Below are 144,179 nucleotides of genomic sequence, written 5' to 3' on the forward strand. Positions count from 1 at the left end.
TTTGGGAAGTAAGTATAATAAAGGGAAGTTGCTTTGATGTGTGGGCTGAAGATGTTACCCAAAGAACCAGCTGGCTGGTGAGGAGAACAAATTCCCATTTCTGCCATTGGAATCATGCCTGCCATTTTAAGTCAAGGGATCTTTGAATTAGTGGCCAATTCAGGGGTGGAGAACGAGCAGAAAAGAAGAGAAAAAAGAAATTCCAGGAAAGGGAGATGGAGACTGCAGGAAGGAAGATCCTTTTGCACCTGCAGAAGGGGGAGCATGATGAAAGTCTGCTCAAGAAATCAACACATTCAGATTGGAAGAAAGTGATACCACTGGGCTGAAATTCTTTTCCAGTTCCCTGCTCTTTGGGCTGTTGGGAACAGAGGGTTGACGAGAAGCTGCCAAGGACAGCAAAGAGTATCTGATTCAGGCTGTGCATGGAGATGTGTGTGTTGTGTGCGTCTCACACACGCTGTACATATTCAGGCTGTGTATATTCTCTTGAAATGTGTGTGTAATAAAAAAAGAACTTGTCTAAAAAAATGTTTGTTTTAAATCTTGAATTCAATCTCATTTTCAGTGATGCAGTTCACCCCAGGGGTTAATTTCCCAAATCAAGGTGAGTGTTTTTTCTCAAAGCGTCCTTTTGGAAGACTATGATCATATTGGAAGATTGTGACCAGGCGCAGCAGCCTGGTGTCCTTGGGCTGTGCATGGAATCGTCACCAGGTTGCAGGTGAATGAGCTCACTGAGGCCAACTTCATCTTCCCGTGTTGGCCTCGAGAGAATCCTAAATCAGAAAACCCTGAAGCAGAGGGGGCCTTAGATGCGGCGTCTGTCCCTCACTCTACAGGTGGGGGGGGGGGATGGGCTGGAAGGGGAGGGGAGGGAGTCGGGTTTCACCAGCCCCCTGAGGCAGAATTGGGATTGGATCCCGGGTCCCCTGAATCTTAGCCCAGGGCTCTCCTCACCTGGACGACCAAGGGTCAGGACGGCTGTACCCCTGCGGCTGTGTCAGAAGCAGGAGAGATGCGAATGTTTCCGGCCTTTTCCCGAATTTGTTTCCGGGATGAGGAATGGGAGGAGAGGTCAGTGAAAATTCTCGCGGGAAGCAGTGTCTTTCAGCCACGACCGGGCCTGATTCCCAGGGTGTGGCCAATGAAAACTCACTTGAAGGAATATACTCAAAACGCAGGCTGCAGGGGGCGGGGCGGGGCGGGGAAGGGGGCGGGCGGAGGGCCCTGGATCCGCAGAGCCGGTCGGCCGCGCAGACCTGCCCACCCCGGGGCGCTGCGCTTCGGCTCGGCTCCGCTCCGCGCGGGACGGAGAGGCTGCGACCAGGCCGGGCCGGCCGGGCTGCCCCGGGCTCTATGACACGCTGTAGCTGTTGTAATACGTGGCCGTGGCATCAGCCAGCACGGAGATGAGGCTGGTCTCCGTGGGGCCCGTCGGTGTCACCTGCGAGACCGGGCCCTGCCCGCTGAGGGCCCCGGCCCCGGCGGCAGAGTCTGGGTGGCCGGGAGTGTTCAAGTACTGGTCGAACTCATTGCGATCCATGTCCCCCAGGAGTTCCACCTGGCTCAGCTGATCCAGGGCGTCGAAGCCGGGGTGCTCGGGAGGCGGGGAGAGCTGGCCCAGGTGGGCGTGGAGGTTGGAGTGGAGAGGAGGGTAGGCGGCTGGGGAGTAATAGGCAGGAGATGGGGGGCAGCCGGGCACGGTGGACATCATAGAGACGCCCGAGGACTGGCCGAGGGCCAGGGAGCCCAGGGGATGGCCGCAGTGGAGAGGGCTGGGGGCGTACTCCGGAGAGTAGGGGGGCCCGGGCAGATGGGGGATGCGGCGGGAATGCGCATGCTCCTCCTGGCAGGGGGAGGAGAAGAAGCTCTGCTCCGGCTCCAGCACGTCCAGGGGCGACATCTCCGGCGGGGTGGGCAGCCCGTAGGGATAGGCGTCCACGCTGCCCGGGGTGCCGCCGCCGCCGCCGCCGCCGGCCGGGCCCTCGTGGAAGCAGCCCCGCAGGCCGGGCAGCGCGGAGCCCGGGGAGTACTCACCCCTGTCCTCCTTCTCCCCCGGCGCCCCCCGGCCGCCGCCCCGCTTCTCGGGCAGGGCGTTCTGGTCGCGGGAGAGCGAGCTGAGCAGGAAGCCGGGGTCCACGCGCTTGCACAGGCGCTTGGCCTGCTTCTTCCTGCGCGGCCGGTACTTGTAGTTGGGATAGTCCTGCATGTGCTGCAGGCGCAGCCGCTCCGCCTCGTCCACGTAGGGCCTCTTCTGGGACAGTGTCAGCGCCTTCCACGACTTTCCTGCTCACACAAGTCAGAGAAGGCCGCGTTCAGCCTCTGCGCGGCTCGGGACGGCCCATGCACCTGTCTCCGACTGGGCCTCGGAGCATCGCACATGCACACGCCGGCCGCCTCCGTCCCCCGTCCCCGCCCCCCCACCGCGGTCCCCCCTCCGCACAGGACGCACCGCACTCCTCGCATCCTCTTCCCAGCCCACGTCCTGCACGCACAGTGAGGCCAAACCAACCTCTCCCGCTTGCACGCCCCAAGGCGCTCGTACCAGCTAGGCACACAAGTCACTGGCACCTCTCCTGTCAAAGCCACCAGATAACGCGAACGTATCAACACTGTGGGATTCTCGGTGAAACGCCCACCTGACCCAACGTCACCGACAGGAGAAAAACATGTCACGACTACAACATTGATTTGGGCTGCCTTTACCCTCTGAGGGTCAGTGCTAATCATTTGTGCATTTTAGTGAAAACTCTGTCTTCCTTGATTATCGCTGCCCCATCAGGAAGTGATGCTATAATATTTATTTGTGGCATAAATCTCACAGGCCTTCTTGTCAGGGAACTCAGGCTCAGTTAATAGTTTTACAGATGGACGTAAATTACAGGATCTCACTTAGGGCATCAGAGGATTATCCCTTACATCTGAAAGTCAAATAGGACCCTACTGCATGCAACACGCACGCACACGCACACAAGCTATGGCTTCCGGTTGTCCACTTAGGACCCTCTGACCATGGCAGGGGGCACCTGCTCAGCCACTGACGCCCTGTACAGAAGCAAATCCCTTACCTTCCCCTGGTCTCTGTTTTCCTCGCTATAAAAAATATATTGCGATGTTACGCAACTCAAAACTCTCTCCTGAAGAAGCATCGCACACGTGTATCCCACTGGTGCGAAAATGCTGGTTTTACATGTATTTTCTATTCATTCTTATTCACTTACGTGTTGTTTTGTGAATCGCTTTAGTATCTCTTTCTCTCTCGAAGTACATTGCACATCCCTCCCGCTGCAGGTTTTCTAAAGGCTGCTTCTGGACCCCTTAGATTGTTACCTCCTAGGGTGGGCTTGGGATTCTATAACTTGACAAGTTCTCCCATGACTCTACTGTAACCTGAAGTCTGAGACAAACTAGCCCAGAGGGCAGCTCCCTCCTCCAAGCCCTGGAAGGAAAGGGGCCACATCTCCCACCCAGAGCACTCTGCACAGGGCCGAGTCCAGAGCTGTGTACTGGCTGGCCATGTGTGCTGGGTCCACAGAGGGGGCTGGACAAGGGTAATTATTCAAGGCGTTCTCCTGTTGGGATGAAAGTTTATAACTATTCCGACAGACTTGTCAATTAATACAATTAGCTATCACTTAAAAAGGCAACTTGAAGAGTGTCAGGAACTCCAGATTTGGGGTTGGCTATTAGTTTCCAGAGTGTGGCTGAGGCCACAGTCGTGGCAAGAGGCCTAAGACCCAGATACACCCCACACTCTGACTATGGACTGAATATAAAATGTGACTCTAGTTTCTAAGTGCACCTGGATATTGTAGTATTCATAAAACATAGGTTCATTTTTAAAACCACTAAATGTATAACTGTCTTTCCATGCTTTCTCACTCATAACATAAAAAATACCAGTGCTACTGGGTGAAGTTTTTAATGTTAAAGATTGCAGAGCTAATAGTCAAAAAAGTCTGGGCTCTCACATTCAGCCCCTTCCCTTTCCTAAGTCAGAAAGGAAAGGGCTGGGCGAGATCATGGGCTTGGGGTGGAAATAGATCATCCTGCTGCTCCCCTAGTAGCAGGTGTAGAAAGTCCACATTTTTCAAAGCAACACCACATTGGTTTCCTTTGCCTAGTGCCAGGGGCTGTGTGGTTAAGCAGGAAGGAATCAGTGTCTTTCCTGCAAAATGCACTGTAACCTCTGGAAGCCTAAGTGCCAACTGCCAACAAGGATCAGCTCACAGGAAGCGTTTGTCACCCAAGTCCCTTTGCCTGTCCTCTCCCTGAGAGCAGGCAGCCCTAATCCTGCAAGGCTCCCCAGCTTGAGTTCTCCCATCCCTGGCCTGGGCCTGCTCTATCCTGGTCACAAGGGCTGTGCTTGGGCAAAAGGCATGGCACCTGGGCTCACCAAAAGAAAAACTTTTAGGGGCCCACAAACAAAAAAGGTGTTTTCATTTCTTTGGAAACCTGAAGAAAAATGTAAACTTTTTGCTTGAAGAAATGTTTTATTATTGTATATATTAATATAGTTTTCTTTATGCCAACACAGTATAAAGTATGATTTTAAATATTTTTTATGGGGGAAGGGGCTCACTAAGACACTGGCCCACTAATTCATCCCGGGCACAGCTAGCCAGGGGGCTGGGCCGGGGGGTAGGAGGCTCTTTGAGACCAGCACTCCATCAGCTGCTTTGAAAGGGCGCCTAACTGCACGAGGACCCTTGCCGCCGGAGGGCCTGTGGCTTTAGCCCGCACGAAGGTGGGTGTCAGCCCTCATGACTCCACGGATCTGGGGAAGGTGCCCCGAGCTCCAACGGAAAAAGGAAAAAGGCTGCAGCCTGGGCCGGGTGGGGTTGCAGAGGGCAGGGCCAGCCTCGTGTGACCACACACTGTCCCTTCTCACAGGGCCTGGGGCCCGCTGGGCACACAAAGTGCTTTGAAACGTTCCCATCCGTCGAAATGAATAAAAACCACGTTGAAGGGCAAAGAGGTTAGGAGTTGGGTGGAGGTGATAAATGCTCAGCTCCTGTCAAGGGAGAGAGAAGAAACCCCCGAGAACATCTTTTCTCTGGGCTCCTGGGCCTGGCTTATCTCTGTCCCCAGTCCCGCCGCCGGGGCTGGGACCGCACAGCAGCCCGCGAGAAGCGGCCGGGCTCCAGATCAGACCCGCACTGGCCGCGCTAAGCATCCGAATCACATTTTCTACACTCCTGAGACTGAGAAACAGAGGCTCGAATCAAGTCCGCTTTGCTGTCGGTTTAATAATTGAGGTAAAGCAGGAATGCGTCCCCGCAGGTCTCTCTTCACGAATCTTCGTTAATGAGAGTTACGACCACCCTCTGAGATTGTGCCCGCGGTGGAGTTCAGGGAATGAGGGGGTCTCCCGCTCCTGGCGAACGCCCGGTGCACCCAGCCGCGGCGTTTCCGACCCGGCCCGTCTGTGCGCGCGGGGCCCCTAACTCGGCTCCCGTCCCAGCGAGGGGGCCTCTCCGGCCACCCCAGAGGGCCACGCGGGTTCGCTCTGGGCCTTGTCCGGGCACCCCTGCTCGGAATCCCCGTCCCCGAGCGCACACTCACGCTCGCCCCGATGCCCAACCTCGCGGGCACGGCGCGCGCCCCACGCCGGGTCCGGCCCACCCCGCCCGGCCTCCAGCCGCCAGCCCTCCGCCCGCCGACCCCGGGCCGCGCCCCGCCCGCTCGCTCACCCAGCATCTTGCTGAGCTCCGCGTTGTGCAGGTCCGGGTTCTGCACCGCCAGACGTTTCCTCTCGTCCTTGGCCCACACCATGAAGGCGTTCATGGGCCGCCGGATACGGCTCTCCGTGCCCTTGTCCCCTGGCGGGCGGGGGGCGGCCGGCGGCGACAGCCCGTCCGACAGCTCGGCTTCCAGGGCCGGGCACTCGAGCCCCTCGGGCCACGGGTAAGCTCCCAGCAGCGACGCCATGGGCGCGCGGGGGTCGCCTCGCTTCGCGTCGACGGGCCGGCGCTGACCTGGCCCTCGCACCGGTCGGGGCGTCCAGCTTGGCCGGCAGTCGCGGTCCGGCCCCTTATTTATCAGCTTCGGGCGGCCGCGTCCTCCAATGACTCTCGAAGGCGGCGCGGCCCCTCCCTCCTTCTCGACTCGGGTCCCCTCCCTGCGTCCCGGGCCGCCGCGTCCGGGCTCCGACCTGCTGGGAGGGGAGGCGGGAGGGAGGGCCGCTTCCCCCGCGCCCGCCCCCGGCCCGCCCCTCCGCCTCCCAGGTCCCTCCCGGGGATCCGCGCCCTGCAGCCGCGGGACCGCCGCTCGGCCCGCCCGCTCCCCTCTCAGGTGCCGCTGGCCGGGAGCCGGACTCCAGCCCCCTGTCCGACTGGCCGCGGCCTCCCTGGGCCAGGCTCCGCCAGCTTCTCCCGCGTGTGGAATCCTACGGAGAATAGAAGCCAAACAGGTTTCGCTGGGGGTGGCCGGGCACGAGTGACTTTGACCGTGAATCCCGCCCTGTGATACAACACACCTACTGCTTTTCTAAAATGACCTAAGGGGCGACAACCTCGCCCCCAGCCAATTTGGGCGGCCAGAGAGGCTGGCAAGGCTGGATCCCGCGTCGGGCTCGCCGCGGTGCGCACCCGAGGGCCCCCTCGACGGCCCGCGGCTCCCTGGCTCTCGGAGAGCACGTCTGCGTCCTCACTTCTCCCGTATTCACCCTGCCGCCCGGTCTGATTTCTCTCCTCTCACACCTCTACCCCCAGCCCACCCTGGTCTCCGGTGTCCCGGCCTCCCGCTCCCTCGCCTCTAGCCCTTCCCTCGCGGAATTCCCTTCTCGTATTTTCTCTCTTCTCCTCCGAGCAGAGTCATCCCGGCCCTCCCCTCCCGCGTGCTCTAGGCTTTGGCACGACCCGGGAGCTCCCGAGTTCCCTCCCCCTGACACCCCAGGATAGACGGGGCTGCGCGTTCTGGGCCTGCGCTCAACTCCAAGGGCTGCGGGCTGGGGGCTTAGGGCCATCCCTCGCGGACGCGAACCCCCTGCCCAGAGGACAGCTCCGCGTCCCGCTGCTTCGTGTGAGTAGGGCTCTTCCCCTGGCTCTCACTTCAGTGCGGGCACACAGGAGGCACCCAGGAAATGTAGAATAAGTGAATGAATAAATGAGTGCGAAGATGCGGCTTAGACACATCCTACTGTATAAAACAGGGCAGTCATAAGGCTTGACGAGATCCTGGAATCCCATCCACCAATATTTACTGAGTGCCCCCCCCCACCCCGTGCAGGGCTCCGCAGAGGCGACCCTGAAAGGAGGTGGCACTGGGAGAGGACCGAGGGGTGTGCAGTCAGGACCTGTCTTCAGTGGTGGGTTACTCCATGCGTGACTCAGGCCTCCCCTCCCAGTCCTAGAAGGAAGAGGATGATAAGACTGACCTCACAGGGCTGTGTGTGAAAGCACAGACTCTACACATACATGATGGTTGATGTTAATGTAACTGTTCACGTGCATCCCGTAACTTCTAACCCTGGATTTCAGGGTCCCCCGTTCAGTGACTGAGTTCACAGGTGCCTCGTGTGCAACATGCCCTCCCGGACCGGGCCCCACGGCTAAGACCGGGCAAGTGGGTGGAGAAGTGCAACTTCCCCGTTTTTAAGTCCCACTTTCAACCTCCAGAGCCCCGGACTCCACAGAGACTAGACTGAGTAGTTTCCGTCTCCCTTACAGCCAGGACCTAGTAGCAGCACCCTAGGCCTGGGCCCTCCACCCGCCGCTCTTGCGGGCCGAGGGTGACCAGCGAGGGGCGCGGGGCGCGGCGCAGCGCTGGCTGGAAAGTGGGTGTCGGGAGCCGGGAAAGCATCTTGGAACCCGAGCTGGAGCGGGCGGGGCTGGCTGGCACCGGGGATCCGGCGGAGAGCGGGTGATTTGCGGAGAGAATGTGTCCGCGGTCTAGGCTGACTCCCCTACTTTGGGAAGCCTAGGCCGTTCCCCGTGTTGAACCCCTCTGCCAAAAATTCCTTAAGAAAAATCCCCAGACCAGAATGCTCTGGGAACGGCGGGGAACTAGGGCCGCGCCCGGCCGGGGGTGCAGCTCGTTGTCGGGGGAGAGAAGGGATCCCCACAGGGGTATTTGCGCGGCAGCCCAGGGCCCCTGGAAGGAACCGACTGCTACCCTTTCTAACCTCACCGTCGCTCCAGGGCGGGACGATGCTCCGCAGGGTCAGAGGCCTCTGGGGACAGCGCCCCCTTGCCGGCCGTGGGCGTCCCCTTCCCGGCTCGTAGCCCCTGGCGCCCTCCTTGCGCGGTTCCGGAACAGAGCGTGCGCGTGGTGGGGCCGCCCCCAGGCGCCAGGTTAGGAAGCTGCGCGGGCGCCGGGGAGCGCAGAGCGGTCCAGTTGGATTCCAGAGTCCCCGACAGCAAAGATGGAGAAAACAGCGGGGGCGGGGACAAAGAGAATACGTGTTGTGATTGTTGTCTCCAATAATAATGTCTTGCATTTCGTCCGGAGAGCGCGCGCGAGCCTGGGCTGTGCAGGACCTGGGTGTTTAAACTCCACATCGCCGGCACGGGCTTCGCCCCGAGCATGTGAGTTGTGCACAAGGGAACCGGGCTCTCTCTCTCTCTCCATGCCTTCATTTCTTCACTCACTTGCATTGATTCACCTGGGCAACTTTATGCAAGCGCGCCCTGGTGCGGGCGGCGCTCAGGGATGCTGGGTCACTGCGACCTTCAGTCCGCCGAGATCCGCATAGACCTCAAGTGTCCCCAAAGCCCGGGGCTCGGAGGCCTGAGCGAGAGGGTCAGTGCTGGCGTCCTCCGAGGCATCCCCAACACCTGCCTGGCCAGCGCTGGGCCCTGGACCGCGGCCAGTTGCTGGCAGAGGCTCATCAGTGGAGACTCTGCGCGGTGAATTCGGGAGCAACCGTGCCAAGAAGGGTCGAAACGTATGGGGCTGCGGTGGCCAGTCCTGCGGGTGCTTGGACCCGCGGCGGGATGGGATGAGGGTTCCCGCAGACATGGAGAGTAGAGCGGCGGGTCCGCGTGTGACGATTCGGGGCACGGTGGGCCTGCCCGCCCGCAGACTGAGTCTTACTCCTGCGGTGTGTATTGGGTGAACGCTGCTCTTTCTCAAATGAGTTTTTTCTTTCCTTTGCTTTTTCCCTTTCCTCCTTCTGTACTTCTCTGCTCCCCTCCTTCCCTCCCTCCCCCCTTCCCTTTCTAATCTCCCCCCTCCCCCCATCTCTCCCCTCCCTCCCACCTTCATTTAGGTCTGTAGTTCACTGAACAGGGTTTACAGGAACACAGGACTTGAAGTCAGAAACCGGTTGCTTCAAGTTTCTAGCAGTGTGATGATCATTCAGCTGATCTCAGCCTCGGTTTCTTCACCGGTAAAATGGGGATAATACAGGATTACTGATGTGGTGTTTGTGAAAGAACCTCGTACACTTAAATAACTGTGAAATATAGTAGAGTGGAATGGAATTCTGAATATAAAATTAATAGGGTCGAGCCCACAAAACTTTCCCCGTGAGGAGCTTTCCTTATTCTATTCCAAACTGAAGAGTTTCGGTGATTCTAGGGGAAGGAGAAAGAAGGGAGTAGGGCACACGTTCCTACCTCGACCCGATTCCAGCCCTGGCCCCTGGCACTGGAGCCCTGTGCAGGACCAAGTGCTGGCAGCTGTGCCAGGCTGGAGGTGCCGTGGCTCCCAGCCCTCCTCTCTGCAACGGTTTTGTGCACATGGTCTGCTGGTGCTTTTTGTCCCTCACATCTGGCTGGTGGCTGAAATCATCACCACCGCGATCTTCTTTGCTCACACTGCTTTATCTGTACTCGACGGACAGTCTTTGCCAAGGTCATTCCCAGCTCATCCTTGCCTCCGTACGACCCTCTGCGGATTGGGCGGCCCAGGCTGTAGCAGTAAGCCAATTCCCAGATGAGGCAGGTGGCACAGCAGAGGCCTGAATACACATCTCTCGTCCTCAGGTCTCCGCTTCCCCACTCCGGGGCTACCCCGGCTCAGTTTCCAGCTCACAGCAGAGCCCCACGCCACAGAGGAGGGCTTCTAACCACCTGCTGCCTCTCCCCCTGCTTGTGTGCCCTTCCAGACCCACCGCTCAAGCTCCACTGGACCTTTCCTCGTCCAAAGGTAAGGTGAAAAGCAAATGGGTAAACCCTGTTGGCCACGGGTAAGGTGCACACTGGAGAGCCAGGAGACCTCGTCCAGGCCTGCTGACTGCCCTCTCCTCTCCCCTCCAGGCACCCCACCCGGCCCCGTGCCTGGCTTCCCTCCAAGAAGCGGAGTTCCTCTCTTTCAACCAACAGAAATCTCTTCATAGTCATTTAGGAGAAATTCGTCAAGGTCTGAGATTCAGAATAATTAGGGGGGATTAAACCACACAGCAGAGATTTAAGATATATCTGGGGGCTTACCTGAGTGGACACAAGGACACCTGGACAGAGTTTCACAGTGTCTTAGGTTTAACAGCTTTTCTACAGGGGACTAGGGGGAAAGGAATAGGACTTTCAGATGACATTGCTTCTGAGCATGGGTAGTGTAGACCCCCTGGCAACATCAAAACTCTTTTGTAAGAGGGACTTTATAGTAACAAAACACTGGGGTAGAGAAACCCAAGTTCCCCAGATCAGACTTTCTGGTTACCATAGAATACTCCCTCTACATGTGTGTGCTCGTCTCTGATCAGTCATGTCTCCCAGTGAGTGGTGGATGGATCCTGACCTAGAGCCAGAAGATATAAGTCCAGTCCCATCTGCCACTACTGGCTGAGCACATCTGAGCAAGTCTCTTAGCCAGTGCACAGGGTAGAGAGCCTCGGAGGCCCAGTGAACCAATGCCGGGCTTGCCTGTGCTGTGTGCACACCGAGGACAGCACCGAAGTAAGCTCTGCTCGTCCTGGGATTTGTGTTTGCTTCCTCCTAGCCCTGAGGGCCAGGAGAGTTCCAAGCCAAGAACAAACCTTTGCTATATTAATTTTCTCCCGCTCCACTCTGAACAATGATCAGATTTCCTTCTGTAAGGGAGCACGTGTGCAGGATTACTGCACTGAAACGATCTTTATTTAATTGGTCAGAAGTTAAATTCTGACAAATTTAAATGGAAAAACCAACAGATGACAAGAAAAACTAAGAGTTGGTTTAAGGACGTATGTTTGATCTCTTTAATCCTATTGCCTCTTCTTTCCAGATGCCTAAGAGGAAGAAGAGAAATTGACTAGAAACCGCCTGTAAATAATACAAAATGGAAAGTAAGTCTTTTCTGAGCCAAGGTGCGCACACGTCAGGATAACGAGTGACGTGGGGCAGGACTGATAGCGATCTCATCACGGCGCTCTGTCATCAGCCAACAATCCTGCTGTGAGAAACCAAGGATACTTGTTTGGCTTATGAGACTGCTTTAATGGGCAGATTTCAAGCTACCATTATTTTACGTTTTGTTTTTCTAATCAGATGTTCATTGAAGTACAGTGTGCCCACAGAGAAGTGCACAGACGTGCGTGATGGCGGAGATTTCACAGGTGACCACACCTGCCTAAGCAGTGCGCACAGCACGCAACAGAATGCTGCCAGCCCTACTGGGCTAAGGCTCCGACTACCACTAACTTTTAAGTTCCTTTAGGGCAGGGACTGGGTGTCACTCTGTCTTAAAATGTAGTATATGAAGAGAAAATTTGAGGTATAGTAAGGCCAATAGACAAGGAGTCAATTGCCACTGAAAGGCTAGTTACTCAGCTGCCAAGCAGGGCACACCACACTATGGGGGCCACGTGGGGAAGCACTGGGGGCGGGGAGACTCGGCAAGAGATTTTATTACGGTTTCCTCAGGAAGGAACAAATGAGGGAGGCAAATCAGGCTTCGGATTGGCTAGGCTGAATAATGTGGGTGGTCTCTGGGGTATAGGGGCTGTTCCTGGTTGTCTGGTAACTGGCCTTGGGGTGATTAGGGCAGGAGGACAGTGGCCCAGAGTGCAAGCGCTCCTTAAAGGAGGTGTTTGGGGTGTGTGTGTGTTTGTACTTGAGATGTGCACTAGCCAGCAAAGTGTTTACTGCTCTGGGAAGTAGCTGGCCCTGGGAGGGGCGGCCGCTCCAGAGTCAGCAGGGCCCCAGGTGTCAAAGCATCAGCACACAGACAATAAGAGACATGGTTAATATACACTCAGCTTTGATACCCCGGAACCTAAAATAATTTGTGGCATGTAATGGGCACTCAATAAAAGAGGAAAGATGGGGGGGAAAGAGGAGGGAGGGAGTGTGGGAGGACAGAAGGGGCCAGCGCACGGTGGGCTGTGGCTAGTTAGGCAAGACGAGGGCTGACTTCAATAGCCTCGCTCCCCACGAGCGTCAAAGGGAGTTGCCCACAGCAGCTCATGTGGGGACCCCACTCAAGAGCTCCTGGATTTATGTTCAGACAGCAGTGCTAGATGTCCCTTTATGAAGCCTTCACTGGGTGACACGCCCCTCATTCAACATCACTTAGACTACCTGTTTAAATTGGTCCTTGAACCATTCACCCTGCATTTCTGCTGGTATCTGACAGGGATCAGGGAAGAGATGTGCTCTAGTTACCTATGGCTGTGTGACAGACCGCCCCAAACGCAGTGGTGCAAGCAACCACTGTTGCTATGTTCAGTGACTCTCTGGGCAGGAATTTGACAGCGTACAGCAAGGGTGTCTGCTTCATGATGTCTGAGGTGTCAGCTGGAAAGACATGAATGGCTCAGAATAACTTGAATGGTCAGAAGCTGGAACCATCTGGAAGCTTCTTCATCCATATGTCTGATACCAAGGCTGGGATGACTCAAAGGCTGGGCTAAGCTGGGACTATTAGCCAGAGTGTCTATCCATGGCTTTTATTTTGGCTTCCTCTTAGCATGGTGGCCTTAGAGGAGGTTTATTTCTTACATGTCAGCTCAGCTCCAAGAACGAGTGTTCCACAAACAAAGCAAAAGCTTCATGGTATTTTATGACTTAGGCTCAGAGATCACATGGCATCACCTCTACTCTGTCATCACCAATACTCTATTTTTTTTTTTTTTTTTTTTTTTTTTGCGGTATGCGGGCCTCTCACTGCTGTGGCCTCCCCCGTCGCGGAGCACAGGCTCCGGACGCGCAGGCTCCGGACGCGCAGGCTCAGCGGCCATGGCTCACGGGCCCAGCCGCTCCGCGGCATATGGGATCCTCCCAGACCGGGGCACGAACCCGTATCCCCTGCATCGGCAGGCGGACTCTCAACCACTTGCGCCACCAGGGAGGCCCACCAATACTCTATTGGTCAAAGCAGTCAGAAGGCTGGCCAGATTTAAGGGGAAAGAACATAGATCCCCAATTCTCAATATGGGGAGTATCAAAGAATTGTGGCCATGTCTTCAAACTACCATGATGTGTGTGTATGCGTGAGATGGTGGTGGTGAGAACATCAGAGGTTTAAAACTGATAAGAAACTAAGTAACTCATAACGATACTCCTTCCCTCCCCAAGGCCAATGTCAAGGCAAAGAAGTGTGTCACCTTCTTCTTCATGCCTTCCTCCCGCATACATTACACAATGCCCTTCCTTCAAAAGGGTTTTCAAATCTCCCCCAAAGAAAATAGTAGAAATAGGGTAATAGTAATTTCATTCTTACCCTAGTTTTGTAGATGAGGAACTAAGGCCCACAGAAATGAAATGACAGCTAGCGAGTGGCAAAAAAGTACTCATTCCAAGGCTCTCTCAAGGACACCCATTCATTGCCTAATTCTCCACAAGATGTAGGGCTTGAATGAAATGAGGCTGGATCCAAACAAACAATAGCACTTAAGAAAGTCACCTTTTAAATTACAGAAACTTCCACTTCTGCCCATGATGGAGAAACAGGGATCAGATTTCTCTTCCTGGGCTTCCCTGGTGGCACAGTGGTTGAGAGTCCACCTGCCGATGCAGGGGTCACGGGTTCGTGCCCCGGTCCAGGAAGATCCCACATGCCACGGAGTGGCTGGGCCCGTGAGCCATGGCTGCTGAGCCTGCGCGTCTGGAGCCCGTGCTCCTCAACGGGAGAGGCCACAACAGTGAGAGGCCCACGTACCACAAAAAAAAAAAAAAAAAAAAGATTTCCCTTCCTACCTTAAACCAACACAGAACTAGATAAAATATATGAAACAAAAGTTTTCAGACATTGTACACAATGTAGAACAATAATCTTGGAAAAGAGAAACAAACAAGGCTAACCCAATAAGTTCCCCCGCTCCCTGTCTGGACAAAGTTTCCAGGTCACAGCACAGGGAAGAGAAACTGAAACAGAGACTAGTGGTCTTGCTGTGTTGAGGAGACAGTGTTCTGAATTCAGGGAGGACAAAGCAAAGCAGAGGGGCCTGTGGAGAGGGAGAGCCTCAGATACTTGCAGAAGGGTCTCCTTGAACCTTTGGCTGAGTACTCATATGCACATGTGTGAAAAAAAAAATACCAAGACTGTGGGAAAAACACTGGAAAAAAAGTTTTTGAAAGAGTTTCTTTCAAAGAAGGAGTTTCTGTTACTACCAGCCAGGATGGAAAAATGTCCTAATACATGGTGCATCAGTTAGTGTCCTCAGAAGAGTATTGGCTTTTGGGGGGAACAAATCACAGAAAAATACAATCCATAACCAGGATGAAAAAAACAGTCAATAGAAATAGAACCAGAAATGATAATGGAACTAGTGTTTTAAATACACTCCATATGTTCAAGAAGATAGAGAAAAACAAGAACATGATGGGGAAAGGATGAAAAGATCTTAAAAAGACCAAAATCAAAATTTTAAAGGGGAAACCTACAATATTTGGAATGTAAAATACACTAGCTAAGATTAACATCAGACTAGACATTACAGAAGAAAATGTTAGTGAACATGAGACAAATATTCACAATGAAAAGCAGAGAGAAAAAAGACAGAAAATAGAGAAGCAACAACTGTGAGACGGTATTAAGTGGCCTATCATAAAAGTAATTGAAGTTCCAGAAGAAAAGGAAGGATCAGAATATACATTTGAACCTATAATGACTGAAAATTTCCCAAAGTTAATGGAAACTATAAACCCACTGATTCAAAAATCTCAACCATCTCTAACCAGACAAAACATAAGAAAACCACATAAAGGCACATGATAATCAAATTTCTGAAAATCTAAACATCAACCAGAGGAAAATGGACACATTACATACAGAGGAACAAAGATAAGAATTACAGTAGACTTTGTGCTTGAAACCATGCAATCCAGAATAACATTTTTAAAAACAGTGGAAGAAAAAATTTTAAACTCTGAACCTAGAATTCTGTACCCAGCCAGAATATCTTTTTAAATGAAGGTAAAATAAAAACTTTTCAAACACGCAGAAGATGAGTGAAGTCATTATTAGTAGACTATGAAACGTGCTGACGGAAGTCCCATCACAAAGGAAAGTGAAACCAAATGGAAATTTGGATCCACATAAAGAAATGGTAATACACGGGTAAATAGAAAAGACTTTTTTTTCTCTATTTTTAAAAACTTCTTTGAAAGATAATTGTTTCAAGCAAAAACAAATAACAATATATTATGGAATTTATAACACATGTAGAAGTAAAATGTTACGATAAAATAGCACAAAGACCATGAGGAGGGAAATGAAAATATACTTGTAAGGTTCTTGTTCCATATGTGAAGTGGTATTATATTATCTACTGGTAGACTTTGATCAATTAAAGATAAATATTGTAAACCCTAGAGCAACTAATTTTTAAAAAATGAATTAATAGACTATTAATATAGATAGTATTGTATCATAAAAAATCAATTAATCCAATATATACAAGACAGGAAAGGAGGAAAAAAGCAACAAAAAACAGATGGGACAAATAGAAAACAAAGAGTAAGATGTTAGATTAAAACCCAACCATGTCAATGATCACAATAAACATTTGTGGTCTAAATACTCCATTAAAAAGGCAGAGATCATCAGATTGGATAAAAAAAAGCAAGACTCAACTATATGGTGACTATAAGAAATCCACGTTAAACAGAAAGACACAGATAAATTCAAAGTAAAAGAATGGGAATTCTGGCTTCCAGTTTGTCATGGAAGGGGTTTAGAAGTTATCAGTCACATTCTAACAACAAGCAGAGAGATGAACAAACTGAAAATCAACAACTCTTCTTAGATCCATCAGAGAATTAGGCCACAGGATGTGAGATAATAAAAAATATATATTGGTCTCTGCCTCTGGTTCCTGGCACAGAGTTCCTCAAGCCCTTGTAAATTCCTAAGTGATAAGAGCACTAGGGGCATCTTTTGTTCTATTGAGGTGACTCTGGGTGGGCATCGGGATGGAGGCTGGTCACCAGAAAGACTAAACCACAATTAGAAGCTTGGAATGTTCAGCCCCACCCTCCATCCTCTAGAGAAGGGAAAGGGGCTGAAAATAGAGTTATTAATTGTTCATGCCTACATGAGGAAGCCTCCATAAAATCCCCAGAGCACAGTGTTCAGAGAGCCTTCATGTGGGTGAGCACATCCACACCAGGAAGGGGATGCACTCCAGCTTTATGGGGACAAGAGTTCCTGCGCTGGGGACCCTCCCAGACCTCACCTATGTATCTCTTCATCTGGCCATTCATATGCATCCTTTATCATATGCTTTAATAACCTGGTAAACATAAGTAAGAGTTTCCCTGAGTTCTGTGAACACTCTAGCAATTTAATCAAACCCAAGGAGAGGGTTGTTGGAAACTCGGATCTGTAATTTGTTGGTCAGAAGCACAGGTGATAACCTGGGCTTGCAACTGCTGTCTGAAGTGTCTGTGTCTCGTGGGGGGCAGTCTTGTTATATTATACTAAAAGGTAAAAACACAGTTGGAAAAGAAAGAGCAAGCATCAGAACCAAATTCAGACATGACAGGGATGTTGAAATTATCAGACTGGGGATTTAAAATAACTATGATTGGGACTTCCCTAGCAGTCCAGTGGTTAGGACTCCACGCTTCCACTGCAGGGGGGCATGGGTTGGATCCCTGGCTGGGGAACGAATGTCCCCGCAAGCCACGTGGCGAGGCCAAAAAAAAAAATCTATGATTAATATGCTAAGGGCTCTAGTGGAAAAACTAGACAACATGCAAGAACAGATGGGTAATGTAAACAGAGAGATGGGAATTCTAAGAAAGTATAAAAAAGAAATGCTCAAAATCAAAAGCACTGTCACAGAAGTGAATGCCTTTATGGGTTCATTGGTAGACTGCACACAGCTGAGCAAAGAGTCAGTGAGCCTGAGGATATGTCAATAGAAACGTCCCGAAAAGCAAAGAGAAAAAGGACAAAAAAATTGTAACGGTATATTCAAGAATGGTGGGACAACTACAAAAGGTGTAACATATATGTAATGGAAATTATGCATGTTCCCATGTACCAGAAGGAGAAGACAGAAAAGAACAGAAGAAATATTTAAAGCAATAATAATAATCCCCAAATCACATTTTCAGGAAATTCAGAGAACACTAGATAGGAAAACGCCAAAAAAAACTACACCTAGGCACATCATATTCAAACTGCAGAAAATCAGACAAAGAAAAAATCCTGATAGAAGCCAGAGGAAAAATTGTCCCACCAGTAGAGCAGCAAGAATAAGAATTACACAGGGCTTCTCTTCAGAAATTATCCAAACGAGGAGAGCCTGGAATGAACAGTCTGATTGCGGGACATCCTTGCAACACTTGTAACTTTATGGTTGTTGCTATTGCTGGTGGTGGTGGTTTGTTTTTCCTTTCTTTTTTATAACAGCCATCCTAGTAGGTGTGAAATGGTATCTTGCATAAAATTTGAATTTCCCTAATGACTAGTGATGTTGAGCATCTTTTCCTGTGGTTACTGGCCATTTGTATATCTTCCTTGGAGAAATGTATATTCAAGTCCTTTGAGCATTTGTTAATAGAGTTGTGTTTTGCTATTGAGTTGTAATTCTTTATATATTCTGGATATCAATCTTTTATTAGCTATATGATTTGCAAATACTTTCTCCCATTCTGTGGGTCGCATTTCACTGTTTATAATGTTCCTTGTCACACGAAAATTTTTAATTTTGATGAAGTACAACTGAATCTATTTTCTCCTTTGTTGCCTGTGCTTATGACATCAATCCAAGAAATCATTGTCAAATCCAATTTTGCCCCTGTGTTTCATTCTGAGAGTTTTATAGTTTTAGTCACTACACTTAGGTCTTTGATTCCTTTTGTTAATTTTTGTATATGGTATAAGGCAATGGTCCAACTTTATTGTTTTGCATGTGGACATACAGTTTTTCCAACACCATTTGTTGAAAAGACTGTCTTTCCCCATTTAACGGTCTTGACACCCTTGCTGAAAATCATTTGCCCATATACCTGAAGGCTTATTTCCAGGCTCTATATTCTTCCATTGGTTTATATGCCTATCTTTATGCCAATACCACACAATTTTGGTTACCATAACTTGATAGTAAGTTTTGAAATCAGGAAATGTGAGACTTTCAAATTTGTTCTTTTCAGGATTGTTTTGACTATTTGAAGTCCCTTAAGGTTCCATATGAATTTTACGATGTATTTTTCTATTTCTGCAAAAATCTCTCATTGCGATTATGACCAAGATTTCATTGAATCTGTAGATTGTTTGGGGTAGTTATTAACATCTTAACAATATTGAGTCTTCCAATTCATAAACATAGGCTGTCTTTCCAGTTATTTGTCTTCTTTAATTTCTTTCAGCAATATTTTGTAGTTTTCAGTGTACAAGTTTTAGCCTGCTGGGTTAAGTTTATTCCTATTTTATTCTTTTTGATGCTATTTTAAATGAGAATTTTCCCTTAATTTCCTCTTTGGATTGTTCATTGTTAGTGTATAGAAATGCAACTGATTTTTGTGTGTTGATTTTTCAACTTTGCTGAATTTATTAGTTCTAACAGTTTTTCTTTTTTTTTTTTTGGTATGTGTGTAATCTTATGGTTTTCTGTATATAAAATAATATCATCTGTGAACAGAGGTAGTTTTACTTCTTCCTTTGGAATTTGGATACCTTTTATTAATTTTTTTCCCCTAAAATTCTCTGGCTATAACATCCAGTCTTATGTTGAATAGAAATGGTGAGAGTGGGCATCACTGAATTGTTCCTGATCTTGGAGGAAAAGCTTTCAGTCTTTCTCCACTGAGTATCATGTTGGCTATGGGCTTTTCATATGTGGCCTTTAGTATGTCGAAATAGTTTCTTTCTAGTATACATTTCCATCTTTTCACTTTCAACCTATGATCCTTAGATCTAAAAGATCTAGTCTCTTATAGTTGGATACTTTTTTTTTGGTCCATTCTCCCATTCTATGTCTTTTGATTGAGAAATTTAACCCATTTACCTTTCAACTAGTTACTGATATAAGAACACTTCTGCCATTTATTTTCCATATGCTTATAGCTTTTTTGTCCATTTCCTCCATTACTGCTTTCCTTTGTGTTCAGCTGACTTTTTGTAGGGACACATTTTTATTCTCTTCTCATTTTCTTTTTGTATATTCTATAGGTGTTTTCTTTGTGGTTATCATGGGAATTAGATACACCATCCTAAAGTCATGACAATCTACCTTAAATTGATACCAACTTAATTTCAACCACATACAAAACCTCTATTCCTTTACAGTTCCACTCCCCTCACTCTATGTTACTGAGGTCACAACTTACATCATTATATATTGAATATCCATTAACAGAGATTTATATTAATTAATTTGTCTTAAAAGACTGTAGAAAACAAAAATTGGAGTTACAAACCAAAATTACTATACTATTTTTTCTATTTGTCTATGTATTTACCTTTACTAGAAAACTATTTATTTTCATATGAGAGTATAGACATATTCTCTAGTGTCCTTGTATTTCAACTTGAAGGTTTTTCCCCCCAGCATTTAAAACACATCATCTTATTGCTTTCTGGACTGCAAGCTTTCTGCTGAGAAATCTCCTGATAGTCTTACTGGGGATCATTTGTGATGATCAATGTGACATCATTTTTCTCTTGCTGCTTTCAAGATTCTCTATCTTTGGCTTTCAACACTTTGATGATAATGTGTCTTGGTGTGAGTCTCTTGGGTTCATCCCACTTGGAGTTTGTTAAGCTTATTGAATTTATATCTGTATATTTCCCTAAATTTGACATGTTTTCAGCAATGATTTCTTCAAATATCCTCTGTGCCCCTTCTCTTTCTTCTCCGTCTGGAACTCCCATAATTCTTATACTGGTCTGCTTGTTCTGTCCCACAAGTCTCTTAGGCTCTGCTCATTTTTCTTCCTTCTTTTGTTTTCTTTTTTTCTTCTCAGACTTGAAAATTTCAAATGTCCAGTCTTCAAGTTCACTGATTCTTTCTTCCGCCTATTTGTTTTTTTAAATATTTTTTTTAAAAAATTATTTATTTAATTTATTTATTTTTGGCTGTGTTGGGTCTTTGTTGCTGCGTGTGGGCTTTCTCTAGTTGCGGCGAGTGGGGGCTACTCTTCGTTGAGGTGCACAGGCTTCTCATTGCGGTGGCTTCTCTTGCTGTGGAGCATGGGCTCTTGGTGCGTGGGCCTCAGTAGTTGTGGCACGTGGGTTCAGTAGTTGTGGCTCGCAGGTTCTAGAGCTCAGGCTCAGTAGTTGTGGCACACGGGCTTAGTTGCTCCATGGCATGTGGGATCTTCCCGGACCAGGGCTCAAACCCATGTCCCCTGCATTGGCAGGTGGATTCTTAATCACTGCGCCACCAAGGAAGCCCTCTTTTTCCTATTTGAATGTGCTGTTGAATCCCTCTTGTGAAAATTTTATTATTGTATTTTTCATCCTGGAATTTTCTGTTTTGCTCATTTTTATATCGTTGCCTTATTCATATGTAGTTTTCCTAATTTCCTTTAGTTCTTTGAGCATATGTAAGACAGTTGTTGTAACGTATTTGTCTGTATGCTTATAGCTTTTTGTCTCTCATGTCCACTGTGTGTGTTTCTTCAGAGATTGTTTCTGGAGATTTATTTTGTTCCTTTGAATGGGCCATGTTTCCCTATTTCTTTGCATGTCTTGTGATCTTTTATTGAAAACCAGGCATTTGAAAAAACAGCCACTCTACCAGTCTTTGCAGACTGGCATGGGAGACGTTTACTAATTAGCAGGTCCCTGAGCCTGGAGATCAGCACAAGGTGAAGGCTTAAGAGCTTCTAAGGTCTTTTCTGGGAATATATCCTGTCTGGGCCTGTGTGTATATGCTCTCACCACTACCCCCGCCCACCCCCTTCCTCTGGCTGCTTCTAAATATATTTATTTCCCAGACCTAATGAAACTTAAAAGCTTTTGCACAGCAAAGGAAACTATAAACAAGACGAAAAGACAACCCTCAGAATGGGAGAAAATATTTGCAAATGAAGCAACTGACAAAGGATTAATCTCCAAAATATATAAACAGCTCATGCAGCTCAACATTAAAAAAACAAACAACCCACTCAAAAAATGGGCAGAAGACCTAAATAGACATTTCTCCAAAGAAGACATACAGATGGCCAAGAGACACATGAAAAGCTGCTCAATAGCACTAATTATTAGAGAAATGCAAATCAAAACTACAATGAGGTATCACCTCACACCAGTTAGGGTGGGCATCATCAGAAAATCTACAAACAACAAATGCTGGAGAGGGTGTGGAGAAAAGGGAACCCTCTTGCACTGTTGGTGGGAATGTAAACTGATACAGCCACTATGGAGAACAGTAGGGAGGTTCCTTAAAAAACTGAAAATAGAACTACCATATGACCCAGCAATCCCACTGCTGGGCATATACCCTGAGAAAACCATAATTCAAAAGGACACATGCACCCCAATGTTCATTGCAGCACTATTTACAATAGCCAGGTCATGGAAGCAACTTAAATGCCCATCAACAGATGAATGGATAAAGAAGATGTGGTACACATATAAAGTGGAATATTACTCAGCCTTAAAAGGGAACGAAATTGGGTCATTTGTAGAGATGTGGGTGGACCTAGAGACTGTCATAGAGAGTGAAGTAAGTCAGAAAGAGAAAAACAAATGCCGTATATTAACACACATATGTGGAATCTAGAAAAATGGTACAGATGAACCTGTCTGCAGGGCAGAAATAGAGACACAGATGTAGAGAACAAACGCATGGACACCAAGGGGGGAAGGTGACGGGGGGTGGGGTGGTGGTCGGATGAATTGGGAGATTGGGATTGACATATACACACTAGTATGTATAAAATAACTAATAAGAACTTGCTGTATAAAAAAATAAAATTTAATTTAAAATAATAATAATAAATGTATTTATTTCCCAAAGAGTCTCACTCCAGCTTTTTCTCAGGGTCTTAGATGTTCTGTGTATTCCTCTGCCCACAATCTTTTGCCCCCAGGCACCTGTGGACCTGTGGTTCCCCTGCAGTTTCACATGCCAAGGTGCCCACCAGTTCCTTCCATGGCTTCCAGACTAAGATCCAAACTTTGCTGCTATTCCCTGAGTTCTGAGTCAGGAAGAAAGATACCAGTCCCTTGGGAAGCCCACACATAGGCTAGAATGTTAACAATTTCCACTCGACTCTTTCTGGCCCAAGGGACAGAAATGAAGATCGGGACACTTCCTCTTGACTTCATGGTGGGGGGTGGAAAGAGGGCAAGTAAAAGCATCACAAAATCTTCTACCGTTCTGAGTGAAGCTTTTTCTTCACTGAGTGTTCACTTGGTTTCTGCAGATCTCTGCCTGTTTCCAGAGCTTCTAAATGTTATTTTGCTTAGCACATAGTTGTTTATTTGATGTTTTTGTGGGAGAACTAGGGCCTGGATCTTCCTAGTCTGCCACCTTGCTGACGTCCCCAGTATTTAATTCTTCTGAGTGACTGAACATACTATTGTGTTTTTAATTTCTATTTCCAATAGTTCATTAAAGTATAAAAAATAAAATTGCGCATTGCCCCTGTATCCTGTGAGCTTGTTAAACTCACTTATCAGCTCAAGGAGATTGGGGGTGGGTAGATTCCTAGAGGTTTTCTATGTAGACAATCATTTTACAACTCAATATTGAGTAAAATGCAATGAAGGGGTGGGCAAAGAATTTGGACACTTTACAAAAGAAGGTATAAGAATGCCAATAAGCACATGAAAAGACGCTCACCATTATTAGTTATCAGGGGACTGTGCAAATTAAAACCACAATGAGACAATCTTATACAGCTATTAGAATGACTAAAATTTAAAAGATATGAGAATACTAAGTGTTCGTGAGGATGTGAGACACACGGAAGCCTCATAAACAGCTAGTGAGAATGTAACGTGGTAGCCTTTGGAAAACTGTTTGGCAGTTTCTAAGTTAAGCAACCTTTTATCATATGCCCTGGCCATTCCACTCCTAGGTATTTCCCTATGAGAAATGAAAGTATATATCCAAATAAGAATTTGTATTTGAAAGGTTCACAGCAGTTTTACGTACAAGAGTACATGACTGCAAAAAACCCAAATGTTCATGTGATAGATAGATAAACGGTGGTCTCTCCACAAAATGTAATTTATTTAGCAATAAAAATGAACCACTGACAAATACAATAACACTGTTGAATCTCAAGAGCCTTATGCTAAGTTGAAATGATTCCACTTACATGAAATTCTAGAAAAAATAAAGCTACAATGATAGAAACCAGATCAGTGGTTGCCAGGGGGCCAGGGCATGGGGGGAGGGAACTGACTGCAAAAGAGCAGAAGGAAACTTACTGGTTGATGAAATGTTCTAATCACAATAGTTGTGATGATGACACACTGTATCCACTTCTCAAAGCTCATCAAATTGTGCACTTAAAATTGGTGAATTTACTGTCTGTAAATTACATTTGAATCAGTCTGACTTTAGAAGTACAAAATTGAGGGCTAGGCACAGATTTCTTTGGGCTACAGGTGCCCACTGCCCCAAGATACACAGAAATGTGGGATAAGAGGAAACAATTTTCATTTACTCATTGATTCCATTATTTATTTATTAAAAAATATTTCTTAAATACATGTTAGGGGATAGACACAGGATTAGGTGTTGGGGACACAGAGGGACAAAGCTGACTCTGTGAGAAGTTTAGGGAAAGGCTCCAAAGGAGCACGGGAGAGGGACGGGTGGCCCGGACCGAGAGTGGTCAGGGACGTAGGTGGCTGCTGAGCTAAATCTTGAAGCATGAATATGTTGTGCTCCTTCCCAAGCACGTTCACGTGACGATCCTCGGGGAGAGCTAGGAGGCTCTGTAACGCAGAGGAGACAGCGGGGGCTTTCTAGTTGGGCAGATGTGGGCCCCGGTGCTGGTCTGGGTGCTGACTAGCTGTCGGACCTTGCAAAAATGTCAATCAAGCAGTCACTCATTTTTTCCACACCCAGAATCAGGGTAATCATAATTATCTGTAGGTTGTTCTGAAAGTAAATGTTAAAATAATCACAAAGCGTCCAGCTTAATGAAGGATGCCATTAATAACTGATAATGAGGTACATGTACCAGCCATTCGCAGCCATGTATGATAAAACTCTTTCTACCATCCTGGTCAAACACGAGGATAAGGAAAGAGGTGCCTGGGACCCCTGAGAGTCAAGACTCACAAAGTGTCATGACCAGTGGAGTCGGAGTGGAGTGTCCTCTCAGGAGCCAGCCAGGAGATGGCCCTGGCCCAGGGACCGGCAGAGGACCCAGGAAGTCATCCAGTGCCTTCCCTTCTGCCTGGGGTGGTTCTGCACCAAATCACTGCTCTGACTTGCATCTTCCTAGTGAAATTTCTAAAGTTCCTTCCGGTTCTAAAACTCCATGACCCATGAAGCAAAATTCAAAACACAAAATCCCAGCAAAGGGGCTTCAAGGATACCACCCCTCTGATAAAGTACTCCGGCACTAACTAGCTCCTTTAGCTTTGAACTGCCACACTCATGCCTGCATACACAGGGGTCTTGCTGCCCATGCACAGCAAATGAGCGTTCCTCGGCCCGCAAAATCTTTTGACAACTTCCTTGTGCATTTGGATACATAAAATTGTGACTATCCAAAGGAATCATATGGCTTAGTTTTTCCAACTTTCGTGACACAGTTCGCTAAACGATGAGCTTCCTGAGGGGTGGGACCATGTCTGTCATATGTGCACTCCTAGCCCCTGCTCTTCAGGTCTGTGGGAAGACGAAGTGGGCACATGTGATAATACTCGGCCCCAGAGGAAGTCCAACTCTCCCCTTACTGCTGAATCACCCTGCAGTGGCTAGGGAGGCACCTTCCATCCCCAAATGGACTAAAGCACACCTTGAGCAGAATAAATTCAACTATTCCAAACAAAAATCAAACGTAGTATATCCATGAACTTTCCAGGAGCAGAAAAGGGTTAGGGCTGGGGAGACACAACTCCACCTGCTGCTTTATGAACTGGTGACCTTGGTCAAGGTAGTTAGAAACTTGGAGCCTGTTTCTTCATCTACAAAACAAGGAATGTAATACTGAAGCCCTTACAGGCTGGGGTTGAGGTGAGCAGGATCGCTGGTCTCAGGGATGAAGGTTTGGGGGGATCCTCCGGTTTGGAAGCCTGAGTAGTTCGTCCCCCTCTGCCGGTGCAGCTAACATAGTTAGTTTATCTCAGATGGGCAGCGCCTCGCCCCATCACAGCAGGATTTTGTAATCCCTCCAGGCCAAATTGCAACAACTTGCTTGACTTGGGCCACCAAGGAGACCCAGGGAGGGCAGGGTCCCAGAGCTTGTCACCTGAAAAGTCTGAGTCAGTGTGACCACACCTGACCTGCCCCAGGGCCAGCTCGCAGCTCACCTCCCAGTGGGGAGCCCTAAGCCCTCCTGGGACTCTGGTGGCTTCAGGATGACCTGGCCACACCTTCCTGTGCTGCACCCTGGAGCTGGTTGGGAGCCCCGGTGACAGGGAGCACGGGGAGGGCGGGGACGCCAGCGCCTCCCCGTGTCTGGGCTGCGCTCTGTATTGGCAACGCTGACTAACTTCTCGTGCTTGGAGGAGGAGAGGAAGTGCATTGAGGGCTTCCTGTCAGCTGTTTTGCCGGGTCCTTTTTCCATCTAATCCTACCGCCACCACTTGAGGAAGGGAGCCCTGAAAATGGGGCCCTGGGAGGGGGTCATCTGAGCTCCCAGTGGCAGGGTGACAGTCACACGGAAGGCCTACAGGCGGAGTGGGGAGGAATTCACGATTGAGCCCTCAGGCTGGGCGAGGAGGTCTCACATGTATGGGTTCTCGTGTCGAGAATCAGAAGGATCTCCAAGTGGGTCCGGGGCCACAGCCGTGCAGCCCTGATGAGGCATCTCGGTCTTGGGATACACTTCAGGCCTTCGGTTCGTTTGCTCCTTCATTTAAGGGTCCTCCTGCGCCTGCTGTGTGCAAGGCATTGTCCTGGGTGCTCTAGGGATACAAAGAGTAACTTCACCTCCAGAGGCCCTCGACCTGCATGGGGAAAATGATACATCCCAAAGTTCTATTACAGGGTAGACCCTGAGTCACAAAGCGCTATGAAAATTCGGAAGGAGAGGTTGCTTCCGGGGGCTGATGAGAAAAGGCTGGAGAAGCTGTTGATGGCATCGAGGGCAGGCCCTGAAGGCCAGTAGGTGAAGAAGACAGGCCAGCAGGAGAGAGGGGGCGGGGATAGACAAGAGCCAATCATGGGCAATAGCAAGAGGCTGCAAGCCGGGGTGGGGGACCCTCGAGGCAAGGGGTGCAAGGGTCCGGGAGGGTGTATTACAGAGTGAGCTGGAAGAACGGAAAGGAGAGCCAGGCCACGAGCCAGGCCGAGGGGGCAGGAGGGAGGGAGCGCTAGGCTGTGAGCCCCGTGGGGCGATGACTCACCTAGGACACTGACGGTGGTCACTTAATCAGGTTGAATTATTACAAACCACCACAGATGCTAAAGCCAGAGGGTGGAGAGCATGGGGTACACGCAGCAGTAACAGGGTACGGAAGGTGGCCTGGGAAGGGTGAACCAGAATTCCTTCCAGACCCACTGAATTTGAGGGGCCCTCGGGATGGCTGGTGGAGATGCCGGATGAAAACATCACCTGGCTTGAGACCGACTGGTGAGGGACAGAGATGCAGCGCTAAGGCTCGTCCAGAAATGAGCAGAATTGTCATCCATGAATACACATGTACAGGGAACGGAGAGAGAGAGAGAACAGAGTGAGGCCGAAAGCTTCAAAGACCTCCTGCCTCCTTCTCATGCTTAGTTGACAGTAGTAGGAGGAAGGGCCGAGGGGTATTCGCGAAAGGACACTCGGGAAGGGAGTTCTAGGGAGTCTAGGAGAAGGCGGAAGGCGGAGACAGCCTGGAATGAAGCCCCTCGCGGCGGGGGAAGCCACGAGGACGAGGGAGGAGGGGATGCTTCCACCAGCTGGGGTGCTGGGCGTCGCCCTTGGAGTTCTCACACCCTCATTTCCCCAAGTTCTGAAGGCTGGAGTTGGGGTTTGCCTTCAGCCGTTTTCCATTTCCTTAACAAATGTGTCATATAGCTGTTTGCTCCATCTATGTTCAAAGGCTGTCCTGGTTGCTAGGTGATGTGAGGCTACCTGAAGGCCGCCCCTCCTAGAACTTCCACACCTGGTTCCCTCAGCTGATGTGCTGGTAGCAGGAGGGATGAGGGGGGAGGGGAGGATGAGAGGGAAGCTGGGGTCTATCTTTCTCACACTCCCCACTTACGCAAAACACATTTTTAGTTTACTCTATATGGAGGAATGTGCACATAACTCTGCTTATGTATCACAGACTTAGAAATCCTGTTAATAAGGGAGATTTGAGTAGAAAGTCATTCCTCAGGTTCAAGTCAAATGAGTGAGCACAGAATGTCTCCCAGCTTACCACCCAACTTGATTAACACCCGCACAAAAGCTGAAGGAGATGCAACACCATCTAGCCCTTGTAGACGCAGCCAGGTCCCGGGTATGTCCCACAGAGAGTGTCCCAGGGCACAGCGGCCCATTCTCAATGGCACACGTTGGTAGGTCTTGAGAGTGGGTAGACCCTGTAGTGGATTTGTTTCCCCGTCCTGAATTGGCCTGGGCTCACCCTGAAGTTGCAGCTCAGTAAGTGTTTTTAGAACAAATAAATGTCTTTCAGCAACCATGTACTTTGCTCTAAGGAAACGCAATATAGGAAATACCAACAGAAAATTTGAGATGTAACTAATTACAAAATTCTTCCTTTGGTCAAATAACTCACTGTAGTTTTCCTTAAAAGTTGACTGCTAATGCTTATATAAATAAGCTCAGCACAGGCGGGCGGAAAGCACGCGGTGCGCGTGCGTGCGTTAGCCCACGCCCTGCAGGCGGCCTCAGGGCCCCCGCAACCGGAACGCGCCCCTGTCCCAGCTACCCTTCCCTGCACGCGCCTCTCTCGGCATCCCCTGCCCCGTTCTGGTGGCCTTTGTGCACGTCATCTGAGCGTATTCAGTGTCTCCTAACTGGAGAGCATACTTTCATGCAAGGAGTCTAGTCCATCCTCTTTATTAGGACATATACTAATTTGCTCACTAATAACTAAGCACTATAAAATCAGATATCAGAGCACCGATCTGACCTCCCCAGCCTCACAAGCCAGCGCAACAGGCTCCAAACTGCAGTGGCTGCAGAACCCGAAAGACAAACTGGGTGACAGTGGGGAATTTCTTACTCAAATCTAAGTACGGCGCTGCTTGCTGGTCCAGAGGCTGAGATCGCTCGGGGAGACGGGGCTGAAACATTTCTTTGATGCTGTTCCTAAAAAAAAAAAACAGGTCCCGGCTTGCTCCTGCCAGGGTCAGCCAGCAGGTGAGGAGAGAAGCAGAGATAGGCACTGTGGTATAGAACACATGCTCGTTTTGCTTTCATCTTTCAGAAGGATCAGTATTTTCTACAAATTGGAAGAAATTCTGTCTTTGTTTTGTAGACTGGCAAACAGGCCTTATGAAGCTGAGTTACTTAAACAATTTCCCTCCAACCTCTTGACCACATTGGAAAGGAAAACTCATCAAGAATTTCTAACATGCGGTGTCAGAAAGCATTTTCGACAGTTCGTATCAACAATACTAACTCAAGTTAACTGCAAAACTCTTCACAGTTTGCCAGCTGCTTTCAAATATATTCTCATTTAAATGTAACAGTGGCATGTGAAAAGCATCAGCCACAGAAAATCTTGCTAAAGACAAGTGATGTCACAAGGCTGAGGACTAAATAAAGAAGTGCGGGTGTGTGGCCAGGGCAGAGAGGAGACTAGAGCATTGCTGGTTCCCTGGGAGCAGCATTAACCCAGTGATAAAAGTCGAAAGAGGTCCTTGTATAAAGCAGAGTTTATCTGTAAAAGGGGATAAACAATAATGGTTATCTTACTGGGTTGTCTGAAGACTAAACGAGTTGATTTATTTAAAGTGCTTGGAACAGGGCCGGGCACATAAAACAGCATATAGTAATAATTATTTTCTATTACAAGGAACAGAAAACAAAAGAAGGGCACTACAAGACAACATTTAAGAACCTCTTCATGGGACAAATCTTTTCCTGGGAACCTACTTTCCCTCTTAAAACTGAAGGATGCCAAGAAAAGCACTGATGACTACAGAATTAATACATTTTCACTGAGTGAAATAAATTAAGGCCAAAAATAGGGCTCATATGTTAACAATTTTTAAAATATCATGCCTATGAAATGCAAGTGTCCAGAGAGCATACGTTTCATTGTTCTAAATTCCACTTTGATTCAGAAAACGAAGTGGCCTGTAAAGGAGGCACTTGGGAAAAATGAAAGCTGAGCATTTCTAGAGAAAATATTCTGTGTTATTCAAAGCAAATGGTCACGATGCCTGCTCTTTGCTGAGCATGTACCTTTTTCTCAGGCTACCCACTCGATTATTAAAATCATTCAGTTCTTTCTGCAGCCCTTTAAAATAATAATTGCCACAGTCTACAGGTGCTGTCCATGAGAGCCGCACTTCAACAGTCTCGTGATGCGACTGCCTTGGGTTCCCAACTCCCAGAGCAGCCCTGAGCACCTCCCTCCTCTGGTCTTCCCACCACCCACTTCACTCCGCCTGGCCGAGACGCAGCTCCCTGCTCCCTAAATGCCCATTTGTTTCCTCCCCCTACATACAATTCAGCATATCCTCCTGGCTCTCATTTTTATTGGCAAATGAAGTTAAAAATAAATGAAAAGGCAAAAAACCCTACCCCAGTCTAATATATATCCATATCTATCTATCTATCAATAAATAAAGATAATTCTCTTTAGGTTTCATACATACCCACTCCCTTCTGGAACTCTAGTTTCTTTCTGGAACTCCCTTCTGGAACTCTAGTTCTTTTGGAACTCTAGTTTCATATACAAGATAGGACAAGCACAGATAACTTGGGCATGTGCCCTCTGTGAAGAACAGTGACTTTAAAAATCTTTGGTGCTTTATTAGACTGGACCTTGCCTGGGATGCTAAACTCTGAGGGCCACAATAAACCCAGACACTAGAACTCAGGCTCTGAATTCATAAGAATGTTCCCTATGGGGTGTGTGCGTGTGTATCCTTTTAAACAACTAGCACCATTCAGAATTCTTAGGGGACTAAAATCAAACATTCTTCATTTATTTTCTCAGTTTTAAGAAACTTGGGGCCATGCTTCATACCTAATGTGTGACCCCGAGGGTTAAAATCCAGGGCAAAAGCTCATCAGGTTGCAGTGAGTTTTCGTTACTGTTCTCCAGCAGCATGTATAAATCAGGAGGAAGGCAGCACACGACCCGCCCTTGTACCACGTCCTCAGAGTTCCCGGAAGGTCTGCAGGACCGGAGCAGGCAGCCAGCAACGGGAAAGAGAAAACTGGGAGCTGAAAATTTGGGGCGGGGAGCAAGGAAGACGGAAAGGGGGAAAGGATGAAAAAGAAAAGAAGGGAGAGGTCAAGAGAACCAAGACAGCAGAAGAGAGGAAGCCACAGTGCTGGACCTCTAAACCTTAAACATGCGCCTTCTTTTGCATGCTGTGTCCCAAAGAGGGTGTGAAGGTGTCTGCACTTGTCCGGGGAAACCCGCGTGGGGAGAGTTTAAGCTGCACACAGGGAAACACGCCAGGGTGTGGCAGAGGCGGTATAAACACAGGAGGCGGCACCATCTGGTGTGAGCAGGACTGAAGGTGTCTTTTACCCTTTATGTGACATTTATACTTTTAGGGGCTTTCACTAGGCAGTCCCAGTCTAGATGAAAGTAATTTCATAACCTTAGAGTCTCAGTTTTTCTTTCAACTTCCTGAGGAGCCCCTGATGGTCACCGGTAAGGAGGAGTCCACTCTAGGGCACCTGTCCTTGAGGACACCTAATGGAAATGTATCCAACCACTGACCCTCGCTGAGGGACCGCGAGAGGGCTCCTGGGAGAGAGCCGGCAAGTTAAACTGCCCCCACCGCCAGTTCACCTCTCAAACTCCTCAAAATACACGGCTGCCACTGCTCAGTGGGAAAGACGGCATTAAAACAATCTCCCCGTCAAAACCAAACCAGACCAGACCAAAACAACTCTCTGGTTTGGGAATGTAACGATATAAAACCAACTTGGCAGAAACATACGGTTGGCTACAGAACAAAAAGAGCTATCTGAATGCCAACTATTGCCTCTTAATCCTTTAATTAGACCGAGTCCTTCAGAAGGAAGCACAGTTCACTGTTACTGAAAGAAATCAAGAGCAAATACAGACGGTGAGAGACCTACACACACAAGCACGTGCACATGATGATGCACTCACATGAAGGGGAATAAATACGGTGGACTCAGAGTTTAAGAAAGACATTTATTTGTTTCTGAGAGCCATGATTTGGGACACTAAGAAGTTCTGGGAATCCGATCTGGGAAAGCGTGAGGGCGAGATGCAGCAGGGCCGGGCGTGTCAGAGGCTGTGCACGGCTCCCGGAGTGAACCGGCTCTGCCGTCGGGCCGGGGAGTTTGCCCCAGCAGCGCCCTGACAGCTGAGAAGCCGGGAGGCCCTGGCTCCAGAGAAGTTATTTGGAGCCTTTCTTCTTTTTCCTCTTCGTTTTCACTGGCGTTGCATCGAGCGAACCATCCTCTGCCGTCTCAGCTAGCTTCTGCCCCCTTTTCTTTCCTTTCCTGTTTCTGGGCCTCAAGGGAGAGTCCCGGTCATCGAGTGACGCCACGCAACCCTCTCCACCTTCAGAAGCAGCCCCAGAATTCTCGTCCCCGCGGGGGTCTCCCAGCGGCCACTCAACTTGGTCTCCCTTCTTCTTGGCCTTGGGGGGGGTGCAATTCTCCACACTTTTATCTTTCACCTCTTTGTTTCTTTTCTTCCCTGCTTTCCTTTCCACTGGGGTCTCTGAAGCCTCTGGCCCCACGGCCGTGCCCTGCGCCTTACTCTTGCGGTCCGCCATGCGCCTGGCAAAGTACTCGCGGATGGTGAAGGCACTGGTGGTCATGGGGGAGACGTCAGTCCCCTGTGCAGCGTCGGAACGGGGCTGGCCCTGAGGTGGGGAGAAGAGTAACACCGGTTACGCATCAGCTAGTTACTCACCACCGCCCGGAGCCCGCGTGGCTGGGGGGCCGGGCTCCCCCTGGATCCCTCGCCGGCCGTCGGGTAGAGCTGAGCCGCCACGGTGCGGAATGCGGTGGCCACGCACACCAGCTGAGGGCCGTACGGGGTGGGAGGCCGGGGAGTCGGAGGCTAACTTCACAAGGTAGATGGTGAGTCACCTGGACGCCATTCTGACAGAATGGCTCCTTGGCAACAACCTTATAAATGGCAACCGAGTTCCTAGAGTCTCCATCAGAAACAAGGACCCGAAAAGCCCGGAGTTCTGGGGTGTCGTCAGACACCTACTTGGTCTCGCTGTGGATACACAGGCCTTTGCGCCCTGACCCACAAGCTCAGATGCCACGCGTATATGGGAGCCCCCGCTCAACCAGGAGCCACGTGCCAGCCTCGACCCTGGTGTGTCCAGAGCGTGGCCCTCTGGCAGCTGCTCGAGAGAGGAGGCACCAGGGCTGGAAGGGCCCATGTGCCCCCCTCCTCCCAGAAGGAACAGGAGAGCTGGGGTGCCCTCTGCCCTCAGCTGGGGGTGGGAGACATGAGACGCCCCCCGCTACACTGCCGTGAACTAGACACCCATGGCTGTGCCGTCTGCTTCTAAATGGACGAATTACTCACTCATAGCCGCCGGGGTTAAGTGTGGTTTACATTTTAATTTTACATAAATACACTCAGTCGTAAGGCTTGAGAAGAGGAAAAAAAAATCCTAACTTAATAGGCTGGGATAAAAAATCAAATGCTGGTATCACACCACATAGGTTGTGGCTGGCTGGCAGGAGGGAGATGAAAACGTGTGCGTGAAAAAGGAAGCACCTTCAAATGAAAGCATTTAAGGACTGTGCTTTAGGTAAGGTCAGTGTCTGGAATAATTCTACCCACAGTCTTTTAAAATAATCAAGCCCTTAAACAAGTACACTAAACTTAGGTTTTCATAATTACCTGGCTTCTCCCTTCACATTCACTTATTCACACAGGATGAGATGGGTGGTCCGACCCTTTCATGAGGTGGGAAAACAGTTTTCTGAATAAATCAGTTTCCAGATTAGAGTCTGAAAATTATTCTGAACTGGGCGGGCAAAGCTCTGCTTGTGCAGCTAACTTTATTACAACCACACATATAACTGGACCATGTATTTTCTTGTTACAGCAGCACTCGAAACCCAGCTCAGTGGGATCAAAGTAGGCTCCCGTCTGAAATTTCAGCTGAATCGGTATTATATCAGTGGGCAGTTGGGCTCTGAATGGCCGCTGACCCAGCGAGCTCTCCCCAAAGGGTACCTTACCAACAACATCACAGCTTACCTAATCGGCACAAACCTTATTTTACTCAGGGCTAAAAACACAAAATCACGTAGTCAGTTTCTTAAATTTCAAAAGGTAAAAGGCAGAACATGTGGAATAAACCAAATGAGCTTTTTAAATGTTATCTATCAATATTCAGTTTGGGCTGGAATCCCATGAGGTAATTTTGAGAAAAATTTAAAAATAGCTGCCACAGGAGCCAAAAACACAAGGTCACTTTGTCTTTTTGTTCCTCAAATGTTGAAAAGGAGCTGAAATTTTGCACAGCAGGATGAAAACTTTTCTCAAGGCTCTCCTGATCCCAGCCAACCCCCGCCTCATGGATGAGAAATGTCTTGCCTTCCATTTAGTAACGGCACACAGCCACACACGGCAAGTCTCCAGGAAGGAGGCCTGTTTACAGAAAATAGGTCTCACTTAGCTTCACAGTATGAAAGGAGTTTGTCTTACGTGGGCCACCTCCTCTGGAGTGTATCTGTGTCTTAGGAACTCAAATTCGAGTCATATCCTATGGTTCCTTACCTTGTTCACCTGTTTATTACCTTCTGAATTCCTGCTTTTAACAGTTAAATCACAGGAACTAATTACTGGTATTAATCACACTTTTAATTACTAGAAAATACAAGATCATTTTTGAGTCACTTGTTGAACTCTGCGGGTCTTTCTAATCCTAGAAAATAACTCTGCTCGTAATCAAGTCCTCTGGTGATAAGGATTTTAATAAGCATGGGCCACTGCACACCAAGCTCAGTGGGGCGTGGAGACAAGCCAGAGAGGTGCCAGCACCCAAGGAAAGTGGAGGCAAAACAATGACTTGCAGGGGAGAGTGGTGGGCAGCCTCCCACACTCCAGGAATGTACCTGTTTTGAAAACCATGGAAACAAAGGAGGAATAGGCTGCAGACCTGACTGCTGTAGAAGCAAAGCCCAGGTCTCATATTTCATGACTTTATAAATCATAAACCCAGTTTTACTACAGTGATTACAATCCCTGTTTCTATATTCTCAGCCATGAATGCATGAATGTGAACAATGTACACCTTTTTAAGAAAATGAACACTTTTCATATCTGGTCTCTTCTTCAAAGTAAACGAGTACTGAGAAAAGCACTGGCAACTTTTTAGTACTCTGAAATAGCAACAAACTCGCTTCTTCCCACATTTCCACTAAACGTATAATGCAACCACACACACACACAAAATCTGTAATACCAAATGTGACTTTCACTGCTTCATAAATTTTGAGAATCCCAATTTGCTAACAGTGTTCTAAAATCTAGTCAAATAAATTTACAAATAACGTGAAAACTTACTGTTCCATACAAAATACTAGCAAGGGAGGTATGGTTAACTAATGATCTCACCGAACATTTGATTTAAGCTTAGGGATTTAGGAAATCTTTTCTTTTAAAATTCCAGAAGAACAAAAACATCCCAAAGTTAGCAGAAGGAAAGAAATCATAAAAATCAGATCAGAAATAAATGAAAAAGAAATGAAGGAAACGATAGCAAAGATCAATAAAACTAAAAGCTGGTTCTTTGAGAAGATAAACAAAATTGATAAACCATTAGCCAGACTCATCAAGAAAAAAAGGGAGAAGACTCAAATCAATAGAATTAGAAATGAAAAAGGAGAAATAACAACTGACACTGCAGAAATACAAAAGATCATGAGAGATTACTATAAGCAACTCTATGCCAATAAAATGGACAACCTGGAAGAAATGGACAAATTCTTAGAAATGCACAACCTGCCAAGACTGAATCAGGAAGAAATAGAAAATATGAACAGACCAATCACAAGCACTGAAATTGAAACTGTGATTAAAAATCTTCCAACAAACAAAAGCCCAGGACCAGATGGCTTCACAGGCGAATTCTATCAAGCATTTAGAGAAGAGCTAACACCTATCCTTCTCAAACTCTTCCAAAATATAGCAGAGGGAGGAACACTCCCAAACTCATTCTACGAGGCCACCATCACCTTGATACCAAAACCAGACAAGGATGTCACAAAGAAAGAAAACTACAGGCCAATATCACTGATGAACATAGATGCAAAAATCCTCAACAAAATACTAGCAAACAGAATCCAACAGCACATTAAAAGGATCATACACCATGATCAAGTGGGGTTTATTCCAGGAATGCAAGGATTCTTCAATATACGCAAATCAATCAATGTGATACACCATATTAACAAACTGAAGGAGAAAAACCATATGATCATCTCAATAGATGCAGAGAAAGCTTTTGACAAAATTCAACACCCATTTATGATAAAAACCCTGCAGAAAGTAGGCATAGAGGGAACTTTCCTCAACATAATAAAGGCCATATATGACAAACCCACAGCCAGCATCGTCCTCAATGGTGAAAAACTGAAACCATTTCCACTAAGATCAGGAACAAGACAAGGTTGCCCACTCTCACCACTCTTATTCAACATAGTTTTGGAAGTTTTAGCCACAGCAATCAGAGAAGAAAAGGAAATAAAAGGAATCCAAATGGGAAAAGAAGAAGTAAAGCTGTCACTGTTTGCAGATGACATGATACTATACATAGAGAATCCTAAAGATGCTACCAGAAAACTACTAGAGCTAATCAATGAATTTGGTAAAGTTGCAGGATACAAAATTAATGCACAGAAATCTCTGGCATTCCTATATACTAATGATGAAAAATCTGAAAGTGAAATCAAGGAAACACTCCCATTTACCATTGCAACAAAAAGAATAAAATATCTAGGAATAAACCTACCTAAGGAGACAAAAGACCTGTATGCAGAAAATTATAAGACACTGATGAAAGAAATTAAAGATGATACAAATAGATGGAGAGATGTACCATGTTCTTGGATTGGAAGAATCAACATTGTGAAAATGACTCTACTACCCAAAGCAATCTACAGATTCAATGCAATACCTATCAAACTACCAATGGCATTTTTCACAGACCTAGAACAAAAAATTTCACAATTTGTATGGAAACACAAAAGACCCTGAATAGCCAAAGCAATCTTGAGAACGAAAAACGGAGCTGGAGGAATCAGGCTCCCTGACTTCAGACTATACTACAAAGCTACAGTAATCAAGACAGTGTGGTACTGGCACAAGAACAGAAAGATAGATCAATGGAACAGGATAGAAAGCCCAGAGATAAACCCACGGACATATGGTCACCTTATCTTTGATAAAGGAGGCAGGAATGTACAGTGGAGAAAGGACAGTCTCTTCAATAAGTGGTGCTGGGAAAACTGGACAGGGACATGTAAAAGTATGAGATTAGATCACTCCCTAACACCATACACAAAAATTAGCTCAAAATGGATTAAAGACCTAAATGTAAGGCCAGACACTATCAAACTCCTAGAGGAAAACATAGGCAGAACACTCTATGACATAAATCACAGCAAGATCCTTTTCGACCCACCTCCTAGAGAAATGGAAATAAAGACAAAAATAAACACATGGGACCTAATGAAACTTCAAAGCTTTTGCACAGCAAAGGAAACCATAAACAAGACGAAAAGACAGCCCTCAGAATGGGAGAAAATATTTGCAAATGAAGCAACTGACAAAGGATTAATCTCCAAAATTTATAAGCAGCTCATGCAGCTCAATAGCAAAAAAACAAAGAACCCAATCCAAAAATGGGCAGAAGACCTAAATAGACATTTCTCCACAGAAGATATACAGACAGCCAACAAACACATGAAAGGATGCTCAACATCTTTACTCATTAGAGAAATGCAAATCAAAACTACAATGAGATATCATCTCACACCAGTCAGAATGGCCATCATCAAAAAATCTAGAAACAATAAATGCTGGAGAGGGTGTGGAAAAAAGGGAACACTCTTGCACTGCTGGTGGGAATGTGAATTGGTACAGCCACTATGGAGAACGGTATGGAGGTTCCTTAAAAAACTACAAATAGAACTACCATATGACCCAGCAATCCCACTACTGGGCATATACCCTGAGAAAACCATAATTCAAAAAGAGACATGTACCAAAATGTTCATAGCAGCCCTATTTACAATAGCCCGGAGATGGAAACAACCTAAGTGTCCATCATCGGATGAATGGATAAAGAAGATGTGGCACATGTATACAATGGAATATTACTCAGCCATAAAAAGAAATGAAATTGAGCTATTTGTAATGAGGTGGATGGACCTAGAGTCTGTCATACACAGTGAAGTAAGTCAGAAAGAGAAAGACAAATACTGTATGCTGACACATATATATGGAATTTAAGAAAAAAATGTCATCAAGAACATAGGGGTAAGACAGGAATAAAGACACAGACCTACTAGAGCATGGACTTGAGGATATGGGGAGGGGGAAGGGTAAGCTGTGACAAAGTGAAAGAGCGGCATGGACATATATACACTACCAAACGTAAGGTAGATAGCTAGTGGGAAGCAGCCGCATAGCACAGGGAGATCAGCTCGGTTCTTTGTGACCGCCTGGAGGGGTGGGATAGGGAGGGTGGGAGGGAGACGCAAAAGGGAGGGGATATGGGAACATATGTATATGTATAACTGATTAAATTTGTAAAATAAAAAAATATATATAAAAAAAAATAATAAAATAAAATAAAATAAAATTCCAGTTCCTGCTATTAACTAATGGAGGGCCTTAGATAAATCCCATAACCTCTCTGGGTCTCAGTTACTAACCAAGTCAAATAAGTAGATTAAATTAGACTTGGAAGTCTAAAATTTACTGAACTATGAAATGACATTTGGGCTGGCCATTCCTCTGTGACACCAGACAGCAGAGGAGGGATGGTGAGGCTCTATAAGCAGGTAGCAGATGAGCTCAGCTCATAGACGACGATCACCCCAACTGTCAGGCCAAGAAGCAGGAGTGACGGCAATGCACCTACAAGTCCATCCACGGAGAATACTTTACACACCTGTAGGAGGGCATACGGCTGGAGAGTAGATCTAGTGGCACCACTGAAGAGAACAGAAAGGGCCAAATACTATTTTGCAATGAATAATTTGTAAGCATTCATTTAAAAGAATTGACACTAGATATTAGAAGCTAAAATCAATAAAAGCAGAAAACTGGGGTGACTACTAACTGGAATATGAATCTATTTTAAACCTAAGTCCTGGAAATCATCCTAATATTTCTAAGAAAGGTAGTAAGAAGCTGGAACTTTTAAAATGATAATAAATTCCCATTTTGTACTGAAGGTTCTGAAGGTTCTCTTTTTATATACCTTGGCTTGAAAGTCTCCACTGATCCTTTACATGCCCTAAATTTGTGTTCTCAAGAGGCAGAGTGTCGGGAAAATGCCAATGAAGCTATCCGGACGGAAGCGGAAACGTGACGGGTTTCTGGAACGAATGGCCTGGCAATGTCTCCCTCAGCTTCATGCCTCTACAGTCTAAGACTCCTTAAGTCCTGCTTGAATGCCAAGAGATAAAACAGCTGTCCAGTCACGGCACACGCAAGGACAAAGTCAGGCTTTCCCCTGGGGACAGTGAGGGATAGAGTCTCTATCGTAGGAGCTAGGTAGGGGTCTCTCTGTAGAACCTCCAGCCTTTCTGTGGGCCTTGATGTCCCGTCAGTTCCCTGGTCTCCTCACTCAGCTGGGGAAGGGACATGTTGCCTGTAGCTGTGCATATCCGAGGCCATGCAGTGCACCTAAGACGAAGAAGCTTTCCAAAGACACAGTTCAGTCAACGAGGGGAAACGGTAAGGGAATCAACAAAACAGTTTAAAAGAGCTCCCCCTAAATTTGTAATATATCCACTACTCTACCTCCCTTTTTGTTAATGAAAAAGAAAGATCCAAAGCTACATTGAGAATCTTGAATTATTTTCCATATATTTTAAAAGCTACCATTTAAAAAATATAAAATGAAATAGTCTGTGTTGTTCTGAAACATTGTTTCATGGGTTAATCTCGTCTGTCTCAGAAAACCCCGCAGTGTTCTCATTTCTTTCAGAACCTATGAGTGTACAGCCTGTGTTTAAAAAAACATTTGCCGATGGATTTTCCCAAGTGATAGCAAGGGCCTTAATTTCTACCCCAACCAATAAACACTCTGAGGGTCCAAACCCAGGAGGACTGGTCCCCAGCGCACAGAACCCCAGTGGTTTACAGGCAGAAGAGCCCGGCGGGACTACCGCCTTCATCATGTGTGGAGACTTGACCCAGAGCGCCCGCAGCCTGGTGCACTGAAGAAAGCGGCTATCCTTTCTTGAATGCCTTCAGTGCGGCAATCGCTTATTATCGTATGCCACCTCACCTTGACGGGGGTAGAAACCGAACCTCAAAGCACTTAATATTCAGAAGGCCTGACGGTGGGAACTGGCAGAAGCAGGATGTAGCCCAAGGCTGCCGGGCGCAGAGCCCGCCCTCCCTCCACGACGGCATCCCGACTTCCGGCCTGCATCACACAGACCCACTTGTCACTGTCTCTCTCTTCAGACATCATCCCAACACTGAAGTATATATCAGTTGGTCCAGGCCCAACTTTATGAGGCAGAAGTTAACTGATGCTAAAACTTCAGGTTGAAAAAAAGGCCACAAGAAATAGATACTACTTTCTAAATAGAAAAAAAAACTCTATTATCTAGTTTGCAATTCATGTAAATAAAAAAAATAGCCTGAAACCAGGCTTAAGAGTTTTATAATTAGAGCTGGAGAATCTTAAGGCCTAAACCCATCTCTGGTGATTCTGAATTACAAATGGTGTAGGGGAGGGGGGCAGGAAGAGTTGGATGCAAAGGACACAAGACCTTGCAGAGAGAGACGCTTAAGAAATTAGCTATCATATACCACAATCATCTCAGGTGCCTGAAAGATGCATGTCGCCTTTTCTCAAATGGCTACAGAATGTCATGAGTTTGTTCTCCGCTTCTTTTAGGTACTCTGCGTAGAGCCTTTGCAGCTCAGTGAGTTACCTGCTCCAGCTCTTCTGGGTTCCCAGTCCTCGGTGTCATTCACACATGTCTACTGAGATGGATTAACAGCGAATTGCCCAAATACACAGGATTCTCTTTATTATTCTCAGAAGAATGTCGTTAGTAACTTTTGGGGCAGGGAAACACAGCAGTTTGGATAGAGAATTTAGAGAGGTGTTTGGGGCAGATGCGCCATAAGCATAAAATCTTACCAGTTATGATAAACGTACAGTCCAGGATGAGGTTTCAAAGGCACAACGCTTTAGCTCACCAGCCTTTCTCATAAGTCACTGCTGATCTTAAGTGACAAGATGATTGAAAGCCTTTTGATTTCCATGTTGAGACACAGGCTGCGACAAGAATCCTTCAATGAACTTTCTCATTGAAAGAAAAAGCAGACACCCAGAGCTCAAGGGTAAATGGGCTTAGCAACGGGGTCATCAGCTCTGAGAACTACTGCTTGTGATGAACAAACGCACACTTCCACCCCAGCCCGTGTTGTCAGCTTGCGCTGCATTAGTCTGTGAAGAGTTAAGAAAGCTTGGCAAGTGAGTAGTTTGAAAGGACGCTTGCATCTTCTCTAAACTTTCCGGCAGGATAGGTCTGACAAACACAAGTTATGTCTTGATGTCTCCTGGGAGGCAGAAATTGCGCCCGTCCACTTAGGACAGTGATGAATTCAGGTATGAAGCCACTTCAGGTATGAAGCCTGTCAAGATGGGGGCAGTGCTGAGGTGAGGGGGTGCCAGGACATGTGAGCACGAAACCCTTCGCCAACAGAAGGAGCTGAAGGCGCTGCCGCGGTCGCCCGTGATGCTCCCCGCGACGCTCTTCCAGATTCTTCATACACAGTTGTGTGCGTCACTCCCTTAAAGATCAAGTGCAAAGCTGCCTCCTTCAAGAAGCTGGTCCCCTGTGAACAACCTCCCTTGGTTACTACTGTGACTAGCAATTGGTTACTTGTACTTTCTGGGTTTGTATAATTTGCTTTCTAAGCATCTTCCCAAGGAATTTTTAAGTTCCTTGAGGGCAGAAATCATGCCTATTTCATTTGTGTTCAGCACAGCCTCTAATGGAGAACAAACACATGGTGAGCGCTCCAGGAAAGCACAAAAGACACCAACCCCAGGCAGATCCAGGCTGGGAAGCACTCCCCCGCCCACTGAACCAGAAGCTTTGTATTTGTCAGCACAGATTCCCCTGCATGCCGGGCGGGGCTCATGACTAGAAGGGGCTTGGAAGGGTGGCAAGCAAAGAGAGAAGCAGCATTTTGCAGAGGACAGTCTTCCCACCCAGATGGAGCCACACCCTTCTAATCAGATGCCGCCTTGCCTCACAGCGCAAATCGCTTCGCTGACTTCTGCAGGTGCATCCCGGTGCCCCTTAGTGTGACCAGCCCGTCACTCTCTGTGGCCCCGAGCAACGCACAGCTCAGCCAAATGATCCATACATGTCTCTTCTGGTCTATTATTCCACATGTTATCATGTCACCTTCTGGAAGATTAGGCAAATCGGAAAAATGGGGTGCTGTGTTTTATGGAACTATCACATGCATGATGTGGGGCAGGCTGAACATCAGCAATAAAATAACATGCATGGGGTGAGTGTTCCTGCCATCAAAAGGAGAGGCTGGAAAGCAACAGAGTTCTAGAGTACATCCAAGGCAAAGTCAGGAGATCATTCTGAGAAGACTAACAGGTGGATCAAGTTCCACGAGAAGCCCCCCGGCAGCAGGTTGTTAAGGGTGCAGCCGACATGTTATCTTGAGCTGATCACACAACCTGGGAAGCTGTGCATTCCCGTGAGTCATCAGAATGGTTTGCCTCCAGAGGTTAAACAAGGAGTGATCAACATGTTGGTCATAAACCAGGGACTGTGCGACTATGTCAGCACTTCTTCTCTTGCTTTCTGCGGCACCTTTTTGGTTTCCACATGATTGGAAACACTGTTTCACTGACAAGGAGCGATGCTTGCACTCAAAAGAAGTTTACTCAGGGGTAAAATCTGGTGTTTTTTTCAAGATTATCATTCACTCACTCACATCTGGAGTTAGGATAAACACACAAAGTCTCAGAAATAACCAGCCTCATGGAATCTGCCTGGGAAACACAATCACTTGCAGGATTAGCAAGCATCGCAAGAGTTAAAAACAAATACAAGACTCCACTGACTGACGGGAAGTTTTGATTTGAAGCGGGGTTAAAAATAAAAAATACAACAACAGAACTAGAATTACACAGCAACCCTTAACTTCATGTGCGTGTGTACATGTGTGCAGTGTGTGTGTGCTCATGCAAACAGGTTCTAAGAACCCAGGACCTGTGCAGGGGTTCCAGGAGGGCTCTCTCTAGAACATGGCTGGCAAAGTATGCCCCGAGGGCCAAATCCGGCTGCTGACATCTCCGTATACCTCACAAGCTAAGAATGGTTTTTACATTTTAAATGGGGGCAGGGAGGGGGAGAGAATCAAAGGAAGACTAACTATTTCATGACATGAAAACGATGTGAATGTCAAATATCAGTGCCCATAAATAAAATTTTGAATTTCATCAGTAAAAAGAAACTGTTTTCTCTCTAGTATATAAGTAAACATAATAGATGCTATGTAAATATTTGCTGAATGAATAAATTTATTATGAAATATAATCTGCTTTTTGGAAATGTTAGATGCATGTGAAGTATACACACACACACACACACACACACACACACACACACGGAGTTGGTCGGAGGGCTCTGGGTTTTGATGAAGTTCTCAATCTCAGTCTCTTGTGAACTTACTGAATTATGCCAGTGAGGGGTAGAGAGGGCTGCCATCTGCCGTTTGATTTCTGGCAGACAAGGTCGAGGTTTGCTTACGAAGCGATCTGACATCAAAGAGAACTCCCAACCCCCCGTAAGCAGGCAGATACCTCTCTAACGTTAGGCATTAGAACCCTGCCTGGAATTTACAGACTCAGATAAATGAACTGGACGTCTCAGAGAAGATAATGGGGAACTGGAAGGGACAGATATCTTGCTTTTCCCTGAACAACAGCAAAGAAATACAAATAATGCCAAATTCCTCGCAGGAAGGCCAATGCTAACAAAGCTGTTCATTTTTTTTTTCCACTTGCCTCATCAGCTGCTCAAATTACCACTCATTACGAAAAGCCAACATAAACATGTTTTAAAAGGATGGTTCTCTATGGCAACAACCTCTCTCAAGTAACTGACATCAGAGCTACTGACAAGAGTCATACAGCCTCTGGGGAAAGAGAGGGAAAAGAAAAAAGGAGCAGGTTTCCTGCCTCCCTCAACGGTCTTAAGGCCTGGAAAGTTGCAGTGGTCCATGTGACAACATTTCACAACACATTGGCCGTTACAAGATAAACGAGGCTCCTCCAAAGCTAGAAATGATCAATGTGACACAGGTACCAATTTCTTTGACTGAAGCCTAAAAATAATCCAAACTGGCTATCGTTTATGATTCTAGGTCAACTGGTTCTGTTCCCTGCTCTCTGGAGACAGGACAAAAAGCTTTTATAAGTAGTTGAAGCCTAATGCCTGAGCCTCCAAAAGCAGAAGCAGAGGCTGACAAAGGGCCTGTCTCTTCCACCTTTACTCCACTGACTTGAAAATCGCTTAGGAATCATTAACAACTCAAATTTAGGCTCCTTATTATAGAAAGCATAGCATCTTTTGAAGATTTTAGAGAACCTACTATCCTGAAACAAGGAATAGAGTATGAATAGTTATTTGGAAGAGTCAAGATTACTAAGAAGAGAAAGGTAAGTTAAGTCAGGTGAATGAAGTTATTACTAAAGTCCTCTCCCTCAGCTCCTGTATACTATATGGGATTAATCGTTATATAGACCTCTTTTTAACTGACCAGAAACTAAAGTAACAAATATTTTAAAAATACTTCTAGGAGTAAATTTGGTAGGGCAAAATAATTCTATGTTTAAAGGATATTTAAGTTAGTAAGAGTAATTAGATAAAATCCTGAAATCACTGAGTCGTGTAATAAAAGTAAATTATACAAAAACAGTAAGATCCTGAGGAGGCTGAGGTCCAAAGTTGTGGCCATCCAGTCCTTCATAAACATCCACTGAGCAGCTACAGCAGCTACTGTTTACTTGACCAGGGCCGGGGCCCAGACAGGAGCTCCCATCTGTGGGAGACACACAGTTTAAAAAAAAAATTATAAAAAGGTCTGGGTAGATCTCATGTAAGTGTTCTTGCCACAACAAAACTAAAAAAAAAAAAAAAAAAAAAAATACAACAGGATAATTTATTTTTTAGAATAGACAGAAACTAAACAAGAAAACCAACTACAATACAACTCCATTCAACAAAACCTCTAACCAATTAAACTGAGATTACAATTCCAAAGAGTTCATAAAAATTAAACATTATTACTGCTATTAAATACATAATTCTTCTCATATATTATCATATATATTTAAATATATCATCTCTTAGTTTCATGTAAGCTATAATTTTATTTTATAAGCAAGAAACATATTAAGGAAAAAGAACAAGTAATATTGCCTCCTTACCTGCTCAGAATCCAAAAAAGTTCCTTAAAGCAAGACCTGCCTCTTGTTTGCAGTCCATAACTGGCTCAACCTCTGTGGAGATTCAATGCCCTGCATCACAGTGCTTCCCAAACTACCAGGGGTGAAGGACCAATTATTTTTCTTTTTAAAATCTCCTATCTATTGTGGGCCAAGATTTTTGTTAAAAAAAAATTAGAAAACAAAATTTCAAAAAGACATATAAAACACAAGTTCCAATTTCTAAAAATTAATCACACTACTATAAAAGTTTCTAAATGCTTACTCTCAATTTCTGTCCTGTCACGGACTGGCCTGTGTACGATACTTTGGGTGGCACTGGTATAAAATACTCAAAGGAAAGTAAGAAAGGTGCTAAGTTCAGTGTAGTAGAAGTGGCCATGACCTGGGTGTCAAGAAATCTGACTCACATCTGAGAGAATGTGTGATCTTGGACAAGTCACTGTACTCTCTGGGCCTCGAAGCAAATGGTTTGCAAAACAAGGAAGGAGGGCTACTCAGTGACTTTTTTCAAACGTGGTTTTAGCAGTGCGTGCCTTTCTCCAGACGAAATCTTAAACAGAAGGCCAATGTGTAACATACCAGGGGAACAGTGGTTGAGGTGGCATTGGGGGAACCCAAAGCTCATGTCCCGACCCTCCTCTCCCTTTGTAAGGCCCCCGAGGCATCTCTGACGAACTCTCGGGGCTTTACAGAATACAGTTTGAAAAGCAACAGCTATGTTGTTAAGGTCCATTATAATTCTAACATTCATTGTAGCCTAGATAATTTCACAGCACTCCGTAACAGGAGACTAAGAAACTTGCAAGAATAAAATTGGGCCTTTACTATTATATAACAAGCACAATTCTTAAGATGTCATTAACTTTTGGAATTCCAACAATTGGCTGCTTGTGAGCACTGGCCAGTGACCAATGTCTTCCCAAAATGGTAACAAAGTATCAAGCCTGGTCTCTTCTATACTGTAAAGTTTTATGTTGCAAACTGGATTCTTTACGAGGGTCCAGATGACTGAGGATGAAGCTGAGGTTGACTGACTCTTCTGGGTCTACCTGGTGAGGCTCCAAGGAGGACCCAGAGGGGAGATGGTAACGCCTACGCCCATGTCACTGGTGTCCCTACCACGGTCACTCCAGACTATAGCATAAGAAGCAAAGTATCACCTCACCAGCCACCAGCTGCGCTAAAACCCAAAGGAAGGTTCCTCTTCATCTTATTTTCCGTACATTGCAGGATGAAAATCTGGGAGAGAATGTCATTTCTGCTTTCCTGCCATAACAGAGGGACAGGAGGAAAAATGAACCAATATTTCACTCTTCTCCTCCAACGCTGGGCCATCTAGGTATCAATTTTTTATTATCACAAAAGCTCTTAAAACCATTTGCTTGATCTGTCAACAAACAAAAAGCCAAATCTAATCCTTTCGGGCAAACCTACAAAAAGTCTAACCAAACAAAACAGCCCAGTGACTTACAGCTCTGGTTGTTTTGGTAGCCCTTGCCCTCAGCCCTTGCTTCTTTTTCTTTTCTTCTGCTCTTTTAATTCATGTCTTATTATGAAATTATGTTTGTTGATCTAGAAGACAACATACATTTTTACTGCTACTAAAACAACCTTCAAAAAAAGCAATGACCCACTTTCTCCTTTCTGGCCTTACAGAAAGTAGAGGCAGGCCCCCAAGCCCTGTTTGAAGTCCTTGCTTCCAGGAGATGGTCGGTTTATGTCTCTTGTCTGAGGACAGGAAAAGGATGCACTCTCGGCACCGTGTGCTAGAGAGAGATAAGACCAGAGATTTCTGTCCTCAGCACCTTATCAGCTCTTCCTGCTACTTTCCAGAGTGGACAGCACCATGACTGGCAACAAACTAGCCTAAGGGGGGCTGGGTGGTGAGCAGCTTGGGGATTGGAGGGAGTGAGGTAGGAAGGGGTGTAGAATGAAGAAAAGAGCTGAGGTTTTTAACATACCTTAAAATGGTTTGGCTCAAATAAAACTGTCTTTTAAAAAACCCACAAATTTTACATCTCATTTTGCTAAAACTGCAGCGACAGGGACAGAAGTTTTTACAAGAACTTCCTTTCTGGTTGGAATGCACCACCACCTTCCTTGCTTTGAGCCCTGCCCCTAACTGCTTTGTCCTACTGGCTCCCGGGCACGTAGCACAAGTCCGATCTGCCTGTCGATGTTCCAGCCAGGGGCCTATAAACCAGGGGCTGCAGAGAGAATGCTTCCTACAGGCACATGTGCCTCCATTTAGACAACCAGTGTTTTCTGGGGCCACTCACCACTCCATTTCCATGTCGCAAAGAAACAAGCAAGGCTTTGAGACACTCTTCCAAACATAGGAGGATGTCGCTGATGACCTCTTTGGGGAACAAAGCTGCTGGAGCAGCTAAACTGGGCTAAACTGAGCAAGGAAATTTAAATCAGTTATGGCCTCAGTGGTTTCTAAGGAACTCATGTGAAAGTGATACAGATTTGGCAGTCTTTTTTTTTTTTAAAGTAATGTATTTAATTTTATTTATTTGGCTGTGTTGGGTCTTAGCTGCAGCTATGGGATCTTTGTTGTGGCATGCAGGTTGTGGTGCCCAGGATTTTAGTTCCCCGACCAGGGATCGAACCCACGTCCCCTGCATTGGAAGGTGGATTCTTAACCACAGGACCACCAGGGAAGTCCTGGCAGTCTTCTTTTTAAAATGTTTTTATCGTGTAAATTTTCAAATATAAGGAAAAGCAGATAAACTAGTATAATGAACACAACGTACCCATTACCCAGCTTCAACATTTATCACCACAACAACCATCACCATTATAACCATCTCTACTCGTATTAATTCAAAGCAAATCAAAAGTATCGTATACTTTATAAGTATTTCAGTATGCATCTCTAAAAGACAACAGCTCTAAGAAAAATCCACAACTATATTACTATTAGCACATAAAAAATTTAACAAAAATCCCTTAACATCACTAAATATCTAGTCTGTGTTCACATTGACTTTATTGTCTTTTAAGCTATTTCTTATTATAATTTATTTGAATCTGTTTCCTAATAAGGTTCATATATTGTGATTGGTTGACATGTCTCCTGTCTCTTTCAGACTATAGGTTCCCACCCCATCTTTTTTGTTTTTTCAAGTTCTTGCTGATGGAACCAAGCCGTGTGTCCCACAGAATCCTCTCAGAATCTGAATTCTGCTGAGTGGATCCCTGTGACATGGGGTAACATGTTCCTCCATCCTGCCTATGTCCTGTAAAGGGAAATCTAGAAGGAGGTTTATTTTCCAGCACAACATGTCACCTGATGACAAACTGGGATGGATTCATAGTTAAGTGAGCCTGAGAAACAAACCTGTGCTATTCCTCCCTTCAGTTCATAATGCACACCATCATCTGAGAGATCGGCAGTTGTTAAATTTCAGAATTTCCCAGACTTATTTCACTTTGGAACCCTTTGGGGTATAACATCCACGGCCATCCCAGGGAATTAGCATAGTTATGCTGAACCTGCTTTGAGACGGACTGCTCACACAGATATTGCCATGATCTGGATAAAATGAGTAGTTCTCCTAAATCTTTGATCTACCTTGGCCTGTCTAAGGGGGTGAGCTTTTACCAAAAATGGCAGATACCTGGTAGGGAGGTGAAAAGAGGACCAGGTAAGCATTCCGTTATGAACAACCAGTCTGCTAGGTGACTTTGGGAGAAAAGCCTAGCTCTTCCCTAGCTATCCCATTATTGAAATGGGAATATCTGTTCCCAGGCTTAGTCAGAAAAATCACTCTTCCATCTTGGAATAGACGGTGGCAGAGAAATAATATGTCCTAAATCATGCCAAGTATGTATGTATCAAGGTTAAAGACTGCCTACAATATAACCGTATTTTCTTCTTGGGATTATGTGCAAGCAGTAAGAGCCTCATGGTCTGACCAGTGGGATAACCAAGTAAAGAAGAAAGATCTGGAAATCGGGTTCCATGTAAAAGTCTGTGCAAAGTTCAAATTACAGCACTGAATAATTTACAAAATAATCAAGAGAATAAAAATGGAGAACATAATCAGGAATCAATGGACATATAACACAATTAAAATTTAAGAAGGCAATTTCTTAAAAAAAAAAAAAGAACCTGACTTTGCAACCAGTTGCTTGAATCCTTTCATAGAACAAAATTCCAAATGACTTTAAAACACTGTAATTTGACTGTACATAACCTAATGGGATATACCGTAAGGACAAGAAGAATTGGCCAAAATAAACTTTTTTTAAAAACCCCTCAATGTACTTTTTTTTTGATAATCAAATTACAGATGTTATTCTGTGACTACTGTATATACAATGGGCAATAAGCAAATGAGTAATGTGATATTTTAATGCTTTTTATTTCTGGAATCGATAGATTCCAAGAATCTTACTGTGGATATATAAAGATAAAAGATTAATGAGGTTAAGTCTTGTGGTCCTGAATTTGAATAAGCAATACGAATACAGACTCATAATATACTTTATCATTAAAAAAAAATTACAGTTCTATCAGTTCTAAGGCCCAGGAACAAAGACCAACTTAGTAGCAGTGAGCAACCCTACTGCCTAGATTTGGTCTCTAAATATCATTTACCACAAAAAGGAACCAGGGAGAAATGGATGACTCCAAATCTGGGGCAGCAAATGTACAAGGTGGGTCTGAAAAATCTTATACCAGGTAGGAGGAGTGATCAAATACCATTTAGGATCACGTCAAAAGAATTTAGGAACCAACTTGAAGAGGTTCTCACTGGGCAGATGGAAAATTTCATCATAAAAAATAAAGATTACAGGGCTTCTCTGGTGGCGCAGTGGTTGAGAGTCTGCCTGCCGATGCAGGGGACACGGGTTCGTGCCCCGGTCCGGGAAGGTCCCACATGCTGTGGAGCTGCTGGGCCCGTGAGCCATGGCCGCTGAGCCTGCGCGTCCGGAGCCTGTGCTCCGCAACGGGAGAGGCCACAACAGTGAGAGAGGCCCGCATACTGCAAATAAATAAATAAATAAAGATGACAAATGCAACACATTGGAACATAAATATATTTCAATCCATGAGTGATACAGAAAAGGAAAACTCACTGGTCCCTTTCAGAGAACGCTAGAGAAGCTCCTCCATTTGAAAACTGGTAAATAGAGGAAATAAAATATTTATTACTTATTTATTACTACTAGGTAATCAAATAGTAGATACGTGAAAATCTCTAAATTTCATTCTAAAAATTAGAGAGGAAAAGAAGGAGATATGGAGAGGGAATCCACAGATTGAAAGAAACTTAAAGAGGTACATCAACCAATTACATGTGAACCTTACTTAGAGCCTGACTCAAACAAAGAAACTGTAAAGAAAACTAAAATTGATGACATTTATGAACATTGAAACTCTGAACACTTACTGATGATAGTATGCACTTTTTACCAAGTTTTACAGAGTATAATAATTGTCTTGGAGTCATACATTTTTAAAAAGTCCTTTATCTTTTAGGGATATGTCCTGAAGTACCTTTTAGAGATATGTTCTGAAGTACTTAAGTGTTCGTGGGTGAAACGTTATGATTTCTGGGGTTTATTTATAGTAACACAGGGGGGAGAAGTGTATAAGTGCATGGGGTGCTTGCCCGTCTCTAACCACCCTTACAGTCTAGCCCTATAAATGTGCTTGTTGCTCCCCAAAGGCCCTTTGCTTTTTCAAGGATCTGTGTCTTTGTGGGTATGGTTTTCTTTTCTCCTTGCAAGGCCTTTCAATCTGGCAACTGCTACTCCTTTAAGACAACACACATATGTTGCTGCTTTAATCTCTGCAAGCTGAATCTATCACTACATCATGTATGTCCCCGGACCTCTTGCACAGCACTCGAGGCCTTTGCTGCAGTTGATTTTGCACATCTCTGACTTCCCAACTAGACTATGAAAATGGGTTGTGTCTTATTCGTTTAATCATTTGTCATTCAACAATGCTCTTGGATGGCAAGGAGAAACATCTGAGTTAAGAAGAAAAAGTAACTGGAAGGGTCTGGATCAGGGGAACTAGAAACGAAGAAAGCAATTAAAATAATATTACTCAGAAGAAGAATGATGAAATAATGATAGATTACACTGCAGGGAGTCGTGACCAAGCCTCGAGCCTCTTTATATATAGCCTGTTATATAGTTATATAGCCTGTTCTGCAGCCTAAACTACAGGATCTAGGCTGAGCCTAGATGACTAGAGAGCAGGTTCTGAAGTTCACTTTTAACTTCAGCTCAAAGACAGCTGATTTGATCCGTTAATTTTAAGAAGGTGCCCACAAGGTATCAGCCTAATAGTTCTAGATCCTTATTAGGATCCTTGAAAGGGAGTCTAAAAGAAACTGTGACCAATGATAATGTGTCATGCATGATTAATCCAATTCCGAGTAATTGGGGTCCATTAAAAAACAGAATAATACAAATGCTATGCTTTTGCCTCCCTAAAAATGTAATTATCATCTTAACAGGGAGGAAGGGATGGGATGGGCATGAGGGTGATAATCTCAAATTAAATAATTGCTTTAACTAAATGAATAACGTCACTGTTTAAAAAGTACATCATACATTTTTTAAAAGATTTTCTTAGGATCACAAAGTAAGCAGGTAAACAATTTCCAATCTGAAATTTTAACAACTTTGGAATAAGAATTAGATGAATATCTAAAGCTGATACTCTATTTACAGGTTTCAGTGATACATAGGAATAAATTAACTGTACTGATTTCCAAAGTCTACTCAACAATTTCCTATAAAAGCTACCTTCCTTTTAGAAAGGGCACTGACATGACTGTTCAGATTATTCTTAGGTAAAGTACCTGCCCCAGGTCAGCTTTTCTGTTTGAGAAATAGAAACCCCACTAAATCTAGGTCACTAAAATCAAGACATAAAATAAATTTAAGTACTTATTAAAAGCTATGTAAGGGACTTCCCTGGTGGCACAGTGGTTAAGAATCCGCCTGCCAATGTAGGGGACACAGGTTCAATCCCTGGTCCGGGAAGATCCCACATGCCACGGAGCAACTAAGCCCATGGGCCACAACTACTGAGCCTGTGCTGTAGAGCCCGTGAGCCACAACTACTGAGCCCATGCGCTGCAACTACTGAAGCCCACACGCCTAGAGCCCGCTCTCCGCAACAAGAGAAGCCACCACAATGAAAAGCCCATGCACCGCAACGAAGAGCAGCCCCCGCTCGCCGCCACTAGAGAAAGCCCGCGCGCAGCAACAAAGACCCAAAGCAGCCAAAAATAAAATAAATAAATAAATATTTTAAAAAGCTATTTAAAGTTCAGGCCCAGAAAATGCTTCAAAACCAGTCAAGTAAAACTGAGATCCTCCATGATTTTAAGAGTTGGAATGAGAATTATAAAAGGAGTCCTGGACAAACAAAGGTCAGGGGACACAAGTGACTGCAGGCTGGCTGTCACTACTGCTACTATGTTGCTTAAAACGACTCTTTCTGATGCAGAAAAGATAAACTTGTCAAAGGACACCAGATGACAAAACAAAACCCAAACACTTTGGCCTTGTGCTGTTTGCAGAGACTGAGCGCTGTTCAAAGAAATAAAGCTCCGAGTGAACTTCCTACTCTCGGCTCACTGGGCTTCAGATAAGAAGTGACAGAACCCTGACTACCAGAAAGACCTATCAGCACGCTGACCCCCAATAAACACAGAGAACTTCTTTATCATTTACATCTTATGGAGGAAAAAAATTACCTGGAAAATTCCTGTAAAGCTTTAGGTTAAAGATTGAGTTTTAAATAGAAATTTTTGGCTGTTATAAAGTGGATCCAGTGGAATTACTTAGGATTACAATTTAATGACTGATAAACATTGAGAACTACATTAAACTACACCTAGAGCTACTAGTGAAATCTTACTAATTTAGGGCTGGGTTTAAGCTTCTCACATTATCTCTATGGCCTAGCAAATAAACAAATCAGAATCCTCCTTAATACTTTACTTTACAACCAAAGTCTATAAAAGACAAGATTCTTAAGCTCTATCCAATAGTGTTTCAGTGATCAATTATCCAGATGACTTAATTACAAAATAGTCTAAATTACAAAGAACTCCTAAGGCTAAGATAAATACTTATTTAAATTTCTTAAAAGAAATGCATCAGGTGGCTTCAAGAAATTTAGGAATGCTCATTTATAAATATTTACTGTACTAATTATAATTAGTTCTTATCAAAGCAAACCCACTGGAACAGTTTAAACAATAAGCTGGGGTTGAAGCTGTTGTTTTCCTATGGAACAAAGGTTCTTAAACCCCACACATAAGTAAGAAATGAAAGAAAATCTTAAATGCAAATACTTTTCACAACACTGAACAAACCAGTGTTGGAAGATCAATTTTTAAGTACCCAATTTATGAGTGCATGCTGTGGTATCTGTCTATCTACATCTCTCTATATATGTGGGTACACACTTGCCATGTGAGGATGGAGTCATGTATCCTAAGAGGAACAAGCAATGTACTGTGAATAGCTCTTTCCTCCTTAGCTAAACAGGTGTTCCAATTTGTTGCCAGGGAAATCAAATTGAAGATGGTAGGACTGGTTGCGTAAAATTTCTGGGCTGGGTCTATTGCTAGGAGATGAAGGTTTGTATGGCTAACATGTCAGAACTAGGACACTGTCAGCAGCAAGATTAGGCCATCCATTTTATCTCTGAAGGTGCACAGATTCCACAGGACCTGAAATATTCAGATTATACTTAGGTAAAGTAGCTTCCCTGTTTATAGAAACAGAAACCTCACTGAATCTAGGTTACTGAAGTCAAAGACATAAAATAAGTCTAAGCACTTGTTAGAAAACTATTTGGAGCTCACGATCCTAGTCTTTTTTTCACATTTTCATGAATCCAAAATGCCCTGTAATGCTTTAGAACGATCCTTCATCACTTGTTTCCTTGTCAATGTATTTGAAGAGTCACTGAAAGGAATTAGTCAGCAGAGTGTTTTGATGGCCAGAGAAATGACTACTTTCTCAGTTCCTCTGCTGTTCTGTAGTAACTAACCATTGTAAGTCTGTGATGTGACATCTGGTGGGAGAGGATGCCTAAGTTAGGTACCATTTATCACGTGCAACCATGGCAAGAGCCTTACATTTTAGGTGAATTTCTCAGGGCCATTAAGCCTGACAATTAACTGCCAAGGCCATGTCTGTGAATGGCGACACTTTCTGAGGTCAATGAAAAAGTGAAGAGGCCCTGATATTATTCCTTTACTCTTCGTTTGCATAGTGTGTAGTGTGACGGCATCTCTTTCTGTAACACCAAGCGGTTCATCTGCCACAGGTAAACAGGGGAATAGTCATAGTAAAACGTGAAAGTTGTGTGATTGTTCCCAGGCCAGGGGAGCCAGGGCCGTGTGTAGAAACATACTCCCCAAAGGAAAGGAAGAAAACCCCAAACCTCTCAGTTTGGCTGCTGCTCAGGCAGGACCCTTTCGGCTCTATTTTCAGAAAATTACAACGAGCTCTGGCAGCAATTGCTGTGCTGTATCCCCAGACCCGCCCTTCGGGACTGAAGGGTTTGCTCCTGGGTCAGTCTCTCTGGGAGCAGCCGCCTGGCGTAAGGTCACACTCCCATTCCCGGCGGGCAGGGGCCTGGCCCTAGTGACCAGTGGTCAGTGCAGGGCCATGAAGGCCCAGCATCCTGCAAAGATTTGGGGCGATTCTGAAGAGGTCCCTGTGGAGTCAGCAGAGGACTTGTGACTACATCACGGCAGCCCGACCTCTCCCCGAGCCGATCCTGATTCCTCCCCCCGGGCACCCCTCCCAGCTAGGACTCCAGAAGCACCTCCCAATACATTTCCTTCATGCTAATTAATGTCCATTTGAGAGTCTGCTTCCCGGGGAACCAACCTTAATGGCCTCCCCACAGCTCAGAGCTCCACTTCCGTCCTTAGTAACTCACCACCTATAAGCCAATGTGTTCATTCTGCTGTTTTTGAGCATTTTAAAGATCCCCCTAACTAGTCTTCCTGGTCTGAGTGAATTATCTCATGAGGCAACTGTGTGTGTGCGTGTGTGTGTGTGTGTATCAGAGAGAGAAAGAGGTGGTGTGGAGAGGCAGGCAACGTGTGTGGTCTTGGTTACAAAACTGCATAGGTTTTAGCAGTTTACCTCTTATCTGATTTCCCCCACAAGCTCTATCATTCTTAACATGGAATTTTGCAAAATGTAACATTTTTCAAGAACACATATATTGTGTTATAACAGAGATGCCTATATTTGACATTATGCTTTATAATATTTGTTACTGGACATTAATACTTTGGAAGAGCTTACAATATTAACTACTGTCTTTGTGAGTACATTGTGACTTACATGAAGGCAGGAACCATTTACCTGGTAAAGAGCCAGACAAGGTGCTCCTAAATGATAAAAGAGGGGTCTCAGGGCTTCCCTTGTGGTGCAGTGGTTAAGAATCCGCCTGCCAATGCAGGAGACACGGGTTCGAGCCCTGGTCCGGGAAGATCCCACGTACCGCAGAGCAACTAAGCCCCTGCGCCATAACGACTGAGCCTGCGCTCTAGAGCACACGAGCCACAACTACTGAAGCCCGCACGCCTAGAGCTCAAGCTCTGCAACAAGCCACCGCAGTGAGAAGCCTGTCCACCGCAACGAAGAGTAGCCCCACTAGAGAAAGCCCGTGCGCAGCAACGAAGACCCAACGCAGCCAAAAATAAAATAAATAAATGAATGAATAAATAAATAAATTTTAAAAAAGAGGGGTCTCAGCAGGGATGGTAATTTATGTTATAAAAGGATTCATTGTAGGGTTTAAAAAGTCAATGTATTAAATGTATTAAAGGATGTATGAAGATGAAATCAACAAAATCCAGAGTATGGAAAATCCTATAAGACAAGAAATTCAAGGTTTCTTCAACAATAAACTGCAAGGAAAAAAGAGAGGAGTAATTGGAACTTATAGGTTAAAAGAGTCTAAAAGACATTATCAATTAATTGCAATATACAAACCTTCTCAGGACCCTGACTCAAACACACACACACAAACTAAAAACTTATGAGGCAACTGGGAAAACCTGAACACTGACTGGACTTGATGACATTCAGGAATTGTGGTTCATTCTTCAGGTATGATAACGGCACTGGGATGGTGTGTTTAAGAGTCCTTACGTTTTAGGGATGTATAATGAAATGCTAAAATCAGATAACAAGATAGAGTGACATGATGTCTAGGAATTGCTTCAATAATTGGAGAGAAAGTGGGTGGAATACAGCTGACATAATATTGGCCCTTGAACTGATCATTGTTGGGCTGGGAACAGGTAGGTGGGGACCCTTACTATTCTCTCTACTTTTCTTACATTTTAAGTTTTCCATAATAAAATGTTTTAAAAAGTGAATCTTGTCTGCCAGTGTATTAGGAGAACTGCCTCCGGAGTGTAGTGAGTAACCCAAGGCACCTACTCGTGAGTGAAAGTGATCACTCACTGGCCGGACTGAAGCTGGCAGTTCTATTATCCTAAGAGATACCACCTCGGACTCCACAGAAGGGAAAAGGCAGAGGGGAACCCAACCGAGGCAGAAAGGTAATCCCATCTGTGCACTGACTCGGACGGGAACACAGAAGCCAGCAAAGCGGTGTGTTTCCCATATGAGATCATGGATTGGCCACCAAGAGCCACTGCTAATGTTAGAACAGGGTTTTTCCCTGAAAGAGTCACAATTCCTCTTGCTAGCAAAACAGGAACTGAGCCTAACAGGAATATTATGTAATACCAGGGAACTGAGGAGACTGGGAAAATCAGGATGAGGGGCAGAGAAGAGCACAGGATGAAGGTGGAGGCGGGGAATGGAAACTGCTCGTGGGCTCATTAAAGGGGCCCAGCCCCGGACGGCTTCCTGCCAGCCTCACCCCTTCCAGCCAGCTCCTTCTTTCCCTCCATTACCAGGCGACTTTTAGGCCATCAAAACATGCTGGGGGAGTGAAAAAACCTACCTTCTCCATAGCTGACAAGCAGGACTGAGGGGATGCTAGGCAAAGAGAAGAAGAGAGGGCCAACAAGGCGGGGAGGCAGGCCGGACGAGCTCCCTCCGCTGTCAAGAGAGCAGCGGTCCAGCGAGGCGCCTTCAGAGCGCAGCCAGGGAGCTTGGGGCCCATGAGCAGCACGTTCCTCAGGCCCCGCGGCAGAGCTAAAAACGCAAGCTCCTAAGAGAAAAACATGTGCGAATTTTTAAAAAGGTGCGCCACAGTATGTACGCTGTGATCCTGCTTTTGAGATGGCCAGGAAGTGGTGGACACCATCTCTAGCACACGCACGGTCCTCCACACCCCAAGGTTTAATTATGGTTACCGCTGGGTGTTTGGATCATGGCTTTTTTCTTCTTCTTAATGCACACCTATAGGCAATAGTTTTTCTACAGTGAATATTTACTGCTTTTATAATAAAAAATCATTTGAAATTTACACACACACACAAACAGAAACCCCCCACGAGCTTGGGGCAGGGCGCTCCTTCCTCCGGGATAGTTGCACTTAGGGCAGACGGCTGTCGTTCCAAGGGGCGGGCGTGGCCCTCGGCTCTGAACCAATCCCAGGAGGCATCTTCTGAGCTCCCTCCGCCACTCGCCCAGCTCCTTCCTTCACCCCTTTCACCTCCACATGGTCCCTATGCCTCTCTCAAGCGTCCTCCCCACCAAACCCACCAGCTCCTGTCTACAGGGATTCTAATGAGACCCAAGGGAAAAAGCCTTCTATCACATGAAGTGACAGGAGAAAGTAGCCAAATTACAACGAAGGAGGTTTATCAGGAAGACACGGCTCCAGGGAAGAAAGGCTTTGGCAGACGTGGATAGGTCCACAAAAAGAGGACCTCACGGCATCAGGTGAAGCGTGAAAAAGACCAATTAATAGAAACAGCAATGAAATGAGAGGCAAGTGACTATACAGCGAGTGGGAACGAAGTTAACAAGTGTGACTGCGGGGAAGGCCCAGGACGACGCGCACATTCTGCAAGCTGGTACTTCACTGCTGAACTGATCAGTACACACAGATCTGCTCCTCCCTCGGCATTCCTCAGCCCAGGGAACCACAGTACCACCCACTCATGCAGCTGCCTAAGCCGAGTCAGACCCTGAGTCCTGGGGCATCCACCCCACCCCCTGGTATCACTCAAATCTGTTCCTGTCGCTCCAGCTCTCTGCCACAACCCTGGCTCAGGCTCTCCGTGCCTCTAGAACAACAGCCTCTTCACTGAACTGCCTGTTGCCTCCTCCTCCTCCCTTCATTCTTACTTCCATATTTCCTGCAGCCAAAGGATCTTTCTAAATGGCAAAAATAATCATGCCCCTCCTACGCCTCAGATCCCTCAGTTGCTTCCAAATGCATGCAGACACTATGGTCTAAGTTCCCGGCACGTGTCTGCACAGGGTTGTCTGGGAAGCCTTGTCTTCCAGCCCACTGCATTGAAGAGCGCCTGACACACAGCACACACTCAAGAGCTGTTCATGATTAATGAAGGAAGTAAAGCATATTCACAGGAAAATAATCTTAGTGATTGAATTTATGAGAGATTTGCAAATAGCACACCATATGCAGACGAGGGACTCTTGCAGGTTTAATGATAATTTTAGGATCTTCAGACTAACGGTTTATCAACAGGTGAATGTAGTAGAAAAAAGGCACTAATTAAGGCAGGGGCCCCCAACCCCCAGGCTGCACACTGGTACCGGTCTGGGCCGCACAGCAGGAGGTGAGCAGTGGGCGAGTGAGTGAGGTTTCATCTGCCGCGCCCCATTGCTCTCATTACTGCCTGAACCACGCCCCCTGCCAGTGGAAAAATTGTCTTCCACGAAACCGGTCCCTGGTGCCAAAAAGGTTGGGGACCGCTGAATTAAGGGACAGGATAGGATTGCTTTAATGTGAGATATATGGCCTATAGTGTACATGACTCTGATTAGCAACAAACGGCATTCTATGTTGTGTATGCATGTGTGTATACACATCACACATATATATGATATAGTTATAACCTGTGATATTACTTATATCATAACATGTATTACTTATAGTTGTAATTATACATTACAACTCAACCTCTTCCCCAGGTAGGCATCTCCCACGCCCACGTGGATGCTGACTCTCCACTCGAACTCCCAGCTCTGTTCCATGGTGTCTTCTTCCCAAATCATGCTACCCTGGCTGTGGCTCTCAGTGCACTCACTCTTCCAACCCTTGTAACATCCGTTGACTGCCTACTATGTGCTAGGACTTGGCTAGGGGTAGAGATCTGCCTTCAGGAGCTTCTAGAAGCATAAGCTTGAGTAGTTCCTGCCCTCAAATAAGTATCTACTAGTGTCTGCATTCCCTAAGCTATTTTAATGAGCATATTGTCTATATAATCCGCTATTAGCTGGTCTACAAAAAGTTTCAAACCAAATTATTATTTATGACACAAGAGTTTTCTGAGCCAAGAGTTATGCTCCTGAGCCCGGTTTGTTCAAATGTCTTGTGCTATTTTCCCACTCAAAAGCTTCTAATGGGCTAATGCTAAAAGAAGAACACACGGGTCCAGTGGAACGTAGGCACCTGTTTTAATTTTTATTACGAAAGGTCATTAGTCTCAATAACCAAACAAAAAGGAGTCTATTTTCAAAAATAAAAGTAGCGTGAGTTTACACGTCATTTAGCCTCAGGGATCTCTGTCAAAGCAGCAACATGAATATAGTTAATTTGTTGTTATAACAAATCATGGTAACACGAGTCACTTAAGAGCATTTTAGTATATTCCTTATTACCTGTGGAGATTTAACTTAAGATAAACTTAAAACAAACATTATTGTAATGGATATCTATTAACAGATTCAAACAAGAAGCAAAATAATTCAAACGGGTGTGTGGGAAGCTACGCTGCCCACATAGCTTTTTTATAAGAAAACTATATTCAAAGATTTAGGAATTTGAGCAAATGTAAACTGTTAAAAAATGGATTTGCTCGTTGCCTAGCAGTTGTTTGTCAAGTAATATAATACCTCTCTTCATTGATTTTTCTCTTCAAAAATGAGAATGCTATGGAAGGGCAATGACAGGGTATTTCTAGGAATGGACTCATAAGAACCAAAGTTACCAATGCTCACTGATTGGTAATTTATCACCAATTAAAAATTGCAATTACAAATATATTTTAAAATATATAGATTCTGGGCTTCCGTGGTGGCGCAGTGGTTGAGAGTCCGCCTGCCGATGCAGGGGACATCGGGTTCGTGCCCCGGTCCGGGAAGATCCCACATACCGCAGAGCGGCTGGGCCCTTGAGCCATGGCCGCTGAGCCTGTGCTCCGCAACGGGAGAGGCCACAACAGTGAGAGGCAAAAAAAATAAATAAATAAAATAAATAAAATATATAGATTCTGTAAACATTCACACAAACACCTTCTTTAACCAAGAAGAAAAGGAACTTTTGTTTTCTCACAAGAAGTAGCTTTGTTATATATTTGCTTAAGGCTGAAACAATATTGCAAAGTAAAAAGCATCAAACCTTTTGCCTATTATTACTTTTAAATGAGTGGGAAAATAATATATGCATTCAAATTAGACTTTTAGAATTTAAAACTAAAACCCAAGTGCACCAATATTTTTAAGATGGCATTTTTTGTGTGTGTGACATTAAAAACAAAGTGCTCTGAATTCTTGCCAGGAAGAGAAAGACCATTTATTTACTGTATTTATTCAGGGCAAACTTCCTTGTCTATGTCAGAATGCGAAATTTAACATCACTGAAGAAGAGAAACAGTGATAAAGGAGGTGGAAGTCAGAAATAAACACATCACACATTTCCAAATATTTAAAGAGCGTCAACGTTATGCCCACTTAGAAAGTGGGTATTCATTTAGAGAATCAGAAAATTCAGAAGCTTCTTGATTTTAAAAGTGAAAAATTCTAAGATTAATTCACTCAACAACAACAACAGCAAAAATCACTTGGACTGGGTAAAATGCTAATATCAAAGAAAGAAAAATCACCAGACCTACATGGCTAAGGGTTATCAAACCTCCACCTCAGCCAAGTAAGTTCATAGAATTCCTCTGACCTGGTTATAGACAAAGGACTTGGCTCACTCCCATGCAGTCTTTCTTAGCTGCTAGAATCAATGAGTCAGAAAGGGTCCTTTCTAAAGGTGCCAACAAAAATTTTCAACAATCAATGTCACCTTAAGTAAAAGAAAGTCTTTACCTTGTAACTTCATGACATACTTTATAGTCACTACTTATAAAAAAAAATCCAAGACTCTCAAAGCATGCTATATTACCTAAATAGGTAAAGTTAAAGTGATCTCACATTTTTAAAAATTAAAATCTACAACAGGGAATTCCAAATATTATGATAGTCACCAAAAAACAACCAAAAGGCCCCTACCCACAAAAATCATTTGAATCCTTTTCATGCTACCTTAGCGTCCTTCGCTTTCAACTGAACACATAATTTTCTTTTTTTTAATTCTTGTGACAGCTTTTTTTTTAATTAATTAATTTTTGGCTGCATTGGGTCTTCGTTGCTACACTCAGGCTTTCTCTAGTTGCGGCGAGCGGGGGCTACTCTTCGTTATGGCGTGTGGGCTTCTCATTGCGGTGGCTTCTCGTTGTGGAGCACGGGTTCTAGGCATGCAGGCTCAGTAGTTGTGGCTCGTGGGCTCTAGAGCGTAGGCTCAGTAGTTGTAGCGCAACTAAGTTGTGGCTTAGTTGCTCCGTGGCATGTGGGATTTCCCCAGAGCACGGCTCAAACCCGTGTCCCCTGCATTGGCAGGAGGATTCTTAACCACTGCGCTACCAGGGAAGTCCCTGAACACAGAATTTGTAAGGGTGAATAAAATGAAGTGACTCCTTCAATTGCCTGGCGTGGTTTAAGCAAAACTATTATCCCCACATAAGAAAGGTAAAGGTATTTCATGAAGAGAACTTACTGATGAATTTGGATGCCAAGTGGTGAAAGAGCTCAGAGATTTGGAGAAACAGTGGGCTCAAGTAAGAATGAGATGGAAGGTGTCTAGGGCTGCAGGTAATAATGGTGAGAAAAGCACATCCAATAACCGCTGAATGCATGAAGCAGCTTGTTTGCTCTGGTAAGAAAGGCTTCTACGAAACTATGCGCAAAAACCAGGTAGAGGGCAGCCTGGGGAGGAGGGTGCCCATCTGAAGTCAAAGACCCTAGCCAGGTGAGGGACACTGGTGTTCGCTGGGCCAAGTGGAGCTGACAGGAATTTTGATTTGGTTAATTTCAACCAGAGTGGAGATACTCTGTAAGAATCTGATGAATCAGAACTTTTCTACCTTATATTCTAGCCTCCATCCTAATATTCACTTGGCCATCAAATCACATTACAGAGAACAGAATGGGAAAAGAAATGACAATAATTCTCTGTTCTACTGAAGACCCAGCTGGTGAGGCATGGCTTGGACACTGTTGTTCTATTCGTTTAGTTTTATTCTGGTAATATATTTTCTTTAAAACATAAGATGTTTAGGACATAGGAAGACCTAGAAAACTAACTTGTTAACTTCAGATAGATTATAAAAATCTGTTACTCTGCCTACTAGAGCAGTGTTCCTCAGCTTGTTTTAAGAGGCATAAATAGGTGGTTTTTCAAAAAGAGGCGTCCACAGTCAAATAAGTCAGAGAAGCTTTGAAGATATACTATGTCCATTACCACATAAAAAACTCTAAGAAGGGTGCAGTAAAAAAAACAAAACAAAAAAAACTTGCTTTATAATTATATGTTTCATCAGGTATTTCCCAAATGTATTCAAACATGTGACATGACAATCATCAACCCCCAGCCCTCCCTTCCCCCCTCAACATCTACTAACACCATCTAGTGTTGCAGGGAATACCTTTTGGGAAACCCTGCCCTACAGCAATGGTGACAGTAAGAACCAACGAGAAGAAACGGTATCAAGGCTTGAACTAAAGCTGACCCAGTCTCTGTATCCCCTGACTTCAGCACAGCTCCCCTACGTCCATCTATAGCACAGGATGGCAGAACTGCAGCAAGGCTGCTTCTGAGTTGAAATCAAGACACCTGTCTTACAGCACAGGTCCTGACACTGCTTTGAATCCTCAACCAGCTCACTGAACCTGTGAATCGTCCTCATTTTTTTTTTTTTTTTTTTTTTGCGGTACGCGGGCCTCTCACTGCTGCGGCCTCTCCCGTTGCGGAGCACAGGCTCCGGACGCGCAGGCTCAGCGGCCATGGCTCACGGGCCCAGCCGCTCCGCGGCATGTGGGATCTTCCCGGACCGGGGCACGAACCCGCGTCCCCTGCATCGGCAGGCGGACTCTCAACCACTGCGCCCCCAGGGAAGCCCTCTTCCTCATATTTAACACCTGCCTTGCCTACCTCTCAGGGCTGGTATCTAATGATGTAGAATCAAACAATGTTGAGACTGTACTCTCTAAACCAAAAGCTCCATAAAAAGTATGGCATTGTTATTATTGTTGTTGTTGAACGACTCCCTGTCTAATAAAAAGGCTCCAGGGGTTTCCCTGGTGGCGCAGTGGTTGAGAGTCCGCCTGCTGATGCAGGGGACACAGGTTCGTGCCTGGGTCCGGGAGGATTCCACATGCCGTGGAGCGGCTGGGCCCGTGAGCCATGGCCGCTGAGCCTGCGCATCCGGAGCCTGTGCTCCGCAACGGGAGAGGCCACAACAGTGAGAGGCCTGCGTACCGCAAAAAAAAAAAAAAAAAGGCTCCAATTTAACAGCATGGACCTTCTGCATTTAGCTCAAACCTGCCAGGGAGAGCTTGAACTGGTCAACAGTGGTTCTACTGTTCTCAATGAAAGTTTTGAACACATGGTTACAGGAGGCAATATAGTTGTTATCCAAAATCAACAAGAACAACAAAAACCTTCTAAAGACAAACAAAGTCTGAGTCATGTACATTATTGCAGTCTGGGAGTATTAATACACAATTATTTTATTCAAAATAAAAAAAGAACCTCTGAATCAGAGATGTAGGAAAAAAAAAAAAAATCTAAGCACAGATGGCTGGGACCAGAGACGTCTGAAATTCACTTGTATTCCTAGCGCTTCATCAACATGACAAAAAGCTCCAAAGCCATCTTTTGGCAATTTCTAGTTAAGCTGAAGAAAAAGAAAACTAATAGCATACTTCCAGTCATAAAGAAATTAATAAATTTCTTTAAACATCTGGTAATTACAAAATGGTAAAACAGCAACTAACGTCCGTTCAGTTTCTGATGGAGAGAAGAAATCTTCATTAACACGTGTCAGAAAAATCTCAGTCATCCTAAAATGTGTTTAGTTCTAAATGATGGATTAAACCAAAACAACTGCTACTTTACTTAGTCAGAAATAAAAACAAGTAATTTTTTATTGAAGTGTAGCAGACATTCAATATTGTATTAGTTTCAGGTGTACCACACAGTGATTCCACATTTATATACATTACGAATTGATCACTATGATAAGTCCAGGAACAATCTGTCACTAAACAAAGTTATTACAATATTATTGACCATATTCCTTATGCTGTGACTTATTCTATAACTGGCGGTTTGTACCTCTTAATCTCCCTCACCTACGTTGCCCAATCCCCCAACAACTCTCCTCTCTAGCAACCACCAGTTTGTTCTCTGTATCTATGAGTCTGTTTGCTTTTTTGTTCATTTATTTTTCATTTTTAAAATTTCACATATAAGTGAAATCGTATGGTATTTGTCTGTCTGATTTATTCCACTTAGCAGAATACCCTCAATGTTGTTGCAAATGGCAAGATTTCAGTCTTTTTTATGGCTGAGTAGTATTCCAAAGTGAATAGATACCACATCTTTATCCATTCATCTATCATTGATGGACACTTAGGTTGCTTCCATATCTTGGCTATGGTGAATAATGCTGCAGTGAACATAGGGGTGAATATATCTTTTCAAATTAGTGTTTTTGGTTTCTTCAGATAAATACCCAGGAGTGGAAGTGCTGGATTGTATGGTACCTCTATTTTTAATTTTTTGAGGACTCTTCATACTGTTCTCCACAGTGGTCGCACCAATTTACGTTCCCACCAACAGTGCACGAGGGTTCCCTTTTCTCTACATCCTCACAAACACTTCTTTTATTTGTTGTCTTTTTGATAATAGCTATTCTAACAGATGTGAGGTACTATCTCATTGTGGTTTTGATTTGCACTTCCCTGATGATTAGTGATGTTGAGCATCTTTTCATGTGCCTGTTGGCCTTCAGTAGGTCTTCTTTGGAAAAATGTGTATTCAGGTCCTCTGCCCATTTTTTAAGTGGGTTGTTTATTTGTTTGTTTGCTTGTTTATGTTAAGTTGTATGAGTTCTTTGTATTTTGGGGATAGTGACCCCTTACTGGATAAATCATTTGCAAATATCTTCTCCAATTCAATAGGCAGGCTTTTTGCTTTGTTGATAGTTTCCTTCACTGTGCAAAAGCTTTTTAGTTTGATATAGTTTATTTCTGCTTGTAATTTCCCTTGCCTGAGGAGACATACCCCAAAAGGGTTGCTAAGACTGATGCCAAAGAGCATACTGCCTATGTTTTCTTCCAGAAGCTTTATGATTTTAGGTCTTACATTTAGGTCTTTAATCCATTTTGAGTTTATTTTTGTTTCTGGTATGAGAAAGTAGTCCAGTGTGATTCTTTTGTAAATAGCTGACCAATTTTCCCAACACTGTTTATTGAAGAGACTGTCTTTTCCTCACTGTATAATCTTGGCTCCTTTGTCATAAATTAATTGACCATATAAACATGGGTTTGTTTCTGGGTTCTCTACTCTGTTACATTGATCTATATGTCTATGTTTGTGCCAGTACCATATTGGTTTTGATTACTATAGTAATATAGTTTTGTAGTATGGGTGAAATCAGGGAGAATGATACCTCCAGCTTTGTTCTTCTTTCTTAAGATTGTTTTATCCATTTGGGGTCTTTTGTAGTTACACAGAAATTTTAGGATTACTAGTTACAGTTCTGTGAAAAATACCATTAGTATTTTGATAGGGATTGCATTCAATCTATAGATTGCTTTGGGTGGTATGAACACTCTAACAATATTAATTCTTCCAATCCATGAGCACAGGATATCTTTCCATTTATTTGTGTTGTCTTCAGTTTCTTTCATCAGTGTTTTATAGTTTTCAGACTACAGATCTTTCACCGCCTTGGTTAAATTTATTCCTAGGTATTTTATTCTTATTAGTGCAATTATAAATAGGACTGTTTTCTTAATTTCTCTTCCTCATAGTTCATCGTTAGTGTACAGAAATGCAACAAGTGGGCTTCCCTGGTGGCACAGTGGTTAAGAATCTGCCTGTCAAGGCAGGGGACATGGGTTCAAGCCCTAGTCTGGGAAGATTCCCACATGCCGCGGAGCAACTAAGCCAGGGCGCCACAACTACTGAAGCCCACGCACCTAGAGCCCATGCTCTGCAACAAGAGAAGCCACGACAATAAAAAGCCTGCACACCTCAACGAAGAGTAGCCCCCACTCGCCAGAGCTAGAGAAAGCCTGTGTGTGGCAATGAAGACCCAACGCAGCCAAAAATAAATAAATAAATATTTTTAAAAAAAGAAATGCAACAGGTTTCTGTATATTGATTTTGTATCCTGCAACTTTACTGAAGTTATTACTTCTAATAGCTTTTGGTGGCGTCATTAGGGTGTTCTACATATAGTATCACGTCATCTGCAATAGTGACAGTTTTACTTCCTCCTTTCCAATCTGTATGCCTTTTATTCCTTTTTCTTGCCTAACTGCTGTGGCTAGGACTTCTAGTACTGTGTTGGATAAAAGTGGTGATAGTGGGTATCCTTGTCTTATTCCTGATCTTAGAGGAAAAGCTTTTAGCTTTTCACCACTGAGTATTACATTACTTGTGGGTATGTCACACATGGCCTTTTTTTATGTTGAGGTATGTTCCCTCTATACCTACTTTGTTGAAGTTGTATCATAAAGGATGTTGAATTTCATCAAATAATTTTTCTGCATCAGTGAGATGATCATATGCTTTTATCCTTCATTGTGTTAATATGGTATATCACATTGATTGATTTGCAGATACTGAATCATCCTTGCATCCGTGGGATAAATCTCACTTGATCGTGGTGTATGGATTCTTTAATGTACTACTGAATTTGGTTTGCTAATATTTTGTTGTGGATTTTTGCATCTATGTTCATCATTATGTTTTTTTGTAATGTCTTTATCTGGTGTTGATATCAGGGTAATGCTGGCCTCATAGGGTGAGTCTGGAAGCATTTCTTCCTCTTCAATTTTTTGGGCAGAATAGGTATTAACTCTTCTTTAAACGTTGGGTAGAATTCATCAGTGAAGCTGTCTGGTCCTAGACTTTTGTCTGTTGGGAGTCTTTTGATTACTGATTCAATTTTTTAGTTTCATTGATCTTTTCTACTGTTTTTTTAAAATTTATTTATTTTATTTATTTATTTTTGGTTGTGTAGGGTCTTTGTTGCTGCATGCAGGCTTTCTCTAGTTGTGTAGAGTGGGGCCTACTCTTGGTTGCGGTGAGCAGGCTTCTCATTGTGGCGGCTTCTCTTGCTGCAGAGCACAGGCTCTAGGTGCGCAGGCTTCAGTAGTTGCAGCACGTGGGCTCAGTAGTTGTGGCTCACGCGCTCTACAGCACAGGCTCAGTAGTTGTGGCACACAGGCTTAGTTGCTCTGGGCATGTGGGATCTTCCCAGACCAGGGCTCGAACCCATGTCCCCTACACTGGCAGGCGGATTCTCAACCACTGCACCACCAGGGAAGCCCTCTATTGTTTTTTAAGTCTCTATTTCATTTATGTCCACTCTGATCTTTATTATTTCCTTCCTTCTACTAACTTTGGGCTTTGTTAGTTTTTCTATTTCTAGTTCCTTTAGGTGCAAGGTTAGGTGGTTTATTTGAGATTTTTCTTGTTCCCTGAGGTACGCCTATATCACTTGAAACGTCCCACTTAGGACTGCTTTGGCTGCACCCCATAGATTTTGGAATGTTGTATTTCCATTTTTATTTGTCTCAAGGTATTTTTTTTATCTGCTCTTTAATGTCTTCATTGACTCACTGGCCGTTCAGAAGCACGCTGTTTAGACTACATGTGTTTGTGTTTTTTCCAGGTTTTTTTCCCCCTGTAATTGGTTTCTAGTTTCATACCATTGTGGTTGAAATAGATACCTGATATTATTTCAATCTTCTTAGATTAACTGAGACTTGTTTTGTGACCTAACATGTGATCTATTCTGGAGAATATTCCATATACACTTGAAAAGAATGTGTATTCTGCTGCTTTCAGATGGAATGTTCTCTCTCTCTCTCTCCCTCTCATATATATATATATATATATATATATATACACATATACATATACATATATATATATATACACACACACACACACATATACATACATATATATGTATGTATATATATTATTATATATATATTAAGTCCATCTGGTCTAATGTTTTGTTTAAGGCCAGTGTTCCATTAATTTTCTGTCTGGATGATCTACCCACTGACATAAGTAGAGTGTTAAAAACCCATACTATTATTGTGTTATTGTCAATTTCTCCCTTTATGTCTGTAAATATATGCTTTATGTAGTTAACTGCTCCTATGTTGGGTGTGTGTATATATTTAAAAGTGTTATATCCTCTGGTTGGATTGATCCTTTTATCATTATGTAATGCTTTTGTCTCTCATTACAGTCTTTGTTTTAAAATCTATTTTGTGTGATATATTCCATTTGCATGGTGTATCCTTTTTCCATCCCCTCACTTTCAGCCTGTGTGTATCTTTAGATCTAAAGTGAGTCTGTTGTAGGCAGCATATATATGGGTCTTGGTGTTTTATTTGTTTGTTTGTTTTACCCATTCAGCCACTCTGTGTCTTTTGATTGGAGCATTTAGTCCATTTACATTTAAAGTAGTTATGGATAGGTATGTAGTTATTGCTATTTTGTTCACTGTTTTCTGTTTTTGGAGTTTTTATTCCTTTCTTCTCTTCCTTCCTTGTGCTTTGATGACTATTTTTAGTGTTATGTTTGTATTCCTTTCTCTTTATTTTTTTGTGTATGTGTTACAGGTTTTTGGTTTGGGGTTACCATGATGTTCATATATAACAACCTATATATACAGCAGTCTATTTTAAGTTGCTGGTTGCTTAATTTTGAGCACATTCTAAAAGCACTATACTTTTACTCCCCTGCCCCACATTTTACGTTTTTCATGTCATATTTTACATCTTTTTATTTTGTGTAAAACTTAACCACTTACTTTAGATATAGATGATTTTGCTGTCTTTTAACCTCCATACTAGCCTTACAGGTGGTTGATCTGCTACCTTTACTATATGTTTGCCTTTACTAGTGAGATTTTTTTCTTTCATAATTTTCTTGTTTCTAGTTATGACTTTTTCTTTTTCATTTAAAGAAATCCTTCTAACATTTCTTGCAAGACGAGTTGATTGGTGATGAACTCAAGGAGTTAAAAGTTAAAGTTCGGCTTTTGCTTGTCTGGGAAACTTTATCTCCCCTTCAATTCTGAATGATAACCTTGCTGGGTAGAGTATTATTGGTTGCAAGTATTTTTCCTTCAGCACTTTGAATATATCATGGCAGTCCCTTGTGGCCTGTCAGGTTTGGGCTGTAAAACCAGATGACAGTCTTATATGGGTTCCCTTGTATGTATCTAGTTGTTTTTCTCTTGCTGCTTTTAAGAGTCTCTCTCTGTCATTAACTTCTGACATTTTAATTACAATGTGTCTGACAGGGGGTCTCTTTGAGCTCACTTACTTTTGGGAACTCTGTGCTTCCTGGACTTGGATGTCTATTTCCTCGGCCAGGTTAGGACAGTTTTCAACCGTTCTCTCTTCATACAGGTTCACTGTCCCTTCCCCTCTCTCTTCTCCTGCTGGGACTCCTCTAGAGCAAATGCTAGGATGCTTGATGTTGTCCCAGGGCTCCCTTAAACTGTCCTCAGTTTTTTAAATTCTCTTTTCTTTTTGCTGTTCCTATTAGGTGCTTCTACTACCCTGTCTTCCAGATTGCTGATCCATTCGTCTGCATCCTCTAATCTGCTGTTGATTCCTGCCAGTGTGTTTTTCATTTCGGTTATTATAGCCTTCAGATCCAATTGGTTCTTTTTTATATTTTTTATCTCTTTGTTGCAGTTCTCACTGAGTTCATCCATTCTTCTCCTGAGTTCAGAGTGCATCTTTATGACTACTACCCTAACTCTATCTGGTAAATTTTGTATCTCTGTTGCGTTTTGTTCTTTTTGTGGGGTTTTGCCCTGTTGTTTCGTTTAGTCTCCTCATTTTACCTCTCTGTGCTGTTTCTATGTATTAGGTATATCAGCCATGTCTCCTGGTCTTGAAAGAGTGGCTTTGTGTAGGTGTCCTGTGGGGCCCAGTGGCGCAATCCTCCTGGTCACTAAAGCAAGGTGCTCCAGGGGTATATCCTACGTGGGCTGCAATCTTCCTGCTATAGTTGGGCCACGATTGCTATGGGCATACCGATTGGTGGGGCTGGCCCCCAGCCTGGCTGTCTGCGAAGCCTGGCTGCGGACTGCTGTGGGTATACTGGTGTGCAAGGCTGGCCCTGCAAAGTGGGAGCTGCTTTGTAGGGGTGCCAGTGCTAGCCGAGGTGACCTGCCAAGTGAGGCACGGCGGGAACTGCTTTGGAGGGGCTGGCTGGGGTGGGGCAGGCAGCATTCAAGGGAACGCTGGGGTGGGGCATACTGTGTTAGCTAGGTTGATGGATAGTGACAGAAATGGCACCCATCAGTGCTAGCCCAGATGGGTGGAAGAATTAAAAAAAAAAAAAAAAAGGCACTAGCACTTCTGTCCCTGGAGGAAATTCAACCAGATCCCTGCCCCCCCAGCAGAGCCCTAACATTATCAACGAATCTCCCTCTTGTATGAGCACTTTTCAATCTACTGCCTCTGCGCTGGGATTCAGAGTGAGTGAATCATACATGAGCCCTTTAAGAGCAGAGTCTCGGTTTCCTACAGCCCTCCAGCTCTCCTGGACATTAGCCCCATTGATTTTCAAAGCCATATGTTATGGGGGTTCGTCTTCCCAACTTCAGGTTCCCCAGGCTGGGGAGCCCTACGTGGGGCTCAGACCACTTGCTCCTCATGGGGGACCTGCACGGTTGTGATATCCCTTCAGCTTATGGGTCATCACACCCATAAGTCAGGCGGGTGGATTCTGACTAGACCACATCTCTGTCCCTCCTACCCATCTCAATGTGGCCTCTTCTTTATACCCTTAGTTGCAGGAAATCTGCTCTGTTAGTCTTCAGGTCGTTCTCAGAGACAGTTGTTCTATATGTAGTTGTAGTAGTGGTGTGTCCACGGGAGGAGGTGAGCTCAGGATCTTCCTACTTGCTATCTTGATTCAGAACCCAAAGCAAGTATTTTTAAGCTGAGAAAATATGAAGTAGTTACCTTGATTTCTCATGAGTAAAGGCTATACTAAAAATGAAGAATAGATGGTGACACAGAGTCCACTCTGGATTTGTCCTAGCAATGGATGTGCTTCTGAGATGACTGTAAGACATAGGTAGGTAGGCTTTTTTTGAATAAATTGGTCAGCGAAATTTTTGGAAAACTTAACTTCTCCCAGAGCACATGTGATCTGGGTAAAGGTTTTAATGTCCACTAAAGTATGTTCATATGTGTGCGGCTCCAATACTGAGAGAAGCACGATGGTCAGCCCCAAGGAGTTACTGAAAGTTGACTTCCATACCCTCCACATCCATTTGCCCTAAACATAACTGGTGAATGAGGTACTGTGGCTACATACTATTTTTACCAGTTTTTAACTAGCACATGGTTAAAAAAGGAAAAGTCAATATGAAGGTATACTTTCAATTGATGTATACATAAAAGAAAACATAAAACGGAAATTACTAAAAAAGAGAAAAAATACAACTTCTTGGTATCACTCAAGCCTGTAGCTAGGACTCCTTATTATGAAAAGTCAACCAGGCGATTCAAAAGCTGTATACTGGTGGGTATTTAGGAAAGTTCCCTTGGCAGCAAGCTGCTGGAAACTGAAATCCTTCCATGTCCTCATCAATTGCTTTTGCAACTCTTTCAAAGGGGGAAGACCACCCTAATTTCAGAAAGGTGAATTCTTTCAAGTCTAATGACCTAGTCAGGATTTCTGAAACTGCAGTTATCTAGGGGCCTGTTAAAAAATAACTATTTCTAGAGGCCAGCCAATCTACAATATGCATTTTTAACAAGCTCACTAGGTGACTCTTCTGCCTGTTAAGATCTGGAGTTGAGAATGGGAAGCAGTGAGTAAATCTCTGCTTAGTAGCGCCTCCTAGTGTCAGCTTTTCAGAAAATACTCGGTTTTCCCAAATTGTGCACGAGAAGCAATTATTTGATATCAGAACAACCATCATCACCCAAATCTTCAGTACCAGTGGTCAGAAAAAAGGCTTGCCCTAATGGGGAAAACCCCTCCCCTCTCCTTGCCTGTTAATTTGGTGAGGGATTATCTATGATGCCTGAGGCACATGTTTTGCCAGCACATCACTTTCTGCTCTTTGTAAGAAAACTTGCTCCTTCCGTCACATGAATTGCAAGAAAGTGAGAGCTCACACCTAAACACACTTTTACAGAAAATTAGAGATGAGGGCTCTTCCTATTTTCTTAGAAAAATGATAAGTGAAGCATGATATTTAAAATGTATTTGAATAAACTTCAATATTTAGAGAAAGGTTTTCTATTTTTGTCCACTTTTTCATTTCAGTGCAGTTGGAATCTATTCTCTTTGGACAGAAGAAAAAAACTACAGAAAATGGTAGGCCCAGTTACATGTCTGATAGACCTGCACTTATGTTTTATACTATTACCTATATTTGAATATGTTATCAATGTAAGACAGTTTCAGTAAAACTGACAAGACTTCAAAATGTGTGTTCACGCCTGAAGCACTTCGTTGTTGTTGCTTTTACATTACAGGATGAACAGTCCCCTTCAGGCCCCAGAGGCCTGACAGTTGCTGGGGAGACGAACGGACCTGTCTGCTCTTGTTTCATTTTTCTCCAGTCTGGCTCTGCTATTCACCTTACTCTGTGGTCTGTAGCTGCCATAAAAGATTCCAGTTCATTCCCACTGCATCTGCCTGGCTTATGAAAGTCCGTCTTTGATAGAGTCTGAAATGCACAGGTAAGTGGCCTAACCTAGAGGAAGTATGCAGGGAAAAGCACAGATACTTGGGCCAAAGCCAAGTGGGCAACAAGCCCACAGCTGTCTAATATCACCCACTGCCACTCTCAGTTTGGGTGCAGTGGACAAAACATGCGTGTCTGCATGCGTCTGAGTGAAGGGGCCTGGCATCTGAGCAAGCAGCCAGGGTCCATGAGATAAGAAGTCAGCTGACAGGGAGTCAGAGTACAATGTTTAAGGCCTACGGACTTGAACATGGATCTTAGAAATTTTATCGGGAAAAACAGGTTTTTTCCAAGTTAGGGTGACCTCCAACAAAGCTGAACAGGGAACCTGCTCCAAACTAGGGCCTAGGAAAATGGTGCTGGGTTCTTTGTCACTCCCTGACTCCTGGAAAGCTAGTGAAATTCCTGTCTAAGGTGGTAGAACTCACAGGGCCGAGTCAAGACTGAGACCAGGTCTGCAGCAAGCCTGCACTCTGCCCACTATCCTACACCACTTACCATTCGTTACTTCTGTTCTTTAAGACTTTTGTTCTTCTTAGTTTAAATTACATTTTTCTATCTACACTGGTCACTTCCACAAAGTGAGACCCTGGGCACAGGGACATTACCTAGGAAGAGTCTGTTATTTGGTACGAGCCTTGAGGTTTCATGACTGCTTTGACACGGCAAATGTGTGAACGAACCAGCCAATTTAAGGATGACCCTGTTGCTAAACGACCTTGATGCATTTGGATGGCACCACAGGGTTCTACACAATGTCAGCGATAATTGTTTTGTGGTTCTTTTACTGCAGGTGCTGTTATGAGTAAATTGGGTTTCCCTTAGTCACGGTTAACTAAAACAATAGAATGGAGTTTACCTACACGAGCTGGTTGAGAATAAAGTACAAACTCCTAAGGTTACACCACTCTCTCGCCTCGCCTCCCCACGGCCTCCAGTCACAGCACTTACTGAGGCGCTCGCTTAGCAGGACAATAAATCCACCCAACTCTCCTTTCTGCACAGCAGACCCTAAGTTTAGGTAGTCGCCACCTTGCTGGATCCTTGTCATAGGTCTTTTCAGCTCTACATTTAATTATCACGAGCTCAGCAAGACAGAGACAAATACGCTTCATGTATATACTGCTACTAAAAATGGAATGCTAGAACATACAAAAACTTAGGTGAATTCTTCCTAATATCACAGATTCATCCTGCAGAGAGAGAAGGTGGGGATAAATAAAGAAACGGGGTGGATTTCCACTGAAGACTTACAAAACTGCACCTCAAACGCAGTTTCTCATATACTACAGTAGGAGAAAATAAATACGATCCAGGTTATTTGTCTGTACTTACTTCCTACCATTTCAAAGATAATGACACCCTTTACATTTGCTTTAAGTCTTAATGAGTCTCAAAAATGCGTTCACACACACACTATTTCATCCATACTGTCCAGGTGAGGAAGCAGAAGCACAGAGCAGGTGTGGCCAGACAGCAGTGTGGTCCCTCAGCCAGAAGTGAAGGATGGAATCCTTTCACCCCGCTTGTGGTTGCACTCAACCTCTATGGACCTCAAGTCAAGGGAGGACCTAGACGGTCCCTTCCAGTTCTAAAACCCTACAACGTGCTCAAAGTCGCTCTGAGGGTTAAGTGACAGAACTGGGACTTGCACCTAAGATTTCCGGCTTTTAAAACAATCAATACTCACTGAACTGTGCCAAGCCCCTTCTAATAAACAGAACAACTGTTATCATTCCAACCCAATCCTGGATGCTTTGAGCTTGTGATCAGTGTCTCAAGAATCCTAACTACTAGCCAAACAAAAGCATTTCTATCACTGACCATGGATTTCATCATTGCCCCATGGGAGACTCTGCTGGTCACAGACTGAAAGTGGTAAAGAAAACATCGTATCATGCAAGGGAGCCACTGAAATGTAGCCAACTTATGGCACTGTCCCTCCAGCGTGAAAGGGAAGTAAAGGACATACAAGTCATAAATCCCATCACATACGGTCCAAGGAACTCCCTCCCCAGGAGCACACAGAACTTCAGGAATAAGCTCAGGGAGTTGACGATGCCTGGGTCACCTGGGCTGGTGAAACAAACCTCTGAGTCTTCACGCAGTGTGTTCCTCACGCACCAAAGACAATTCCCTCAGAACTTCTCACTCCACGTACAAGGGCAAACTTCACTATGAAAACAACTTTCACTCCTGGAACACCAATCTAATTTGGATATTCCAGGCTTGGAAGAGCTTTGCATTCCATTCCTAAGTCCGATGATAAAACCGCCATTTTTTTGAACTTGCTCCCATTCTGGAACTGCAGTCCCTTTGCCAGAGCCCAAATGATGACAAAAACCTATGAGTTACCCTACATTCCTAGATCTTCCTTCCTGCTTGCTACTCCCAGATCTAGGTTTCCCAAGCAGGCACGAGTAGACAGAGGACAGTGGGCCCAGGAGGAACCAAGGACTCTACTGTTTCCATGCCTCAACTCTGTCCCACACAATCAGGAAGATGAACCCTAAGGAAGGAACATAGCAGACCCCTAGGTATGGGGGGAGGAAGTGCTCACAGAACAGGGGAATTACATTCTGCAAAAGAATCAAAATATCTCTTCTCCTGTGGCAGGCATCTTTCATCCACCTTTATTCCCTCTCACCTCCAGCTTCCAGCCTTGATTTCTATTAATATTAACATAGGTGACAAGAAGACCTATTGAAAGGATTTAAGGGAGGAGCAAACTAGGACACATTATGACAAAAACTGGGAACTAACAACTGTGCACTTGAAGAATGACCATGACGCTGTGAACGCACCACATGAAATAACTGAACCATTCTTTGAGCAGAGCTAAATAAACGTTAAAGAATATTATAATCAGTAGGTTCCTCAACAAATTTTGTATTATGAAAACTTTCAGATCTATACAAAAATCGGTGAACTCTCAATATTCCTATCAACAGTTAACGAGCTTCTGCCACATCATTACATCATTCCTTTGTTCCTTGCTAATGTAATTTTAAAGCAGTAACCAGAAACTTAACAATGCTTATGTGTACTTTTCAACTAAGAAGCAGGAAAATTAACCTGCAATTAAAACAATACATTTGGATTCCCATGAGTATTAAAAAAGTTCAATCTATCTAACTCACAGTTACCTAGTTTCTTAGTGAGCGACTATTAAAGACACCGGGCCAGGGCCTGTGAATGGACGCGAGTCACGGCCGCCATCTGATGGGTAGAAGAGTCAGACAGACACTATTAGGAGGGTAATGAAGAGGCAGCGCACATGGAGAGCAAATCCAGACGAATGCAGAGGTGGGTGAAGCAAGAGGCTGCGGAGAGGAACCCCTTCATGAAGGTACAACTACGACACAGCCCCCGAGGGCAGGGGCTCCTGTCGCTTCGTTACTGCGGCGTCCCTAGAGCCAAGAACAGTGCCTGGCACAGAGGCGTTTAGTAAAAATCTGCCGAAGCCGTCCGTGAGCCAGGACGTGAATTCCAGGGGCTGCCCAGCAGAGCAGCTAAGTGTGCCTCCTCTCCCCTCCTCAGTGGTGGGAAGCAGGACTTGACCTGCACTGGAAGGGCTCGGACAGGCAGAGTGGACCAGGCGAGGGCAATGCAAGAAGAGGCAGTGATGTGGGGAAACAAAGATGTAGGACAAAGGCTGCCTGGGGCTGGCTGGGACCGTCCTGGGGGAGATCTGCAGCGTGGGGCAACAGGCGTTAGCACTGGGAAGACAGAGCAGGGCAGCGTGGTGGAGGGTCTGGGGCGCAGGTGTTTAAGGGCGTGTGTGCGTGCGTGTGTGTGTGTGTGATGTTGGCGATGACTGAGCAGGACAGTAACACTACGAGAGAGAGATTCTGAGGAAACTGATGATAGTAGGACACGCTGAAAAAAGGAAAAATTGGGGTCAGGGAGACCAGTTCCGAGAGAAATTCAGGGGTAATAACGATCAGGACATCGGTAAACATGGAAAAGCAGGATGAATGCGGTAGGTATGTTAAACATACAAAATCAACAGGAGCTGGTGATGGTCTGAAGGGATATGAAGGTAAAAGGAAAGAAAGAAATCAAATATCATACTCAAGTCCACTATTCAACTATGCAGGGTAAATAAGATACACACTGATGAAAAAGATGCTCCGCTCTTACGTTTTTCCCTGCAACTTTGGATATGTGTTTCATTCACTCATCGTCACTCTCACCTGGAGTGACCCCGCTGACCCCTCAATCTAAAACTCAGGACCAGAGGAGTTAAAGGCTTGGCTCGGAGCCACAAGTATGACTGCCAAGAGAGATCGAAGACGAAAGAGGAGACACTCCTGTCACTCAGTTCGTGACTCTTTCCACTTCAACATCATACTAGTGTCCACTCATCTTCCCAACAGAGCAACTGTAATTCTAAGGAAGGCACACCTGCAGCAGGTGAGGCCCATCTCTCCTGGTAGAACACCTTGCATTCTTTCTGTGGGAGAGGAAAACGGGAGCCAGGGGTAGGCACGTGACCCATGGCTTCCTGCTGCCTGCAGGAATCAGCCCAAATGGCTTCCACGCCGGACTCGTAGCAACAACAGTGCACTTCTGGATGCTCAGAGTACTTCCTGCAATCCACTCACACGTTTCTATGGGCTGAATTAGGAACTGCGTGCTTCCATGACACACTGTAGACAACTGAGGCGTGCAGCGAATGACCTGCACTTAAATTCACAGGAAGAACGAATATTAGAGCTGAAGGAAAGGAGGGTAACGACAAATACACAACCTCCTTCACTTCAAAGTGGGGGCTTCTGCAGCCTCATCAGGCTCATGTTCTAATGGTCTGAGTACGAGACACTCATGATGATGAGGATGAGGAAGCGGAGAAAGAGGAGGAGGGAGAGGAAGCCCACAGCAGAGGCCCGGGACAATTTAAAATTTAGATTATTTCCAGACACCTCATATAAGGAAGTAAATCTGAAGAGCAAATAGGGTAAGCTTTTTTTTTGTTGTTGTTCTAAAATTGGAATAAAACTAGGGTCAGGATTTGAAAACAACACCCCTGCCCAAGTCTTTTGATACAGAACAGTTTACAATTTGGAACTGATGGATGAGAAAAAAAGGTTGTTAAATTTTGAACAAATTTTCCTTTTGTTGTGAAAGGCTTGGATCCTAGTGTTTCTAACCTTCTTTCCTTTAGAAACTATTAGCTGAATATCCCCATCCTCTTATGGAATGGAGAATACAGATTTTTCCCTCTAAAATAAAAATGTGTGAGGAGACAAAAGGTTTAATCTTTGGTAAGACTCAACTTGAGAGGCTCTGCTACACAGAAGCTCCGCTAGGTTGCAGCTGGATGGCAGGGTGAGACGGCCGCCCAAGAAGAGGGAGGCCAGAGCACATATGCAATGACCTCCACCCCACGTTCCCCAAGCAAGAATGCCTTTCTAGAGAAACTGAATCCACTGAAGAAAAGACCTGCAAATATTCTGACATCTGGGGGTTCCCCAAGGAAAAAGCCAAGTTGCCGTGACCACTCCACACAGCACAACTCACCAGCTGAGCGGTGCTGCCTGAGCAGCTCTCAACATCTGCTCACTGACTCTGAAATCAGCACAGACAGCAAAGGAATGTCAGACTGTGGGGAAATGCTCCAGCAGGAAAGAAACAAACCAAAACCAAAAGAGAAAAGGAGCTCAGGGGAAAAAGAAAAACCACCTGTAAATCTCATAACATAATGCATTCAGAGACAAGGGAATATATTATATCCATGAAACAAGAACAAGATGCTATTTAAAAAAAAGGGACAGTCAGATGATGAAAAATAGCTCTGGGAAATTAAAAATATGAGTGTAAAACTTAAAATTTTAATAGAAACGTTGGAAGATAAAATTAAGAAAATCTCCCCAAAAGTAGAAGAAAAATATAGAAAAACAGGAGACAAAAGATAAGAAAAATCTGAGGAATAACCCAAGATGTCCACCACATAACTAATGATTCCAGAAAAAACAAAGGGGAAAAAATTATCAAAGAATCAATAAAAGGTAATTTTCTAGAACTGACAGAACGTGAAACTTCACATTGGGAGGCCTATCAAGTGTGTCTGGTGAATAAAAATATCCAACAACTCACATTTCCACGAGATTTTATAAATCCCAGGATAAGAAGATCCTAAAGACTCCTGAAGACAGAGAAAACAGATATATGTCATGGATAGAAATAACAGCACCAACGGATATCAGAAGACACTAGAGCAATGCCTTCAAAATTCTGAAAGAAAATGATTTTCAGTCCAGAATTGTATACCCACACAATCTGCCATGGCATTATGACAGAGATTTTCAGAACTGCATGCATGCCTTCCCAGAAAGCTGCTGGAAGATGAGTGAGGAGACAAGGTGCAGGATGCAGGACAGAGGAGGTAACAGGAGCAAAGTGGAGGGTAATGTCTAGGATGACAGCGCAGAGCAAACCCAACAACCAGTCCAGAGTGAGCGGGGAGAAAGGGTCCGAGGAGGGCGGTCTCCTGGGGAAAAGACTGAGCTGACAGATTATCAGACACGTGTGACACTGCAGAAGGTTTTATATGACGTGGCTAGTAGAGGGCACGGGGAAAATTACATGGTTACACCTTTCGTTCCCCACCAGAAAACAACACAAAATTGCAAAAGGAAGTATAGTTATAGTACACTACCTGGCTTAGCAGTGAACAATATTTACATAGTCATAAAAATATAAACACCAAACACTAAAATAACTAATAAGTATAATACATCAGTATTTTGAGTGGTAAAAGGCCTAAATCCTAACCTACCAAAATAAAAGTCCAGGTAATGTTAGACTAACACATCAAGAAAGTCAGTGCAAGATATGTGCTTTAAATATGAAGATAAATACCATAAGATAATTGCCCTATAAATACCACACAAGATACCATGTAAGAAATGAAGGTGCTGTAGGAAGCAGGCTTAGGAGATAAGGAGGCAAGGGGTACAAATGAGGAATGCTGCTTTTCGTGATGTTTAGGGCAGCTTAATTTTTTTAATTTACGTACATATATTACTTTGATTAAAACATAACAATAAATATTTAATGAATAATCACTCTGTGCTGGAAATGTTCCAAATGCTTTATAGATGATATCACTTAATTTTCACAGTTCTAATAGGTGATACTATTATTATCTGTTTTAAAGATGAGGAAATTAAAGCACAGAGAGGTTGCGTAATCTGCCCAGTGTCTCACTGCTAGCAACTGATGGAACCAGGATTCACATTTAGACAGTGTGGACTAAAATCTGAAGATCTTAACTTTGAAGTAAGCCAGGAAAATTTATAATCCATAATTTTGGAAAAAGCTATCTGATTTTCTTTCACCTACGGATAAACCTGGACAATCAAAACCAATCAGACTAACAGACATGAGTAAGGAGAAAGCATTTATTTTCTCATACCTAAAATCCTATATTTTTCTATCAACAACAAAAAACGCAGCCTAAACAGCAAGAGCAGCAGAAAAGGGAAAGTTGGAAAAAATTGCAGTCACACAAACTATAGTTAAAAAATGACTAAGTTTCCTTGATATATGAATTTGTTGGAAAACCATTTATCAACAGCCTGTTTCTCTCCAGCAGAGTCCCTCAAGCCAAGAGCCATGTCATTCCCCTTTGACTGATTAATTAGCCAATCAGGGGACATTTTTCATTGTGAGGCATGATGGTTTATTCCAGCTAATGTTTGGTCTCTAATGGCGACACATTAAAGCCAACTCGGCTATTTTACCCTGTGGAGTGACCAAAAGGAAAGGATAGAAGATAAATCAAAAGAGCTCCCTTCAGTTTCCCTTCAGTCCTTAACAAAACCCCCAAGGAGCAAATGGCTGGAGAAAAGATCCTCTACCAATAAAGAGAAAAAAACAAAGAAAAGAAAGGTGGAAACCCGTTCAAGCCAAGGGGGATCCTTTCCTGTCTCTGAAGAGCAATAATTTATTCTCTGTTGATTAACAGACCACTGATAGAACAGGCACCGAAAAGTCAATATCTAGCTCTTCTTGCTTTTATCAAAAGCTGTGCTCAATAGAAAACTTAGCTCTGCAATGCTTCTTCCTCACTTGGAACGATTTCACCTGCACTCTGAATTAGACGAGGCTAGCGAGGAACCTGATCGAAGGCACTATTTATACACCGACCTCACCGCAGTCAGGCAGCTGCCCACTGTGCTCCAAGTTCTCTAAGCTTCTTACCCTTCTCCACGCCCCTGACAGGCACCAAAGCACGGAGGAGTAGACGTTCAAATATCAGCAGAATATGAGTTCCCACAGAGGACAGACGTGAGTATTCACATACCCAGGAGACAGGAAGCACGTCTTAACCATGCTTAGTACACTGCTGAGCACACTCAACAAGACGGGTCTAAGCAGCCAGTCTTTGCTGTGCAATTCCACTTGATTACAAACTAGCAGTCTGTGTCAGATGAGATCACAAACACGTCTCATTTGCCCTGAAGAGGATTTACCACCTCCACCATCACTGTTACTATTTTGTGAATCCTGGATTCCTGCTATGGAGAAAAATAAAGCAAAGGAGAAGGTACAGGAGTGTCAGGGTTTTTTGTTGTTATTATTTGTGTTTTCAGCTATAAACAGGGTAAATCAAGGAGGGCCAAGTGAGATGACATTTGCACAAAAACTTGAAGGAGGTAGGGGGCAAACATTCCATGCAGAGGAGCCACCAAGTACTGAAACTTAAGGCAGGAACACTCCTGAACTACTGGAGGAACAGCAAGGAAGCCAGAGTGACAAGAGCAGAGCAGGCAGGGAGAACCAGAGGTGAGCATGGCAGGGACTGTGAGAGCGCGTGTGAGAGCCGGGCAGGTGCGGGTGTGGTCACGCGGGACTTCAGGCCACCGTAAGGACTGGCCTTTTACTCTGAGGGTGACAGGGAAACTTGGGAGGGTTCTGAACAAAGTAGTGACACGATCTCAATCCCATTTTCAAAAGATCACTCAAGCTGCTCTGGGAAAAATACTCTGTAGAGAAGATTCTATGTATTAGATTCTCACAGATAACTTTTTACATCATGGTCAAGGTGTTTATATGGCCGTCTCCTCTAGCAGAGGACCATGAATTCTGCGAAGGAGCCGAGTCCTATTGTCCTGTAGCTTCAGCAATTAGAGTAATGACTGGGACACACTAGGTACTCAATAAATAATTACAGAATGGTTAAATGTTTATAGCTTTGAAGGTTTTCCTGCTTTTCCATTAATAAGTACCAAGAAACTATACTTTCTGTGGAAGAGAAGAAAACAGGACTATACATAACCTGTAAGAGAACACCTTTTGTGTCTCAGGAAGTAAAGGTCATACTAGGTACAAAGAATCCTCTTGGTTCAAAACTTAAGATCCTTGGTAAACTATTTAGTATTTTGTCTTAGTTTTCATATCTCCAAGGATGTTATGTTACTTAGATGGATTTCAGTGAAAAGAAAGGATAGGATAATGGCATCCTGATACCTCTTCAATAGACTGTCCCTCAGTTCTCTTAGGCATTTGATTCTACTGGTAAATGTCTGCAAAAGTTAAATTTTCTAGGACCTCTCTAGATAATCTGTACTGTCCACACCCTCTTTAAATGGGAACATTTTTTCTATCTCACTTAATCTCTGAAATTCACATTTAAAAAGTTTTCCCTTTCTACTGCTAATGGAAACAGACTGATTTCCAGGATGATAACAGAGATAGTCCTGCTGGGTACAGGGGCATAAACTAGATGATCCTAAGGGTCTTTCTGTCCTTGGGATCCATTATCCTTATATAAACAAACAGACTTTAAAGGTACTAAAACACTATAAATCTTCTGGGACTAGCCACAGCATGAAATCCATTTTGAACATTTTGTTAACTTCACTCCCATCATCTCCATGGATACTCAATAAACGATGACAATAAAAAGCTTCCATTTCAGTTTTCTTTCATTTTTTTAAAGCAATGAGTTCTTTACACTCTAAACAAATGCCTATACCTCTCCCCCGAATTGTACAGGACATCATATTAGAAGGAAGATTACCACCTTAGTCATTACCTATCTTAAATGTTAATTGAAACAGAACTGATGTGCTAAGAAGTCCTCTCTAATGGCTGTAATGGCAAAATGACAACCAAAGCCTCTCTGCTAGAGAAATTTAAGGGAGGACTCATTGGCAATGGTGGGTTTAGTCAGTACATTTATATTAAATGTCAGTCGGCATGTGACTATGTACACTGGATTAAAATGTTCACATTTCTAAACTTTCAGTGGAAGTTATTAACCACCATCATAACTTTGTGTGTGTTCATTCCAGTGATGACAGTGCTCTTAGCAGCAGCAACTCAGATGCACTGGGCACTTCCTATATGCTAGGGACTTTGCTAAGAGCTTTACATGGCTTGTTATTTCATCTTTGCTAGATATGTTATCATCCCTATTTTATGAAGGAAGAAGCTGAGACTCAGAGAGGTTAAATAACTTACCCCAAATCACACAGTCTTCAAACTACTCATGGGCTCAAATATAGGTTTATGAAACTCTGAAGTGTCTATTCTCAATACTATATTCCACTTAATGAGCCTCCCTTTAGAAGAAACCAGAGAAAGAGAACATTTCATTAGATGACATCATTTCCTCCATCTCTTGGTTAAGATAATTCTACCAGGCTTACCATCAATGGATAATCACAGAACCGTAGAATGACGGGTCCTAGAAGAGCCATTTCAGTTATCTAGATAACCTCCCCCCGCCCCCCACCTCGCCAAAGGAACGGCTTAAAATGAGAACCACCATTTCATCAGCACACTATTTCTTTGGGCCAGCAATTCAAGGGAAAGCCTGGCTGGCTGGGTCTGCCCGGGGTCTCTAACGTGGCTACTGTCAAAAAGGGATTAGAGCTGGAATAGCAGGGGGCTGGCCAGGCACTTCTTGCTCTTTGTGTAGACTTGGGGACCCGCATCATTCTCCGTGTCACGGTCTCTCCATGCAGGCTACTTTGGGCTCTGGGCTTTCTGACAATCTGGGGGCTCATGGCAGCTGGGCTGCTTACATGAAGGCTGAAGGCTTCAAGAGCAAGAATTTTAGCTGACGAAGCCTCAGAGGTCACACAAGTCCCCACCGCTACATGCAAGTCACAAGCTTGCCCACGTGGAAGCGGAGGGGACTGGGCTCCATCTCCTCACGAGAAACCGGCAGGGGTCAATCTAGAAGAGTATGTGGAATGCGAGGCATCACTGAGGCCACCTTTGGAAAACAGAATCTACTACAAGAACGTATAATTCAACACTCTCATTTTATAAATAAGAACATGAAGTTTACAGATAAAACAGGGATATCCGCAACAACTATCCTGACAGGATACCTTCGCCTTGACACTCACTCTTTTAAGTCTTGAATCTCTGGGACAACTTGCTATTTTACCTCACTATTATTTAATTTCGTATTTGAACACATCAAACACTTTTCACATTCATCTCCTGGATAAAGACCATAAGTAGATAAAGTCAAAACTGCCCAGGTACATGAGAATAAGGAAGAGGAATCAAGTAATGTTCTTTCCTTTGGAGTCTAGGAAAATGTAAAACTTCAAGTCAAGTACCATTTCCAATGTGAGTATTTCATGTGTTCTCCTTCCTCCACAATCAGAGAACCTTAGACTTGGAAGAGCTCACGTGCACGTAGTTCAGACTCTCACCTATTACAGGAATCCCTCCAGGAAATTAAGCACGAGGTACATCCTATCCAGCTGGCCAGCTCTGCCGGCCTATGCGGCTTCCCTTCTCTCTGTGAATTTCACCCATCAGTACTAGTTCCTCCTCTGAAGTTTACCAAACAAATCTGTTCCTTTCCTAGAGGACCACTGAAACCATTCAAAAGTTCGAAGTCAGGATCTCTCTGCAGTCCAGGCAGAACTTCCTAACTGCTCAGCTAACTGTTCTTGTGTTCCTGTGTGTAACATGCTTTCTAGATACCTCTGTCCCTAATGCCATGCTCTGAACACATTCTTATAAAATATGGGACCCAGGCCTGAACAGAACAGTTCAAATACAATCACCAGTGCAGAAAACACCCCAAACACCTGCTGCTTTCAGCAGCTGCTTCTAAAGCAGCAGCCCAAGCCTGCATTCAGGGCAGTTGCCATACTGCATATTTTGGCTTAGGTTAAACTTGTGGTCAGGTTACATGTCCCAGGCTCTAAGGTAATTCTCATTCAACTGCTACCAGATTAGTTCTTTCCAAGGATTAAATGAGACTTTATATAGCTTCACAAAATTTCATCTATTTAGTTTTGGCCAAATGTCCCAGCTTAGAGAGATTATTTTGAATCCTGATTCTGTTATCAATGGTCAAAACACTTGGGACTTCCCAGTGGTTAAGACTCCGTGCTCCCACTGCAGGGGGCATGGGTTCGATCCCTGGTCCGGGAACTAAGATCCCGCATGCCATGCGGCGCAGCCAAAGAAACAAACAAAAAAAAACACATGCTGACAAGAATTACTGATGTCATCACTGCTGGCAAAAAACAAACTATATAAATGTATTATTTATATAGTATTAGTATTATTTATTAGTATTAATACATTATATTATAACAATTACATTATTAAAAATAATGTTATTTATTAGTATTATTTATATAGTATTATATATAAATGTATTATTTAGCTCGTTTGTGGGCTTAGTTTAAATTTATCTCTGACTAAGAGGTTCTCCATCATACGATTACCTGAAGCAAGCACTAGGCTGGAAAGCTGCTCACCTTTTGAGTGGTGATGCGGATCCGGGTGAGGCGGGAGGCAGAGTGACAGCGGTGTGCAGGAAGTGGGGACATTCAAATTTAAGAGCCCACATCTGGTAAGCCATTCACAAAACTCAGCCCAGTTCACAAATACGGGTTATGAACATGAAAATTCAGAACTAGTGAGAAACAGCCTTCATTTCAAAGGTGTTTCAAGTCAAAAATTAAAAAAAAAAAAAAAAGAGAGAGAGAGACTTCTTTCCCCAGGGATCTTCCCTCTGAGTTATTTAAGGTAGTCTATAGAACTAGAAGAGAGACTGGTCTAAAATACCCCATGAATTCAACCACCCAAAAGAGAAGAGTCTGCTTGGAAGGTAATTTTCAGATTTGACATTCAGCAAGAAATGGGAAAGGGGATTGGTGATGATTAATGAGGGAGGGACAAACCACAATGAAGTCATGCTTTGGTTCAAAAAGCAAAAGCTATCAGAGGAATGCACGGCAAGTGATCATTAGCTGGGTATCCTGAGAGGACATAAGAAATACATGGTTTCTAATTCAATCAGGTTATAAAGGTGAAGAAATTGACAATTATTTGGCCCAAAGCCTATGCCAGAAGCGTGTTGTTTAGAGAAACAAAGTAGAAATGCTGGTAACACACTCTCAGTCCTCGCTATGGTTTAGGAGTATTTTCTCTAGTGATAAGGCTGAATCAGGAAACAAGCTGGATAGAGGAAGGAAACTGGGAAGGTGGGGGAGGGAAAAAATGAGAGAAGGGGAAAAAAAAAAAGGAGTATCAGGAAGTTCAACGAGATAGGAACTAACAGAATTTGTTTTTCAGTATCTCCAACTTCAACTTGCGACCAAGTGAGAAAAGACACACACACACACACACTTGTGCCTCTAACTCCCAGCAGGCACTGGCCAGCACAAGTACCCGCTGCAGGTCTCATGGGGCCCTAGTAATTTCAGTTCAACACATTCAATAATTTCTTTGTCTCCGTAGGAAGTGCATACATCTCCAGTTTAGGCGTACGCCAATCCAGAGTTACCGTCTTCCCATGAATATAGTCAGAGTGTAGTCCCTGAAGAGACAAGAAGGCTTTAACTTCTAGCGCAATGAAAAACAGTCAAGCCTGTGAAAAACTATTCCAGAGTGAAATGCAATGTTGGAAAACCAATTTCTGGCAAACAGGATTGATTTTTAAAAACATAAAACGGCATAAGCAAACATTCATTCAATAATCCTTCCTCAAAAATCTACTATGGACACTAGTGGATTATGCTTGGCATTGGATTGAAATTAGTTGATGGAATTTTCCTGTTCTCAGAGAAGAGAGAGTTATTTACTGATCAAAACATTTCAAAAAGAAAAAAATACTTCAAATATCAACCATAAAGCTATACAAGCCATGATTTTTAAGATGAGTAACAATTAAGTCTATTTTTTTAAAAACAGAAGTACAATGAAATTTCAATTTACTGAATCCCTACCGTGTGCCAAGCACTGAACAGATCACACACTGGGCCCCCAGGAACGAGTACAGCATAAGTCCTCTCTCTTTAAGTAGGTCATTGTCCAGTGTATGTGACAGATGAGAAAGTCTACATGTAAAAATACAGTGGATCGGGCTTCCCTGGTGGCACAGTGGTTGGGAGTCCGCCTGCCAATGCAGGGGACGCGGGTTCATGCCCAGGTCCGGGAGGATCCCACATGCCGCGGAGTGGCTGGGCCCGTGAGCCATGGCTGCTGAGCCTGCGTGTCCAGAGCCTGTGCTCCACAACTGGAGGGGCTGCAGCAGTGGGAGGCCCACGTACCACAAAAAAAAAAAAAAAAAAAAAAAAAAAATACAGTGGATCGATTTCTTCATTAAATGTATAAAGGTCAGAGACAGAATAGAAGGCGTAATTTAAACTTCATAAACATGTCCTGGACATCTTGAGTTTAGCTTGGGTTGTTGTTCTGTTTTGATGTGAATTTCTTTTTATTTCTACATATTACAAGCAACTCGTACTACCCTCACAAAGAAAATTTTCATTTTAAGTGATTTTTTTTTTTTGGATTGGGAAGAGTTTGTTTTGTTTTGTTTTTATGCATAGTCCTGGATTTAAAGTTTCTTTATGGTTCAAGGACTCCTGTGAAAATCAGATGAAAGCACTGGACTTTATATATCCAAACACACATGCACAGAGACCCACATACAAATTCTTTATGCAATTTAAAAGAGTTCACCAACCTCCCCATAATGAGCGTACCCCGAGACACTGCCCAAAGAGCTCTCCTATGCTGACACATTACAGATGGCAAACCTGTCACATTATGATACACCCTATATTTACATATCACTGTACGGTTTGATATACTTCCAGAATTACTAAAGTAAATGACTTAACCGATAGCCTTGGGCTTTAGAGACATCAAATGATCTGATTCTACAAGGCGTTCTCGAAAGACCCATGAGATAGAAGACATAAAATCTAGCATGGAAAAGTGCAGGAGGCAGGTCACTGAAACTACAATCAGCCCTTAAAAACCTGGGTATTGATCATTACTGATATGAGCAGACTCAGCATCAGACTGTGAGCGATCCAATGATCCATATACATGATATTCTATTTCAGATCAGACAATTCAATTAGCAACAGTGATTGCTAGGGGGAGGAACTGTGGTGGAGCGAGTGTGACTACAAATGGAGCCAGCATGAAGGAGATAGTCGTGGTGAGGGAACAGTTCTGTATCTGAATTCGACAGTGGTTACAGGATCCACAAACGTGATGACATGGCATAGAACTACACACAGATCGCACCAACATCAGTTTCCTAGTTTTCCTCTTGTACGATAGTTAATAAGATGTAACCCCTCTGTACTATCTTTGCAGCTTCCTGTGAATCTATAATTATTTCAAAATTAAAAGTTTTTAAAAAACAAAAAGCAAAAAAACCTCATGACTGGTATTAATTAAGGGCTGCTAATGTTTTGGGGATGTGTGTGTGTGTGTGTGTGTGTGTGTGTGTGTATTTAGATCATTCAGTTCATTTGAGAGACAGAAAATACACAAGTAACATGGTACCTATGCTCCAGGAACTCAAGCTAGCTTGTTCTTAATTCAGCCTGCCTACAGCTCCAATGACAAAGTAAAATGTTCCCAAAGCTGGCCCAGGCATTTGGTAATATGCTTCCAAACCCCTAACAGTTCAACTCTGATTGAAGGCAAGGTAGTGACGTTTTGAAACTTAAACTATTATTTTCAGCAAAATGAGAATCATTTTCCCACAAAGTTCTGTTAAAGTATTAACTATTTATGTCTCTGGCAAAATCTCAAGTAAAATTTCTACATCATAACTAGATCATTAAGATGCAGTTTTGTTTTTTTTTTAACACAACAAAAGTTAATTAACATTGGCAGTAGTGTGGTATAGGGGAAAGAGCAGTGACTTTGGAGTCAGAGGGACCTGGATTTCAATCCCATCTGTGCCACTTCGGAGCTTGGTAACAAACCTTTCTGAGCTTCTCTGCAAGAAGGTCGATAATGATGCCTACTTCATAAGATAGTTATGAGGATTAAATAGAGAAATAAGTGTCTAGCACAGTGTCTGGCACACCGATGCTTAGTAAAGCTGCAATTTCTATTATCGTAACAGCCAGGGGTTGTAGAAATCGGCGGGCTGGGCTTAATGTGAGAGGAATGATGCGCCCCTAGCCTGGTGTGGACAACGCCCAGGGTTCTTTAAACCTAGATGCAAAGACCGAATCAATATCAGCACCTTACCCAAAGCACCCAGAGAGGTACTACCGCTTTAACATTTCATACCACCATGGTTTCTGAGACTCCAGAATCGACCTCCAGCAGCGCCTTGGCCTTGGCAATGCCAAAGATTAACTTGAGGCCAATGTTGCTATGGGGGTCAAGGGAGTAAAACAAAGCAATATTCCTTCCAGCTGAACACTGGAGCCAAAAGAGGTTGTGTTTTCAAACAGATCTGATCAAAGGACTCCAGCCCTCAGCTAGAAGGGCTGTTGTAATTAACATGGTAAGGTTTCCTAGCAACGGTTTACTTAGCAACAACGAAGGTACAGGTATGCCTCAATAAAAGCGAACTCAATATATGAAAATCCATATGTGTGTAAAAGACAAATTTAAAAGTGACTGCTTTACAGACAGGCGTTTTATTTGGTGCCTAAAAAATGTGATTAGATTTAAGTACATATACACATGCAGGTGTGTGTCAAATGTAAAATACTGCAGAGATAAAAGAAACGAAATTGAGTTATTTGTGGTGAGGTGGATGGACCTAGAGTCTGTCATACAGAGTGAAGTAAGTCAGAAAGAGAAAAACGAATACCGTATGCTAACACGTATATATGGAATCTAAAAAAAAGGTCACTAGGAACCTAGGGGCAGGATGGGAATAAAGACACACACCTACTAGAGAATGGACTTGAGGACACGGGGAGGGGGAAGGGTAAGCTGGGATGAAGTGAGAGAGTGGCATGGACATATATACACTACCAAACGTAAAATAGATAGCTAGTGGGAAGCAGCCACATAGCACAGGGAGATCAGCTCGGTGCTTTGTGACTGCCTGGAGGGGTGGGATAGGGAGGGCGGGAGGGAGGGAGACGCAAGAGGGAAGAGAGATGGAAACAGATGTATACGTATAGCTGATTCACTTTGTTATACAGCAGAAACTAACACCATTGTAAGGCAATTACACTCCAATAAAGATGTTAAAACAAACAAACAAACACTGCAGAGGCCCCATGCGCTCCCTGCGGCACATGCAGCAGTGCCACCAGCGGCAGCGGCATGGCACCGGAGCGCCTCAGAAATGCAGAGTCTCAGGTCCCACCCAGCCCTTGTGAAACAGAACCCACAGCTTAGCCAAAGTCCCAGGGGATCTGTGTACACAGGAGGACTGAGAAGCCCTGCTCTAGGCAATAGTCCTGACTCTACAGCCAGAGGCTCCACCCGCAAAGTTACCTGTCAGGGCCTCTACTAGTGGTTCTCAATCCTTACTCCTCATCACACGGTAGAATAAACACCTGAATCATCTGGGTATTTTTTTCTTTTAATTAAAAAACAGAACAAAAACAAAAGGGTTCTCTCTTTTTTTTAACGTGCTGATGCCCAAACCCTAACCCAGACTTTGGATTTCATTGATCTGGGGTGGGACCCTGACAAGAGCAGTTTTTTTTAAAGCTCCTCAGCCCATTCTCGTGCAACCGTGGTGGAGAAGCATGGCTCTAGGGCAGGAGCTGCACCTTGAGAGAACACAGCCTCTCCACCAAGCAGGATATTAAATGCATCAGCAGAATGAGAGATTAAGATGGGCCTGGATATCATTCTTGCACAAAACACAGAATTATATCAAGGTTGGTCTTCTCCACACCAAGTGTACCAAAACAGATTTTCCCTGGGCTAGTACAAGGGAACTGTTTCGGGAGCTCCTCAAATACAGGGGAACGGCTCGCTTTAACAAGATCATAAACGACTATACCTCCAAAAAGTCAAGTACTGCGCAGTGTTGAAAAACCTTATGGCACCTAACACCAGTAAGCCCTCAAATGGATGGCGATCAGAGGATGAGAAACCTCTCGTCTCCTATAACAAAAAGCTTTCCTGTGCTTACCACATAAATTCTTTTAAAGTTCTACCAGAAGCCCGTAAATAATATCTCCTTCCCCGATCTGTTCAACTGTACAATTTCAAAGAGGATGCTGGAGAGAGAGGACGCGGGCTGGGGGCAATGAAGGCTGGCAGCAGGGAGAATCAAGTAATCCAAGAAGGCAAGGATTCGGAAAAGTCGGTGCAGTGGGAATGCACACTGGGAGAGCTGGGACACAAAGACAGTCCCCGGGGACCAAAGAGGGGCGTGGGGCTGAGGTCAAGGCGCAGGGTGTGGCCAGGCGGGGTTGTTAGGGCAGAGCAGAGGCTCAGAGAGCATCCCCGAGGGTACCGAGGATGCTGGAAGGAGGGGAAGCCTGAGATAAGCCAGGGCTGAAGTCCTTGGTGAACCAGGCAGAGGGCCTAATCCACATCCCACAGGAACCAGGGAGGGGCGGAGCACAGGTGTGACCAGAAGCTGGGTTGTCTGATGACCCTGGCTCTTTTCAACAGCCTCCTGTGAATGAAGCATCCAGTGCGGCCTGAACTCGGGACGCCCCCTCCCTAATGACCCACCTGCCTGGACGTAACCCAGCAGAGCTGCAGGAAATGCCGCCCAGCAGGCCCCGGGGCCCAGGCCTCCCTCCTCTGTCCTCACGGCTACACATGCAGGGGCAGAAAAGTGCTGAAAGACTAGGAGTTTGGTCCTAACCTACAAAGGAAGTCACCAAACAAAATTTCCAATAACCGGTAATTCTGAAGTCTTTGAAAATTATATTAAGTAACAAATAGCTACCATCCTGGAAAATTTTCTGACAGTCTGGAGAAATGTCAGACATAGATGAAACACGTCTTTTTTGCTCTGTAGCCATCAGGGCCTTGACGAGGAACCAATAAAGGAACGTGAGTATGACACATCAGATTAGTTGAGTGATAGTTACCATAGCTAGTGAAAGCAACCATATATTTCAGATTTTCATAGATATCAATAAGATCAATTTTAAATATTTTTATCCCATTATCTCCAGAAATCCGTATTCTAAGAATCCTGATCTTTTGATATCCAAACGACATCCAGGGCTGTCTCTTACAGTTGGAAATGGCACAGAGAACTTTGTGCTGTATTACAGAGCCCAATTTAATAGTTAGGATCGTGAATTACGGATGCACCCCATTCAGGGTGCAGTTTAGTCACTCGATTCTTGTCTTCTAGTTTTGAAACAAACAATATTGTACAATGGAGGAAATGCCACATCTAAATCCCTTCCAGATTCTCCATGCCGATCCAACACTGTCTCAGAATGCTTTTCAAGTGGAAGAGCCCAGGACTGAGCGTGAGTCTGACAGTCTTCCTCATAGCCATGCTCCATGCAATCTGAGCAAAGCGAGCAAAATGGCTGCCTGCGGCGCCTCCCTCTCTCGGGCAGACGGGAGAGACGCTGGCCCCTTTGAATCTATCAGCAACAGGCATTCTTCCCGGAGGTTAGTCTAGTCCTCACACCAGGAGGGAAAAAACCCCAGAGAACACACATTCTTTTTAAAGTTCCTTATAATACATATCATCTATCAAGTATTACTATTCAGAGGATACCATTTAGCCTTTGTATGAAGCCTCCAGAAGTTTTTTTTGGTAACTTTGCCTGGAAAGTACTATGAGTAATAAATATACATAGTTCTATACACAGTTGAAAAATCAATCGTATGTGGTTTAATACCTCGGGAGTCTTCTTATTCTGTCTTTTCCCAAAAATGCAGTCAAGATCTGTTTGGCTCCGAGATGAGAGATCCTTCCCTAGAAAAACATGATGCCTTCAGTAATACATTCTTTCTAAAATAAAGAATACAAATATAAACTATGAAACTCCTGAAAGCAAGATGGGTTTTGGAAAAGAAATAAACAATTTTGTAAACTACTGACCTTCTGTTTCCCCTTCACAGATTACTGCAATTAAATAATTTTAAAATCACTTAAAAATCAAATAAGTGAACCAGAACCCTTGACTTTCTCTTAATGTTAGCAACAGCCCAGAGCATGGAGATCGAGAGGAAAGCTCAGTTCTAAAGCAGCTCTACTACTGGTATGCCTTCAAGGTATGATTTCTGGGCCTCTGGGCTCCCCACTTAGAAAACAGATCCCGTTTACTTCAAGGAGACATGAGCTACTTACTTAGGATTATGAAATGCAGGATAAAAAAAAATGCTGCTAAGAAACGTAGCTCCAAAACCCCACATGAGCACAGGAATGAGAACATACTGCATTTGACACACAGAAGCTCAATAATTAATTGAATGAATGAAATTTTTTAATAAATGCAAATAAAACTCATTGCATTAGGGTGAAAGGGTTTCAGATTTTTCTCTTTAAATTTTTTTACTGTAATAGCTATATCGTTTTTAAATAAAAGAATACGTAATAAGAGTCGGAAATTAAACGGCTTCTGGCAAAAACAGTGTCCAAAGGATCCTTGATTCTTATTAAAAGCCCTAAACTCTTTAACTTAATTTCAAACCCACAAACCAACTAATTTAAAATTCACTTCTTCGGAATTTCCACTTCTACCAATAATACCCTGTGAGCAGCGGACCAAATCTAGTCCCATTTGTCAACTTCATGGTAAACGTATTCTAAAATGTAACTACTACATATAAAGTCTTGAGGTTCTGGGGGAGTGAGGCTCTGGGTTAGACACCAGAGTCTTTGTTCTGAGTTGGAAGCCTGAGTTCCACTGTCACAGACCCACTTATCTTCTTGGTTTCCTGCAGCAAACTGACTTGGCAAAGTACCGTCATGACCCAGAAGGGTTCTAGTTCACTGACTATCACTGGGGCATTCAAATATGATATTGCTCAGTGACTCCATGAAATTAAAAAAACAAACACCCTTCGATTTAATGCAAAACCAGGCGCCAAAACCAGTTTCCTAGGCTGCAGTACCAGACTCATGGGTCCAGTCAGTGCAACCTGTTCCTGTTAGGAGGACAGGCTCATGTGTGGCTCTGTGTTGCTCTCGCCTCTCTTCCTGAGCTGGAAATAAATGGAGCTTCCTGGTTCTACCTGGTTATTACGTAGAACCCAGACCAAAGACCCCAAAGGAAAGCTACTCAAGAGCAAAATGAAGCCCATCCCAGATGGGAACTCAGAAAACGAACCAGAAAAGTAGGGAATAAAACTGGTGGGGAGAAGTAGACAACGTTCATGAGGTCTGAGATCTATTCCAAGCTTTGCCCTCAGCAGAACCCGTTATGCACGGCAGAGCACATTCGGGCGGCAGTTTCTAGTTCAGAAAAAGGAGTTGTACTGAGTTCAAAATACGTGGCAGCCACCCATCCCTAAGCTAGCTCCTGAAATGGAAAAGATACCCTAAAAGAAATGCAAATGACAATCTCTTTTACAGCAACTGAACTAAAAGGAATGCTGGAAGGATTAAGAAAGGGAGGGTACATGCAAGGTGACAATTCTAAAACCGGATGTCCAAACATGAACACGCAGTGATGGATGAAAAACAAATCTAGAATCACAGGGAAAGCTGTCAAGCTAGTAGAGAATGTACCAATGAAGGCACAAGTGTTTCTAAAGTTTTGGTGACGGGTTCTCGTAACAGAACTGTCTACCCTTTAGCAAAGTTCACTTAGGTAAATGTAGAAACCAGGATTGTTACAGGCCTTGCTCTGGATTTGATCTGAAAAACAAAACACAGAGAAGAATTAACAGAGACCAATGGAAAGGAACTTAAAGGTAGATAAAACTGTGAAGATGGAAGTGATGTTGAAATAGTTATTAGTTAATGGTCCTGGCTGAATAGTTTACAAATGTTATAAAATTATGGCCAGTTTTGAATAAAATACACATATTAAAAATGAGTTTGAAAGTTATTGGCCTCAGTTCTGAATGATGGTCAAATTACAGCAAATACTGTTGATAAACTTGTCTCTTAGAGAAAATGACAATCAAAAAATTGAACAGAATAGGAAGTATATGTTATCTGCCTGGATTTGGTTTATTTATCTACCAGTCTTCAATTGGCCGTATCATTTCAAGAACCAAGGAAAAAAGGTTCTAGTAGCCAAGCTGATGTAACAAAGTCCATGAAAGGATGATCTGATACTTTCGGAGCACAGCACTTTATTTATGATCATTTTAGCTGTTTTTCTAATCATGAAGATTATCAGGTGTTCCTGTCTATCAGTGCAGCAAATTGGAAGAGAGGAACATGACCGCAGCCAGACACCCTTACAACACCAAGAAGTCCACATGAGAAGCAAATAAAATGATAAAAAATAAACGTAAGAACTTAATAATCAGGGAAATTTGGAACCTCTTAGTTTAAGGACAAGAGTCACATAGAGCCCAAAAAGGGCTAAGGTGGAAACTGTATTATAGCACTGTATTATATCCAGGACTCAAAAAACTGAGTTTTTCTACTCAGAGTAAAGGGGCAAGGGTAAGAAAATGCAGGTTTGAGAAATATGTTTGTTAAATAAAAAACACTGAAGGGTTACGTAGGTAGCTTCACTTGCTTAGAAAATTAATTTGCATTCCCCAAACAAGAAGGATAAAACAAATGATACTATATTTTGATTTTGTCTTTTAATGAAAACACATAGGACTGATAATAAGCCTAGGACAGAAGATTAAGAAAACTTCACTGAAAGGGTAATAATGTGAGAAAATCAGGAAACCTGAGAGAATCAGAGCAGGGGGTAAAATAAGTGAGACCCTCACAACCAACAATAAGACAGTCGGAACTTTTTAAAAGCCTGCAATGGTGCTACTTCACAGTTAAATGTCAAAAGAGCCAGAGCCGGAAGAGGAAGCGAAACACCCATCACCGGAGCCTGACAGCAGGGGGCCAGCTGGGCCAGGACACTACAGTCCGCGTCCAGACCAGGAGCCGACCACGCGGACACGCACTCTTGAGTGTAGTTTCCTTGTTTAAGAAGTGAAGTATCACAAATTGTCACAGGAATGAGAAGCCTGAATAAATTACCACAGTGAAGCCACACAAGTACAGTGTACACAACCTTCCACCCACCCACTGCATGACTGGGAGCAACAAGCAATGCTCTCTGGACAACTTCTCACTGTATAATATTAAAAACCTCGAAAACGGCTTTGGAGAAATTTATATTTTCCCTATTTTTTTTTCTCTGCAGATACGGCCTTGCCAAACATTTTTCAAATTAAAAGAAACCACTGTTGAAGTTAGGCTTTTAAATAAATATGGATGAAACTAACATTTTGAAATTATGTAATAAATGATGTCAAATTTAAGTTATAAATTTAGGACTAGAGAAAGGAATAATTATGTATCAGAACTAAAATGCTACAGTCAATATTTAGGCAGTAACAAGTTTTACAATGCTATTTGCTACTGTAATCTTTATCTTCACTCTTCACACCAAGCTAAATAAAATGCCGTCTTTCCATGTTTTAGTTTCCTGGACCATAGATGGAGTCACAGTGTGAATCATCCTCATTAAATAAGCCAGTTAGTTATTGTACTATGAGCATACCCATGGGCAAAAATCCTTATCATCCACTACGCTGAGCCATCAAAATGTCCACACAACGGCATCATTTCTGGTAAGTTCTAAAGCACAACCTATTTTAGAACTCAACAATGACTTAAAAATCTTTCATTCCACAAAAATGGAAACTGAGGCTAGAAGAGGGGAAGAGGTTAAGTGATTTGTATGAGACAGTCATGGCCAGAATCCAGTTTCCTGTGGCCTAAGATAGTCCTCCTGGGAGGAAACTGCGAGTTTATCATTCACATCCAGTGACAACAGGTGCTCTACAAGGAAAGCTTGCTTTCAGTAAGTTAAAGAACTTTAAAATAAACGTTTGGGGGACTTTCCTGGCGGTCCAGTGGTCCAGCGTGGAGGCGCTTCCACTGCAGGGGGCATGGGTTCAATCCCTGGTCAGGGAACTAAGATCCCACATGCCGTGCCGCACGGCCAAATAGATAAATAAAATTTAAAATAAATAAATAAGTAAATAAAAATAAACTTTCATTGTGGATTGCTGAGATGGACGGTAAATGAGTATTTTCTTCACTACCTGGATTTCTGCCTCCCTCTGTCTTTCCTATTTATTCCCAATCTGCAATTCCTCTATTTTCCACTCAATCTTCTCTGCTACCTTTGTGACAATATATGTTGTGTTACCCTCCCTGCATACCAATGCCCCCTGCTCTCCAAACAAGGCGAATAAATAAGCAAACCTCATTTTAAGAGAGAGAAAAGGAAAGCATACCACACCAAGCAGGTTGATAGGGTCACCTGGCAAGGGCGTGGCTTAACTAGAAACAGAAAGGAGATACTCCCAGCGTCCATTAGATTAAAGTAGATTAAAGAGGTTTATCCCGGCTTCGGCAAATGCTTCAGATGAAATCATGCATGTAGTCAGGTACTAAAGGAAAATGAGAAGATTCTATTCTCAAAAGTCAAAGCTTAAAAGGCTGCCGTACTACCCAAAAGTCACAGCACACTTTTAATTTCATTTTTGCTCAGCACCCCTCCCACTGTATCTATTTCTTTTTTTTTTTTTTTCTATAGGGTCTAACGAGAAGGAGGGATATTTAAGGGCCTGGGTACGAAGTGACCATTTAGCCTCTCCCGACAAGGACAGAGGGGCCAACAAGGATTGTTTTCTCTCCTGCAGCAGGTCAGGGGTGGAGAGGAACCCTGCTCAGAAGCCATACAGGAGAACGACAAAGAAGGTTCTATCCTGACAGAAAGAAGAGAGGCTAACACGACGAGCCAGACAAGCCCTACCTGCCAGGACGGGGAAGGGGAAGCCCGGTCTCTCCCTGCACGCGTCCCCGAAGCTAATCGGCTCTCTCCTCCCTTCAGCTCGGCCATGAGCCCTCCCTCAAACCAAACCCAGTCTACCTTTCGGGGTCCTGGCTCCAAATGAGAGCCACCATTAATAGTTTAGAGTAGTGAGAATTCCAGTGCCCACTGCTATTCAGCAGGGTTCTAGGCCTCAGGGAATTCCCAAGCATGCCAACGAGACTAAAGCAAAGACACGTGCTTTTCCTGGCATACAGAGGTAGAAACATACCTCCACTCTCCCATAGACGAACCATCAAATGGTGCCTAGATAACATAGTTATCATACTTACACTTGAAGTATATGAATGTAATAAATAACATTTCGTGCCTGAAAAGTACACTTCGTACACAACACTGTTCCAGGGCAAAACACCTGGAGAGTTGATAAGTTCAAGTTAAATGGTTTCTTTCCAACACAAGGCTGCCACCTAGTGGTTACAGAGGACATCTGCACCCACGACTGACCGTGTGGGTACAGCACTGGGAAGGGAGTGGGGAGGTGGTGATGAAGGAAGACATGTTTTCTAACACTATTTTTGCAATGACCGTGGAACACCTAAGTTAACACTACATGAAACACAGAAACGGTGTGGAATAATAGAAGAGTCAACTCGGGAGTGAGATTTCTCATACTGGAGATCTCAACATGGTGCATAATTCTCTAAATTGGCACATTTTAGGAGCTGTTCAACACCGACAGTAAGCTCTGAAGAACAGGAAAATGTAACTAAAAATGTTGAGCGATAAATTAAAATTTTCTGATCTGGCCACGTAAAGTCCCTTTTCTCCTCTAAACAGCAAGTCAGCTTCCACACTCAGCTTTTTACCAAGGGACTTGTAAATAGTCTAAAGCCGAATCTGGGGCCCACCTCAGAACGAATGAGTCCGCATCTGCATCCTAACAAGACCCCCGGTGACTCACAGCAAGAGTTGAAACGTCAGCACTGCTTTAGATCAATCCAGTCAGCGCGGCCCTCCTCCCCCATTTTGTGAGTAAAACAAGTGATGCCGGTGAAGAGCTAAAAAGGCTTCAAGAAATCCAGTGTGAACACAGAGATTTCAAACAAGTAAAGAAATGCTTAATTTTACCTTTCGTGAATTTCATATAGTGAACACGGTTTTTGGAGATTTTGGACTTCACTTCAAGGCTGAAAGATTTCTTCTCCTTGTTGTCTGAGGAGTCTTAAAAAAGCATGAAAAGCATTACGTTAAACTCTCTGCATTCCATTCTCATTCTCTTATAGTGACACAGTCTTATTTAAATAAAATCCTATGAGCCCTATTATTTATTAGTGAACTCTAAAAATGATTAGAAATATTCTTAAACTGTGTACTATGGATCTGGCAGGGCTATTATTCTCCAGAAGTTTATAACGTCCTGGAGGAAGAGAAATGAAAACCTCTGTTCACACAAAAAACCTCCACACAAATGTTCATGATAGCTTTATCTGTGATAGTAAAATACTGGAATTAACCCAAAATTCCTTCAATGGGTGAATGGCTGAGCAAATTCTGGTACTCCCTTATATGGGAACACCACTCCACAATAAAGAGGAAGGAGCTGTTGATACTGTGCAACAACCCAGATGGACTTCAAGGGCATTATGCTTAAATGAAAACGTCAATCTACATATTATATGATCCACTTAGACTATAACATTCTTGAAATGACAAAACTACAGAGTTGGAGAACAGATGACAGGTTTCTAGGGACAAAGATGAAAGTGGAGTTTGGAGGTTGGAAGGGGGAAAGGTGGGTGTAAATACAAAAAGGCATCATGAGGTGGCTCTTCTGTGGTGATGAAGCAATTCTACACCTAGATTGTGGTGGTGGTTACATGAATCTATACATGTGATAAAATTGTACAGAACTACACACACACACATACACACACAAATGAATGAAGGCTAAAAAAATAGTGAAAACTGACTAAGGTCTGCGTTCTAGTTAATAGTCAACATGAGTGTCAATTTCCTAGTTGTGATGTTAGGCTACGGCTATCTTAGATGTCACCGCTGGGGGAAACTGGGTGAATTCTTTCTACTACTATTTTTGCAATTTCCTGTAAGTCTATAATTGTTTCCAAATTAAAAGTTCTGTTAAAAAGTGAATAACGGTAAGACAGAGTCATGATAATCAAAAACAGATCAGAGATGATAATCAGGTAGAGCGTGAAGGAACAGAGCTGGTACTGAGCCACCGCCTCAAACACCAGATTTCACTGGAGGCTCGCCGTTCAGGACAAAAACAGCAACGAAAACAAATCACTGAGGAATAAACTCATGTGGTTCCTCCTTTGACAAAACAGGAAAACGTGAGCCAGAAAGCAGCCTTAGTCCTTTGCCTGAAATATCAGAGCACGCAGATCCGGCTGAGAGTCAGTGACAGGATTCTCAGTAGCTGCCTGTGTTCCCTCATCTTTATCTACTTGTCAAGTTTAGGTAGCAGAAAGAGCACATCATAGGTAGAAAAGAGACTGAATTTTCCTATGGTTATGTCATAAGGAAATACAAATACGAGGTTAGAGAAAGGAGAAAAAAGGAAATTTTCACCTTCGTAGTGAAGCAAAACAAGCACCTGTCCATTAAACACATTAGCTAAGGGTAACCCCTCCCAGGAAATCAGTCATTTCAAAAGCAAAGTGTAAACTACAGAGCAAGACTCTGAACAACGTTAAGGCAGATGTTTCAGGCTTTCAGACAATGCCTAGCACAGCTTAATCACATCAACAACCTGAAACATCCTCCTCCGCGGTCACCTCCCAAGATCAGCTTGGGACTTTTTCAAAAACATCCCACCAGGAAACTTTCTGCTCTTTTCTGTGCCCAAACACTTTACATAGCACATAACATTTTCAATTTTGATGTTCCAAACACAAACTACCAAGCACAGTACCAGCTTGAAGTGGCTTTTACCCACTGAAGGCTTATTTAAGCACCGGGCGCTGGGCTGTAAGCTTTCTGTGCCATCCTGCATTCCATCTCGGCAACCGCCCTGGAAGGTAGCTGCTAGGACTAATAAACCGACTTCACAGGACACTGAAGCAAGAGGGGTAAAATAAGGCCCATCAAGGCGGTGGCTGTGACGGAACTGGAACCCAGGCAGATCTGCATGAGAGCACACATCCTTAACCCCCACACTGTGTGCCAGCAGAGCTGCGCTCACACTTCTGGGGACGTGAGAACCTCCTGGGAGCTTCGCCACCTTCTGAGCACACAGCCTAGCCTTTCCAGAGCAAACCCGAGGTCGGACACGTCCTAGGGGAGCATTTTCTGCCTGGCTGTCCACACACACGCTTTCCTAAAGCTGCTCTGTTCTGTGTGGATGTATCAATCTGCTCCTCCTTCTTTGCTTCTCCCCTGCGTCCTCCTCCCACTTTACACAAGGGGAGCACAGCTCTCCTCTCACCAGGATCAATAAGGAACAAGCCACAGTACTGGTGTCATGGAGGCATCCTTTGATCAAAGCTGCAAACCCAGCACTTCCAAAAAGGTTTTACTGTTCTAATAATTATTTATCAAAATGTATTATTTCCTGGTTTTATGCATTATAATCTACTAATTAATAAAGACAACCTAATCCAAAGTAAAAGTATTTACCCTTAGGCCTTGGGGCTATGAGAAATAAACCCAAATTTTATATGTGTTTGTTTTGTAGCGGAGAAACATGACAGGGTAATGAATTTTTCAAAGTTCAAGCAAAAAAATATATTTACATATTATGGGATACATACAAGGGAAATATTTCAGAGGAAAAGAAACTAGGAAACATAATATCTCTGAATATTAAAGGACTTACTTTTCTATTTCTAAAGAGATGACCATGGATATCAAATTGCTCTGGTATTTAACATCCACTGGATACAACTGGGACTGACAGAATGCTTTTATTTTAAAATGCCAGTTTTCCCAATAGCCAGATATTATATTCTTTGTAACTCTTTAAAGCTGTGATTAAAAACATTATAGATGTCGATCTAAAACTGTGAGATAGGGTATACTGTTTTTCGAAATTCCCTCAGGAGCCCTGGGAGCAAAAAAATTTGAAGATCCCTGTCTTAAACCACACCTTTGTGGATGACAGGTTATCAGCATCCCAGTTTATTTCCAAAATATTTAAAATCACAAGGGACAAAATACCTGACAGAAGTCAAAGGCATTTCTTAAAACCATGAGATAAGTCTATCAAAAAGCTGAGTTGAGTCTGGGAGTAACTAACTGAGATAGGATAATTTTTAAAAATGAAATTTTAAAGAATATAGAGATTTTTGTGTCCCACAAAGGAATAAGGGTTATTTCTAGAATCTTTGCAAGATTCTATGAAGAGAACGGTATAGAATTTCTGTTTAGTTGAAAGGCAAACTGTGTTGATTCGGTAAGCAATGTTAAGGAACTAAAAATATTATTATACCAGAAAAATACGTTACTAGGTTATCATGTCGTCTGCTTGTCAGTTTTAATTCAAGTAATAAGACCAAAAATTCATTTGGATGAAGATACTGTATTTACCAAAGATGACTTGGCAGAAAAATAATCTCAGCTCTCCAGATCCATTTCCTGGCCAGCTTTTCTGTTAAAGGACTATTCTAAAGGCTGGACTGTACTGAGCGAGACGGAGGCAAAGCTAACAGCCCTGTCCCTACCGCAGAGGTGCAGCACCCTCTAGTGGTCTTGAGGTGGAAGTTAACCTATAGATCAGTAACTCAGTTAATGATTTCCTATACTTCGATGGCTCACGCAGAAAAAGACTCAGCCTGCACAGGTGATCCTGTGGATGGGGCTGCACACGGACAGGCACCACCACCTCGAGTCTGTTATGCCCTCACCACCTTCCTGACAAATAACACAGGCTTCCCCGAGTCACTTTCAACACTTCCCTGACCGCCCTTGTGGGAATCCATCAGGAAGGCCCGGCTGCGGTGACTGTGCTCAGCCTGGGCAATCAGCACCAAGGGACCTGTCCCGAACCAGGGTTTTCATGGCTATTACAATGGCATTTCTCAGTTAGCAAACAGTAATCACGATACCATCAAATTGGAAAAAAGTAACTTTCCAGCTATCACTGTCAAATCTCAAAAGCAAACTGCTCAAAAATCTGCTTTCTCTTTTCCACAGCTCCAAAAATGAATCTCATAGCTCCTTCCTTTATGGAATCCTGGTGTGATAATTTCTGGGCATCCCTATCACTTGAAAAGTTACAAAGTATTCTCTAACTCAGTACATCAAAGGAGAAAGTTATGATACCAAACAAGGTGAGAATTTTCCCTGCTCAAGAATGAACGTGTGGGGCTTCCCTGGTGGCGCAGTGGTTAAGAATCCGCCTGCCGATGCAGGGGACACGGGTTCCAGCCCTGGTCCGGAAGATCCCACATGCCGCACAGCAACTAAGCCCGTGCGCTACAACTACTGAGCCTGCGCTCTAGAGCCCATGAGCCACAACTACTGAGCCCACGTGCTGCATCTACTGAAGCCCACGCGCCTAGAACCCGTGCTCTGCAACAAGCGAAGCCACCACGTTGAGAAGCCCGCGCAACGCAACAAAGAGAAGCCGCTCGCCGCAATTAGAGAAAGCTTGTGTGCAGCAACGAAGACCCAACACAGCCAAAAATAATAAATAAAATAAAATAAATTTATTTAAAAAAAAAGACTGAACCTGTGAATGCCTCTAGGTAAAAGAACCCAGACGCAAGAGCTTCTGCCTCCATGACGATGGTCACAGTAAAGGCCACCTCAAGTCTGACACCTTAATCACGTCATTGAACCTGTTTACGAAAAGTGATGGCCATTATACAACACCAGGTTTTCATTAAGGTAGACGTTGATTCCCGATACTCAAATTTTTGCATCTGTCCTCTTTAGTTAACCTTCATTACAGGTTTAACATGACATAAATTACACTTGCCATGTTTTACCTCCAGAAAAGGGCCCATGCAATTTTCAGGACTCTTTTATCGCCACAAACATCACCACACGTAGGAGTACTTGAAGTCTGTACAATTAGTTATAAAGCAAACCCCTCATTACCACCTCCAGGGTTAGAAACAGAACACTACCTGCATCTAGAAGCATCCTGCAGCCCTGTGCCTCTTCCTTCTGTAACAGGGGTTCTCAGCCTCGGAACTACTGCATTTTGGGCTGAATAATTATTTGTTCAGGGCAAGGAGGAGAGACACAGCTGTGCTGTGCATTGCATCAACAGGATGTCTGGCTGCATCTCCAGCCTCTCCCGACCAACGTCCATAACATCCCCCCAGCTGTGATCACCAAAAATGTCCACAGATATTGTGAAATATCCCATGGGAGGCAAAATCATCCCCAGTTGAGAACCACTGTCCTAACAGTAACCAATACCATGATTTTGGGGATAACCACCCTTCCCCTTACTTTTCGTTCTGGTTTTAACCATTCTGGGGGGAGAGAAAGTGCCTAAAGCACAATGGACTCACATACCTGTGTAACTACCAACTGGGTCAAGAAACAGAACAAGAATATCAGCCCAGGAGTTCCCCATGAGCCCCTTCTCAATCCCAAACCCCTCCCCCTCCCCAAAGGTAATCACTGTTGTGACTTTCATAGTAGAGTACTCATTTCTACTATGAATAACTTTATAACAAAAGTTGTAACAAAATAACTTTGTTATAACAAAGTAACAAAGTAACTTAACCACCCAAGTCTAGTACCTAAATATCAGATTTCTGCATTCCATTTGAAGTTCTATGTAAGTGGAATCATACTGCATGTTATGTGTCCCACTTCTTTCAATCAACATTGAGTTAATGAGAGTCTTCGACACCAGAAGCAAACTACAGCCTGTGGACCAAATCTGGCCCACCACCTACTATTGTAAATAAAGTTCTATGGGAACATGGCCACATCTATTTGTTTATATATCATCTCTTGCTGCTTTCATACTCCAACAGCCAAGGAGTTGTGACAGAGACACTTCGGTCTGCAGAATATCTCTATCTGGCCCTTTGTGGAAAGTCTGCCAAACCCTGCCCTACACTCACACATGTAACTGTACTTTATTCTTCATTTCTTTGTATTTACAAATGTGGCAGTCTACTTTTCCGTTCTACTGTTGGCAGACATCTGGGTTATTGCCAGTTTGGGGATACTACAGATAGCGTTTTAAGTATTCTTTCCTTCTGACTGAAGGATGTACATCCTTGAAAATTTCCTTTATTTATGGCCTACTGGTGGTAAACTTTTTGTCTGAAAATTTATTCTTGAAAGATGTAATTGCTGAATGTAAAAGTCTAGGTTGCCAGTTATATTTCCCTCAATATATTACTCCAATGTCTTTGGCTCTCACTGTCAAGAACTCTGCTTTCATATATAACTGTTGCTTCTTCGAAGATACTAAGTATATTGTCTCTGGCTGCATTAAGAATCTTCTCTCTCTTGTGTGTGTGTGTGTGTGTGTGTGTGCTGTTCTGCCATGATGCTATGTTGTCACATCTGTTACTACATTTGCGAGTAGAGACTTTTAATGTAATCTGCATGGATTCTCTCAGTTTTCTTAATCTGTGGATTTGCCTTATCACCAGTTCTAGACAGTCTTCAGCCCTTATCTCCTTAATTTTTTTTTTCAAAGTACCATTCAGTCAGAACAACTCTTTTTTTTTAAACTTTATTATTATTTTTTTAATTTATTTTTGGCTGTGTTGGGTCTTCATTGCTGCACACGGGCTTTCTCTAGTTGCGGCGGGCGGGGGCTACTCTTAGTTGCAGTCAGCAGCTTCTTACTGTGGTGGCTTCTCTTGTTTTGGAGCATGGGCTCTAGGTGCACGGGCTTCAGTAGTTGCAGCATGCAGGCTCAGTAGTTGTGGCTCACAGGCTCTAGAGTGCAGGCTCAGTAGTTGTGGCACATGGGCTTAGTTGCTCCGTGGCATGTGGGATCTTCCCGGACCAGGGATTGAACCTGTGTCCCCTGCAACGGCAGGAGGGTTCTCAACCACTGCGCCACCTGGGAAGCCCCTATCTCCTTAAATTTTGCCTCTGTTCCATTCTCTCTTTTCTTGTGCTGCTGAACTTTTATTAGATATTAGATTTTCTCACTTTATCCTCCATCTAAACTTCTATTCCATATTTCCATCTTTTCGTCTTTCACACCTGCATTACGGATACTACCTTCTAATCTATGGTCTACACTTTCTTCAGTTGTGTCTACTTTATTAAACCCAACAGCATATCCAGTATCCAAACCTGTGTGTTAGAAGCCACCTAAAGTCATCAATAATGCAAACTTACAAATACCTGATGGGAAAGAAAAAGCTTAGGAAACAAAGAGATTTGGATAAATTTTCGGATAAATCCCTCATATCTTTGCTACTCTCTCTCAACTATTCAGGAGCTGAAAAAAATTGGGAGATCTAGTTATTTTCGTATTTACTTCATTTCTTTCTCTCACACTAGATTTGAAGTATTCTTCAGAGGGGGAATGAGTCTTTTTATCTATTTCTGTATCCTTAGTCTTCAAATAATACCCTCCAGAAAGTGAAAAGACAACCCACAGAACTGGAGAAAATATTTGCAAATCATATGTCTGATAAAAGACTTGTACCTGGTATCTATTAAAAATCCTTACAAGTCAATCATAAAGACACATAGCACAGTTTAAAAATGGGCAAAAAATCTGGATACTTCTTCAGAGAAGACACACAAATGGTCAATAATCACGTGAAAAGATGCTCAGCATCATTAGCCGCTATAGAAATGCAAATCAAAGCCACATGAGACACCACTCCCTCCAACTCGCAGGGCTATAATCCAAAAGACAGAAAACAGAGAGTGCGGGCTGAGACGCAGAAAGATTAACACCCTCATACACTGCTGCTATCACCCAGCAATTCCATTCTAAGTATAAACCTAAGAGAAATTAAGATATATGTCCACACAAAAACTTGTATGTTAATGTTCAAAGCTGCATTATTCAAGATAGACAAGAAGTGGAAACAACCCAATGTCCTTCAACTGATGAACAGATAAACTGCAGAGTATCCATACAGTGGACTATCATGTGGCAATAAAAAGGAGTGAAGCACTGATACATGCTATAACAAGGATGAACCTTGAAAACATTATGCTAAGTGAAAGAAACCAGTCACAAAAGACCCATGTTGCATGATTCCATTTATATGAAATGTCCAGAATAGGCAAATCTTTTTAACATCTTTATTGGAGTATAATTGCTTTACAATGGTGTGTTAGTTTCTGCTGTATAACAAAGTGAATCAGCTATACGTATACATATATCCCCACATCCCCTCCCTCTTATGTCTCCCTCCCACCCCTCTGGGTGGTCACAAAGCACCGAGCTGACCTCCCTGTGCTATGCGGCTGCTTCCCACTAGCTATCTGTTTTACGTTTGGTAGTGTATATATGTCCATGCCACTCTCTCACTTCATCCCAGCTTCCCCTTCCCCCTCCCTGTGTCCTCAAGTCCATTCTCTACGTCTGCGTCTTTATTCCTGTCCTACACCTAGGTTCTTCAGAACCTTTTTTTTTTTTTAGATTCCATATACGTGTGTTAGCATACGGTATTTGTTTTTCTCTTTCTGACTTACTTCACTCTGTATGACAGACTCTAGGTCCATCCACCTCACTACAAATAACTCAATTTCGTTCCTTTTATGGCTGAGTAATATTCCATTGTATATAAGTGGCACATCTTCTTTATCCATTCATCTGTCGACAGACACTTAGGTTGCTTCCATGTCCTGGATATTGTAAATAGAGCTGCAATGAACATTGTGGTACATGACTCTTTTTGAATTATGGTTTTCTCAGGGTATATGCCCAGTAGTGGGATTGCTGGGTCATATGGTAGTTCTATTTTTAGTTTTTTAAGGAACCTCCATACTGTTCTCCATAGTGGCTGTATCCATTTACATTCCCACCGACAGTGCAAGAGGGTTCCCTTTTCTCCACATCCTCTCCAGCATTTACTGTTTGTAGAGTTTTTGATGATGGCCATTCTGACCGGTGTGAGGTGATACCTCATTGCAGTTTTGATTTCAGAATAGGCAAATCTTTTTTTTTTTTTTTTTTCTTTTTGCGGTATGTGGGCCTCTCACTGTTGTGGCCTCTCCCGTTGCGGAGCACAGGCTCCGGACGCGCAGGCCCAGCGGCCATGGCTCACGGGCCCAGCCGCTCCGCGGCATATGGGATCCTCCCAGACCGGGGCACGAACCCGTATCCCCTGCATCGGCAGGCGGACTCTCAACCACTGCGCCACCAGGGAGGCCCAGAATAGGCAAATCTTTAAAGTCAGAAAGTAAATCAATGGTTGCCTAGGGTGGTTGGGGGAAGTGGGGAATGAATACTGCTGGGTACAGAGTTTCTTTTGGGGTGATGAAATGTTTCATAATTGGTTCTGGTGACAACTCTGAATATACTAAAAGCTGCTGAATTGCACACTGTAAATGGGTGAATGGTAGGCATGTGAATTACACCTCAACAAAGCTGTTAACAAAAAGTGCAGCGACTCCCTGCCCCGTCCCCTGACCCCGCACTCTTAGCTGGTTCTTCTCATTTTCCTTACTACATGTTTCTCAATAGTATTCTCATGCTGCTATTTCTTACCAATTTTCAATTGACTTCCAAAAACAGAACTGAGGAACAGGATGCAGTTTTAAATTGGCAACTGAGTGTGGACCTTGTTGAGAAGGTGCACAGAAGCTATCTGGGGAAGAGTGTTCTAGAGAGAGGGAGGAGCCAGTGCGAAACCCCAAGGCAGGAGCACGCTTGGTGTATTTAGAAGGCAGTGCAGGAGTCGGTGTGGTCAGGATGGAGCTGGTAAGAAGGGGGTGGGTAGGAAACAAAGTCAGAAAGGGAGAGGATCCATATTGTGTGAGGCTGCAAGTCCGCTGCAGGGGCTTCGGCTTTTATCCTGAACAAAAAAGAGGAACCAACGGCGGGTTCTGGGCAGGAGCAGCACAAATGGACTTACATTTTAAGAGAATCGCTCTGGCTGTTAGGCTGAGACACACTGAAGGAGTCTGCGCGTGGATGGAGAAAGATAAATTCAGCACAGCAGCTCCCTGTCAGGGCATTCTGCCCAGGGGACACTTGGCGCTATTTGGAGATATTTTTGGTTGCGACAACTAGGGGGAGGGGTGCCAGTGGCATCTTGTGGGTAGAGGTCAGGGATGTTGCCAATCATCCTAAAATGCACACGACATGCCTCACAGCAAAGAATTATCTAGCCCAAAACATCAGCAGTGTCATGGCTGAGCAGACTGGCTTTAGAGGCTCCTGCAATAATCCAGACAAGAGATAACAGCTGCTCAGACCATGTTGGTTACAGTGCAGGTGACACGGAGCAGTCAGGGTCTGAATATTTTTTAAAGGTAGAACCAATAAAATTTCCTAGTGGACGAAGTTCTTTGGCCGGAACAGCTGGAAGGATGAAGTTGACATCAACTGAAATGGGGAAGATGGTGGAGAAAAGAGGCTGTGGGCTATGGGTGTCAAGCAGTTTGCAGGGTGCAGGTGGGGGAGGTACAGAACCGGAGTCTGGACCTGCTAGGTGCCAGGAGTCGACGACACCCTGAATGCAGACACTGAGCAGGGCGTTCAGGAGAGAGGGTAAAGGAGCAGAGGGAAGTGTGGCAGTGGTCACCACACAGCGCCCCGTGAGACCGGAGGGCGTGAGAAGAGAGCCAGGGCCAAGGAAAGATGAGAGAGGGCCAAGGCCGGAACTGCGGGACCCCGGACATTGTCAGGCTGGGGAAAGCCTGGGAAAGGCAACAGAGAAATGTAAACTGAAGAAAAGCTTTATCTTGTCATTCTCAAACTCGTAATGGGAAAAAAGTGTTTGCTTATGACTAAGGTTAATTCATGAGAATACCCCTAAAACATAAACAGAAATGACCATTTGGGAGAGCTACCATCAATTGACTTTCAGATATAGGATGCTTACGGTAAAAAAGAGTTGATAAAAATATCTCAGATTGAGATTATGTCTTCTATAAGCCTAACGGATAAAAAGCAAAGTCTCCTTACCTGCTGTTTCCTGCCCATGGCAAGTGCTCAGTTCAGCCAGAAGCTGGTTAAAATCATCCTGATGAGCAATCCAGTTGTCCTGAAAATACCAAAAAATCAATCAGAGACAAGCCTGTAGTTTACCTAAGCTGAGATAAAATATATATTGGAATCAGGGAAATCTGGTAGTTAATGTGAATTTTTAAACGTTTCACAAAAATATTACTTTATAAATTTGAATGAAAAAGAAATAGTATAATTTGAAATGTAGTTTATCTATATCATTATTAAACATGAGGACCTTGGAAGCTTAAGCCCTGATCTCAAACGTAGATGACTTATCAAGTCAACTTACAGTCAAATAAACAACAGGCAACCTGTGTGCTAAATGTTAAAATAAAGCAAAATAAAATATTTTTTTCCACTATGGGAAAATTACGTAGGTCAAAGGAAAAAAGCAGTGACAGATCTGAGGGCTCTCTTCTTTGCTCATTTGAGCTTAAAATATTTTGCCCAATTCTGCTTGCTTGCATCCGCCCCAATTTCAGAAAACAGCAGTGGGGACAGGAGGAAGAAGGCCTCCAGCTTCCCTGAATCAATCAGCACCCATTTAAAAGGGGCTCAGTTAATAAGCTCATCATAACAAAGACGACCTGGCTTTAAAAGAGAATGAACATCTCCAAAACAATATCAACCTGTGGGGAGCAGGGTTTCAATTCGGGAACTTGCCTCATGCGTACTTTTTACAGAATGCTTAAGGTTAAGGTATATTGAATAGGTTAACCGGGCAATGCTTCTCCTAAAAAGTAAAGTATATCTGTATATCCACCTCTTCAAAACTACCTTCAAAATCAACCTTACATAAACTCTTTTTTTAAAATTGTCCAAGGTGTGTTTATTAATTGATGAAAATAGACGATATGGCTAAACATTCCATCTAGTAAGTGTGTGACATTCCGAACATTTTGAAGTACTGGTCTTGGATTTTGTCCTCAGAAATAGAATATTCCCCTGCCCCTTTTTTCAAGTTTATTGAGATATAGTTGACATATAACATTATATTAGTTTTAGGTGTACAACATGATGATTTGACAACATGTATATGTTAAACTCTTCCTTTAGTGGTTTAAGATTTTAGCTGTTAACCCAAACAATTTTAGCTGCTCCAGTCCACTACTCTGAGCTATTGATCTAAGCAATGTAACCCAGTTTACCTAAAGTAATTCCCCAGATTTCCTACCAGATTCTGTTGGCTGCAAAAATTTAAGAACAAAGCTTTCGGTTTAGATCCTTTCTACAGTGAGCAATGATACTGAAAATGAAAGGCAGGGTAAGCCGTGAACTTTTAATTACAGGGTCATATTTTCAAAGTGTCAGTGTTTTAAGGGGGAAATGTGAATAAATCCAAGTGCTATACACCAACAGTCAGAAACAGACAGTGGGACAGGAAAAGAATACCACTTTCTTTCAGTATTTCTAAAACGAAATGCCACCAATTTGAACAATATAAGCTAATATTACAACGCAGGTAAAGATGAAAATTCCTCTCTGTCCTGAAATGAATATTTCTTTAAAAAGAACACTTTTTGCAAAGTTCAGCAATAAAGCTACTTTGGATCTCTTATGCATAAGCAAGTAAAGAATCCCATAGGGCAACGAGGCAAAACGATGACCCGTTACAGATGCCCAGCAGCTCCGTTACGGGCTCCTTAGTTATCTAAAACATGTATGGTACACGCTTGAACAGCTGAAAAGTGATCAATCAATTTGACTGGATTAACTTTTTAAACTGACAAAAATATCAATTATGCAAGGAAAGCCCCCAGCAGACGCTGTTGCTCACTTCATTATTGATCGTAGCTCCTAGTCCCAGGTGGTTGTTTTTAACTTGAACTTTAATATGATCGGTGGCTCCTTGCTCCTGAGCCCCTAAACCCTGTGGAGATTAAACACAAGAGTTAGCATTTTTATCAGGTATAAAAATACCTCTCTTCCTTCATCAACTGTTTGATTAATCACTAAACATCTAGGAGGCATTATCCTTGTCCTCAAAGAGGACACAGTCTAATGGATCCTTACAAGATTCTGTAATATCAAGGATGCACCTACAATAATGAATGCCAATCCTTCAACCTGTGACCCACTTCAAGGACCATGGAAACACTAAGGAGAACATCCTTCCTCTGATGCTCAAAAGCAGAGTGCTACTGCCAAACTAATAGAAGCCCATCAGAGGCATTAAAGTCTGTGGTGCTTTCCATTAAATAATTTTACAAAACAACACTGAGGAAGGGGACTCCAAGTGCCCTGCATCATTAACACTCATTTGTAAAGAGTCCCAGAGCACCTGGTGTACTAAATGGCACCCAAGGTGGCTCCAGCACAGTGGATGGAGAAAAAATAAGGTGATATAAAGGGGCCAGACCTTAAGGACCTTGGAAGTTATGGGGAGAATTTGGATATTATTTTTTAAAACAATGGGAAACCACCAAACTTTTAAGCAAAGGAATGACATGATCTAATTTCTGTATTTTAAAAGCTCATTATGGCTGCTGTACGGCAAATGGCCCAGAGGAGGAAAAGAAGGGAGTCAGGGAGGCAGCTGAGAGGCTGCTGCGTTGATCAGGGCAAGCAATGGCGGTGGCTGGTCCAGGATGGGGCCCCGGATGGAGAGGAATAATGACTGGGGATTCGGGAAGTGAGAGCGGTCAAGGAATCAAGCACGACTCCCAGGTTTCTGGTTTGAGTAAGCTGATAGGGTGCTCTTTGCAAAAATGGGGAAAACCTGAGAAGAAAAAGATGTGCGGGGGGCGGGGGGGAATCAAGAGTTTTATAATAAAAATGATCTACCTGAGATGAGGACAGAGAAGGGACTAGGGCTGAACCCCAAGGAATTCCAAAGTCAAAAGTCTAGAGGAGGAAGAGCCAGCAACAAAAATTTCGCAGTGGCTGGTAAGGCAGAACGAAAAACCGGGAGAGAGGGCAGTATTGTGGAAGCCAAGACACTGGTATTTCAAGGTATGTCAAGTCGATTATGTCCAGTGCTGCTAAGGGATAAAGTAATGTGAGAACAAGAAAGGGTCCATTGGATTTGGCAAGATCTTTAAAGACCTTGACAAGAACCGTTTAAGTGCAGAGGTATCAGCAGAAGTCCTGCATGAGTCAGGAATAAAGGGAATGTGAGAAAACGGAGAAAACGTGTAGTCTAGCTTTAAGGGTGAATAAAATCTTACTCTAAGCAACATAAAACTCTGATGGTTAAGTATGATTCCAAACGCAACTAATTAAAAGGCACCATTTATGAAAACCACAGCAGGTTAAACAATAAGCAAAGACAGCTGACGTTTATGTTCAGTTCTAACTCTATCATCACAAGGTCATTATAATTTAATTATTTCTCCAAAATCACTTATTGATCCAAAATAAATTTCTCCCAGTCTCCTAAGGAAGGTGTATTCTCCTGATCTGAAATCTCTCTGCAGGGCTCCAAAGTCTTTGCTCTTCTCCAAGGTACCTTTCCTTTAGACCACCCCATCTTCTCCAGCATCCTCTGGCCAAACTTGGAGTCATCATTACTCCACGCAGTGTTTCTTGGATCCACAGCCCACTTCTGCTTCCGCCGACCTGTAAATGACAAATTATCTCATTAGCAACTTATCTTTCAAACCTGGAGAATACCTCACAAATACACACATACCTAATGCATACACACGATACTTGCATAAATACAACAAACATTATGTTTTATTAGATACAGATGTCAGATTTGGCATCCAATGGGACAGTATCAGCTTGGATCATTTATCCTGGTTTTCCCGATAATTGTATATTCTGAACATACAAACTGACCTTATATGATTAAAATAAAAAGATTCCCCCAAATGTGACAAATCGAAACACATGATGTACCATCAGCTGGGCCTTCATTACAGACATACGTTAAGTGCCAAATGCCATCCATATATTCTCAGGTTCAATTTTCACAGTAACCCAATGAGGAGAGATCTGCACTTTTCAGATGAGAAAATCTGACGCCTACAGAAAGAATGTTCCTAATGCCCCCAAGCAGAAAACAGAGCCTTTATACAAACCAAGGTCCTACCAACTCCAAAGCTTCTATTTTTAATTCACAGCATACGAGTCACGATCTTGGGGAGAGTCACCCTCCATGCAACCTACAGATACTAATCAATCATCCCTTCTCACAGAGACGCCCTAAAGCCATAGGACCCCTTCTCTGAACTCACACAGTAAAGTACCTGCTGCTTTTTTTGGCATTTAATTAACATTCTTCTGTATTATGGCTGTTTCTATCTATCTCTTATGTTTGCTATTATGCCATAATCTCCTTAAGGCTCACATCCATGTCTTATTCTTTCTTATGCTTCACTGCAAGAAGTGAAAAACACTTTGCCCATAGCAAGCATTCAGGAAAAACATGAATGAATGTATGAATGATTGAGGAAGGAAAAAGGAGGGAAGGCTGAAGAAAGGAGACAAGAAAAGGGGAAGGAAAAAAAAAAGGAAGGAAGATAACTGAATTGAGGGAACTGCTTTGAGTCCCTACAAGTTTTTTTTTAATGTATATAAATAACTGACCATTAGAAACTCAAGTTTATCGCTATAGTTTTTAGGACAAGTATGGCAGAGAGAAAGAACTCCAAAAGTTTATTAAACAAGCATATGAAACCCAAAAGTAAACTGTGGCCAAGCGGGGAATTTGGAGGTCAGGTGTCACCATCATTCACCTGCTGCACCAATGGAAGCAGACTATCTCACTGTCAACAGCGGCTCAGGCCGTGGCAGTCTCCTAACAAGTAAAAGGATAACAGCCTCCAGTCAGAGAGGCTCAGTGCACTGCATGTAAGATCAATAAAGAGACCTGTAACTATCCACACCCTAGCAAACATAAGTAAACCTTTACTAGCGTGCAGGCAGAAAAAGACGACTTACAAAGAAAAACGAGTTGGGCTCAAATTTAGAGTGCTTTGCAGAAAAAAGGTGACCCCAAAATGCTACACGTGACTAAGTTACCACTTTACTTATCTAGTAAATACTCAGCTAATGAACAGCATACGAGATGGGCCTTGTTAACCAAGGCTCTCTCTGTAAGGCTGCTTCCTGGTGTGTGTCAGAGTTCATGTCTCTACTGTAGTGTCTGCCAAGGGTCTCTGACTGGGGCTTGTATGAAGGAGACATTTTTGAGAATGACGGCACCCACCCTCTGCAACAAAGACGGCATACAGTTTATGTCACAAACGTCTACGGCAGACTCTAATGTTGACACAACATTAGAGTAGTTAGTAGAGTAGTAGTAGACACAACATTAGGGCAGCTACTCCGCTCAGGGTACAGTGCCCTGAATCTGCACAATCACTCTTTGGGATGACGGCGGTGGGGTGGGGGTAACCATCCTCTAGCAGGGACTCCTCCTACATGGAGATCTAATAAGATACTTTCAGGGTAACCCCAATAAACAGCTCTGCACACAACAGCTGCCAGGCCTAATACCACAAGGTTTATGCCAGGATTCAGCTTACTCTGAAAAGTGTGCTGAGTTCCAAGAGCCAGGGACAGAAATTTTTTTTCTTTGCCCAAAGACACTTTCAGATATTCAAGACCTCAAAAAATATATCATCCATGTATTCTTATTAAAATATTATTCAAGACATATTCAAGGTTATAGAAACTGCAGCATAAAATCTTACTGCAATGAAATCCATTAACTATCGTGTTGTCATTTGATTAGAAAATGTAATAACTGCAAGTGTCAAAAACTGGTCTTGAAAAGAGTCTATGAAAAAAAGTAGTATCTTGATAAAATATGGGTCTAAGACTCTGAATTAAATAAGGACTGAAAAGTGAGAGTGATAAATGAAATTCTTCTCTTACGTTTATGTAAGCGAGATTTCTTACCTTACATAGGGGAGAACCAATAAAATAATATCTGATAACTAGAGAAATGCAGGATAAAAAATGTTTTTGAGAAACAAAGCAAACTACTAGATTTTAAAAATGGGATAAGTGACTGTGGAGAAGATGAAAGAAAAAATATAGTCCATATGGCAAGAGAAAACAAAGGAAATTAGCATACTTACTGAAGGGAAAATGTTCACTAAGGTTAATTAGGGGGAAAAAAGTAGGTTATAAAACTGTACCTACAGAATTATCCCAATTTTATAAACTATCAGAGAAAATAACTGCTAGGGAGTGAAATGGCAGACTGGGACTTTTCTATGCTTCTATTTTCGCATTTCTAAAATAAGAACACCAGTCCCAAATATCTAATCATAAGGGATGCCACAGACATTAATTTAGTAAATTGCTTTAAAAAACACAAAATATTATATACTATTAATGTCAAAGATTTGAAAATTTGGAGTCATGGTGGGAAGAGAACGTAAAATATTCTCATGAAATTATGCAGCTTGAGTTGCTGCTGTCCACAGATGGCACTTCACATCTGTATATCATTTCATACTTTGACTATTCTCAGGGTCACCATCTCATTGATTTAAGTCAACCTAGTAATGAACATAATCAAAGAAGTTTTTAATAGCCCCAGAGAAACTGATCAGGGAAAGAAACATAAATGAATAGCAGAGCCAGGGCTAATGTTCCCAAGTGCACGCTGAACTAAGCATACATCAAAGAATATTAAAACCGCAAGAAATCTTAGCCACGCTGGTTATACAGATGAAGAAATAGAGCCCACAGGGTCACACTCTAAAACATACTCCTTTCTGTAAGTCCCTGTTTAAAAAAAAATAGAAATCTGCTGACCCTAGTGACAAGAACGTAAAGATATAGCGACAACTAGATCAGTTTTGCCACTTTCTACCTCAATGACCTTGGGGTGAATTATTTTCCTCTGAACCTCAATTTCTGCCCCTGTAAAATGTGAATGGTGCCTTACCCACTCCGTTTTGTGTTCCCATTCCTCCACCCCGTTAGATTAGAGGATGCCGACAGCATTTATTTCATGGAATCCCTGTGTTGGGTCTGTTAAAATTTAGCAGTTGTTTCTGCTCCTCGCTCACCAGACACTTTCAAAGATACCGGCCGGCTTTTCAGGACCAAGGCACGACTGCCATCTGGTGGCCGGCAGCCTTAGCTACAGGTATCGTTCAGAAGTTAAACAGCCTCTCCAGAGGGAGGGAATTAACGAACTTCACAAAGTGCTGGGAAATGTCAAAGGCAAACTGAGGCAGGGTGGGGCGTTGAGGTCAACATTCCTTCCATAGTAGTGTTAGTAATTCCAACTACCAAAGTCAAAACCGCCACTGTCTTACTTATAATCACTCATTAGCCCCGCCTCCCCTAAAAAACGCTAACTTCTTGTGTTTGATGCTTCTAACCCCTTTGCTTTTCTCTTTCTTGATTCAAGACACCTTCAAGAACGGGATTTCACTGCCTGAAGAGATTCTGCTGGCCCAACCGCCTCTTTTTAACCAGAGGAAGCTGAGGCCCGGTGAAGTGAAAGAGCCAGTCCGGGTTCCCGCAACCGGTGTCCGGACCCCCTATTCGAACCCACCACTGGCGTGCTCGGGTCTGAACGTGAGAACAAGCGTCCCAAGTGGACACTCGCAGTCTCTCACCAGCAGACCGCAGCTAACTTTCGGGGAAGGCTGGGCTGGGAGATCTCCGCGACAGCCAGGGAGAGCCGAGCAGGGCGTCCGGGACCCCGGCCCCCCGCATCCCCCGGCCCACCGTACGCCGGCGACCGGTGCCCCCCGCCACTCGGTCCGGCCGCCGCGTCACCCGGAACCTTCACCCTCGCGCCCGGTCAGGTCTCCGAGCCCAACACTCACGCTCAGCTAGCATCGACATGTCGCCGAGCCTGTGACGCCGCGGGCCTCGGGACCTGAGCGACGGTGGATACCGCTCGGCGGACTCGCGGAGAAGCTAGAACCACGAGCCTCACACGCCCGGCGAATTGCAGCGGCTAGGGCGCGCGCTGCTGACGTCAGTGAGGCGCGACTCGCTCCTGGACCGCGCGGCGGCGAGTGGGCGGGGCGCGGGAAGCCCGGGACTCTGCATTTGGGTGGACGCTGGGTAGACTAGCGGTTTCCAAGGTTTGTTCCAACTCCAGCATTCCGTGTGTCTATGAAATATCCATAAGGATCATCCACTAAAAAGAACTGTTATTAAGTTTGGAGGTTTTTTTTAATTACAGGATCTTAATATTTTAAAATTGTCAGCTGGGAGTAGATATTGCACTTTTAAAAATAAGGTGATTCAGTGTAAGACATTCCACCTTATTCTTCAGTCTCATGGCAGACCCGCATAGAGCAGGACTTCTCAAACTTTAATGTTTGGGTGAAGCACCTGGGGATCTTGTTAAAAATGCAGTTTCTGGTTCAGCAGGTCTGGGATGGGGCCAGAGATTCTGCATTTCTAACAAGCTTCCAAGGACGTGGATGATGATGGGCTTACTTTGTGTAGCATGCCATTAAACAACCAAAGGTATGAGTGAACTCAGGGTTAAAATATACTCTTTTCTTTTTTCCTGTTCAAGAAAAGTGCTTTATGAAGAACACTTTATAAAGTGATGGTGATAAACGCTTTCAAAATATTTCAAAGAACTGAACCAAGAAGGTATTTAGGTAAGTCATCTGTGCTAGTCCCCTGCCTTCAGGCAAGTAAAGACCAATATCAGGGACCGATGATTACTTCTTTTTTTATATAAATTTATTTATTTTTGGCTGCGTTGGGTCTTCGTTGCTGCACGCGGGCTTTCTCTAGTTGCGGCGAGCGGGGGCTGCTCTTTCCTCATCTCTCAAATGCGGTTAAGAATATTTACTTTGGGGTTGGCTAAAGGATTATTAACTGAGATAATATATGTAGAAACAAAAATCTGATGCTGAACTTGACTTATCTTTACACTCAAATAATGCAGGGAGGAGGACTAAATTGTAGGGAAGAGGGTTGGGAAAGAAATCACGGTACAAGAGAGAGCTATGCTAGCCGACACAGGTGCTCCATTGAGGAAGGAGTATTAACTCTCTATTCAGAATAATCTAGGGGTTGGTTTCCATGGCGTTCATTATGTCTCTCCAGTTGTGCCGCTGAGTAGGTTTCCTTTGGGACGGGGGACCTACCTCAATCACATCCTGATGTAGGAAGAGTGAAGCACAGGTTAGGTGGTGACTGCTGCATGACTTAGGGACTTCACAGGCAGGACCAAGGCTAAACATGCGTAAATTGCTCTTGGACTTGTAGCCTCTGAAGATGGTGTCTGGCTATTAGACCTCATGACTTCTCATCCTTATTAGTTGGTTCTGACTCTTTACTGAGATGGGGAGGGGACAAATGTCAACGTTTCTTTCTAGGTCTCAACTTCCATAATATATCTGTAGCAAATACAAGCAAATATTCAAACCCAGGAAAGCCCAGCTCTGAGCCATTGACCTTCCTGATTATTGTAGCTATTTAATTCTTATTATTTGAATTTTATTTTTAAAGTGTATAACTTCCTTCATCGAGAAAACTTGAGGTGACATACAAAAATAGTTGGACTACTATTATATTATAAATATTATAAAAATAGGAAGAAATTGGGTCAAAGGGAATATGGTTAGAAAAAATAAGTTAGATCAAGGGTAAAGTTAGCATGTCGAAATGCATACCATAAGCATGAGCTGAAGGTCAAAGGTGAGCTGCCCACTTGGTTTTGAGCTCAGAGCAGCCGTGCAAAGAGGGAAATATTATATAATATGATGCGAAATGATGATAGCAAATGGCTGACATTTATTGAGTATTACTATGTAGTGTCAAAGGCAAGCAAAGTCATATGCTAAAGTGGTCAGCACTGGTCTTAATCAATAATATACTATTGCAATGGGGAAAAGAGGCCAGCATGAACTGAGTTTAGCATCCTTTTGTATGGAGGTGACTGGACGTTTTAATGGGAGAGTGAGGGGGTAAGGAAGGGGTGAGTGGAGGCTCAGTAGAGTCAGGGACGTGAAAAATTATAAAAAGCAGGAGTGGGGTTGGTCCCTGTGAAACCCATCTGGGTTGCTAACTGGGGCTGATCCAAGTTAGACTCCTCCCCTCCCACAGAGGCTGGGAGACAGGGCGCTGTCTTCAGATGGCGGCTGGAACGAACAGTAAATTCCTTTAGCAGCCTTGAGTGTTCTCAGGCAGGCGCTTTAAGGAGTTTAGGGTCAGCCTAGACTATGCAGACTTGAGCTGTTAGAAACTGCGTTAATATTTTGTTCAAGCTTTTGAGGCCAGTGTTGAAGCCTAGCAGATGAGAGGGCACAGAGGGGTCTGGCTAGAATTCGGTCAAGAAGAGAGTCTTTGTCAGAAGCAGGCATGGTTCTAAATTCTTTACAGGTACTATCTCATTTATTTTCACAAAATTGTGTGAGATGGGTGGTACTATTGTCCCCATTTTACAGATGAGAAAAGTGAGGGGCAGAAATATTATCCAACATCATTTTATGATTCTAGTCTCTTGATTCAAGGTCTATAAGGGATCAGCTATTCCCAGAAAACAAACAGAAAGTGAAGAGTTTTCTAAACGTTTTCTTTCCTTGTCTGTTCATGTTTACGTGTTATTTCCAGGTAGAGGGCGAGACACAGCACATTTTCCGTCTTCCTAATGCAGCTTCTAAAATTCCTCCCCAAATGCCCAAAGCCCTTCCCCTTCAGCAGATAGATGGGGAGAGTTTGCCTAGCAAGATGAGTACAATCCAAATAGAGGTGGGGGATTTTCAACGTATGCATGAGAATTCGTGACTATTCCTTTGTGTTCTACATTTTTCCTAAGCTTTGCGTTGTGTGTCCTTTCGACGGAGCCTCTGAAGGCTTTGCCTCTCCGTGCCTGAGACCAGCTCCCACTGGCTGTTAGCCCTGCGGGCTGCAGCCTGATCTGAAAATTCAACACCGAGTTAGATCAGTGCTCCATCTCCCACATCCGAGGAAGTGTGGGTGTTGAGGGGATCTGAGCAGCAGCTTTGAAGGATGAGGGCGATGTTTACTGAAGATTCTGGGGCCTCCCTTCCTCTCTGTGTGTCTCTCCTATGCCCACGGCAAGCCTCACATTTCTGCCATCACTGTGTATGGGGCTGGGGACAGGGGAGGGAGGTTCTTTTCCTGAAGGTGCGACAGCAGTGTATGTGCTCCCTGGGCTTGATGTATGTCAGGTAAGGGGCTGGTATGTGGTTCTGTCCCCCTCAAGATGTCACTAGAGGGGACTTCCCTGGCGGTCCAGTGGTTAAGCCTTCGCCTTCTAATGCAGAGGGTGTGGGTTCGATCCCTGGTCTGGGAGCTAAGATACCACATGCCTCGCAGCCAAAAAACCAAAACATAAAACAGAAGCAATACTGTAACAAATTCAATAAAGACTTTAAAAACGGTCCACATCAAAAAAAGTCTTTAAAAAAAAAAAGAAGTCACTAGGGGAGGAGTGTGAGTTTATTTGAGTGGATGAGTCCCCTCCCACCACTCTGCACCAGAGAGAAAACTTCATCTAAGGGTGGAGAGTGCTGGGGGGCAAGGAAGCAGCCGCAGCTCTGCTCTCTGAGGTCCGGAAGCCGAAGTGTTGCAGGGAGACCCAGGCCACACGGATGAATTTCCGCTCCCCTCCCCCGAGCCTCGGGCAGGGAGGATGAGGAAAGGCACGCCCAGTCCTGGGCTGAGCGCTCCCTTCCTGTGTCACTCACTGAAGGTCTTCATGGGACCACAAGTCAAATGCATGGACTGAAATCTGGGGACAGAGGCGATCAGACCAGGCCCAGACCACACAGGAAGCTAAAGAAGGAGCTGGAAGGAAGAAAGCGAAGTGGAAAAGCTGAGGGACGGGGCAGGGCACAGAAGAAGTGAGTCTAAGCAGCCTCAGCAGCACTTGCTAGGGGGCCTGGGGTTGATGGGTGGTGTGTTGGGAGTAGGGTGTCGTGTGTGTGTGTGTGTGTGTGCGTGTGTGTGTGTGTGTGCGGTCAGCAAGTATGAACTTGACAGTGGTTCACCCAGTTAGCCCCTCACCCAACTCCAACTGCTAGGGACCAAGACAGCCGAACTTCTCTTTACAAGTAACACAGAAAAGAGGGTCCAGAATCACAAATCCACAAGTGCAAATCCATACGGCACGGGGGAAGACCCTGACATTCTAGACTCCTATTCTCCATGTAGCTGCAAAGGGTCTTCTATATTGCCTTTGATGAAACCATTTAGCAAAGCAGGTAAACTCAATTTTAGGAAGGATTTTTTTCCCCCTACGTGGCCCCCTATCCTAACTTGTGATTGCCAGCCTGCATTCAGACTCCAAGAGCCAGTAGCCTGGGGTCCGGGGTTTTTCCTACCTGGAGAGAGGGGTGGTATCAGCATATCAGGAGGTGGCCAGGGCCTGAAAGGCCCACCCACTTACCTCCCCCCTCCCCCTGTAAGGTCTCCTCCTCTCCTGGGGCTTGCCAGCTGCTTCTGAGGAGCCTTTGGTCAGGTCAGAGGCCACCTCAGCTTACACTGCTGCCAGTAAGCACCCAGAGTTCTCCACTCCACAGCCATCTGTCCCTCCCCCTCCATGAACAAAGGAAAAGGCACACGTACACACATGTTATTAAAATGAACTGTTTATATATCTCAGTTGAGTCAATACATTATAATGTATTAAAATGGAAAGGTACAAAATTGAAATAAATACTTTCTGATTCATGTATAAATCTTTTTTTTTTTGTCAAGATGACTTTTATCATCAGTACATGTCACAGGAAAACATTTAAAATGACACTGAAACAATCATTTAAATCATGGTGCATGGAGGAAAAAGGTAAAGAAAACAACTTTTGGCTTGTTTTGGCATGAGACCTTGATACAATTTGGGTTCCCCAAAACCATGTGAAGGGTGATAAAATAGAAATGCTCAAAACCGACTTAAAAAAATAAACAGCCTTTACAAAAACCCTCTTTTTGATGAACCCGGCCACTTCTCTACATGGTCTGCACTTAACAGTAGATACATTCAGTATTGTCCACGGGAAGACAGCAACTGCCTTTCGTTTTAAAGAGCTTGGTGGAGAGGCTGAAGGAGTACGCTGAGGTGGAGGTGGGTAGGATGTACAGGAGAACAGAAAGTCTGGACGGCCTTCAGGAACGCCTCTGAGAATGGGGGTGTGGAGGGTCCCTGGAGCAAGAGTGGGCGCTGACAGCGTGAGTCCAGACCTGAAGCAAAGCAAGTGGGCAGGATGGGAACAGTGGCTGCTGTGGGGCAGGGTGGTCTCCCCACCTGAGCAGTTCTGGGTTTGCCCTCAGCCTGGGAACGTTTCTGTCTCAGCAAGAGGCTAAGCCAGCGCTTTGGGGACAGGGCTGGGACTCTTTTTCAGGCACAGCAGCATGGGGGAGACGGGGACAGGTGTGGGGCTTCAATGAATGCCATGGAAGGGGCTTCCTCCTCTGGTTCCCGTCGTTAGGTGGCTGTTAAGGCAATAAGGGCTTCAGCAAACTAGAAGTTAAGGGCAGCTAAATTCAGCCAGATTGAAGGCAAACAAAAGGTGAGAAGGAGTCCCTTTCTCCTCAGCTACCTTCCCGCCCCAAGCACAGGAGGTCTCAGCTCACAAAGCTCTGAATTTACAGTGTGCGGTAGCAGAGGGCTTGCCCTTTGGAAGGCTCCATGGAAAAGAAGGCTCATCCCTGGCTTTGGGCAACTTGACCCAAGTTTCCTTTCTCCAGACTCCCTTTCCTGAGGTCCTCTCAGGAGGGCAAGCTGTGGTCACCCAGCTGTTGAGTGAGAAGTGGAAGCACCAAGGTTCACGCAGAGTTCGGGCAAGTCCTTGGCCACAGACCATCTGGCCCATCGCAGTGGCCTTGAACACTGTGTGTCCTGGAAAGCAAGGCCTGATGTTCGAATGCCCCAGTGAGACCTATGCTCAGCTGGAGAACAGGACTAGCCCTTCAGGGTTCAGAAATGTTCCCCCTACGTCAGATGGAAAGAAGCTCCTTTGACCTGAATCCACTCACAGGGAAACGTACAGAAGACTGAACAGAACAGATGGAAGAATCTTTTCCTTTGCCCTTGTTCTGGAGTGAAGGAAATAGACCTTGACACGCTATGGGAAGGATAAACCTTAACAGGTGCCTCCATTCTGGGCAGGCTGCTGGCAAAATGCAGGGTGATTTGACTGCTGAGGCCTAGAATTGAAGAACTGACTCTCAGGCAGTTGCTAAAAGGTACAGCTACTCACTCCAGCAAATGTGAGCTCGGAAAACAAGGCAGTATCCCCTCTATCCTGCAGCACTAGGTTACAGACTAACGCCAGAGCTCTCCATGAGGTGCCTGGGGCCCGAGGATGCAATGACTTGGACACAGTGGCAGCTGGGATCTGATTACTCAGCACCACCTCAAAAAGGGGTGTTCACGGGGACCAGACGTGCAAAACGAGAAATGCCAGTTGTAATGGTCAGCCGTCTGGGGGCCAGCGCCCTGCCTGACTTTTCTCTTGTGGAAGCCATATTATTTTGGTCCTAAGAAAAATGGGCAACATTTCTTCCAGGAATCCAAGGATTATCATAACAAATCTATAATAAAGTCGATGTGATCATCAAGCTGTGAGGGCACAGATGAGACAAGATTGGTCAGAGTTGATCACTGTTGAAGCCCATTGGTAGTTCTGTGGACTTCACTGTATGATTCTGTTTTCATTTGTGTTTAAATATATGTTTTGAAATTCTCCACAATACAAAACAAGGCCCCTTGGACGTTCTCTAACTTAATCCCTCATTTTCCAGACAGAACCCAGTGGTTAAGCACCCAAAATCACATGGGGAGTTCATACAGTACTGGTACTAGAACCCAGCGTTCTTTCTGCAGGGATTAAGATATATGGGTTGCATTGACATCCTTAAATCAATGTCAGGTTCTTCAGCTCCGCTCTTACCACGCTAAAAAGCAGGGTTTTTTTTTGTTCTTTGTTTTTTAAACCCTGCCAATTAGCCCTAAGAACATAATAATAATGGCAAGTACCCTTCTCCCATAAAGCCACCGGTGGCACTTCCTGTGAAGGCTCTCTTTGGTCCCAGCATTTCAAAGGGAAACACTGTCTCCTAAGGTTCCTGGGACAAAGCAGTCACTGTAGCTGCTTCTCAAGGGAACCACCACCAGGAAGGGCACTGAATGTCCTTCCTGAGCCCCTGGCCGTGTAGAGTTTTCTCTGGAGCCTGATTGAGGGCCCGGTAGGGGGAGGGGAGTGTCACACTTAGGACGGGAGTAGAGGTGTAAAGGGCTGGTATGGCAGCCATTGAAGGGAATAAATCCCTTTAAAAGTCTTCAACCCAGGGCTTCCCTGGTGGCGCAGTGGTTGAGAGTCCGCCTGCCGATGCAGGCGACGCGGGTTCGTGCCCCGGTCCGGGAAGATCCCACATGCCGCTGAGCGGCTAGGCCCGTGAGCCATGGCCGCTGAGCCTGCGCGTCCGGAGCCTGTGCTCCGCAACGGGAGAGGCCACAACAGTGAAAGGCCTGCGTACCGCAAAAAAAAAAAAAAAAAAAAAAAAAAATCTTCAACCCAGGTTACTGGATCTCTTTAGAGAAAGAGCACTGTAATCTAATTGGAATCAAAGACATTAATCCATTTAATAAGAAAAAGACTTAAGAACTGGAGGCTTGGGAAAGGGAGACAGGAGACAGGGCTCTTCTCACGGTGATGACACGGGTAGGGTACCAAGGGGCCTCGGTAGCAAGTTGTAGACTTTAGTTTGAAAATTAAAAATGTTCTAGATACATCCTTGTAAGCTTATGAGGACACACCTCAAAGGGTGTATTCCCAAAGGAAATCAGGCCATAAAAGCCAGGCAGATCCAAGTTCCCAACAGGGAGAAGGTGAGGTCAGAAGGCCTGCACCAATTTTAGAAGAATGACACCCAGGAAAGTTCCGGGTCCATCATTCTGCACAAGGAAACCACGCTTTGGGTTCTGGTGGCTCAGCTGAGATGAAAGTTAGCAGAGAGAGGTGAGGTTGAAAAAAAACCCCAAGAAACAGAAGGAATTTACAGTAAGAATTATGAACATTAGCCTGGATTATAAATGTGTGGGCTTCCCGAAACAGATGAAAGAAACTGTGGAATGTCCTCATAGAGAGATGAGATGCCTTGGGCATGGAAGATGTCCAGGAAAGTTGTAATGGCTGAAGGAGAGATGGGGTGCCTGGGTGGATGGACAGACCCCTCCTATTATTTAGAAAGCTCTGTTCTGGCAAGAGACTTAGTAAGTTTCAATTCTGCTATTTCTTTCTCTCATTGTTCTTCCTGTCCTTCAAAATATAGGTTAAATAAGATATCAGCTCATTTCTTATTCAATACCCTAAGCTCCTTAACTTGGTTTACAGGGAGCTGGGCTTGGAGAGGGCACATGTCTATGTGTGTGTTCACATTGCCCACAGTAGCTGAGAAAATAGACGCTTTTCTTCCCCAGAAACATATAAAACATGACGGTTTGGGAAATATCATCTGAACTTCACAAATTAAAAGAAGGTCTCTGAGCTACCGGTTATAAGTCAGGAGAGGGACAAACGAGCATCACCGTGGGGATCTGATGTGAATTTCTAACTGTGTTCCTTTGGGAAAATTACTTCCTCTCTCTGGACTGGAGTTTCCTCATCTTGCCACTATGCGGTCAACCTTGACTCTGAGGGAGTGTAGCAGGTGCTACTCAACCTCATGAAAATGTCAGTATATCCTGAAAGATGTCCGTGGCAATGGTCAGTAATGAGCTCGGGGCTCATGGTCACGTACGTCCCAACAAGATGAAGTGCCCACGACAAGCAACTGAGCTCTGAGGTCTCCACTCAGAAGAGTGAAAACAGCAGTAAGCGCTTGTTTCCACCTGGTTGCCTGTCAGGACTGATGTTTCACTGCAAAGCCAAGAAGCCTGAAGACCTCAGAGAACTGGCTGTGTCTCTAGATCTGAGGTGGAAGGAAAGGCCCATTTAGAGACAGTTGAATTTTTCTGCCAAAAGACCAACGTCTGCAAAATCACAAATGCTGGAAATACAGGTGCTTCTAATACCAACTGTGCATGTTGTTTCCTAGCCGTCAGGGTGGGGAGAGTCTATCAGTTTTTGGTGGGAAAAAATAGAACAGCCATCTCCTTGTGTGCTCGGGGAAAAGCAAGCCTGTGATTTTGACTCGATTAGAGAAAAGATAGGATTCCAGGGGACAGAAAGTCCATTCCATTCACCAGAGAAATTGCCTACCAATCCCACCTCCTTCCAAGCTGGGCAGGAGCCACCTCATGGAAGAGAAGACTTCGGAAGCCAGGGTAATGCCAAACCAGGGTGGCTCGTGCCTTTTAAGACACGTCTTTCCCCTGACCAGGCCTAGATGTCCTGAGGTGGAGAGAGGATGCTACCAGCACGGTCTCCAGACACACGGCAGTCACTTCTCTTAGGTAGTTAAAGACCACTCTTGCTCTAAGTGCACTGAAGATTCAGGAAACCGTAGTTGCCTCCCCTAGCCCCACCCCAAACACTGCCCTTCCTCATCTTACATATGGGGAAACTGAGGCACAGCAAGGACAAACAGTTTTTCTGCAGCTCTCATACTGATCTAGTGACACACCTGGGAGGAAAACCCAGGGTCCCTCTCTCTCTCCCTCTCTCATTCTCTCTCTCTCTCTCTTTTGATATCTTCCATTGCCTTTCTGCTTCATTCGCATTTAAAGTCTGTCTGCCTGTCTATTTATCTACAATATATGTACTCTTATGTATAAAATATAAATAATTTGTAGATTTCTGCTTAACTCCCTGTCCTTTTCTCTTTCTTTACATAACTTGGTTTGGAAAAAAAAATAGATGTTCCATGGCGAGGGAAAACCACAGTACTGCTAAGAGGAACAGACCTCTGGAAGGAGAGATGACAGCCTTTGTCTGTTGGGCTGGGGGTGCTTCAGATCTGGACTGTACAGCAAATTAAATGGAACACAACTCATCAGAAATCAGCAATGGAGACATCTGTGCCAGACGACATGAACTTCCACCACCTGGTTTTAAGGAACAGTAAATACAATAGAGATAGATAGATACACTATGCTGAATCTCGAGTCATAAAACAAGTTGTAAATAGAATTATGCTAAATTAAAGACGGACATCATAGGGAATAGTCTGGTCAACAACCAATCACCATTAGAATCAAAAAGTAAACCGGCCTTTTCACTGAGTACCTCCACGACATTTCTCAATGCACTAAGTACATTTTAACCATGCAAAAATACACAGACATCTTAACTAGGTTGTTTTTTTTTTTGTAAAAAAATCAAACACCAACAATATGCATTTTTGTTAATTATATTGGTTAAAGTAACAGCCAGTGGCTGCCAAATATCAGATACATCATATACATATTTTTATACAGAATCTGGACAACACAACATTACACATCAGAGAGAGAAAGAGAGAAAAAGAGAAAGAGATTATTTGTTCCTTGGTGGGTTTGTTGCTGTTCAGTAAAAAAAATAAAGTAAAAATATGAGAAGCAATGCTAAGAAGGAAAACACTTCAACAAGTTAGGAATACATAGGGAGAATTGCTAATCAGAAGTACAGGAGGAGAAGAGTTCATAGTCAGGTCTGTGTCTAGAATTTTCTTCACTAAGAAGCAAAAGAGCACAACAGGTGTATCGGTTTGGAAAAGCAGAAAGAGCGATTAACATCATGCTGTCTGGTTCCCAGCACGTTTCCAGCGAGAAGAAAAAAAAAAACCATAATCACAAATTAATTTCACAAGTTTTGTTTTAAAAATGTCCTCCCTTACCCAGGAAGCTGGGTAGTGCAGGGGTCGGGGCAGCTGAGTTTCGAGAGTCCTTGGCAAAGGTTTGGCCAAAACCGTTGGCCTTAGATTAGTTGGAGATATGAGCTGTCTGTGGGAATTCACGCAGTGGAATGCGACGTCGGCTCACTGGGTCCCCAAGCTCCCCATGCCAGCTGGTGATCTGGTAGAGGGAGCACACAACCCACTGACAGGCCTGCTAGCCAGGCCCCAGTCCTGCCCCTGAAACATTTGGCGTCAACACAATCCTAAGAATTCAACCTGGAAAGAAACAAGACCTTGAACACAAGCTATGGAAGCACTACCATGGTCACGGTTAGATACAAAAATGTGAAAATTCAGATGTAATCAAAAATACAAAATCAGTTTCGATAAGATTTGCTTTTTGTTTGTTTGTTTGTTTTGAAACCATTACAGTGCAAGGTTTTTCAAATTACAGTAAAAGTTATGTGTCTGCTTACAGTAACTAGAGTAAGTAGCTGATTTTGCTCTGCTGGAATCAGAGGTCCCTGATAAGTGAGGATGCACCAATCTGAAATCAACCCAGCACAAGAAATGGATGTCTCAACAGAAACACAGTTCACGAGGGCTTTCACCCCTTCGAATTGTAACAAAAGATGGTGTCCTTTGCACAACTCATTAGCGTGAGTTTCTTCCTCCGTTGAAAAAAAGAAAAAGAAACGGATGGTATTAAAATTCCAACAAGAAAAGGACTGGAAATCTGGGGCCAAAGGCTGGAGCATCTGAAGGGAGTTTCCCACGTCATTGAGCTTTCCCATTGTACTTAAAAATAAAAAGAATTGTTTCAGCATGAGCCTCTTTGGGCAATGCTGCTTTGTGCTTCAGTCCTGCTCCCCACTCCCCATCCCAGGCTGCTGGGAAAGGAAGCAGCACCACCTCACGGGGTCAAAGGAAACCGTGATGGAGGTCACGGCCTTGTGCCATCAAGAATCGCCCCCCAGGAAAGGACAACGGAACTGCTAAGAAGGGCTGGGGGGCCGGGGTGGGCAGGGACTGAGGAGCCTTCGTCTGGCAAAAGGACGGCCCTTGTCAAGGCCACTCTCAGAGCCAGTCCTGGAAAGGATTCAGAGGAAGGAGTCAAGAACCGCAAGTCATATCTCAGAGGAAGAGCCACCGTTGCCCCAGAGCCTGCCTTTGGGAGGTGGGCAAGTGGCCCAAAGAGGGCCACTGGCTAAATGAAGTGACAAGGCAAGAGCCTTCACCTTCATGCTGTGGGACAGGAGAAGAAGGAAGGGTAGTGAGGAATCATGCTTTTCCACTCTAGAACAAACAGTTGGCCTGGGTCAGGAGATGCAAGACATCCTGGAAAGCCTCAAAGAGCGCTTCTCTCCGTTCCAAGAGGAGTGGGCGGATGTTGGCAGCCGTGGGCACAGACATCAGGCCAGAAGCCTGCGGGGGCCACGCAGCCCATCTCGAGCCTCATCCTCGAGCCCAGACCCACGCAGAACTCGCTCTGAATTCTTCCTAACTCAGTGGCGCAAACTGTTTCCAGGTTTGTTGAAATTAAAAGGGGACAGTTTTCGACAGCCAAGACTGTCTCTCAGGGCCTGGGATCCGCCAGTCCTGCATAAGGGGTGGGCAGCCCAGTCTCCCATCCCCCTGGGATGTGGCCCAGGTGGCGGAATCTACCTGCCTCACAAGAGTGACCTGCATAGGTGAGCCACCCCTTTACTCACACCCACATCCCCGAGAAAGAGAGGAAGCACACATTCCTCTGTCCTGATAGAAAAGCTTCCTACCTTTGAAATAGAGTGTGAGGGGCTGCACTCAATTGTTTGGTTGTGATCTGGCCACTGGAGAAAATCTGGGCTTGCTCTGCACATTTTGCTACGTTCCTCAAGAAGAAAAGAAAGCCCCGCCAGACCCTGCAGGCCCAGTGCCTCCACACGGCTCTCACTCTGCCCCCCAGCGGGGAAGTGGACCGCCGTGCTCAGCCGAAGCTCGAGGCTTCCCCAGCACACCTCCCTGGCTTGTTCTCACCCTAGGGGTTGTGGAATCAGGCAGAACCTGTGTGTGTGTGTCCATCGTTTTCAGCATAAGATGCTCACGCATCCTTATCCCTTTGGCCATAAGAGACCCTGCGCCTTCCTAGGCTCCCCGATCCCGTTTCTCACCCAGCCTACCCAGAGTTCACTACCCAACCCGACCTGTTCTGGCAAAGCAGTTGCTCTAGAAACATTCTCTGTGCTCGTCCCCCAGCTCTGACTCGAAATACAGCCCACAGCCTGGTCCTCTGGTGTACAGAGGCGGTGGGGCTCCAAACACGCTCTCTGCTCACAGCTCTGGGTGCCACTAAGGGGCTGGTTACCTCCAAGCCAGCTGCAGTCTACAGGGACCACTGACCATGGGTCTCCCCTGCAGTGGAGGACTTTTCAAAGGCGCAAGCTGCTTTGCCCGAATGGCCTCAGCAAACGCCTGCGTTCTTCCTGAGATAAATCCCAGAAGCTCTGCCCAGCTAGATCTGCTCTCTCCAAGTGGTGTGTTTCTAATCTGGCAGTTGGCCACTGAAATATCATTTGAGGATTTGTGATCACGGGTGTATTTACATGAGCGAAGGGCCAGGATGAAGTTAGGGAATGAGACGATGTGTAGTGTGGCTTGAAGGCGAAAGAAATGCTCCAAGATTCCTCTGTGCTGAGCTCCTATTGCTGTCCCCAGGCAAACGTGAAGCCTGGTGAAAATGTACAGAACTGGGCTGTGACGCCCCGTTTTGGGTTCCTGGGACTATTTCGTATTATTTACCATTAATTGTGGAGCTGCCCTGGCTGAAAGAGGTTTCCAGGAAGGGTGTTGCAGAGCATAGGTATCATCATCCTGGGGACAGTGGTGGGAGAAGTGGGATGGTCAATAATCGCATCACCTCCAATACGGCTGATTCTCCTCTCATGATGAGCGGATGCTCTGGTCTTTACCCCAATACACTTAAACTGTGTGACAACAGCAACAGAAGAGGGATTGAGGAAACAAAATGTTTTTTACCTTCAAGATACATATTTTAAGTATGTTTATTAAGACGGTGAGAAGTTGGTTTCATCTTTTCTTTTAAAGCACGAGAAATATAGTTGAATTGATTTCGGAGATGTTTCCGTTCCATTTAAGGAAGATCTCCTAGGTTCTTATAAACATGAGGATGAGTTTAAAAGGAAAAGCTACCTTTTTTCCCCTGGGGTATTTTAGTTCACAGTCTGGAGACAATTAAGAGCTTCCTAGACATTTGTCGAGTGAGTGGGTGTACTGACAACAGAATTTTAGGATGGGAAGGGACCTTAGGGAGTGCCGTCTTCATTTTGCAGCAGAGAAACCGTCCTTGAGCTGATTCAGCAGGTTGGTGGGGACTCCAGTGGCCCTGCTTCTGCATATGGATTGCAGGGAAGCGGGACCCTGCTTGGAGGGGAGATGGGGCTGGAGCGCAGCTCTCCTTGGCCCTAGGATGTAACAGCACAGCTTCCTAAACAATCTGTGTTTCTACCACAGAAGTCCTTCTACCCTGCCCTCACCCAACCACGCTCAGAGAAACTGGATAAACTACTGACAGGCTTACAGTGGTCCAGTTGGCTGAACTGAACTAGGAGATTAAGGAATTAACAGTAACTTTAAAAAACCCACTATTTATCATCACTGTTAAACATCGAGGACTTTTTAAAAAACCCCACCACCTATTGAATAATCTGTAGCTTTAAAATGAACTTACTTGGAGATTAATATGTACTGTTTTAGAGATGGGCACCTGGTTAGTGATGGATGCAAGAAGTGTGATATGTCTTGACTTCAAAAACTCTTTTGATAATGCAGACCTCATTATCATTATATGTCTTGACCTCAAGACATATCTCAGCCTTCCCCATGAGAACAGAACAGTGCCCCCAAAAGGATCATTCTTAAGAGGAATTAATGACAGTTCTTTGTTGGCCTAAAGGGGCATCGTGAGTGTTTGGTGGGGATCAGCCCAGGGCTTCGTATTTCACGGGGAACCTTTGAAGGTTAGCTGACTGGATACAGTCATGCTGTTGCGCCTCGTTTCTCTCTTGGCTCTTCCTAAGGGAACAGCCTTCTCTCTTGTTCTCTGTAACCCATGTACACGTTCATAGCATATTGCTGAACCTACACTTTGTAAGCCCATGAACTCAGGATGGAGGTATGTGTTCGTGGACATGAAGAAATGATGGCTAAGAACAAGAGCTAGAATGGGGTAGGACGGTTGGGTTTCACGTCTCCTGGAGGCAAGGCAGGAAAGAGGTCTCCTGGACTGAATGCTTGTGTCCCTGCCCAAATTCCCTATGTTGAAGCCCTAACTCTTAATGTGATGGTATTTGGAGGTGGAGTCCTTGAGAGATCGTGGGGTTTAGATGAGGTCATGAGGGTAGAGCCTTCAGGATGAGATCAGTGCCCTGATAAGAGGAGGAAGAGACCAGAGCTCTGTCTTTCTGCCACGTGAGGACACAGCAAGAAGGCAGCCACCTGCGAACTAGGAAGAGACCTCTCACCAGGCACCAAACCTATGACACCTTGATCTCGGGCTTTCCAGCCCCCAGAACGGTGAGAAATAAATGTTTGTTGTTTAAGCAACCCCCCAACCCCAGTCTATGTTATTTTATTATAGAAGCCCAAACTAAGACAGAGTCCTTTCCTGAATTCCTGATCTGCATCCCTTTTAAAGCTCCAGATCAAGGCTAACATGATTATGGATGAAGCAACCTGTTTTCTTTCTAGAGCAATCTATCTTCGGGAAAGGGGAATCTTCTCATTACTCTCCTCTCTCTGTCTCTTCTTTCTGGTCAAGCCATTTTTCCTAAGAAAGCCTTGCTTTTGAGCAGGGCTCCTGGTGATCGTACAAGAGGTATCTGCTAAAAATGGTGGTCAAGGGAACCAATATATTGGCGCACACTGGGGGTTACTTTTAGGGAAAGGAGAGGAAGAGTAGGGGGCACACACATTGTGTTAAGGTCCTAAATCCAAAGTGTGCCACCCATGAGGAATGCTCAGCAGTCTTTCAGAAAGACAGGTGGAGGCAAAGAGCTGACAACACCCATGTCATCTCCTCCCCCTTAGAGCTCAGAGAGCTGTATCTGGACTCATCACTTTCAGGCTTACCCTTCAGCCCTTGATGTACAGGTTTTAGTTTCCTGCCCAGACTGTGAATTACTTGAGGACAGGACCTAGTCCAATGCCTGGGATATTTTCTGGTTGAAGGGTGGCTGAGTAAATAAGGAGACTAAATTATGAAGAGAATGAACAGACTGGCCATGAGTCAAGAGTCCTGAGCCCTTGGTTCTCAAAGAAGGGGCTCTCCTTCACATCAGGACAGACTGCTGCAGCTTTGACAGCTGGGATGAGGCCAAGCCAGGTTTTCACAAGCTTCCTGAAGCAAGAGTTAGAGCCAGGGTTCTCCCGGGTTTGTGGGGCAGTCCTTCTGGAGGCAGGAGCTCTTGGTGAATGCAGAGCCTTGCTGTCTGCATTTTTTGTTTTGTTTCATTTTATTTTTTTAGCAGCTTGGGCTCCGAAAGATAATGGTGACACTCAATGCCCTGATTTCTTCTTTACAACACGGGTGGATCCTGCTCAAAAAACCCCTCGGGAGAAATCAGAGGAACACCGATTGACTTACAAAGTAACTTCTCATATGTTGTTTTGGTCCCCCCTTTTTTTTTCAGAGCATCACTGGAAATCAGGGAAAGGGTTTCTTTCCCATATGTCGACTCAAGCTGATACTTTGAGTATCAGGGGCCTTGTACCCTGATACAGTATCAGGGGCCCTGCTCTTCGCCCATTTCAGTAGGAGTTGTTTATACACAAGTCAAGCCATTTGGGTTGTTACAGGCTTAAATAAACGTCTCACTGTAGGGTGGACCCTCAGAGTTCCGTTAGGCAGAAAGAAGGAAAGAAAGGTAAGATAACCCCACCAGTTTAAGGAGGGGGTGCGTGCCTTTTCAATCAAGACACCTGAGCCCACATCGTGGTTTGTCTTTCATTAATCAAGGGAAGTTGGGCAAATCATTCAAACCCCTATGTCTCTTTCCTCCTCTGTAAAATAAAGCTCTACATTAGATTCCCCCAGATAATAAGGTCACTGTTAACTTATTCTTAAAAATAACTTGTGCAAAATAGCAGCCCACCTCTTCTGAATGGATGCTAGGCTGATATGTTCAGTCTGTCAGCCTCAGGGATGCAGGTGGTCATCACCCCGCTCATTCTAAAAAGATTCCAGGCCATGGATTGGCAACAAAGACTTATTTTATGGAGGTTAAAGAGGGAATGACTATAATGAACCAGACCAAGGAAATTAGGGGATTCCAATTAGAGGGCCAAGCCTATTTATTCTATTAACAGGGTCTAATGTTCAGAACAGCCACCCCTGCATGTCCACTTAGACATGCTGAGAATCTGAGGTCTGGACCAAAGGCCAGGCCACTCCGAATGGGAAACATGAATGCCAGGAAGGGACCCATCGGCGGGTCGGGTCTCGTGCTTGCCCTGCTTCTTTTTGCCTTGTGTCTCTCATCCAGTGTCTGAACGTCGTTTGTTCTTTACTCTCAGAACGTGAAATTAAGCCGAAGAAACTGTGGGGTAATCTGTGTGTAAGGCTGAAGGAACTGGGCGCCACTGGGGAAAGGGTCAGACAAACCCCCATTTCTCTTGGCCTCCTTTTCATCGATACTCTTTTCATGGTATCTGGAAAGGCCCAGAACCACTGCATTAATTATAGAAGAAACTGGGCCCTTCCCCAGGTCCCAAAGACTCAGACCCCCTTAGGATATGCTGTGCCCATAGTGACCAGCTGCTACAGGGAGCACCCAGAGCTGGCTGAAGTCTGCAGGCCTGAGTCCCTCTGGGAGGCTGCAGGGGTCTCAAATATTCTGGAAGGTTGGCCTGAGCAGGACTGAACTGAAACCTCATTAAGAAACAGAGACTGGGCTCTTCTGTGTCTCATGGGCAGCTCTGGGCTTTAAGAAATCCCATCCATCATTCAAGCCTTCCTCCCCTTTGGCCTTAATTCAAACCTGGAATGGTCAATGGACACCTTCCAATCCTCTGATTTGCCCTCACCTGCGGAGATATGCACATCACCACCACTTGAAAGCCTCATTCCTTCTGGCTTCCACTGCACTGGGTGGACCAAAGGAATGGGTTTTAAACAGACCAAAGCTGCAGGGAACTAAACTTTGAGCCAAGATGTGCACGTGAACACACATGAGCACCCGCAAGCCCGGCTCTGGGAGCTCCGTGAAGCCTTCGAGGAGGGAGAGGGTTTAGCGACAAGGGAGAGCCATTCTCTGAATCACATTACCAACTGCAGAGAAACTGGTTGCAGCTTGAAGGACTATGCTTTCAACGAGGTTGGGCAAACGTTAACAGACTGTGACATTGCTGGAAATTGTCTTGCTTTCTCATCAGAAGGCAGGCAATGTCTCAAATGAACAAATGATGTCACATGACTGTAGGCACAGTCAACTCAACTCACCCATCTTCAGGCATCCTATGGAGCCTCCAAAACCCAACTCAAATACCAGTCTTTTTAAAGTCTTCTCTTATATCGCTACTTGGAAATGTTGCTTCCCATTTTAGGTGCCCCTAGCACCTTGCACTCTCTTAGGGCTCTTTTTTTCACTGTATTATACTTATTTATGCACATTTCTTCCCTCTCATATTTAATTCCTTGAGGTTTGTTTTCTCTTTAGAGCCCCTTCTGCCCTAGTCCTGCACTTGGTACAGCAGGTGTTTAAGAAATATTTGAGAGCCAGGTGACTGACTGAATTTGAAGTGGGAATACTGTCAGGCAGGAAAGCTCCAGTGGGGTGAAATCAGTTCATCATGCACCACCTTGTCCTCGCAAGGAGCATCAGTGCGTGGCAGACCCAGTGGTCCAAGGTCAAGAAGTCTCTACCACCGCTGTACCATACTTCAAATTCAAGGTAAGAGAAATTCTTAAATCATCTGCCACATCCCACTGAAATACACTTCCCACCTCTAATTTCAAAGTAATTTCAAAGTATCTTAGGCACAGAAGTTGTCCTTGTCTCACAACAGGCCACCTAGAAAGCGGCCAAAGAGTCAGAAGTGGATTCCAAGTTGGAGATTACCCCAGAGGTTCTGGAGCAACAAACAACAGTGAGCAGGACTGCAAGCTTCTCTATCTAGAACGATCACATCCCAGGACAGCGCCCTCTCCCTTCACGGGGATGGAGAAGCATCCAGACTAGTCACAATGAAAGAAAATGGACAGCATCCTCACCGGCAGTACAAAAACTTCCCACAACGACCCAACAACAACGTCAAGACCAAAGACCAACCCGCCATGCAGACACAAGCTCTCTGGACAGAAAAGGAAGGGCAGAAAAGAAAATACCTTTCACAACGAGGTGAAGCTCAGTGCCCTTGCCCCTGTTCCCAGGCTCGCTCTGTCAGGTTGGGAATCCCCTCTCAACCAAGGGAGCTTTGCTTGGGAGCCAGCAGTGGGACACTACGTGGACAAAATTGGCTGGTCTGGATCAGAAGTCGCATCACGCCCTCACCTATAGCGTCTGGTCCATTTGGATCCTTCCTCTGTAAGAAACAGATGAAACCTGGTGCTTAGGACTCCAAACACACCTACCCCAGCTGCAGCAAGAAGTTCCTTCTGTTCACCCTGGAACCTTCTAGTTAGCTGTGTCCTGTAGAGATCTGGAGGTACAACGGGTCTGGTCATCCAGGCAAGGTGACACCAAGTGTGAAAATGCCCAGAACCTACATGGAGAGAGAAGTCAGCCCAGTATCCAAACTTCAGAAGGGTCTCCAGCCAACAAGGCCTCCCCTGTGGGAACACTGGGGACCTGAGATGAGTGGAACGACAGAGCAAAGACAGAGGGTATGGACGGCTCTGTAGGTAACGTTCTTCTGGCATTGGGTGGGCTGGAAGGTGGTGGTACAAGAAAGGATCCCATAGAAACTCACCTAAAAACAGGCTCCTCTGAATCTACAATAGTTACGTCCCCAAAAGAACAGGGAACAGTTAGAATGGTGCTTTCTAGTACCTAAAAAACAAAGCAAAACCTTTCTTAAACAATCATTTCAAAAGAAATTTGGGAATCTTGGGAAGCTCAGTGAGGCGGCAAATTCCTCAGAACCAAAAACCAACTTTGGACGTGTACTGTCATTGTGCCTGTGTGTGTGTTTTGTGTGTGGGTGTGTGGCTATATCATATATTTCCACTCACCTACATATAGATATAGATAGGTAAATAGATAAATATATATTTATCATTAGATTTTTTTCCCCCTTCAGGTCAACACCAGTGTGTTCCAGCTTCAGTACATATGTTATCTGCATTTCGACTGATACACAGACCATTATACGATTAAAAGAGAGAAATAGCTGAGAACAGGCAAAGTATAACCTAGCCAGAGTTGTTTAAATGCCGGTTCAGCATTGTTAAGGAGAAAAGCAAACCTCCCGAAATACAAATGAAAATGTCTCTTCTTAATACACACAAGCAATTCTTTATGATCTTCAGAAGAAAACAAAACAGGAGGAAAACGGAACATACTGTGAAATTGAATTGTAAGCATTTTTCTTTTTTGTAGTCATTGTAAGTACTTTAAGGGAAAACACTGCACATGTAGAAATGATTCTCTCCCGCTTCGATTACAACTTTTCCCTAGCTCTCTGGAGCTGGGGGATAAAAAAACATGTTCACTCAAGTAACATTTTAAAGGATCTTTAACGTGTAGACCTTTCTTTATCCCGTTTAAAACATATTTAATGAAGTTGAGAAATGTCTTCCATATTTTGGCAAAAGATGCAGAAAAACAAGGGTAACTGAACCATACAGAGTATCTAGGGCTCACGACCTAAGTTGCTTAGTTAAAGGAAAGTCATTCTGTTCAAATTACAGAAAAAGGGAATCAATTGCAGACAATCCACCTTGCAATTTCTATGCAAGATCCCTTCGCCCTGTACTGTAATTGGTCAGGATTCTTCGGAAGAACTTGGGTCTTTATGGCATCGCTGGCTTGCAGACTACAAATGTTTCCAGATCACCATCCCTCTGAACACATGGTATGGAAGAGGGTTTCACAAGGTTTGGAGAATATGTAAGGGCTGGCCACAGGGTACTTTACCACCAAACAGCACAACACATAAAATCAACCTAGAGAAAACGGCGAAGTCAAAAAGTTGAAAGCAGCCAAAACAGGTGAGGGTGCTAGGGAGTCAGTGGGTACCATATTCCGTGCCAAGAGATTGAAATTAAAATACAAAAGTTGGACATAAATCAACATTGAAAGCTTCAAGAAGTTGAAGCCAAACCAATGTTTCCTTTTTCCCCCTACGCACAAACCTTTTGTTCTAAACCCAATGACATTGAGATCAATACTTCTATCTGAAAGATTCCAGTCTGCAGAGACACTTCCCTTCCATTTGATCACATGAGTCCACAGAAATAAAGCACCTTTGGAACCAAGAGTTGTTCAAGAATCCTAGTGTCATATTCAATGTGTCAAAAAAGTACAGTTAAAATAATTAGAATAATTCATCAAATGACAAACAATAATATTGACTCTAGTGAATAGGCAAAAGGGCTCCCAGGACAATTCACAACTAAGAGGATAGAGCACAATAAAAGGCTATGACATTTCATGAATAGTCTGTGTTATAGCTTTGAACTTTATTGCAAAGCAAAAAATATATATTTTTATATATATATATTTTTATCTACATTTCACCTCTGACATCGTACACAACACGAAAGCACAGGAAACCAAAAAAATCATAATGAGGTAGATACATAACACTTACAGATGGAGGAGACTAAAGAGTTTAAATTTGGCTTAGTACCGCGGTCACCAATGTATGCATTTTCAACACAGCAGCAAGCATGGATTCACAGGGCAAGAAGCCCAGTGATCTCAAACCCAAAAATAAGCCCCATAAAAAAAACACACCTGCTTCAAAATGAAAAGAAAAATATTTTTAAGTCAAGGAATCAGACGTGTTCAATTAAAAGCCCTGGTGTAATAAAGTTTTTGTTTTTGCTTTTGTGCCCAGGAAAATATATATAATTATATTTATATATATATATATATATATATATATATATAATTTTCACCTATGTAATTGGAGTAACCTGTCCCACAGGGCTCTCCTTTGTATCCCTGCGGGTGGGGTTGCGGCAGCCTTGGGAGCTCAGTGCTTGGGGGATGACAGTAAGGGTCTCTAGAGGCATCCTCACCTCTGCAGCCACTGTGCCAGGGACCGCTAGCCTCTGAGGGCCCTTGACACATTCCTGGAAATAGCTGGAAATCAATTTAGCCGTGAAGTCTCTGGCATGACTTTACCTTCCTAGGATCACTGCTCTCCTAGTGGGCGAGGTCAGAAGCACCTACTGGTTTGGGTTGCTGGGATTGTCCCTTTCCCTTTGTCATTTCCATTTACAGTCTTTCCAGTGGAGAGCTTAAAAGGCCACGAAGAAGGCCATCTTCAGCCTCAGTTTTTACTATAAATGCATTTTCACCGTAAAATGCACTGTCAGGCAGTGGTAGCTGATGAAAAAACCAACTCCATCCTTGTCTGAGGTCTTGAGTGGGAGGAGGATGGAGTGAGGGTAAGGGACCAGGAGAGGACACCTGGCTGGTTGAGGCAACCGGTGGGAGGACGGAACCATGAAATGACGAACCAAGGAAGGGTCAGCTCAGACAAGTGCAGATGGAGATCTAAGGGGCTCCAACCAGCAAGCCAAGGAGAAACTTGAGTTTGTTGCCAGTGACTCAAAGGCCCCAGAGACCCTAGAGAAAGTGCAGAGGAAGTGAGGCTCAGAGACACCGATGGGCCTAAAAGTGGAATTGCATCAAGCTTCCTCAGACTGTTCAACAGTTATTTTGACTCTGGATGTGATCCTGCTTTGGTTGGGATTTGCTCTACCGGGAAATAGCTGGGAACAGGTCAGCTCAAGCAAGAGGGAAGACAGAGGGGTCCAAGAAGAATGCCTGGTGAGTTTGGGAGAAGGGCAGGGTGGGGGAGGGGACTGGGTGGGAAGTCTGGTACCCGAGCAAGTGCACACCAGGGAAGCTTGAAGTCAACCCATTCCAGAAAGGGCCAGGCCCTGTTCTCCAGAATCAGAGTGCTGACCGTACTGTCCCGTTTGTCTGTGGGTCTTCTTTCTCCCCTGCTGGACTGTGGATACCCTAAGAGACCATCTTTCCCCTCTACCTCCCCAGTGCCTGGCACAGCGCCTGGCATATGGAGGGCATCATCCAGGCTGGATTGCATTTTTAGAAAATGCACCAAGAGAATGGTTTGGGGAAGAAGGGAAGGTGTCCACAGTGTTGTAAGAACTTTAAAGACCCTACATTTCCCCCCCAGACCATACCCAGGAGCCTCCTCCTGTCTTCCTAGGTACATCTCAAGGCAAGAGTCACATTTGAATTTTGAACATAAAACATTATCCTGAGAAGGAATAATACAGCGGCAGAACCCAGTGGGAGAGGAACTAAAAACAATCTATCTGAGGATGTGTGAAAACTGAGTCACAGCAAAGGGGACAGCTGTCTCCAGCCCAGCTGGTCCAGTAGGTTGTGAGGGAGTGGTGCAATCTATCTGAATTTCACATAATTTCAGGAGGCAAAGACAAGCTGAGCTTATGACTATCCCTCTCATTTGATTCCTAGTCTTGCCCTCCAGGAGTTCCCTGGGAAGGGGAGGCCGAGGGCTCAGTAATCCAGAGACTAGATCCCTGTCCCCTCGGAGACCCAAAGCAAAAGGAATCAGTCTGGTGAGCAACAGACAGCATTGGAGTCATTACAAGGGAGGACTGTCTTGACTACAGGCATTCACTAAGGAGCAAAGGCAAGAGTTTTTACCTCGGAGGCCTTGAGAAAAATTTGATACCGTTTTGTCCATGACTGTGTGGACAAGCAAAAATCGGGTGGTGTCTGAGTCTCCTTCAAACCCCGAGATTCCATTGTTCCTTTGTGCTCTGAAGCAGCCCGATCTCTGCCCAAGGACTGAGGGATTTTTCTCGTGGGTAATTGCTGTGACTATAGCAGGATTAAGCGTGTGTGTGTGTGTGTGTGTGTGTGTGCACGTGTGTGCACACCCAGTAGGCATCAAGCTGACATAACTGTAATCAAACGTATAAAGCAGGGGCTTCCCTGGTGGCGCAGTGGTTGAGAGTCCGCCTGCTGATGCAGGGGACACGGGTTCGTGCCCCGGTCCGGGAAGATCCCACATGCCGCGGAGCGGCTGGGCCCATGAGCCATGGCCGCTGGGCCTGCGCGTCCGGAGCCTGTGATCCGCAACGGGAGAGGCCACAACAGTGAGAGGCCCCCGTACCGTAAAAAAAAAAAAAAAAAAAAAAAAAAAAAAAAAAAAAAAAAAAAAAACGTATAAAGCAGGAGGCTGACCTATGTTTGTGGGGAAACAGCACGTAGGGTTCTTCTCTCCCCTCCTCCAACTCTCTCTATTCTGCTTTTTCCTGCCCCTTTCCTCTCCCGGGTTCCCTTCCTCTCTCATTTATCTTGTTTTTCTCCCTTAATCAGTTCACATGACAGTGAAAATCACTTTCTTAAGCCTAGCAGTTCCATGTTGGTCATTTCATCCCCTGGCTTAAGAATTTACAGTAGGTCCCAACAGTTATCATCCCACATCCCAATGGATCAGTTCAGTTGTCAAGACGTTCACAAATGCATCTGCCTGTCTCGCTATTTTCTTACCTTTCTGGTTGGGACCCAACACGGAGGTCACCAAGCTCACCCGTGTTTCAGAGATGAGGAAACCGAGGCTCACAGAAGGCAAGTGACTGGCCCAGGAAGTGGGGACAGGAAGACGATGTAGGTTCCCAGGCTGCTCCCTGCTCCAGCCTTGCATGGGGAGTTTGCTGTCTAGAATTCTCCTTCCCTCTGTCATGTCATAGCCAGTATCTTCAAAAACCTTCTCAAAATTTATCCCATGAAGCTTAATTTTCTGATTCTGTCCTAATTCCAACTGTTCAACTCTTCTACGGGATCCTTAGAGAAATAATCCACTTGTCCGGAAGTCACCTCACCTTTCAAGGTCAGACACACAAAAGCCACCACTACAGAACCCTAAAAAAGGAGATACAAAAGTGCTCAGGACACCAAAATAGACATCTCGCAGCATTCGCAGGAGGAGCTCTCCAAACACTCACATGGAAAACAGGCGTCCTTTCCCATGCGGATACCCTATTTCATAAATTGTCACTAAACTTTTAGTCCCCTAAAACCTCACACGTCTCCAGCTTCTATGGCCATCTGAAAGGAAACAAGAATGTCAAGACAGCCCTAGTCCCAAGCTGTCCCTACCAGGCACTCTGAGCTACCTGGCCTTTGTGAACTGTCGGGTGACGGCATGAGGCGGAGCCTGGAAGGCCAGTGGGACCAAAGATCCAGGTCTGACCCCCAGCTGGACCCCTGGATGACCACGGGACCCTGTGCAATCACAGAAGCTCCCCGAGCCTCAGTTTCCTCATTTTTAAAATGGGTGGGGTTTCTCACCTTGCCAGAGCATCAGAGGATTTGGGTGAGATCATTGTATGAAGGCACTGGGACAAAGCCTTCGTCATCATTGGCCTCAGTTAATGTTCGCTGCATCTGGGTTCTCCCATCCTCCCAAAGGGCTGACGTCATCTGTGCAGGTCACGCTGGTCTTGCTCTGACACCCTCGATGTTCCTGAGACTCCAGGAGTCCTAAATACTCCTTTCCTCTAAAGCAACTGTCCCCTCCCCCAGAGAAGGACACACAATATCTCT

General features: G+C 44.4%; 2 protein-coding genes across 2 annotated transcripts; both read right to left on the reverse strand.

Moving 5' to 3' along the window:
* Positions 1–1,357: 1,357 nt before the first annotated feature.
* SOX7 (SRY-box transcription factor 7) lies at positions 1,358–5,934 on the reverse strand. Its single transcript, XM_060101446.1, has 2 exons — positions 5,697–5,934; positions 1,358–2,289 (listed from the first exon to the last, which is right to left on the reverse strand). Exons 1-2 carry the CDS (start codon positions 5,932–5,934, stop codon positions 1,358–1,360), a joined length of 1,170 nt encoding a protein of 389 aa, XP_059957429.1.
* A 25,795-nt stretch (positions 5,935–31,729) lies between these two features.
* Positions 31,730–118,623, reverse strand: PINX1 (PIN2 (TERF1) interacting telomerase inhibitor 1). The gene is made up of 7 exons (XM_060101447.1): positions 118,479–118,623; positions 114,182–114,291; positions 112,511–112,603; positions 110,689–110,767; positions 99,768–99,860; positions 93,558–93,634; positions 31,730–32,425 (listed from the first exon to the last, which is right to left on the reverse strand). Exons 1-7 carry the CDS (start codon positions 118,495–118,497, stop codon positions 31,952–31,954), a joined length of 945 nt encoding a protein of 314 aa, XP_059957430.1. The 5' UTR covers positions 118,498–118,623; the 3' UTR covers positions 31,730–31,951.
* Positions 118,624–144,179: the final 25,556 nt, after the last annotated feature.

The sequence above is a fragment of the Mesoplodon densirostris genome, chromosome 6, assembly GCF_025265405.1.
Source record: "Mesoplodon densirostris isolate mMesDen1 chromosome 6, mMesDen1 primary haplotype, whole genome shotgun sequence".
NCBI lineage: Eukaryota > Metazoa > Chordata > Mammalia > Artiodactyla > Ziphiidae > Mesoplodon > Mesoplodon densirostris.

Bases quoted from the DNA above. Each gene is read 5' to 3' on its own strand.
- SOX7 (XM_060101446.1), bottom strand. From the start codon at position 5,934: ATGGCGTCGCTGCTGGGAGCTTACCCGTGGCCCGAGGGGCTCGAGTGC. The intron at 2,290-5,696 runs GTGAGCGAGCGG...TTGTGTGAGCAG, and splicing joins GGAGCTCAGCAAGATGCTGG to GAAAGTCGTGGAAGGCGCTG.
- PINX1 (XM_060101447.1), bottom strand. The intron at 112,604-114,181 runs GTACCTTGGAGA...TAATCTCCACAG, and splicing joins TGGGGTGGTCTAAAGGAAAG to GGTTTAGGGGCTCAGGAGCA. The intron at 110,768-112,510 runs GTGAGCAACAGC...TGGTATTTTCAG, and splicing joins GAGCTACGATCAATAATGAA to GACAACTGGATTGCTCATCA.